General features: G+C 33.4%; 11 protein-coding genes, 1 non-coding gene and 3 pseudogenes across 13 annotated transcripts; 11 read left to right on the top strand and 4 right to left on the bottom strand.

Annotated features, from left to right (window-relative positions):
- Window positions 1–8,068: 8,068 nt before the first annotated feature.
- LOC108202311 (CASP-like protein 1) lies at window positions 8,069–9,180 on the bottom strand. Its single transcript, XM_017370702.2, has 3 exons — window positions 8,916–9,180; window positions 8,701–8,830; window positions 8,069–8,610 (listed from the first exon to the last, which is right to left on the bottom strand). Exons 1-3 carry the CDS (start codon window positions 9,146–9,148, stop codon window positions 8,395–8,397), a joined length of 579 nt encoding a protein of 192 aa, XP_017226191.1. The 5' UTR covers window positions 9,149–9,180; the 3' UTR covers window positions 8,069–8,394.
- A 20,252-nt stretch (window positions 9,181–29,432) lies between these two features.
- Window positions 29,433–31,438, top strand: LOC135149673 (uncharacterized). Its single transcript, XM_064085459.1, has 2 exons — window positions 29,433–30,156; window positions 30,480–31,438. Exons 1-2 carry the CDS (start codon window positions 29,433–29,435, stop codon window positions 31,436–31,438), a joined length of 1,683 nt encoding a protein of 560 aa, XP_063941529.1.
- A 1,486-nt stretch (window positions 31,439–32,924) lies between these two features.
- Window positions 32,925–41,070, top strand: LOC108202992 (ISWI chromatin-remodeling complex ATPase CHR11). Of its 2 annotated transcripts, XM_017371667.2 has the most exons (25): window positions 32,925–33,325; window positions 33,645–33,776; window positions 33,896–33,999; window positions 34,775–34,887; window positions 35,546–35,643; window positions 35,763–35,942; window positions 36,038–36,259; window positions 36,565–36,699; window positions 36,790–37,072; window positions 37,184–37,257; window positions 37,407–37,627; window positions 37,717–37,804; window positions 37,886–37,979; window positions 38,065–38,253; window positions 38,353–38,384; window positions 38,487–38,563; window positions 38,658–38,750; window positions 38,848–38,920; window positions 39,027–39,081; window positions 39,178–39,236; window positions 39,314–39,479; window positions 39,922–40,100; window positions 40,183–40,398; window positions 40,481–40,579; window positions 40,667–41,070. In XM_017371667.2, the coding sequence occupies exons 1-24, from the start codon at window positions 33,149–33,151 to the stop codon at window positions 40,556–40,558; spliced, it is 3,138 nt and encodes a 1,045-aa protein (XP_017227156.1). In that variant the 5' UTR covers window positions 32,925–33,148; the 3' UTR covers window positions 40,559–40,579; window positions 40,667–41,070. The 2 variants fall into 2 exon arrangements, with proteins under 2 accessions (XP_017227156.1, XP_017227157.1); XM_017371668.2 differs by lacking the exons at window positions 32,925–33,325; window positions 33,645–33,776; window positions 33,896–33,999 and having other exon boundaries at window positions 34,806–34,887; window positions 35,532–35,643.
- A 9,784-nt stretch (window positions 41,071–50,854) lies between these two features.
- On the top strand, window positions 50,855–58,786 carry LOC108202993 (ISWI chromatin-remodeling complex ATPase CHR11-like; annotated as a pseudogene).
- A 9,221-nt stretch (window positions 58,787–68,007) lies between these two features.
- LOC108202995 (ISWI chromatin-remodeling complex ATPase CHR11-like) lies at window positions 68,008–75,750 on the top strand (annotated as a pseudogene).
- Window positions 75,751–82,102: 6,352 nt separating this feature from the next.
- LOC108202994 (ISWI chromatin-remodeling complex ATPase CHR11-like) lies at window positions 82,103–89,931 on the top strand. Its single transcript, XM_064084221.1, has 25 exons — window positions 82,103–82,339; window positions 82,811–82,939; window positions 83,034–83,137; window positions 84,115–84,227; window positions 84,788–84,885; window positions 85,004–85,183; window positions 85,282–85,503; window positions 85,586–85,720; window positions 85,813–86,095; window positions 86,207–86,280; window positions 86,398–86,618; window positions 86,708–86,795; window positions 86,877–86,970; window positions 87,059–87,244; window positions 87,338–87,369; window positions 87,460–87,536; window positions 87,632–87,721; window positions 87,815–87,884; window positions 87,987–88,041; window positions 88,138–88,196; window positions 88,276–88,441; window positions 88,621–88,799; window positions 88,883–89,098; window positions 89,217–89,283; window positions 89,374–89,931. Exons 1-24 carry the CDS (start codon window positions 82,163–82,165, stop codon window positions 89,268–89,270), a joined length of 3,102 nt encoding a protein of 1,033 aa, XP_063940291.1. The 5' UTR covers window positions 82,103–82,162; the 3' UTR covers window positions 89,271–89,283; window positions 89,374–89,931.
- Window positions 89,932–91,642: 1,711 nt separating this feature from the next.
- LOC108201609 (glutathione S-transferase T3-like) lies at window positions 91,643–92,659 on the top strand. The gene has a single exon (XM_017369897.2). It carries the CDS (start codon window positions 91,643–91,645, stop codon window positions 92,657–92,659), a length of 1,017 nt encoding a protein of 338 aa, XP_017225386.2.
- Window positions 92,660–92,693: 34 nt separating this feature from the next.
- On the top strand, window positions 92,694–94,020 carry LOC108201608 (uncharacterized; annotated as a pseudogene).
- A 791-nt stretch (window positions 94,021–94,811) lies between these two features.
- LOC108202144 (monothiol glutaredoxin-S10) lies at window positions 94,812–95,358 on the bottom strand. Its single transcript, XM_017370524.2, has one exon. It carries the CDS (start codon window positions 95,309–95,311, stop codon window positions 95,003–95,005), a length of 309 nt encoding a protein of 102 aa, XP_017226013.1. The 5' UTR covers window positions 95,312–95,358; the 3' UTR covers window positions 94,812–95,002.
- Window positions 95,359–99,251: 3,893 nt separating this feature from the next.
- On the top strand, window positions 99,252–99,899 carry LOC108201912 (monothiol glutaredoxin-S2). The gene has a single exon (XM_064084724.1). The coding sequence runs from the start codon at window positions 99,339–99,341 to the stop codon at window positions 99,645–99,647; it is 309 nt and encodes a 102-aa protein (XP_063940794.1). The 5' UTR covers window positions 99,252–99,338; the 3' UTR covers window positions 99,648–99,899.
- Window positions 99,900–104,489: 4,590 nt separating this feature from the next.
- LOC108202016 (monothiol glutaredoxin-S2) lies at window positions 104,490–105,153 on the top strand. Its single transcript, XM_017370377.1, has one exon. It carries the CDS (start codon window positions 104,565–104,567, stop codon window positions 104,871–104,873), a length of 309 nt encoding a protein of 102 aa, XP_017225866.1. The 5' UTR covers window positions 104,490–104,564; the 3' UTR covers window positions 104,874–105,153.
- Window positions 105,154–109,447: 4,294 nt separating this feature from the next.
- Window positions 109,448–109,934, top strand: LOC108202080 (monothiol glutaredoxin-S2). The gene has a single exon (XM_017370456.2). It carries the CDS (start codon window positions 109,538–109,540, stop codon window positions 109,844–109,846), a length of 309 nt encoding a protein of 102 aa, XP_017225945.1. The 5' UTR covers window positions 109,448–109,537; the 3' UTR covers window positions 109,847–109,934.
- A 2,099-nt stretch (window positions 109,935–112,033) lies between these two features.
- Window positions 112,034–120,687, top strand: LOC108202544 (acyl-CoA-binding domain-containing protein 4). Its single transcript, XM_017370995.2, has 17 exons — window positions 112,034–112,234; window positions 112,343–112,404; window positions 112,872–112,950; window positions 113,035–113,187; window positions 113,286–113,363; window positions 113,523–113,627; window positions 113,952–114,018; window positions 114,098–114,159; window positions 114,952–115,091; window positions 115,204–115,330; window positions 115,413–115,527; window positions 115,685–115,773; window positions 118,319–118,405; window positions 118,489–118,818; window positions 119,507–120,037; window positions 120,151–120,210; window positions 120,403–120,687. Exons 2-17 carry the CDS (start codon window positions 112,355–112,357, stop codon window positions 120,481–120,483), a joined length of 2,154 nt encoding a protein of 717 aa, XP_017226484.1. The 5' UTR covers window positions 112,034–112,234; window positions 112,343–112,354; the 3' UTR covers window positions 120,484–120,687.
- A 50-nt stretch (window positions 120,688–120,737) lies between these two features.
- Window positions 120,738–130,873, bottom strand: LOC108202545 (probable serine/threonine-protein phosphatase 2A regulatory subunit B'' subunit TON2). The gene is made up of 12 exons (XM_017370996.2): window positions 130,567–130,873; window positions 129,841–129,932; window positions 129,666–129,728; window positions 129,284–129,382; window positions 128,481–128,639; window positions 127,383–127,454; window positions 127,092–127,224; window positions 125,897–125,961; window positions 124,308–124,383; window positions 122,257–122,358; window positions 121,630–121,822; window positions 120,738–121,258 (listed from the first exon to the last, which is right to left on the bottom strand). Exons 1-12 carry the CDS (start codon window positions 130,697–130,699, stop codon window positions 121,021–121,023), a joined length of 1,425 nt encoding a protein of 474 aa, XP_017226485.1. The 5' UTR covers window positions 130,700–130,873; the 3' UTR covers window positions 120,738–121,020.
- On the bottom strand, window positions 121,366–121,481 carry LOC135149824 (small nucleolar RNA snoR104). The gene has a single exon (XR_010288034.1). It is a non-coding gene; the product is annotated as a small nucleolar RNA snoR104 (small nucleolar RNA).
- Window positions 130,874–144,179: the final 13,306 nt, after the last annotated feature.

The following is a 144,179-nucleotide window of genomic DNA, read 5'->3' as shown; positions in this document are numbered from 1 at the left end:
TTCACAGCCATGCTTGTTCGCGATTGAAAAAAAAATTAGGGCACAAACGAAGAAGATGAAGTTAGGCGTGTGAGGGGTGTGTATTTTATACACGCTACATAGATATAGCCATTTAGAAATTAAAAGGGTATCGGGAACTAACGTTGACTGTTAGATTTTAATGGGAAACAGTCAAACGGGTGTGTTGCGTGTAAAAATTATAAGCTGCGGGATGCAGTTTGCAATTATTTAAAGTTTGAGACCGTATCGCGACAACGACCTAAGTAAAGGGATGCAAAGTGCTATTTACTCTTTAAAAAATATATAAGTGTTCTCTGAAAATTTATTAAGTGCCCTCTAAAGTTCGAATCCTAGATCCGCCCCTCTGTAGATGGGATATTCATGTATATATCACCACTATGAGCAGTTTTGCTAGAGAGTATTACAAAAGAATTACTCAATGTTGTTGCAGGTATGAAATATCAGCCCTTTCGGTGGCTTGCTTATACAGCATCATCACAGGGCTCTTATCCCTTTTTTCTTTCATGAAGGGAGCAAAAAGATCAGCAAAACTAACGTTTACTATTTTTGTGATGGATTTGGTAAGGTTTTCAACTTCTCTATTTCAAATTAATGGAGTTTATAGTATTTTTATAGAAAATATTTTTTTAACAAATATGTGGCACAACTACTAGTTGGGATCGATGGGTGAGTTCTCAAGAATACCTAGCGCACAAATATTTTTGATATCTATTTTTTTTAACTGAGTACATATGTACAAATTGCAATAATGTTTGTATATTATGAGTTTGGACATCATCAACTCAGATTTTTTTTTTTGAAAAGGAAAATAAATTTCCATTGATATTAAATATCGAAGATACAATGTCCGACGGAACAGAGTTTCTTTCATCCACAAAAGTATACCATCTAACCGAAGAGTATGCTAGTACTCCTGGACGTGTAGACGATATGGCCTTTTAATGTCCGAAAAGAAAACCCACCAATTGGGCCTCGTTAAAACCCCACAAGAGTAAAAACCTTATGGGAAAAAACTCAAGAGGGAAAAAGAGTACCCTACAAAGCAAATATACATTCTTTACAAAGAAATTACAAGAAAAAACTCGTATCCTCCGATGCTAAAATGATTTGTACACTTGTGTCCTTTTCCATCTGCTACCTCTAAAATTCCGTAGAGTGCAATATTTAACGTTGAACCTGCAAGATATTATAAAAATTAAATAAAAATAGTTAGCAAAACTAAAGATAAAATAGCATGGAAAAAATTCAAATGCAACAGCATTAAATGGTAATTAATTAGAAATAAAAATAAAAACACGCCAATAAATGGCATTTAATTGTGGTCAAAATATTCCACAAACATAATAACTCATAAAAGAGACAATTAAAGCTTTCAATTAAGGCACAATTAACAAAACATTAACTCGCTCAATTAAGGCGCAATTAACGCCCTCAATTAAGGCACAATTAATGCATCTTTTCTGAAACCGACACATGGATCTGATCCCGGAATTGCCACCGTCACCACCATCCTCTTCGGCTACCACCGCTACCCTATCTCTCACGTACGCGACCGTAGAATCATTATCCGAGTCTCGTCGGTAGCTTTCTTTAGTTTTCATATATCCCTGAAAAAAACAAAACAACAAAACACAGAGATGCAGCCAGGGGATTTGTGGAAAAGGGATTAGGGATCCTCGAGTTTTCAATCGATTTTATGATTCAAATCATAGTAAGGATGAAATGGTTAAAAACTGGCTATTTTAGTTTAACAGAGAAAACAGAATACAAGGCTTCCTGTGAGCAAAGTCTTTGTCTCTACCAAATATAAATAAATAATAAAATGTTCAAACCAAGGCAAGGGTTATAAATGGATTTGGAGAGTTTGCACACTACTGTACAATTGGGCTCACAGGTAGAAGGGGTTTTGAAGAGGTTGTGAAAACTGATTGTGAGTGGGGATTGGAGGAGAACGGCCGGAGTTGTCGTTGACGGAGGCTCTCGGTGGCGTCGAGAATGGTAATAAACCCTCGTTTTAAAGAGTGAAAAAAAGTGAATCAATCAACTCAGATTTATGATTACGTTAATTAACAAATCTTAAACAAGGAGAGATTATTGGAAATACTAAGTTGATGATGTGAATATATATGTATTTATCAAAATCAGAATTTTATATAGTCGGTTATTCGTAGAAATTTAATATTTAAAAAAAAATTGTCTAAAAATATTTGTATGCAAAACTAAGATTTCTTCTTTTTCAATGAATTAGTAAATAAATATTTAAAGTGTACACACATATATATTGTAAAAATGTTATTTAGTAATGAATTTTATAAATTACTTGTGAATTTATAAACTCATCCATGTATATGCCACAAGTATACTGTAAATGTGAATACATTTGAACAAATTAATACTATAAAATTAACTACTTATAGTTCACTTATTTTCTAACACTGAGTATAATATAATAATTGTTTTTTAATAATATTAATTTCCCACACTAACCAACCTAAAAAAAGCATATAATGGGCCTAAATCACATGGGATATGTAATGTACCCAAAAATTTTGAGCCTAGTTTGACTTGTGCATTATGTAGTTGGGCTTTGTGGGCTCTGTGTCATTTATCCACCTCCTAGCACCTTCAGGTCTGTTCCAGAAATTTCCTATATATCTATATAAACACTCCATTTTATAGGTGATTGGATATAATATTATAAACTCTAAATTAAGTTATATAAACTTTTCTCTCATTATTGTTTTCGGTTTTAACACCACCGTCAAAAACATCAAAAGCATTCAAATGTGTGGATTATTTGTTATTCTTTCTCCATCCATTAATCCTTATTGGAATGAGTGTATTATCCATTTGATAGATACGTGTGTATTATTTGTTATTCTTTCTCCATCCATTTGCTCTTCAAAAGTTTATGGTATGTGTTTATGTATATATCTATGTATGATTGTATTATCCATTTGATAGAGATTTGTGTGTGTATGTATATGTATATGGACATTCATATTAATAAAGAAATAATGCTTATCTATTTTAATAACAACTAATAAAAAAGCCCTTATAAAATGTTTTTTCATTTTCTTGGAAAGAATATAATTTTAATTCTTGATAAATGAACACAGTAGTCAATTGTGCCTCTTATCTTAAATACAATATTAGTGAAAATATAAATATATAGTTGCAATTATTTTGACATGATGTGAAGATATCATATTGATATTATCGATGAGCCTATAATTATGAATCTAAAATTATGTAGTTATTACTCTTCCTCCGTAACTCCCCTCAAATTTTTGATATTTAAAATTTTTTTAACGTCATTACAGTTACTTATCAAATATGTTAAACATAATTATAAACTGATTTTTTTCTCAGGTAACTATATCCTTATAAACAATGAAGAATATGCTCCAATCAATATCAAATATCAGGTATGGATTCCAATTTTAATGACATGCTTATTAATATATAAATTTTAATAATAAATTAAAATTAGTTTTGAATTGCTTGTATATAGTAGAATCATATATATATATATATATATATATATATATATATATATATATATATATATATATATATATAATCATAATAAAATTGTATCTATGCATTACCTAAATAATAATCATCTAAGTTCTTTCTTTTTCATGTTTCATGGTACAGAGCTCTTGCACCCGATATCCTCCGTGTGGGAGATGAAAATTGGAGCTACTGGTATAACATATCTAATTAGTATATATTCTTAACTTAGTTATGTAAAATTATATATTAATTATCATTTTATTATGTATTTATATTTCAGGTTGCTACGGAATATCATATTCCCCTACCAGTGGTTTCCAAATGCAGAGTACTATTTTTCAAGATATTGCACAGAGGGTTATGAGAATAACTTGTAAACTAATTTAGCATTTTGAGTAGTTGTCTTGTATATTTGTTCTCTAAATTTGTTTATTTTGTACAAGCTCATAGTGTTTTATTTCAATTTATTCCAATTGTTAGTGAAGTTATTTGTTGACCACAAAAGGACCTTTTTATGACCTCTTGTGCATAAATATTCTTACTTATGTTATAAAATATAGTTATGTTAAATTGAAGACACCAATTTAAATATTTATCATTATGCAATTATATGTTTTAGTTTGTAACAATGTTATCGATTCTTGAAGAAGTCTAATTTTCACAATCTCATATTTTAGTTTCCATATAAAAATGTTATCAATTTCGAGAACAAATATTTTCATCCACAATGATATCATCAAAAGGTTTATTTATTTTTTTAAAAATGTCCGGCACTTACTTTGCTAAAATATGGGGAATCTAACATGGATGCTAGATTAATGAGCGGGTTACTATGTAACCTCCCATTTTCTAATTACAACAATTATTTATCATATTCATTATTTTTATCTGAAAAATTTTAATCTAGTTTTAGCTATTAATTAAAATATTTTTCATCTTCCATTTATACTACATACTTGGACATATGGTGAATTTTATTTTTCTTGAGATGGTTAATGAAAATCATTTATTTCTAGTAGCACCATATAATATTATTTAGACTAATTAATTGTTCGATACTAGCATATATGAAAATTATGTGATTGACCTTGCTAGTTTGAATTGCAAAAAGATTATAATTTACCATATTTTTTATGTGGCCCGGATGCAGGTTAGTTAGCATTTAATGGACCATTTTTATTTCACAAGAATTGGGTTGAGCCAATTGATGACTTCATGAATATTTTAATAGCATATGTTGTGTATATATTGGAGTAACAGGGTGTCTGGACTTCACAAATATATTTGAAATTTCAATTGGTACCCGAAATAAATTTGAAATAAATTTGAATTGGGTTAGTCTTGTGATTGATTGATACAAGGATAGTTATCAATATATACTCATTTCGCCAAAATGTTCATTTACAAGATTACAATAAGGCGTTTGTGTATTAAAATATCATCATGAAGTGATAAGCGTGATTTATATATATGAGAACTCCTGGTCGAGTTAATTACTTATAAGTGTAGTGGACTAAATAAAAGTTCTGTTGAAATTAAACTATAAAACTAATAACTTCAAATTAAACAATACGAATATATATATATATATATATATATATATATATATATATATATATATATATATATATAGGGTAGCACTCCATAGCATACCCTCTTATATGGAGTTACGTAGCACACCATTATAAATATATACATAATATATATTCTATTATATTTTTTATGAAATATAATTGCAAATTTTGATTATTAAACCGAAAACGGAGTTATACAATTTTTTTATTCCAAAGATCATCTAAAATTATGCAATATCTCAACACGATTCTATAACTGAATAATAATCATCCAGAATTATTCTGTTGTAGAATCAGTTTCGAAAATATACTTTTTATAATCAAATTATAAGTGTTAAATTACTTAAAATAGATATATTTTATAATATTCTATATTAGAATCATGTTTTATATGTATTCTATAACAGAATTTATAATAAAATTGATAATTTATAATGGCGCACTATGTAACTCCATATAAGGAGTCCCTCTCTAGAATGTTTGCATATATATATATATATATATATATATATATATATATATATATATATATATATATACATACATACAAGAGCAAATGAACTTGAAAGACTACATTGTATTTCTCATGATATATCAAAAGAGATACATCACATAATATATAAAGGCTACCCAATAAAGTGATAGCAACTAACTAGTGTTCATCGGAAACTAAACCCTACTACTCTATAATCCTAAAAACACTCATTACTAATCCAATACTCTCCCACAATTTCCCTAACGTATCCTCTACTAATAAAATAATTAGTGATTATATTAATTTATTTATTCCAAGTTTAGATTATTAGAATATAATTCCAACAATCTCCCCTAATCTAAACTTATCTATGCCCGTCTGACAAGTTCCTCGGTGTCCATCTGACGTTCTTTAGTGGCTCGTATGACCTTTTAAATTGAGCCCGTCTGGCTATTTTGTTTTTCCCGTCTGGCTACGTCTTCATGAGCCCGTGTGGCTTAATAATGTTGTATTCTACAACACCTTCGTCAACCCTGCAATCCTTGCGGCCCGTATGGCTTTCAATTTAGCCCGTATGGCTTTCAATTTAGCCTGTGTGGCTTTCAACTTAGCCCGTATGGCCCTTCTTATTTGCCTATCTGGCATGTCTTGTTTGCCCATCTCGCCTTTTTTTTTAATTACCCATGTGGCACTTTTATTTGCCCGTCCAGCACTGTTCGTGTTTGCCCATCTGGCACGTTCACCTCCATTCGATTTTCACCAGAAAATAGAGAACACAACTCCCCCCATGACTCTCTCGATTTCAAAAATCATTGCATTTCAAAAAAAAATATCTCTCTAAGACACGTTCACTTCTATATCATTTTCTCCTCCGGCATCGCCTCTCCTTTCACGGTAGCCCCCTACTACACATGCATCCCTTACTACACATGCAACTTTGCCACCATCCTTTTGCAACGCATACCTGAAACTATCTCGTCACACAGTTATTCTGCGACTCCACCACTAGCGGCGGCTTCACCACCCGCCTGGCAGCGAAACAACACAATCTCGCTCTGATACCATGTTAAAATTAAACTATAAAACTAATAACTTCAAATTAAACAATACATACATATATAGAGTTAAGTTCTATGGAGTACAAAAAAAATTGGAGTATTGGAGTACAAAGTTTGATAAAATGTAATCTAGTCATCTAAATTTCAATTTTTTTTGTCCAATAATATTTGTAAATATTTGACAACCTGCACATTATGTTCTGCAACATAAACATCGTGATCAAATGGTAGAATAATTACTTTTATAAATCATAGGACTCTATGTTCTGCAATATAACTAATAAGTAGAACAATAATCTTAATACTTGTTAAAGTTGAAAGATATTAATGATTAACTGACAATTATGTGCAAGACAACTTATAAATGATAGATTATATCAAAATTTGGATAATCAAAGATATTATATAGGATCAAACTAACAAATTTTGATTTGTACTCCAATACTCCAATGTTTTTATGTACTCCATAGAACTTAACTCTATATATATATATATATATATATATATATATATATATAAGAGCAAATGAACTTGAAAGACTACATTGTATTTCTCCTGATATATTAAAAGAGATACATAACATAATATATAAAGGCTACCCTAACTAGTGTCCATCAGAAACTAAACTCTACTACTCTATGATCCTAAAAAAACTCATTACTAATCCAATACTCTCCCACAATTTCTCTAACTTATCATCTACTAATAAAACAATTAGTGATTATATTAATTTATTTATTCCAAGTTTAGATTATTAGAATATAATTCCAACAATTTCTTCGCGCCGATGGAGACGAGACTCGGTGGTTCATGAGAATCAAGCTAGAATAGGACATAGTGACTATAACACACACGATGATCCAGATGAGAACCATATGATCCATATCAAACTAGGAAAACCTCAAGTAGCGAAAGATTGAAGTCCAAATTTTGTATGTAATCATCCTTGAATTTGTATGATCACACCAGCTTTTATGGTATATTTACTTTTAATTTATTGTAGAATTTTATGTACCTAAATAAACAACATGATGATGATGCAAGAGTATTTCTTATTGAACTAAAATAGTTGAGAGTATTCTCTTATTTTCTTTTAAAATTAATGCTTTATGAAGTTAAAGTATTTAAGGATTTTTCTTTACATGATTAATACTTGTTTTTACTAAACTTTGGTTATGCTACTATTTAATTAATCCCGATTTTGTATGAACGGTAAATATAAATGCTATAACAAAATATGGTGGTATAATTAATCAATCTTCAACATTAGCGGTGGAATTACTAGAAATAGGAAAAATGGACTGTATCACATATAATCAGTCTAGGAATTTGCAATTTAAAGATATTTAGTGTATATCAAAAGGGACAATATTTTGCAATAAGTTTAAAGTGAATATGTTGTATTAAGCTATAAGATAATATTGTATGTCTAGTAAACCTTCAACATTTACAGAGTGGAACTTGATAAATATCAAAACCATAATATTTACAAACATCTTTAAACCAAAATTCCCTATCCATTTTATAGTTAACATGGAGATAATATAACTCATTCCATGTATAACATGTATAACTCATGGACAGCTTAATTAAATAAACATTAATGCAAACTGAGGTCCTTACATAGATGAGTCACACACTGCACAAGAACCTGAAAAGCAATACAATGCATAAAACATGAAGGGAGCCTGCCCTAGCTAAAAACCAATCTTAATATTTTGATGAATCAATGGCGTGGTGATTTTGTTTATCTTCGTGATACAGTAACGATGTAGAGGATGATCAGGAATGATAGCACCATGGAGGATAAGATTGAGGTTAAAACCGAGAATCCAATGTGTCGACAGTAGGAATCATAGACATTGCAGATCTTGTTCCAGCCTACATTTGAGTTTCCTTTGAGTCCTAAGTATGCTACTTCACCTGCTGCTCCAGTTGCTGAAGCTAAAATACCTAGGAGTAGCTGAACACAAAAATGCAATGGTTAATAAATTATTATATATACATGATGTCTTATAACTGTGTAGGGATATGGAGATTTCCCACCGCTTACCACATCTACTGAGAAAACACATGACATCAACTTTGTTGATGTTGGAGAACGTTTCACGAGTGCAAGGAAAGATAAGATGGTGGTAATTATGCTGTAGAAGCAAGTCACTGAGAGAACAGCTGACGAATATCTGAAAACAAATCCGTGTTGGTTGAGGGTCATAAGCAAGAAACATTTGCATTAACTTTGCTGTTCAAAACAAAAATTGCACTTACATGAAGGCTGGTATATCAGTGAATTCAGCTGCAACAGATGCTCCGTAAGGTGGGAAAGGCACGGGAATCGTTTCAGTTTGCTTACTGGTCACTAGAGCTACAAGTGATGTTAGGGAAGTTGCAAACAAGAAGACCCTCAATATCACATCATGCAACACAAACTTGCTAGTTGTAGTACTTGCCTGACTATTCTTCTCAAGCTCTAGTACCACTGCTGGGCTGATTGAGGCCATAGATATTTTACTGTAAAACAAGAATGGATGCAAATGAGGTTAAGAAGATTTTTGAATAACGTGGAGCTATGGATGAGTATTTATAGGATGCCTAGACAGCGAATGTTCTCATGTTATCAACTTAGCTTAATTAAAATATTAGAACAAGAAAACACATGAGTCAATTGTATGACTACAATAATTTCATGGTTAAATCGCACTAGGAGTAAAGTAATTCGCTTCAGCTGGCAGCTGCAGTTCTGTTAAATAATTGTAAAATTAAGAGAAACATATTTAAATTGCAGTCAAAATTTCCATATAATAAAATGGTATTATCTTAAGAGAAATAAACCCACGTAACACATCAATTTTGAATAGGGTTTTCAAAGTTAAAATGTTTAAACAGCAAAAATAAACTCTAACTATATGGTCGGATGTGTTTAAACAAATTTCTACAAAACACTTAGAGAGGATTTGGAAACATGCATTTAATTTGAAATGATGGATTTTAAATTAAAGGATTTGATTTGTCATTTCAAATTTTCATATTTATATTAATATTTGAATGTTTGGATTTCAAATGAAATCTAAATTATTAAAAATGTTATTTGATCAAATTCAGAATTTCAAATGAAACCCAGGTTCCAAACGGGCCATTATATGTTTTCAATTTTTCTGAGCATTTTTATAACTTCAAGAATGGTAAAAAAATATAAAATATAATTTTAGGACGCGGCTGGTACACTTACTGACACCACTGAACTCACTTATATATGAAGAAAAATGGAGGGGCTGCACATGTTTAATATTCCACCATGTGAAACACTCTATTAGCACCATTCACACCAGCATGAAACATATATGGACCCATAAAGAATTTATGTGATATATTAAATTAACTGAAAATTGCAATAGATGAGTATTTTAGATCTGTGGAAAGTTTGGTTATATTAAATAAACAATTACTTTTTGTTGTTGGGACTTATGGGGGCTATGTATTTGGTCACTGGACAACAAAGTACGCATGACTTTGTGAATTATGAAATCGTGCAAGTTCAGATATAATTAAGAAGTATGCAAGGGGTAAATTTTATTTTGAAAATTGTTGTGGGAGTTTCGATATACAAATTATAGGCCGCGTTTGGATTGAGGTTGGGAAATGAGAATATGTATGGGATTGGGGTTGATGGGAATGGTAATGGTATGAAAATCCAAAAGGTAGAAAGTGTATGATTTAATCACCTAAAAGAATTGGGTTCTCATTCCATACTAAATTGTGCATGAGTTTTAGATTCCAATTGATCATTAACCATGAACCAAACATTCACATATACATATATATATATATGGGTTTGTTCAAATACAAACCAACTTTATCATAAAAACCTAAAAACCAATTTCAAAACTAAACAAATATCCCCCAAACTCTTAAAAACCAACAATATCACCCCCCTAGCTTTGGCATCAACTTCCCCAAATTTACACTTTTCACCCCGCCACGTCACACGCCACGTCAGCACAGGGGGTCCCCCAACTGCTGACGTGGCACTGCCACGTCAGCACTGGGTCACACCCACTGCTGACGTGGCAGTGCCACATCATCTGCCACGTCAGCAGTTGGGTGGCCCAGTGCTGACGTGTGCCACGTCAGCAGGTGCTGACGTGGCAGATGATGTCAGCAGTGCCCCCATGAAAATTTAAAAAAATAAAAAGATTGGAGTGCTCATAGCAAAAATGGGAGTGGAAATAGTGGTTTTTAGGTTTGTATGAGAGTGTGGTTTGTAGTGGAATAAGCCCATATATATATATATATATATATATATATATATATAATTGCTTAAGGTGACTGATCCACATACATTAATGGTGATCAACGCAAATACTTGCATGCCACAAAGTCCCCGGTGTCGTCTGCCACATAACATTTCTTATCACAATTTAGTCAACAATTAACACTGGATTTTTTATTATTATTAAAATTTCATACTAATTTTTTTGCGAACATTTCAGCATGTTATATGCTAACATGCTAAATTATGAAACATATTTTCTGAGGTACCTCTAATGATATCTTACGATCTCAGTAAACAATAAAGATGATACTCCAACGATTAAACTCCCTTCCATTAAGTTCTACCCAAATTACAGCTTTCGCTGCTCATAGTCATAGAATCCAAGCTCCCATACATGAGGGGATTTTATGGCTCGTTGTGTATCCAAATTTGTCGCCTAAAACACTTTTGCGGTTTCAACCTAGCTATGATTGAGTGTGCTATAATTACTCAATCAAATAAATAAGGGAAGGTTTGTTTCAAAAATTTAGAGCTTCCTAATGCCAGGGAGCAGGGCATATACTACAATTCTGGATGCCCCCAGGGTTTCTAATATATGAGGTCTTTGTTTCTATTACTAAGATCGGAGAATTAAGCTGAATATTCTATGATATGCTGAACTGTAATTTTGGAGAGGAACTGGCAAGTGTTTGGTGTTTAGTCTTTATCAATGTCCAGGTGTTGAATAGAAGTTCCAACAACTTACAGTTTAAGATGATGTTTCTCAATGAATAAGTATGCTTTTTAAAGTACTTTGATATCTCTGTTATGTCATAAATTGCAATATTTCAGAAGTTATAAAGTCATACATACTATCTTAATAACTTTTTTATATTTTTCATGTGCATGATGTCTACGTTTTTCATTTCAAATTTTGAATTTCAAATGACATGATTTGATGTGTGATTATACTTGTATTTGAATGTATTGAATTTCAAATGAAAAGCTAATCCAACAATTTTTTTTAAATTAATCCAAACATGTATTTGATCAAATCCAAAATTTTAAATAAAATTCAAGTTCGCAAAAAAATCATTATAATTTTTGCCTATTATATAATTATATAGCCGAAGTTTCCTCAAACCTAAATACTCACCAATTGTAAATTTCAGTGAACTTAAATATAATTTCTATATGTTTACACATATATATAGATGCTGTGGACATATATAACTAGTACATGCGTGAATGTTTCACATGCTGATGAATATTAAAGATATGCAGCCCCTACAATTTTCTTCTTTTGCGTTGAGTTCCTTAATATCTGTACTGGGACGACAGTGTATTCAAAATGGATGTGGTTCTTGCTGTAGATGTGAACTTCTACAGCATAATTACTACCTTTTTATCTTTCTCTACACTCATGTAAAATTCTTCATTTCCCTACACTGTTATACGACAACAGGCATAATAATTAAATAACCTTTGCATTTTTGTGCTCAGCTACTCTTAGGGATTTTATCTTCCTCAACTGGAGCTTCAGTTGAAGTAGCATACTTAGGACTCAAAGGAAACTCAAACGTTGGATGACACAAGATCTGCAATGTCTATGATTCCAACTGTCGACACATTGGATTCTCTGTTATAACATCAAGCTGGATTCTCAATTTTAACCTCAAGCTTTTTCTCCATGGTTCTATCATTCCTGATCATCCTCTACATCATTACTGTCTCATGAAGATAAATAAATGACCATGCCACTAACTCATCAAAATAGTGAAATTCGTTTGTAGGCAGGCTCCCTGTATCTTTTTGTATTACTTTACACGTTCTTATGCAGTATGTAAGGACTCTAGTTTGTGTTTATGTTTTCCATAATTAGGGTGCCCATAGTTATGTTTCAAGCTAAGTGAGACGCGCGTGCACAGGTAGTGGGGACGGCGAGTTTTGGTTTAAAGATGTTTGCCAAAATATTATGATTATATTAAGACAGATATCTTATGACGGAAAAGGCGGAGCGCAAAACTTACGACGCAAAACCAATATTCGTCATATGTTCTTGTCAATACTTACAACGTACCAACCTTCCGTCGTATGATTCACTAGAATTCAGGCCCAACCTAATAAAATATAGTAAATCATTTCCCGCGAAAACAACTGTCGCAATGAACCATCATTAAGTTAACATATCTACCTAATTAAAGACAAAAAATAAATTAAAATAAAATTGTTTTCCATTTTCGTCATAACAACGCCGTCATAAGATCACATAATTATATAACTATAGCTTTTAAATAAGAAAATAAATGAGAATGATAAGTTTTAATTTCCGTCGTCAGTTAACATATCCACCTAATTAAAGACAAAAAATAAATGAAAATAAAATGGTCGTAACTACGCCGTCGTAAGTTCACATAATTATATAATTATAGCTGTTTAAAAAAAAGGAAAAGAAATGAGAATGATAAATTTAATTTTCTGTCATAATTAAACCATCGTAAGTTAATATATTTAGCTAACTAAAGACAAAAAATAAATGAAAATAAAATGATTTTCGATTCTGTCATAATTACGCCGTCGTAACTTCCTAAAATTATATAATTATATCTGTTTGAAAATGAAAAATAAATGAGAATGATAAATTAAATTTTCTGTTGTAATTAAACTGTTGTAAGTTAACATATATAGCTAATCAAAGACAAAAATAAATGAAAATAAAATTAGTTTTCTTTTCCGTCGTGATTACGCAATCGTAAGTTGACAACTTATGACGTTATCCATCATAAATTCACCTAATGACGGAATATTTCTTCATATATTGTGGGTGATGATTAAGCAGTGGGGTCCACACTAAAAATACGACGGTTTTTTTTGTGTCACATGGTGTAGTTGATGAATTGAGCAGTGGAGTCCACGTGGCTGCATTTACGATATTTTTTCTGTCGTAAATATGTAGGGCCCACAATGGAAATACGACGGATTTTTTCATCATAAATATGTAGGGCCCACAATGTATTGAATTTACAATAATATAAGAGAAAACTCTCAAAAAATTTAATTCAATAAAAGATTGTAAAACTCTTGCATCATCATGTTACTTATATAGGCACATAAAATTCTACAATAAACCAAAATTAAATCAAAATTACAATTAAATATACCATACATTGGTATATTGGTTTACAAACTTAGCCATTGCGAGAACCCTCTGTGCAATGTTGGAAAAACAGAGTTGTGGGAATATGATATTCTGCAGCAGTTTGAAATATAAACACATAATACAATGGTAATTAATAAATAGTTGTACATAGCTGAGTTAAAAATATATAATAATTAAATCTGTTATACCAGTAGCTCCTCATTCTCTTCATCTTCATCTAGTACAATGAAAAAGAAAGAACTTAGATGATTATTGTTTAGATAATGCATATATACAATTTTATTATCTATATGTGTGTGTGAATACACACACATATATATGATTCTACTAAATACAACCAAGTCAAAACTAATTTTAATTTTTTTATTAATATTTATATATTAATAAGCAGGTCATCAAAATTAGTATCCATACCTGATATTTGATTGGAGCAATTTCTTCATTGTTTGGGAAGATTGTGATGGAAGGTTATAGTTACCTGAGAAAATATTAGTCTATAAATTTGTTTAACATATTTGATAAGAAACTGTAATTATAATAATAAAAAGTTTTAAATATCAAAAAATTTAGCTAATTACATAGGCAGAGTAATAATTATATAATTTAAGATTCATAATCATAGGCTCATTGATAATATCAATATGATATCTATACATCATGTAAAAATAATTACAACAATATATTTATATTTTCACTAATATCTTTTTTAAGCTAAGAGGCGTAATTGACTGTTTTTATTGATCACCAATTAAAATTGTATTTTTTTTCAAGAAAATGACAAAAAAAACATTTTAAAAGGGGTTTTTTAAGAACTATTGTTATTATTGTAATCACTATTTCTTTATTAATATGAATGTTCATATACATACATACACACAATCATACATATACATATATAAGATTCATATATAAACACATACCATAAACTTTTGAAGAGCAAATGAATGGAGAAAGAATAACAAAAAATACACATGCCTCTATCAAATGGATCATACAATCATTCCAATAAGGATCAATGGATTGAGAAAGAATAACAAATAATCCAAACATATGAATGTTTTTGTAGTGGTGTTAAAACTGAAAACAATTATGAGGGAAAAGTATATAAAATGTAATTTACTGTTTACCTATAAAATGGAGTGTTTATATAGATAGATAAGAAGTTTCTCGAACACACCTGAAGGTGCTAGGAGGTGGATAAATGATGAAGAGCCCAGACAACCCAACTACATAATGCACAAGTCAAATTAGGTTGAGGTCCATTATATATCCCATAGGATTTAGGCCCATTATTTACTTTATGGTATATTTACTTTTAATTTATTGTAGAATTTTATGTACCTAAATAAACAACATGATGATGATGCAAGAGTAAAAAATTTCTTATTGAATTCAAGGTGTTTAAGGATTTTTCTTTACATAATTAATACTTGTTTTTACTAAACTTTGGTTATGCTACAATTTAATTGATCCCGATTTTGTATGAACCGTAAATATAAATACTATAACAAAATATGGTATAATTAATCAATTTTCAACATTAGCGGTGGAATTACTAGAAATAGGAAAAATGGACTGTATCACATATAATCAGTCCAGGAATTTGCAATTTAAAGATGTTTATAAGTTTATATCAAAAGGGACAATATTTTGCAGATATCGATAAGTTTAAAGTGAATATGTTGTATTAAGCTATAAGATAATACTAGCCTTTAACCCGTGCGAAGCACGGGCGAATATATAATTCATAATTTATTATTTATAAGTTAAATTTTAAAATTATCTTAGTATTTTAGTATAATTGGAACATTTATTTATAAGTATTTTTAGTATTAAAAAGAACATGACCAAACCAAAAATTTGTACGACTACAAATTATACCCATGTTGGCTTATTATAGTATAGTATAGATAGTATAGATTATAAATTATATTTAAAAGAATAAAATTGGAGTTTTTATCTTGTAGTATATCAAACTGTTTAGAGATGTAAGACTATGAGAACTCTACGTGCAACCGACTTTTAGTTAGAAAGTGAATCACCAAATCAATGTGACCAAACCAAAAATTTGTACGACTACAAATTATACCCATGTTGGCTTATTATAGTATAGTATAGATTGTATGTATAGTCAACCTTCAACATTTATAGAGTGGAACTTGATAGATATCAAAACCATAATATTTTGCAAACATCTTTAAACCAAAACTCCCTATCCATTTTAGAGTTGACAATGAGATAATATAACTCATTCCATGTATAACTCATGGACAGCTTAATTATATAAACATTAATGCAAACTGAGGTCCTTACATAGATGAGTACTCACAAACTGCACAAGAACCTGAAAAGTAATACAATGCATAAAACATAAAGGGAGCCTGACCTAGCTAAAACCAATCTTAATATTTTGATGAATCAATCGCGTGGTCATTTGTTTATCTTCGTGAGACAGTAATGATGTAGAGGATGATCAGAAATGATAGAACCATGGAGGAAAAGATTGAAGTTAAAACGGAGAATCCAATGTGTCGACAGTAGGAATCATAGGCATTGCAGATCTTGTGCCATCCAACATTTGAGTTTCCTTTGAGTCCTAAGTATGCTACTTCACCTGCTGCTCCAGTTGCTGAAGCTAAAATACCTAGGAGTAGCTGAGCACAAAAATGCAATGGTTAATAAATTATTATATATACATGATGTCTTATACTGTGTAGGGATATGGAGATTTCCCATCGCTTACAACATCTACTGAGAAAACACATGACATCAACTTTGTTGATGTTGGAGAACGTTTCACGAGTGCAAAGAAAGATAAGATGGTGGTAATTATACTGTAGAAGCAAGTCGCTGAGAGAACAGCTGACGAATATCTGAAAATAAATCCGTGTTGGTAGAGGGTCATAGGCAAGAAATATTTGCATTAACTTTGCTGTTCAAAACAACAATTGCACTTACATGAAGGCTGGTATATAAGTGAATTCAGCTGCAACAGATGCTCCGTAAGGTGGGAAAGGCACCGGAATCCTTTCGGTTTGCTTACTGGTCACTAGAGCTACAAGTGATGTTAGGGAGGTTGCAAACAAGAAGACCCTCAATATCACATCATGCAACACAAACTTGCTAGTTGTAGTACTCGCCTGACTATTCTTCTCAAGCTCTAGTACCACTGCTGGGCTGATTGAGGCCATGGATATTTTACTGTAAAACAAGAATGGATGCGAATGAGGTTGAGAATATTTGTGAATAACTTGGAGCTATGGATCAGTATTTATAGGAGTGTTCTCTGAATGGCTAGACAGTGAATGTTCTCATGTTATCAACTTAGCTTAATTAAAATATTAGAACAAGAACACACATCAGTCAATGGTATGACTATAATAATTTCAAGGTTAAATCGCGCTAGGAGTAAAGTAATTCGCTTCTGGCAGCTGCAGTTCTGTTTAAATAATTGTAAAATTAAGAGAAACATATTCAAATTGCAGTCAAAATTTCCGTATAATAAAATGGTATCATCTTAAGAGAAAGAAACCCACGTAACACATCAATTTTGAATAGGGTTTTCAAAGTTCAAATGTTTAAACAACAAAAATAAACTCTAAGTATATGGGCCGATGTAGGAGTGTTTTCTTGGGGGACACCAAACAAATTTTCTATAAAGCACTTAGAGAGGGTTTGGAAACATGCATTTAATTTGAAATGATGGATTTTAAATGACAAGATTTGAGAACGTATAGATTTCATATGAAATCTAAATCCAAATTATTAAACAAGTTATTTGAAATCTAAATCCAAATTATTAAACAAGTTATTTGATCAAATCAAGAATTTCAAATGAAACCCGGGTTTCAAAGGGGCCATTATATATTTTCAATTTTTTTTGGGGAAATTAACTTGTATACTGTTTTTTCAATCTTATTTTCAAGAATACTATCTTCTCCAATCTTATTTTCAAAAATACTACCTTCTCAAAAAAATTTCAAATATACTAACTTTTTGAAAATATTTTCTAAAAATACGGTGGTTGCATATGCAACCGTATATGCAACTACAATTCCTGATTTCAAGTTCCAGTTTTCAAATGTTATTTTCGACCTCATCTTTGTAATCCATATATATATATATATATATATATATATATATATAGGCAAGTGATCAAATACAAACCAACTTTTAAATACAAACTAAAAACCAGTTTTCCTACCACTATTTATAACTACAGGTATCACTATTATACACTGCACTAATCACTATTTTTATACAGTATATAAACAACGATTTTTATTATCAAAATTGAGAAAATCTACTTACCTAAACTATTAGTAATCGATTAAGGATGGTCAATTTCAGTAGTAGGAAGGTTCTTGGCGGTCGAAAGCCGCAAGAGAAATTGTATGATGGTGGTAAGTAGTCGTTAGTTTTGGTAAGTTATGATTGAAAGTGTATGTGACTATTGGTGATGATAGACAATGGTGGCAAGTCATAGAAAGGTCTGGTAATGGTCGTAAGAGGTCCATTATTACGGTTCGGGTGAAGATGATGGTAATATACGTTGCATATATGTGTATATATATACTTATATTCGCGAGATATGCTATATATAAATTAGTGATATGTTATGTACAAACTAGTGATTTCTGTAGTTAAAAATAGTGATAAAAAATTGACCAGAAACTGGTTTTTAGGCTAATTTGGTTTGTATTCGAGTAGGACTCTCTCTCTCTCTCTCTCTCTCTCTCTATATATATATATATATATATATATATATATATATATATATATATATATATATATATAGGCTAGTGATCAAATACAAACCAATCTTAAAATACAAACTAAGAACCTCCTATTTTACACTATCTACGCACCCCATTTGCATGACCCATCATCCACCTATCTCGATCCCGACCACCACCCTGCCACCCCTCCACTCAGCCCCACTAGTCGGCAAATTTGCTAATAAATTCGCTGATCGCTGCTATATATTTTAGTGATATTCGCTTCAGAAATTAGTGATTACTGCTTTAGAAAGTAGTGATCACTACTTTAGAAATTAGTGAAATAAAGAGAACAAAGAACAGAATCTAGACAGAATCTGGTGATTCGCTATTTTTGATGATCGAATATATTGATGTTAGTTGATGGTTGTAGCGGCTTTGGTAGTATATATTGCATGATTGTGATGATATATATAAATTGTATGTGTATATATAATATATATGTAGATGAGTGAGTAGTTTTTAGTTTGTATTTTAGCTTGGTTTGTATTGGAGTAGGACTCTATATATATATATGGATATATTGTTGCATATATGGTTGCATATGGTTGTATTCAGTTGCATATGGTTCCATTCAGTTGATTTTATTGTAATCTAATGGCCCCGCCAGGGGCACACCATACATCCGTTGTAACTTACAGTTTTCAGTTGCATTTAGCTGCATATGAGGTTGCATTCAGTTGATTCTATTGTAATCTAATAGCCCCGCCAGGGGCACCTCAGTTGCATTTAGTTGCATATGAGGCTGCATGCAACCTCATATGCAACTAAATGCAACGAAAAACTGTAAGTTACAACTATGTATGAGTGCCCCTGGCGATTACAATAGAATCAACTGAATACAACCATATGCAACCATATATGCAACTGAATTCCTCATTTCAAGTTCCAGTTTTCAAATGTCATTTTCGACCTCATCCTTGGAATCCATAACCACCACCACCTCTATACCGCTCGCCCCCTCCATAACCACCACCTCTATCTCCACCTCCATTATTTCTCTAACAACACAATCTCCACCTCCATCTTCACCAGCCCCATCTTGGTCGTTGCTTCCACCTCCTTCAGTCCTGTTCATACTTCATTCTCCATCTCGGCTCAACTTAAAAACGCGGCGGAGCCACCACTATTCCAGCAACGCTCCAACCCCCTACTTCAAGCCGCCCAGACCTCCGCTACAATCATCCTTCCTCCATCTCCACCTTCACCTCCACCATCTCCACCACCGTCACCACCATCTGAATTGAAAACGTGAACAGATTTGGAGATTCTGAGCAGTTTCTGGAACATATCTGGAGATTTTGAGCAGTTTCTGCAAATTTACACTAATTACTACAACACAGATTACTAAATCCTTAAGAGAATATCACTAAATGGTACTGAGAATATCACTAACTTGTATTGGTTTCTGGTTTTTATATTAAATGGTTTCCATTTGATCATGAGCCTATATATATATATATATATATATATATATATATATATATATATATATATATAATTTAAAAATAATACACATATATTTCGGTTATAACCGTATTTATAATTTTAATAACCAAACCGAATTGTAATTCGGTTAATAACCGAAAATCGAATTAAACAAAATTTTCAGAAAAATTAAAACTGAACCTAACCAGAATTGCACGGTTCGATTCGGTTTTGCTCAGCCCTAATAGGTAGTGGGGATGGCGAGTTTTGGTTTAAAGATGTTTGCCAAAATATTATGATTCTAATATCTAGCTAGTAATTTTGCAATCAAGTTTCACTATGAATGTTGAAGGTTGATTACACATACAATATATATTATCTTGTCGCTTAAAATATGACCGTACAACCTATTCATTTTAAACTTATGGATATCTACAAAATATTGTCCTTTTAATATGCGGTGAATATCTTTAAAATGCGAATTCATAAATTGACTATATTCATATGATATATTCTGTTTTTACTATTTTTAGTAAAGTTCCATCACAAACGTTGAAGATTGATTAATTATACCATATTATGTTATAGAGTTTATAGTAACCATTCATAGAAAATCAGGATTAATAAAATTGAAGTAGAACTAAAGTGTAGCAAAAACAAATATTAATCATCTTAAAGAAAATCTTTAAATACCTTGATTTCATAAAGCAACACATGAATCTATTGAATTTACAGTAAAGTGATTGACACTAAATGCATGCAAAGCAAGGAAAATGCAGCTCATGCCTTGTCATTAAATTCACAAGCCAAAGTTCTCTGCTATCGATTGTGATCAAGTAACCACTTATTAAATGCCAGAATTTCCTACCAGTCAAATTTGACAGCATTGACTTGCTACTTTTCCCGTCGAACATATTGAACAGAACACAAGCTTTCTTACAATATCTTCTCCTTACGACAACCAAAGGTTGGAGACGTTCCATAAAGCATTTGCGGATATCAATAGATGCTAACCTCCACGATCTACAGATGCCACTGAACGCAAGGTAGTCGATAATATCTGGTCATTATAACTGAAACAAGGAGTTCATCAGGGAGAATATCCCATGCTCCCCAAACTCTTATCCGATCTGCCACCGCTCCTTTTACGTTTTCTTCTTTTATCTGTTGCCCGTGCAGATTCCCTTTCAGGAAATAGGAAAATGAAGAACTCAATACAAAGCTAAATTCAACTTTCCCATTCATATATATATATATATATATATATATGTGTGCGTGTGATTCTACTATATACAACCAAGTCAAAACTAATTTTAATTTTTTATTAATATTTATATATTAATAAGCAGGTCATTAAAATTAGTATCCATACCTGATATTTGATTGGAGCAATTTCTTCATTGTTTAGGAAGATTGTAATGGAAGGTTATAGTTACCTGAGAAAAAAACAGTTTATAAATTTGTTTAACATATTCGATAAGTAAGGTAATGATAACAAAAAGTTTTAAATATCAAAAATTTTAGGTGAATTACATAGGGAGAGTAATAAGTATATAATTTTAGATTCATAATCCTAGGCTCATTGATAATATCAGTACGATATCTTTACATCATGTCAAAATAATTGCAACAATATATTTATATTTTCACTAATATCTTATTTAAACTAAGAGGCACACTTGACTGTCTTTATTTATCAAGAATTAAAATTATATTTTTTTTCAAGCAAATGACAAAAAAACATTTTAAAAGAGGGTTTTTAAGAACTATTGTTATTATTATAAGCACTATTTCTTTATTAACATGAATGTCCATATACATATATACACACGATCTATCAAATGAATAATACTATCATACATATACATATATAAGAATCATATATAAACACATACCATAAACTTTTGAAGAGGAAATGGATGGAGAAAGAATAACAAATAATACACACGCGTCTATCAAATGGATCATACAATCATTCCAATAAGGATCAATGGATGGAGAATTAAGAATAACAAATAATCTAAACATTTGAATGTATAAAAGTGTATAAAACTTAATTTACTGTATACAATATTATATCTATCACCTATAAAATGGAGTGTTTATATAGATACATAAGAAATTTCTAGAACACACCCGAAGGTGCTAGAAAGTGGATAAATGATGAAGAGCCCACAACCCAACTACATAATGCACAAGTCAAACTAGGCCCAAAATTTTGAGGTCCAATATATATCCCATAGGATTTAGGCCCATTATTTACTTTTTTTTAGTTTAGTTGGTGTGTGAAAATTAATATTACTATAAACAAATTATTATATTATACTTGTATTGGGAAATAAGTGAATCATAAGGAGTTAATTTTAAATTATTAAATTGTTCAAATTTATTCACATTTATAATCTTAGTATACTTGTATACATGGATGAGTTTATAAATTTACAAGTAATTTATAAAATTCATTACTAAATAATTTTTCTACACTATATTTATGTCTGTACACTTCAAACACTTATTGATAATTCAATAAAAAAGTTGAAATCTTAATTTTGCATACAAATAATTTTAGAAAAACTTTGTTTATAGATATTAATTAAAATTTCAACGGATTAATATGGCATTGTTCAAAATTTAATGTTAAATTTAATTTCAGTTTCAAACCTCCAAATTTTTACATGGTGTACGATGAACGTTTATGTGTGTGTGTGATGTTAGCATGTGCATGTGATAATTCAAAAAATAATCCTTCTACATATATATATTAGGAATAAATATTTGTGATTTAACAATAATTAAATAAAAGTTTAGCTTTTATCAAACTATATAAAATAAATTAAGTATATAGATACCTAAGAAATATCTCGAACACACTGGAAGGTGCTAGGAAGTGGCTAAATGATAGAGAGCCCACACAAAGACCCCAACTTTTTTTGATCCATCAGATATCCCATAACATCCTGGCCCATTATATTCTTTCTTTTTTAGTTAGTTTAGTTGTTATTTTATTAGTTAATATTGGGGGGTGCCCACACACATATATATATATACATATACATATATATATATATACACGTCCTACGCTGATATAAATGAATAAAATAATAATTAAAAAGAAACTAATGAATTAAGAATGTGTATATATATATGTATGTATATATCAATCTCGTTATTCATAAAATAAATAATTAGTAAATTAAAAAAAGAAGTTTTGTCATCGTTTCCTCTCCTCAATAAAAGGTTTAAAATTATTGATAATATCCAAAGTGGGTCTACCGTATAACTATATTCATCCCGAATATATTTAAAGTTTATGCACAAGTATGATTAATTTTAAAATTATTTATAAGTTTTCAAAGTAAAACCAAATTATTCTAGGGACTCTTTTGGTTATCTACGGAGGAATGGTGCGTGTGTTTGTCGTATCACATTGTTGTACAAATATTATGATCACTGGGATTTTCTTGCACCAAAGAAAATTAAATCATTAGATCTCAAACATGACCAATATTGTCAGCCACTTGATGTCATTTGCACTTTGAATTCTTCATAAGACACTGAAAAATCTTTGAAAAATGGGAAGTGACATGGGATTGGCCTTGTTACTTTGCTGTAGGTATGGTTATGAGAAATTCAAAACCTTAAGTTACCAAAGAAATTACCTCTTAAATATCAAAAGAGAATTCTGTAATATTTACGTTTTTGGTGGCCCAATTCAAGTGAATCAATAGTGGGCCTCTAGTCGGCAGTGGCTCTAATTTGGCGTGATTCTGTAAGATGCAAATTTGTATATGTTATGTGATAAAAATTAATTTGTACATATATTGCTATTTCTCATGGCGAAACAAGAAAAACAATACAAGTACAGGTAGCACATTTATGATTCTACCAATCTGAATCTACTAAGCAAGCTCTTTCAATTCAAATCCTCAAGAAGACTACCACCTTAATCTTGTGCACCATTAGCAACATGACCGTTTGCCTGCTGAATGGCAGCATTTTGTGCACCATTCTCCATTGGCTGCTGCACTTGTGGGGGTCCATTAACTGCATGGCCATCAACACCAGGTCCATTCTGTGGGAGACCTTGGGGAGGCACAGCCACAGGTTCTCCCAATGGGGGCTGTGGATCAAGGATTATGACCAACTCATCATCTGATGAATCATCTCCAGGGACTTCATTGTTGGCTGGTGGAGGAGGGACTGGTGCTTGAACATCACCTGGTTGTTGCTGATGAGCATCCAATCGGTGTCTCAACAGGTCCATATTTGTGGGGAAAGGCCGGTTATTACAATCAAAGCAGAGAAACACTCCATCATGTACCCCGCCGCCATTTGTGATGTTGTGTTGAGAGGGTGCTGGTCAGTCATATCTGCGATATACGGGATATGGTAGAATTATGAAATTGACAATCACATATCAGATAGGCTACATATATAGCATAATTTCAGATGCAAATTAAATGCGCACACACAAAAAGTATTGATTTAAAAAGTCACAAGGGCATAAAATTAGTATCAATTAAAAAAAGGGAACACAAATTATGAATTTTAGAAATGAGATACCCTTCATCAAAAAGTATCTATTAAAAATGTGAATACACACAAATAATAAAGATATCTGATATAAGTACCGGTTAAAAAGTTTCAATTACAAAAAACTAGTGAATCTCCGAAAAAAGAGATACCAATTTCCTCACATGTTTGCAACTTTCATACATGATAATACGTTTTAGATACTTGTAACATTTTCAATGCCTAACCAAATTCATTATATTGATTTATTATAGATTTAAATGAGATTACATTAAAAATCAGAGATAACAAAAGTATAATTTTTGGATTATTGTTCATAAATGCATTGGAAAACGATGAAAAAAGATAAGATTATAACAAGATAAATTTTTTTCAGAAAGAACATCTAAGATATGATGAAGGAAATATGACATATAATCAAATCGGTATAATTTATTTGGTGTACATTAACAAACTAATGAGATTAAGTAGAAATGTTAGGAGTTTTGGGACAGGGGATGGACCCCGAGATGGGTCTATAAGGGTCTCAGTGGGACTAAGTAGGGTCGAGACGGGGCCAGTGGGACCATGGTGGGGCCAAGTTTTGGCTTTTAAGGCTGTTTAGAGCCGGTCCATGCGGAGCCTTGGCGAAGCCCCAGCGGGCCCGGGGTAGATTGAGTGGGGGAGGGTGGGCCCAGTGATGACATATAAGGATGGGTGATATCATTTAGGTATACTTTCTCTTGGTTTGTATTTTAGTATTTATTTTAGTGGTTTGTATTTGAGCAATTGCATATATATATAAATATATCTGTGTGTGTGTGTCTATATATATATACCTAATCATGGAACTAATATATTGCGAGGGAAATATTATTTTAATATTTTTCATTTATAGGTATGTCTATTACCGGGCTTGATAACTAGTCAATTGTTTATAACTTAGACTCATAATTCTTTGACAAATTTTGCATAAGTCAGCATCTTCTTCTTCTTCTTCTTTTTTTTTCATATAAGAGCCATTCACATGATTGACAATGATAATTTTTGTTACCATTTTATATAATTTTACCATCCATTTTTTAATGATTATGGCATCATGACTTTCATCATGAAAAATGGAAAGCAAGCCAATGAGTTGTGTCAATTTGAAGAATATATATTTTGATCTCTTAGTTTCCAAATCCAATAATGGAACAATGAATGGTAGGGTAGAGAGTACGGATCGTTTTTGGTGCAGTTTTTATATAAATCGCAACCGCAACCGAAATTCTCGGAAATTACAAACCTCAACCGTAACCACGATTCGGCTTCATTTTAAAAATCTCGGTTCCGATTTGGTTAAAAAACTGCCTAAAATGAAAATTATGAAATTATTGTAATTAGATAAATAACAATGTACGTGACCATCAAAATGTTTATTATAAACTCAAATGACAGTTTGAAACATGTATGCAGGATATTAAATTTGAAATAAGGAGCTTGAAACAATAGTAACATTTATCGTTCATTGCTAACTCGTCCAAGTACAAAAACTAGCCACCATTTACCTTTAAGTCTAGTCTTCATCAATATCGAGGTGTTGAATGGAAGTTTCAACAACATTCAGATCATTTGTAAGTAATAATAATAGAGATTTAATATTCACCATTTTCTAATTTATCAATCTCAAGATATAACAAACTACATTAACTTGAATCATCCAAAATTATGGATGTAACGTCAGTATGTAACATATTCTCTTTGAAATCAGCCTCAAGCATAGATAGTATAAATACATGAAATAGTTTGGAATCTCGATAAAAAAACAGACCGCATACAAGAAACATCATCTTAGACTTAAAACTAAACATAGACAAAAGTTTAGACAGAAAATAAAATATACACACTTTAATAAAAAAGAGTGATATATCTTAAAACCTAAGGTGAACGGTTTTCATGACTTTGGACATACCAAATTTTTGTGGCCAATTATTTGCCCATAATATTTAAGAGAAGAAAATCAACCAACAAAATTGATATAATCGGCCTAGATTGGAGTTGACAAGAACTTAGTTTATATCGCTATTCTAGGGACATTAGTTTAAAGGGTGAAAATTGATAAATTAACATAGATTGGAATTGAATAGAAATGTCAGCATTCAACAATATCATCAAGCTCATCTCAAGTATATGCATTATATTTTTGAATTGTTGAATTTGACATTGTTTTATCCGTCTTTTCATCAATTTCAAAAATTATATTTAGCATTTAGACAACAATCTTATCATTTCTTCGATTTATTTTAATATCGTCATATCTTGCTACATTTCTAACTTAAAGTTCTTAAAAAAAAAACTTGTCTTAAACAAAACGTCATATGTGCCTATTATCCTTCATTGAATAAAAATTCCACACAACTTTAAGTCATGCACTTTTTTAGAACCTGCACTATATGTCGAAAATGAATTCTCATTGCTAAATTACAAGACGTAATGGTTTTGAAGCAAAATATTTATTATTCCTTCACAAAAGATTTGTATAAACTCCACACATTTATAGATATTGTTTCGCTAATGACACCATTAAAGATATCTTTTAGTTATGAAAAATAAAGCTCTAACTATGTATGGTCCTTGTGCACTTTCTTTCCATTTCTTCTTTTAACTAAAATAATTTTTGGAATTCAATATATACCGGCAATGTTCATCTACTACGAAACATGTGACGATCCTCATTATAGACTCAAATTCAATATATGATTCTCATTTTTTAAAGTTAAGTTCTTGATACTATGTATAAAACTGGATTCCCTCATAATTTATATAATTTTTTATTAGTAGTAGAGATTGTTTGTGGGGCAATGTATTCCTTGCGCATATATGTGTGTGTATTGTCCTATACCAATATAAATTACTAAAATAAAAATTAAATAAAAACTAATGAATAAAAAAATGCAAAGAATTGTGGGCTCACAATTCTAGGTGGGTCTAAGTGGGATCTAATAGTATCGAGATGATATCTAATAGGACCCGGTGCGGTCAAGTTGTGGCTCTTCGGATGTCTATAGCATGTTTAGGGTCAATACCCAGAATGAGACTCTAGTGGGCTGAGGAAGGATTGGTGGGTGGGGGGGCAGTGGTGGTTAATGTTATGTAGGGGGTGGATGATGTCATGTAGAGGTGGATCATGTGATTTAGGGGTGGTTTCTCTATGTTTGCATTTCGTTTGTATTTTAGTATTTAATATTCAGGCAATTGCATACATATATATATATATATATATAATTATATTTATCTATGTGTGTGTATCAACCAAATAATTTGCAAATTAAAAAATAAAGTTTTGTCATTGTTTCCTTGAAAAAGGGTTGAAAATTATTAATAATATCCAAACTAGTTCTAGAGTACAATCATATTCGGCGTTAGTAGAATCAAATTTTATAAATAAATATTGATAATATCTAAAATGCCGAAGTATATCACCAACCAATTGTGTCAGTTGTCTGAATAACGAACGCCATATTCCTGACCAGTTACGTTGGGTATCTGAATAACCGATGAATTTAACTTTATAAAAGTGTTGGTTAATTAAGTTAAACGCCGATGCTAAAGGTCCTCCTTGAGTACTTACCGCGTCGGTTAAACTTTCGGCCGACGCCTTTAACATGAATAGGCGGCGGTTTTTTAAAGAACCGACGCTAAAAGTGCAATGCATAAAAATAATTTTGTACTAGTGTACAAACCAACCGGTAAACAAAAATTAAAAATCAGTAATTTAGTGATATTCTCTTTAGAAAATAGTGATTTTTTTTTTTGACAAAAGAAAATAGTGATTACTGTTGTAAAAATTAGTGATTGTTTTAAAAAGTTAGTTATAATGTGAATTTCAGTTTTGGCTTGATTTTATTGTGGTCTTGTTGCTTTCAATTGAATAGAATTAAGAGGATAAGTAAATGTCAATCCCAGCATATTTTTTGTTGTTATATTGTTGTTTTTTGAATGTTGATGAATTTTTTCCCCATTTCTAGTTGTTTCCTTAATTATGATCATTTTTGCCACATAATTTTTCATCACTTTTTATGTTGATTCTCTCTATTAATAATAGAATTTCATAAATACCAACAAAATTATGTGTTACAATAGATGAGAATCGTTAGAAAGTTGGGAATGACCACATATTATGAACCCAGAGAGCTGACAAATGTTTATACATATTTCAATGTTATAGTATATGATTTCTGTTTTTACAAATTTAGATTGTATTATTTTACATAACGTTTAGCTAAACTGCAAATTTGTGTTGGATTGAGTATGTTTTTCCAGGGCACATGTTGATTAATTTACTTGACCCCCCTGCTAAAAAAGGCTTCAAACACCTCTCTTTTGCATGCCAACACACAGAAAATCTTGGCCTCCAACACTCAACGAAAATTAAGCTACTCATTTTCATCATAATATGTTATATTATCCCTCCAATGTCTAAAAATAAATCTCATGAATCAACAAACATGTTCAAAATTGTATAGTTTCGATAATTTCCAATCTCATGATCTCTGAATTGTAACTAATCTTTGCCTTCCTCATAATCACCAGAAAAATAAGGGAACTAAGGATTGATTGTTTATCCTTTCTTCCCCTACCTCCAAATCCGATTATCTGTCATTAATTCAACAATGGGGTGCAAGGAATCGAAACATAGAGCTGTTGCAGAGGGAAACACAATCATCACCCCTAGCTCCAGCAGGAAATCGATGAGTCGTGGCCAGAGTTCCAGCATCAAGAACAATGCTGCATCATTACAAAGGTCGAGAAGCACGAGATCTTCGGTCCAAAAACAAGATAGTTTGAAGAAGATTAACGTGGGAGATTCAAAGGCTAGCACTGTTTTGAAACAAAATGAAAATGCTGGTTATGACAAGGGTACGGTGAATGTCAGCAGGGTGTTAGAAGGTGAAGATAGAAGGCTGAAAGATCTTAATGATCAAATCGCGAAGAGTGAGGAGAAGGAATTGATGACCGGTAAGAATGATGTTGGTATCGAAACAAATGTTGAAAGGAAGGAAAATGAAAACGTGGAAAAGGCGAATCAAGAGAAAGATAAATTAGACAATGTGGTGATTCCTAAGGTAAATTTATCTTCCTCATCAAGGAAAGATGATGAAGGTATTGAGTCAGTTATCACTGATGGTCTATCAGCAAGATCGGTTTATTTTACTCCGACAGAGGCTCACGGTCCATTTGGTGTCAACAGAAAGACAGATGACGATGAGGAGGACCAGGAACTGATAGAGGAAAAACAGGAATCATCCAAGCAAAAGCAAGAATCAAATGAAGAAAAACAGGAATCAACCGAGGAAAAACAAGAATCAATTGAAGAAATTAAGGACACAGAATCAGGTATTACACTATTATCTTTCACTAATAGCATCCTTAATTTTTTAGTTAAAGTCGATTATAATAAATTATGCAGAGTAGGCTATAGTTACCGAGAAAAAAAGGTGTCCCTCAAGGTACAAAGCAAGGGTAGCTAGTTTTTTTTTTATTGCTCGAATTAGCTTTATGTCAGAAATGTAGAAGCCATGTGTGAATAGTGGGTAAAAATTAAAACTGGTCGATGAACTGAACAAGTTTTGTTATAATAAGAGAAGGTCTGATTAGAACAGAACATTCTACATAAAGCACTCAAGCTGTAGTTAAGTGTTTGCCTTATGCAAATGTAGCAGAGGGAGCTGCTGAAGATAATACCAACAGAACTGTTCATGAGGTTGCTGAGAACGATGCGGATGAAGCTGAGGTTGCTGAGAAGAATCCCATTGAAAGTGATGCTGCAACCCCACGGAATCAAGAAGAATCTGAAGTTTCTGAAAAAATAAAAGTAGCCGAGGCTGCTGAGAAGAATCCTATTGAAACTGATGCTGCGACTCCAGGGAATCAGGATGAATTAGAGGTTGCTGAAAAATTAAAAGTAGCGGAGGATGCTATTTCAGCTCTGGAAACTATGGTGAAAGAAGGTGACAAAACTGAGGATAATGATGAGGCTAGACAAGATCCGGTGGAAGAAACTGAAGAAGTTCCTGTATCAGAAGGCAAGATTGCTGAAGCGACACTAGAAAAGCCAGTGATAGAAGCTGATGATTCTGATATGATTCGGCAAACAGAAGTGGAATCTACTGATGCAACTCATCAAAATCCAGAACAGGGAGCTGATAGATCTGAAGAAAGTCGAGAAATAGAACCTGAGGCTACTGATGCAACCTTATCATATCCAGTGATAGAATCTGACAAAACTGAAGAAAGTTTGCTCAAAGATGAAAATGGGGTGAAAGAAATTCATGAAGTTGCTGACAAGGTTGAAGAAATTCCTCCAGAAGAAGCCGATTCTAGTGATCCAACTGATCATAAAAATCAAGAGCTGGTTTCTGATAAAACTGAAGATGTTCAGGGGAAAGAAGCAGAGGTTGCTGATGGAACTCAAGAAGATCCGGTGAAAGAAGTTGGTGTCGCTGACCAAGTTGAAAATTTGGGGACAGATGCCAAGGAAATCAGCATAAACGAAGAAAATCCAGTGAAAAATTTAGAGAACACGACGAAGGATGAAGCCAATGCAGAGGAAGATACCGAGAATTCCAGTACTGCTAATGTTCATCAAATATCAAGCAAAGATCCAGATAATAAATGAAAGGTAAATTTGTGAAGCATTTACTATGCAAAAGAAAAACAGGAAAGTAGGTTTTGAAGTATATACACTGGACTCTATTAGGCAAGCTAAGTCTTATTTCCATGTCTATATTTTAAACAAGCATGAATTTATTTTGTTTGAAACTTAGTAGTGTTAGAGTTGCAATTTACGCTTTTGTTGAGACTCCATGTGCATTTTCTAATTCTCCTTGCCCTATTGCCGGAAAGATGTCTTCAAGACATATATGGAGTTTTGCTATGTTGTGATGGTCCTCAAGCATCTGACTTCGTATTATTTTTAAAAACAGATATTTAAATGTTTTGGACTACATAAAAATTTCCAACTCGATCTGTGATGCTATATTCTGCTAGATTAGGATCTGTACCAATTTGCACAAGCATAAAAAGAGCTCGAGTAGTGCAAAGACCGCTATGGACTCAAGAAAGCTCTTATTGCCAATTTATCTATCTTTATTCTTGACTTGTAAACGTTCAATTAGCACAACTCTATAAAATGCAAATAAGCAACCTAATCAACAAAGAGTCCTGCTTGCTGCTAGTATCATATGACAGTATGTTTTGGGTTTGGGTGTTTGAAATGGGTTTCGAGCTTTTGTTCGATCGGTACGGCCAAAATTATCTAAACGCTATCAATAATAGTTCGGATTCAAAAAACAAATCCAAATCTGAACCTGAAAATTGAAAATTGAAAATTTTGGAAAAAAACCAATCTAATCAGTACAAGTCAGAAATCCATCATACGGGTAGAATTGTAGAAAGGGTCATCCCTAGTGAAAGGATGAATCAAGCAACCTTTTTTTTTCCACAATGAATCAAGCAATTTTAGTAGAATGTACACCATCAATTTTATGTAAAAACCTTCACTGCGAGGATAAAAACGTCATAAAACAAATATGTCGCAATTAAATTATAACTCAAATAAAATTGTTAATTTTTTTTATTCAATATTTTAATTAAAGTTAATAAAATACGAACTCCAAATTATCTTTGTTGTTAACTATAAGACAACAAAGAAATACGAACTCCAAATTATCTTTGTTGTTTCAAGAAACTGTACTCTCATGAATATAAATCATGACCTAGATTTATGAATCTGAAATAAAGGATTGAACTCTTTATAGATATATGAAACAAAAACTAATATATATCAATTTGGTAACTCTTTTGTACCCAAATCTGGTAAGTTGTTGAGTATGATATGTATTGGGATTGGAATATTGTAAATGATACCAGAGTCTTACAATTATATAAGTTCATATAATTTAAAGGATCGCTAATCTTTTTTAACAAATTTTGTTGTCGGGTTTAATATCATTTAATTATAAGTTTAGATATTATATAATCCATATAAAATATATAGAAATACAATTAATTATCGTTAAAAAACATGTAATCATGAAAGTATAAACAATTCAACTTGAACATAACCAACCGAAATATCACACATTCTCCGGCCACCGTAATCGACAAAGGAGGGAAAACGGAAAAAATCCCAAATCTTTAAAAAATCTAATAAAATATTCACAGATATAAAACACCCGCGCAATGCTCGTTTCATATCAAACGACTATATATATTCGCACATTACACGCGCCGGACTCGCTTTATTATATTTCACTTCTCGCCTCTCCCAAATACGTTCTTTCTCTGCAATCTCTCTCGAAACCCTCGATCTCCGATTCAACTCGCGATGGCGAAGCTTTCCGACGAGTCACAGTCCAACGGCGAGAATTCGTCGGAGGAAGAGCAGCTGAACAACCAGATGATCGAGGAGGAAGATGACGACGAGCTTGAAGCTGTCGCGAGAACCGCCGCCGATTCCGACGACGATGACGCCGCCGACGATCGGGACGACGACGATAATGAGGTAAAGTTGCGATCTTTACAGGTTTTTGTGGTGGATCTGAGTTGATTGTGTGTTTTTGATTTGGTTTGTTAGGGTGTATTGTAAGTAGTCTACATTAATATGCGTTTGATTGTTTTTTTGTTGATTGTGCCGATTTTGTTCTATTTATTGTGATGTTAGTGTGTATTGTTAAGGTTTTAGCTGTGAATTGAGAAATTTGTGTTCTTCCCTGTTTTTTTGTTTGTTTTTGTGCATTGTTTATGTAATTAGTGTGTGTCACTAGGTGTTCTCGCTATGATATAGATGTTTACTACTGTTTCATCGCAATTTTCGATGGTAGGATGGTAATGAGGAGGCGAATGGTGAAGTCAGTAAGCATGAGAAGGCAAGGCTAAGGGAAATGCAAAGACTGAAGAAGCAGAAGATAAAAGAGCTGCTGGATGCTCAAAATGCTGCTATTGATGCTGATATGGTGTGTATTTTGGAACTTCGGTTTTATATCTGTAAATATATTGACTTACGGATCGAGTCTTGAGTGAGTAATGTTAAATGTTTTTGTTTTGAAGAGTGACGTCTTTGTTTTTGATGTAGAACAATAAGGGAAAGGGGCGTTTGAAGTATCTTTTGCAGCAAACGGAGATCTTTGCACATTTTGCTAAAAGCGATCAGTCGTCACATAAGAAGACAAAGGGAAAGTATGGCTTACAATAATTAAATATTATATAAAATTATGAAGCTCTTTATCTGCAAATTTGTTTGGTTTTTAGTTGTAGCTGTTTGATTATGCTATCTCTTTAAGCTACTTATATGTAATGGTTTTCTTTGGTGCTTATCACCTGCACACAGTAAGCAAACAGTACTTAAAAAGGTCAAAAATATGGTGGTGCACGTAACCGCCACAGTCTAGGAGTTAAAATATGCAAGTATTTGTTTAATAAGTATGTAATTTTTATATAAGGTAAGTGTTCATTCCCTTTTTATCTTTGCATCTTATTACTTATTTAGGCAGGACATTAGGGTTTGTGATGACATAGCTTGACCCTGGTTTTCCACTTTTGCACCGATATAGGGGTCAAGAACAAAACCGCTTTCTTAGCCTCGGTTTATCTAAGCTGGTATTAGTTTACAGTTGAACACCTAGAAAAATTATAGTTTACTCTTATTGTATAAGACCAGGTTTACCACTTCTGCTCTTCTAGTATGTTTGGTTTGAAGAATTGTGAATTGTGATTGTTTTGGGCCATGAAGACAACACAAAAGTATCAGCAATTAAGTCAAGTGAGCTTTAATTGGTAGAAATATATATAGAAAGGATATTACTCCTAACTTGATGAGAAACTACAAGTCTTAACACATCCTACTATATGAGTTGAGTTTCGAAAATACAAATTTATACTATATATGGATTGAAATTTATGTTATACTCGACATGTCATAATGGCTTATTCATTTATTAAATTTACAATTCAGAGGTCGCCATGCTTCAAAAGTTACTGAAGAAGAAGAAGATGAGGAATATCTTAAGGAAGAGGAAGATGGGCTTTCTGCAGGAGGGAATACGCGGCTACTCGTGCAACCCTCTTGTAAGATTTACCTTTCCATGTTATAAACTGGCAGTTGAAGTGCATAATAGCTTGTTGCCTGCACTTAATTCTGTTAGAATATTGAAGAATGTTTAAGTATTCTGTTTTTATGTCTTTATCCATATAACACATTATTCTGACCAAACTTTATTCTATAGTTTGCTTCCTTCTTTCAAGTTGATAACCAAGATATGGAATTTGATGTTGACACTTGTAGGTGCTTACTGTTATAGCTAGCATTGAATGTGGTTTTTGTTGGTGGATGTTGCAGAGTGATTTGTGTAGCCTGCAGATGATATTGTACTTCTGTTACATATTGATGTGTCTTCTGTTATCTTTGTGTCTGTCCGGTTTTCGGTGCACAAATTTAATTTGAAGATAGCCTTGTTGCATTATGATGCTTTTACCGTGCAGATGATACGTACTTTATTACATTTTAATCCTGTGCCTTATTTTCAGCATCTTTTTAGTTTTTCACCACAGAAGCTTTATTTTGAGATAGTGACCCGTTATTTCTTATGAACGGTGTCATTGAGATTTTTTGTTTGAAAAAGATATTGTTACAACTTTTGTTTTGAATTAAGTAGTGATAGATATTGCAAGTATTATTTGAAAATGATGGCAGAAAGTTATATGTTCCCCAGCTTCTCTACTGCAGGTATTCAAGGAAAAATGAGGGATTACCAACTTGCAGGTTTGAATTGGTTAATACGTTTATATGAGAATGGTATAAATGTAATCCTCGCAGATGAGATGGTATGCTTTGACATCACAAATTTTAATTGCAGTATATTGGTGTTGAAAAATACATAATTATTATATTAGCACAATCATATCTACTAATTCTGGCGGATAACATATTTTTTGTTATGTAGGGGCTTGGCAAAACATTGCAAACCATCTCCTTGCTTGGTTATTTGCATGAATTTAGAGGCATTACTGGTCCCCACATGGTTGTTGCTCCAAAATCTACTCTTGGAAATTGGATGAATGAAATTCGGCGTTTTTGCCCAACACTTCGTGCAGTCAAGTTCCTAGGAAATCCTGAAGAACGAGTAAGTTGTTTTCTCCATGCTTCATTAATTATTATATCCTCATTTCTTCATTGGATACTGGATCTGAATCAGTAGTACTAAATATGTTTCTCCAGAGATACATACGCGAAGAGTTACTATCTGCTGGGAAGTTTGATGTTTGTGTTACCAGTTTTGAAATGGCAATTAAAGAGAAGTCTGCCTTGCGCCAGTTTAGCTGGCGCTACATAATAATTGATGAAGCTCATAGGATCAAGAATGAGAACTCACTTCTTTCAAAAACCATGAGGCTTTTTAATACTAACTATCGCCTTCTTATTACTGGAACTCCACTTCAGGTACTTCTATAATAGTTCATGTATTTTTATGGGTGGTGAATGTAACTTCTGAAAGCCTATTTTCTCACTTTTTAAAATAGTATTTGTTTCTAGATGAAATCCACTAGCCCCAAATATGTAATTTGATTAATAAATTTGTCATCATCTTTCATTTTGGGATACTTCTTGGCACCCATTATGAAAGCAATAGATGAGAGGTCACTTTTTCTTGCACATTCTTATGTAATGACTGATTATATGCAGTTATCACTTGATGCAGACACGTTTTGTTCTGTTTTTGATATATTCTATATTCTATTTTACAGAATAATCTCCATGAACTCTGGTCTCTATTGAACTTTCTACTACCAGAGATATTTAGCTCCTCGGAGACTTTTGATGAATGGTTTGCAATTTCTGGTGAAAATGACCAGGAGGAGGTTGTTCAACAGCTCCATAAGGTAAGTCTTTTTCTCTTCAGTTGTGTCTTATAAGTCCTAATTTACATTATAATTTTAGTCAATGATCAACATTTTTTTTTGCCACCTTAGGTCCTTCGTCCATTCCTTCTGCGAAGGTTAAAATCTGATGTTGAGAAAGGCTTGCCCCCGAAGAAGGAAACTATACTCAAGGTTGGCATGTCCCAAATGCAGAAGCAGTACTACAAGGCTTTATTACAGAAAGATCTTGAGGTTGTAAATGCTGGTGGTGAGCGTAAGCGCCTTCTAAATATAGCGATGCAGCTGCGTAAATGCTGTAATCATCCTTATCTTTTTCAAGGTGCTGAACCTGGTCCTCCATATACTACAGGAGATCATCTTGTAACAAATGCCGGTAAGAAGGCAATCCTTTAATCAAAAAATTGTTAGTTTTATACTTTGTAAATCCTTTTATCCATAATAGTTGGTAGAGCTAGCACACTTCTTGACTAAAACACATGGACAGGGAAAATGGTTCTGCTAGATAAGTTGCTCCCAAAGCTGAAGGAACGTGATTCAAGGGTTCTAATTTTTTCACAGGTAAACCCCTTAGACATTTTATATGTGATGTTCAAATATAGTGACATATGTTGATTTAGAATCTCAAACGGCTGCAATTGTAAATACGAGTTGCCATTTGTCTTCTGCTTTTTTCTTATTAATAAGAACATTGGATAAATTGTTTTTAGATGACAAGACTGTTGGACATCCTAGAAGACTACTTGATGTATCGGGGATATCTCTATTGTCGAATTGATGGAAATACCGGTGGTGATGATCGTGATGCTTCAATTGATTCCTTCAATAAGCCAGGAAGTGAGAAATTTGTTTTCTTATTATCAACTAGAGCTGGAGGCCTTGGAATCAATCTTGCGACTGCTGATATAGTTATCTTATATGATAGTGACTGGTGAGAGTTCCATCTTTTCTTTCCAATAGGATGTTTTCTGGTTTATTGCTGATGCAACTGAACTCTGGATTTAAATGCCCACATTAAAGGAACCCTCAAGTTGATTTGCAAGCTCAGGACCGTGCCCACAGGATTGGGCAAAAGAAAGAAGTTCAAGTTTTCCGTTTCTGCACCGAGGTTGATATCTCCGCTTATGTGACACTACATGTCGTAAATTTTACTGACTAATATAGTGGTTTATTTTGTCTTGCTGAATAGTATACAATTGAGGAAAAAGTTATTGAGAGGGCTTATAAAAAACTTGCGCTTGATGCATTGGTTATCCAACAAGGACGACTAGCTGAGCAAAAGAGTAAGTAATGACTACTTTACCATCTTCATTGTGATAATTTTTGATATGTCGTTATAGCATATTTTTTCCTTCATCGCCTGTGCAGCTGTTAACAAAGATGAACTATTGCAAATGGTTCGGTTTGGTGCTGAGATGGTTTTCAGTTCCAAAGATAGCACAATTACAGACGAAGATATAGACAGGATCATTGCTAAAGGAGAAGAGGCAACAGCTGAGCTTGATGCCAAAATGAAGAAATTCACAGAAGATGCAATCAAATTTAAAATGGATGATAGTATGCTATCTAATTTCCTACAATTTCTCCCTGTTTACATGTGATTTGTGTATCATATATAAAGATATAACAGTTGAGTGAATAACTGGTTTTGTGCAGATGCTGAATTGTATGATTTTGACGATGATAAGGTACTGCATGTGCTCAAAGTGCTTTGTGTTCTTCTCTGAGTTTAAAATTTAAAAATAGACTGGATGCTATCATTTTTCTCAACTCTTTGTTATATTTGACAGGAAGAGAACAAGGTTGATTTTAAAAAAATTGTTAGTGATAATTGGGTTGAACCACCTAGAAGAGAAAGAAAGCGCAAGTAATTTTCATTTTCTGTTTCTATGTTTTAACTTAATGATTGAGATCGTTATAGATTTAGGAACTTTTAAAATAATTCATTCATTTTTTATCAGTTACTCCGAAGCAGATTACTTCAAGCAAACAATGCAGCGTCAAAATGGTCCCTCAAGGCCGAAAGAGCCTCGAGTTCCCCGCATGCCTCCGTTGTACGTATACTCAAATCAGATTCCTTTGACTAATTGCTTGGATCATTCTTTTTGCTAATGATTATTCGCCCAAATTTGTTCTTGATCCTTTGTGTAGGCATGACTTTCAGTTCTTTAATTCTCAAAGGCTCGCTGAGCTGTATGAAAAAGAAGTTCGATATCTTGTCGTGGTATTATGCTTTTTTACCTTTACTATGTTGGATAAGTTCTGTTGTCTTGATCTTACAATAGCTCTGACTGATAGCGTTGTTTTTAATTTTTTATAATGCTTTGTAGCAAGCTAATCATAAAAATCATATGAAAGACTCCATGGACATTGATGAAGCTGAAGGTTGTGACTTGTGGGCTTTGACTTTTATACATATATTAGTAATAGTTGAATAAATTTTTCATTATGTTAGAATTCTAAATATTATGAATTATCTAGGCGGGGGCGATCCTTTGACGGCTGAAGAGCAAGAAGAAAAGAAGCAGTTGCTAGATGAGGTCTGCAAGCGTTTTATATAATATATCTTCATCTCGAACTTCTTTTTTACCAAAAACTGAAATGTCTGTGATTGTAGGGGTTTTCAACATGGACTAAGAGAGACTTCAATACTTTCATTAGGGCTTGTGAGAAGTATGGACGGAATGATGTCAAAGCTATTGCCTCTGAAATGGAAGGTAAAACAGATGAAGAAGTTGAGAGATATGCAGAAGTTTTTAAAGAAAGATACAAAGAATTGAGTGGTGAGTCGTATGCTTTATGTTCTACATTTGATTTTTGTATCATTTGTTAACTATAAATGCATATATTTTTCATAATAAATAGGCAAGTTTAGCTATGTTGAGCACATAAGTGGGCGTTTGGCTAACGTTATTTTTCAGAAATAAGCCCTTATTTCTGGAGAAAAGTACACAGAACTCTATTTTTTTTCTGAAACAAGCTCTTATTTTTCTGCTAAATAACGAATATACAACACATCCTTAACATTTATATCTAAAAAAATAATGAAAATATGCATTTTTTTAATAGAAAAGTAAGCTCTTAAATTTTGGAAAAAAAGCTCGCCCAAACACGCTTGTGTAATTTTTCGCTGTTATTAGAATCCTGATATACCAGGTACGGATAATTAGTTGCGAATCAATCAATGTTGTAAAGCCTGTTTACTGTTGAATATTCTGTCTGCAGATTATGACAGGATCATTAAAAATATTGAAAGAGGAGAGGCTAGAATTTCCCGCAAGGATGAGATCATGAAAGCAATTGGGAAGAAAATGGACCGCTACAAGAACCCTTGGCTGGAACTAAAGATCCAGTATGGTCAGAACAAAGGAAAACTGTACAATGAAGAATGTGATCGTTTCATGGTGAGTATTTGATGGATGTGTAGTCTCGTTGCTGCTTGTTTCCTAGTGAGTAATACTTATATATTTTTAATGTTTATTCTAGTTGTGCATGACTCACAAACTTGGGTATGGGAACTGGGATGAGCTTAAAGCGGCATTCCGGACCTCACCTTTGTTTCGCTTTGATTGGTTTGTCAAATCACGTACTACTACAGAGCTCGCCAGGAGATGTGACACACTGATTCGTTTGGTGGAGCGAGAAAACCAAGAGTTTGAGGAGAGGGAGAGGCAGGCTCGTAAAGAGAAAAAACTTGCAAAGGTTTGATAATGAAGTCATGAGCATTATCATGTAGTGCCCAACAATTTTTATAAACTTTGTTTTCTGATATCTTTTATGCCAGAATGATACACCATTGAAGCGGCCTGTGGCAAGGCAGGCTGCTGAGAGCCCACCTTCTAGCATAAAGAAGAGGAAATAAATGAAAGATTTTGTTACCCCGGTATGCATTTTAATGCTTTCTCCTCTCTGATAATGTATTGTTATTTTAAAGGGATATTCTAACAGAATTCTGTCCTGATGTTTTCAGGGAGAGAGCTCTAGGACAATTTTCCTAGTAGTTTATTGTGACATAGACCAAAACCCCAACCAATTGTGACATAGACCAAGACAACCGATCCCTTTCTACAATCAATCAACCCCTCCAGATAATATAGCTAGTTTTTCTAATTATTAGTCAAAGCTTTGATCTTACATGGAATTTAACGTACAAATCTTTTGTAGTGAACTTTTATTGCTACCGGTTTTATCAGAATGTTGAACTCTGGAATTTGGTAAAATGAATGTTCCCCGTGGGACAATCTATGGGGATATGCATGTTAAGTTCATTTGTTTCTTACTAATGCTTGCTTTTCTTGTAGTGGTTACAGCGACTTGTATTCAATTAATCTTCTTTTGAAAGATGTACTCAGGTAAAAGATGACAATGGCGCTTGAAGCATGTAAATTTCATATTTTACGTAACATAATATGTGTATCATTCTTGATATATAGTGTGATCTAAACTGACGTTTACATCTAATTAGCTTGTATATTACTTCCTCTGTATGTTTTTCCATGATACAAAATTACAAAGTTCGTACATCTTTATAAGACCTGAACTGGATCATAGAAGCAATGTCTAAGCTGATAATTAAGAATGAAGTTGCAGATTCCTCTGTCTTAAAATAAATGAGGTATATTTTATTTTGATATGATTTGTTTATATTTTCTCAATTATATAATATACACATAAATTTCAATCAAAGTTTGCTCAACTCCATCATTTTAATAAATTCTAAGATCATACTTAATTAAAGGTCTTCTCGCAAGTTTTCCGACGACCATTTACATTAATTAAAGTCTTCACGCAAGTAGGCTGATTATTCGGTAAAAACCGAACCAAATTACCGAATAAACTTAAAAATCATAACTAAATAGTGAACCAAATTTAATTCGGTTATTTTACCGAACCGAATTTTTTATTTCGGTTTCAACCGAATACCGGAAAAAAATAAATTTTATAACAATGAATAAAATTACAAAAATAATGGAGAAAAAAATTTGGAAATTTTTATTTCGGTTAAAATCAGAAAATAAAACCCGGGATTTTATAATCGAAATTTCACTTTGTTAATGCTTTCTTTGCTTGCTTTTATTATATTTTGTGCAATTATTTCAGCGAAACTGTTTCACAACCTTATTATAGATATTGTTTTAAGAAAGAATTTTATATCTAATTGTGGAAAAATATCATATATGCAACTCAACGGTGACCCCTAAATTTAAATGCCGTAAACTATTGCATGCAGAACTTCTAAGTTGTAGCCTACAACGTAAAACTTGCTAGGAGAAATAATTGCAATTTAAAAGATGTTGGGGGAGATGTCGTTGAAATATTTGTGGGTGTGTTTTCATATGTTGGAAAATAACTTTTTATGTATATGATAATATATATTTTATATTTTAAGTATTTCAGTTATACAGTTTTTCGGTTAATTCGGTAAAAATAACAGAAATATCAAAATACACAAAAAATTATAACCGAATTAAAAATCAAAATATTTCGGTTCGGTTAACCGAACTGAAATATTTCGGTAATTTCGGTTCGGTATTCGGTTAACTGAACTGAATGCTCAGCCCTACTCGCAAGCTTTTCAATTTGTTTACGGACCCAAAACAGAGAACCAGGTTATTATCAAAACATTGAACACAACATAATTTATCTCCCAAAATCCGAATTTTAATAGAAATTACTTCAAATAATGTAGTTTTTGCGTCAATCTTTTTATTAAATATATTTCTTATTTTCTACAAGAAAAAATGATAATATATATTAAATAAAATCCAATTTCATGATAAAGCAACTAAAATTATTAGAAAACATCAAATACTCAACACTTAAACTTTTTCAGTCCTCAGGTAAAGATTGAATGTAAACAAAAAAAACTTGTAAAATTTATTAGAACATCTCCAATGGGTTCTCTAAACAATCTGTTAACTCTAAATTTAAAACGAAGTCAAGAATTAGTGCTCTAATGGACTTTTAGAAACTCTTTGAAAATTTAAGAGTTTACTCTCTGTTCTTTATTTTTAAAAGCATCTGGTAGCTCTTAATTTTTTATTTATAAATATAATTTTAATTTTCCTTCAATCTTCTTTCTCTTTTAATTAACTTTTCCCTCTCATTTATATAAAATACATATAAAATATGAATAAAGAGCTAAGTATGAAGAGTAGCATTGCAAATCTCACGTTTTTCAATGTATTAACTCATTAGGAGTCACATTTTATAGAAAGAATGATTAGAGCATCTCCAATAGCCTCTTTATAGTCGCTCTTAGATTGAAATTTGAAGAGCATTGTAATTTTGCTTGCTCCAATAGACTCCTAGTCACTCTTAAATTCCCTAAATTTCTCTTCTCTCTCCTCAATTGTAAGAGCTACTAGTCACTCTAACTACTATTTTATAATAAATTTGAAAGCACTCATTCTCTCTCCATCCACTTTCTTTTGTACTTTTATGCACATGACTTACTTTTAATAATATAAAACAAAATAAGGAGTGAATATAAGAGGTGTTGTTGGAGTTGAACCCACATTAAATCACTAAGAGTCAATATTTTATATTATATTTAGGAGTGATTTAAGAGACTATTGGAGATGCTCGAAGCACCAATCTAAATGCTCTTAACACCCTTTTCGTAGGCGACACGATTGCATATCCAACAAGTCTCTAAAGCCTATGTAGTCCTACTGGAATGAGTTTTGTCTTGTGAGAACTTACAGTGAATGTACCCAACAAATCCATCTAAACTTATGTTCTCTTAACTTAAGCATCAAGACAAATGATGTCTTGATTAAAAAGTGCAAGAATTCAAATAATTAACCATATGATGAATATGTTCCGGTACTCAAAATTTCATGTCATCAAGTGCAAAATAAAGTTGATAACCATGCTAGGAATACAAGAATGAACTTTCAAGAAAACTTAGGTTTTTCATATATATCAACAATAAACACCTCACTTTTCACTCTCATAGAAGAAATAATGGCTCAAGAATAGACTAACTGTATCACTCAATTCCATCATAAACATAAATATGCTTTACACTTGACAGCAGTCCAACTAAGACAGTACATTCATGAATGATGATGATCAAAAGGTCTTTTATTTAGGTTGTAATGGGGCTAGGGACAAGATTTGTCACGAAAGGTTAATTAAAGAAGGTGAATTGTCAAGAACTAGTAATTTTATAACAAAATACACACACCCAACATACCCAAAATTTACCCAAAGTTGTCAAGGGTCATAGTTTGGTACCAAGAATTACAAAACACAAGAACTTATATAAAAAAATCGCTCTCATATGAATTGTTTTCAAGACATTAATTTAGTAATGATAAGCCTTGCATTTTTCTTTCTCTTTTTTTAATAATTCTTTTTTAGTTTTTTTAGAGCCACCACAATGAATCGCACTTATATACAAATACATTAATCCTCCATGAGTCCCCGAACCTAAAACTAAGTAAAAAAGGAATCAACCTAAACATATTCCCCAAGTATAATATAATCACATACACCACACCTCTCACACCTTTTTACTCTGTTACTAAACCCTAGTACTAGCCTTTGACATATCGGAATCAAAATAATATAAGATAAATAGAAGAAATAGGTTTGTATTGTGGTGTGTCACCAAATAAAGTGATTGAGCTCAAAGGACAACAAATGAATTATATTTGCAAGGTATGTTAGAATGAGAAAATGTATGGTTGATCCTAAATGTCTGTTGATCCGATGGGGGTCTAAACCCTCATTCAGATCTGTTTACACACACACAAGGTGGAAGCCGTACTCTAAAATGCCAACCCCTATTCTATTCTTTTTCCTCTGTATTTACAGAGACTAGGTCATGCCTTCTGCGTGCTCTGTTGCTGGATTCCCCTCTTTGGGCTGCTTTGTGGGCTTGGAGACCGTGGGCTTTTATCACTTCTGGGCTGTGGCCCAACAATGTCTTTATCATATTATGGTACATTCAATGGCAGGCATCTCAAGAAGGTCTAAACCAAGCACTAGCAATGCAAATACAATGGGGACATAATATTCACTCGTTAGGTCCTTGCAAACACTACAAGAAAACAGGTCAAAACCGACCGCACAAAACCGACCGCCGCATATAAAACCGACCGACGGTCGCGTGGTCGGTTTTAAGGCTGGCTTCTGACGTGTTCTGACACGTGTTGCCACGTGGTGACAGGTGGCAACAAGTGGGCCCATTTTTCTGGGAATACAACAGCACATAACCGACCACCCCTTCGGTCGGTTTTATGGGTTAAACACGACCAATTAACGTAACCGACGACCAAGGTTTAACCGACCACTGTTATCGGTCGGTTTTAGGCTTATAACCGACCGATTTCGTTCATAACCGACCGATTTTGGTGGTCGATTATGTCCTGTTTTCCTGTAGTGAAAATACTCGCTCGCTCCCGTGAATTGTATGTGTTTTGTCTCAATGAATTATAGGAGATTGGGTCCAAGAGATTACACGTATTTTGATACTTTCATAAGATATATTTTCATAATAATTTTAAAAAATTTTAGATGAAATTTTATGTTTAAATTTGTATTCAAAAACAAAAATTCTAAAATAATTTATGAAGTCTTTAAATATGTAAAAAGTGATCGTGTGGTGCGGACGGTGCGATTGTTTTTTAAAAATCGTAAACAAAAGCTCATGTGCGGTTTTGTCAATTTCTCAAACCGTAGCGTAGCTGCACCATGAATAGTTAAAATCAGATAAACTTCAACAACAAAAAAAGCGTTGCCATTTATGCGGCAAAAACACATGAAAAGATGGTAGCCAAGATATGCAAAGGGTTTTCATATATATATGATAAAAGATTTATTAAAATTAAATAGAAATCATAGGAATTAGTTAAATTAAGCAAAACTATTTATATAATCCTAAAAGAAAAATCAAAACAAATAAAAAAGGCCAATAAGAAATCTAATCAAATTTTAAACTATAATAGAAATTACGTACTTGTTATATTTAAAATTAATAAGTAATCACTAAAATGATCACATAATAATAACAACCCATTTTCAAATAAATATAGACTAAAGATAATCGATCACCTTATTTTATCATTTTAAAAAGTAACTAATCAAAATGCCATTAATCATCACTACACCACCTTCACAGGTGAATAATATTATTGCTGGTCCTATTTAATAAGTGTATTTTTGGATAATATCTGCTTGTTCAAGAAAATACAGATGAAATCATTTTTAATATTAAAAAGAGATGATTTCCCTTCTTATTAAAATTCCTTTGTATCATTCTTATTAATCCTCTCGAACACGAGAGAATATTAATAGAACACATTGTCCTTTTAACTCAAATATGAATCCGGCTTCCGGCAGTGACTAATAATTACACATTCAAACTACAAGTATATCGAAAAGCTGATATGTACCGTTGCTCTGGAGTGAGTGTTCAAACGAAGCTTCGCTATATATATAATATATATGTACCAATCAGCCTTTTTTTATAAGCTAATGATCCTCTATATACATCTTTAAGATGAAATAGCATGGTCGTCGAAAAAACTGCGTATATGCATGCTTTGTCATAGTTACTGCATGCAGAAGTTTATGCACCTCATGATAAGATTAGGAAATATGCACTAATTTAAATATGCAATAATTGATTTCTAATAATAATATTGTTTTATTGGATTATATCCAGGGTTGTCAATATGTTAGTAGTTTGTATATAATCATATATGAGATTATATATATATATACATAATACATATATATACAAGATTAATTGGATACATTTATATAAGTATAAATAGCGATGCATCTAATACCGGCTCAATTACTTGTTTAACTATTTGACACTATGTCTACATATATATTATATGTGTAATTGCAATATCGATTCTGTGATTTAGACGACAATTCAGGTTGTTCGTCAACTGAATTTTGTTTTGTTGTCACATATAGTCAGCTGAGACTTATTAATCAAGAACGTTTAGAGTTGAATAACGTTGAGCCACAAGCTATGTGTCAAGGCAATTTAGAGTTATGGAGTATAGCGTGATGTGTTGTCACTTATTTTTCTGTGACGGAGTCATCGAATCTTGTAGAAATATGGTTATTTTTGAAGTGGCATTCCCACGTACACTAAGTTGGGATGCCACAAATTCACTTCCAGAATAAAACGACACAATTTAGAGATAGAATCTAATGACGATCTCACCTAATTAGTTTGTCTCGAAATCCAATCATGTATGTGGTAAAGTTATATACAAATCATATTTTATTAGAGATCTCTCGGAGATCATATATGTACTACAAGACTAACATGTTTTGAATAATAATATATTTTATAATGTTCTGCTTGCACTACATATATAATTCTTGAGATCCCCAGTGAAAATGTGTTTTTCATAAAATCCAATCATTTATATATATATATATATATATATATATATATATATATATATATATATATATATATATATATATATATATATATATAGTCTTTATCTACAACAAACTAAACTAAAATACAAACTAGAAACCAACTAGTCTTTATAATATTGTTGTGACATTATAGATTGTATTTGCGTATATATGCGATATACGCAAATACAATCTATAATGTCACAACAATCATCCAATACATACTGCCAAACCCGCTGCAATCATCAAACAACATCAATATCTTTGATTTACTCTGATCATCAACAGCTATATCACCCGATTCTGTACTCGTTGTTTCACCAATTTCTAAAGTGATAATCACTAATTTATCACTAGTGGGACTGAGTGGAGGCGCGGTAATGTGGTTGTTGAGATCGAATTCGGTAGTAGAATATTTCATTTGGATAAAATTTGGGTGGGTAGGTAGTATAAAATAGGAGGTTTATAGTTTGTATTTAAGGACGTGCGTGTATTTGATCATTAGTCTATATATGTGTGTGTGTTTATGTATATAGAGCTCAGAGGAGGAAGCAGTTCAAAATTTCTTTCAAAGTAATATTCGAAGTGATATGAGTTTTTTTCACTCTCGTCTTTTTTATTTGAAATATGGGTGTACCCTAAGACCACACACACATAAATATCAAATAAAATAATAGTAATTAATATTGAATAAAATTCATATTTAAATACACTTGTATGTTTCACATCTTAATTATCATCATTATATTTTTCTCTTATGATTACTTTTTCGGAAAGAATTGATGGTCTAAATTCCATTGCACTACAAATAAATAGGTTCATTGTATTGCAATTTTCAGGCATATTATTCTTACTTTCTAATAATTGTATGAGAATCAAAAATAACTTCTATTGTACATAATTTGTGTAGTGCTTAGTCTATTATATATAACGTTTAAGAAGTGTACATTGACTTTTGCCGTATTCATTTATAAGTACATATATATTATAGAGCCTAATTATTATTAAACTAATACTCATAATCCGTTCTAGTAAATTATATATCATACATAAACATGTCCAAGTTTATTCTATTTCAGGCCTTGTCGTGCACAATTCAAGCTATTTTGAAGAAAATCATGCACTAGTACAAAAAGGGTCTATAGCGTCGGTCAAAACACACTTTTAGCGTCAGTCAAGTGGCATAGTATATGCACGCGACACTAAAGGTATAGTCCTATTGCGTCGGTTATTTAGGCGACGCTTAAAACTGTCATAAGCGTCGGTTAAGTAAATACCGACGCTAGAAGGCCTATTTTAACCCGACACTGTACGGGCTATTTTAGGCGTCGGTTGTTTATGACCGACGCTAGAGGTCAGTTTTAAGCATCGGTTAGGTAAAGACCGACGCTAAAGAGTCAGTTTTAGGCGTCGGTTGTTTCATGACCGACGCAAAAAGTCCTACACAAATGATATTAAGTGTCGGTCAAGCTAACAACTGACACCTAAAGTATGTATAAGCCACGGCACTCTATATAACCAACGCTAAAAGGGCGATGCTAAAAGATAATTTTGTACTAGTGATGCAAGGTTAAGACCTTGAACAAGAAACTCTAGCACTTGAGTACCCCCACTATTTGACTCAAGGCCTTCAACGAGAAACACAAGCCCTTAAGCACTCCACAATTCAAGTAATGGCCTTGAATCATAATCTTAGACCCAAACTTGACATGAACAACCTTCACTAGTCCACTGTAATATATTTCTAAAGTAGATAATTTATAATGGTATACACATATACAATATAGATAGCTAGTATAAAACTGTAGAAGAAATTCATACTAAAAACAACTACAAGTGAATACCACAACGGCATTATCGTGATTCATATTTCTACAAGGGAATTTCGGTCTATATCGGTCAGTTATAAGTGGGTGTGAGTCCCATTTACTAACGTTCTTCAGCTGACATGGACACCGCATCACAAATCCGCCAAACACATTTCCGACCATCTTTGGTCATTTCCGACCGCCAAACCTGCGTGTAAAATAATTGGCCAGCTTTTAGCTTGTTGTCGACCGGTGATTGGCTGAGCGGGGATTAGGTGGAGCCGTAGCTTCATTTCCGACACTTTCCTACTTTTTGAATTATTATAGTCTCTCACCAAGTCTTATATAGCATAATTATACATATATTTGGTCTCTCACCAACATTTGTGGAAGAGAAAATATTTTTAAGGTATGGACTAACTACACCTTTTTTTGATATGTTTTTTAATTTCTAAGGTATAAAACGTGTAATTTTGAAATTGAAGGTGAAGTTGAAATGGAAGGTGAGGTTAAAATTGAAGTTGAAAGTGAACTTGCAGGTATATTTTTCTAATTTTTAGTTGAAATACCTTCTGATGGACTCATTTCCGACCACCTCAGTTGGTCGGTTTTATAACATGGCTCCCCAAACGAGCTCTGAATCTTTTTTCCGACCAACACATTTCCGACCGCTTGTAGTTAGTTTTAGGGCTATTTTCGTGTATGACACGTCAAATGTTGGGTCAGCTTTGTAAGAAAATGACCAAACGTTACCGACCAAAGGCAGCGGTCGGTTATATGTCTCATTTCAGACCGATCCGTCATTTACGAATCGGTTTTAAAGGACCAACGTGGTCGGTCAGGGGTAGGTTGTGACCACAAAACCGACCAATTTTGTAAGTAATTAAATTATAAAATTTGTAAGTAATTGAATATTTTTCGGAGAAAAAATTTATGAAAATACAAATGATGAAAATAAAAATTAAATAATGAAAATAAAAATTAAATCACGAATACATGTTCAAAATAAATCCCACTGCTATATTTTTGTAAATTTGATAACAAGTGTTTAAACAAGTCGGCAAATTTGATGAGATTCCTAGTTTGATACCCAATTGGCTAGTTGGATACATATTACATAAGTTAAAACTATAAATTAAAATATATTGTGATATATATACATTATATATATAATTAATATATATATATATATAATATTAAATGCAGTGTGGCGTGGTTTTAACCATATTTTATAAAACTGAACTGCAATCTAATATTTAATAACAGGCTCTCCAATTGAGTCCTGAATTTCTTTTCCGACCGACCTGCACATTTCTGACCTTTTTGACCTTTTGTAGTCAATTTTAGGGCTATACACGTATATGACACGTCAAAAGTGGGGCCAGCTTCCTAAGGGAATGATCAGAAGTTACTGACCAAAGGCAACGGTCGGCTATATGTCTCATTTCAGACTAATCCGTCATTTACGATTCGGTTTTAAGGACCAACGTGGTCGGTCTGTCAGTTGTCGGTTATGTCCACAAAACCGATCAACTTTGTTCATTTCCAAACGAAATGAGTGGTCGGAAATTTCCGCTTTTATTGTAGTGTTAAAGATACAAATCAACAACTAATATACACCATTTTTCTAGTTTTTTCGAACAGACTTGTTGCATTCGATATTATGTAATTATAAATGTGAAATGTGATATAATCGATATAAAATATATACAAATACAATTAATTATATAACAATTTATACATAAACGTGTCATCACCAAAGTATAAATAATTAAATTCTATCACAGGTTTTTGGGCCACAGGAAGGTAAAAAAAAAAAGCCCCCAAAATTTCTTAAAACCCTAATAAAATACTAAACCACCCGCGCAATGCTCAGTTTAAATCAAACGACTATAAATACTCGCACATTACACGCACCAAACTCGCTTTTTTATATTTCACTTCTCGCCTCTCCCAAATACGTTCTTTCTCTGCACTCTCTCTCTAAACCCTCGATCTCCGATTCAACTTGCGATGGCGAAGCTTTCCGACGAGTCACTATCCAACGGTGAAAATTCGTCGGAGGAAGAGCAGCTGAACAACCAGATGATCGAGGAGGAAGATGACGATGAGCTTGAAGCTGTTGCGAGAACCGCCGCAGATTCGAATTCCGCCGACGATGACGCCGCCGCCGCCGACGACAACGAGGTAAAGCTGCGATCTTTGTCAGCTTTTTGTGGTGGATCTGAGTTGCTTGTGTGTTTTTAATTGCGTTTATTAGGATTTATTAGGGTTTATTAGGTTTTGATCTGGAAAAGCTTGAAGTTTGTTAGGGTTTACTTTAAGTAGTCTACATTAACATGCGTTTGATTGTTTTTTTGTTGATTGTGCCTGTTTTGTGCTATTTATTGTGTCGTCAGTGTTTTTTTTAGGGTTTTTAGCTGTGAATTGAGAATTTCGTGTTTTTTTGTTTGTTTTTGTGCATTGTTTATGTAAATAGTATGTGTCACAAGGTGTTCTTGCAATGGTACAGATGTTTACTATTGTTTCATGGTTAATTTTCGATGTTAGGGATGTAATGAGGAGGCGAATGGAGAAGTTAGTAAGCGTGAGAAGGCAAGGCTGCGGGAAATGCAGCGACTGAAGAAGCAGAAGATAAAAGAGCTGCTGGATGCTCAAAATGCTGTTATTGATGCTGATATGGTGTGTATTTTCGAATTTCCGTTTGATATCTGTATATATATTGACTTATGAAATCTTGAGTGACTAACGTTAAATGTTTTTGTTTGTTTTTGCTGTAGAACAATAAGGGAAAGGGGCGTTTGAAGTATCTATTGCAGCAAACGGAGATCTTTGCACATTTTGCCAAAAGCGATAAGTCGTCAAAGAAGAAGACAAACGGAAAGTATGGCTCACATTAATTGAAAATCATATAAAATTATGAGGCTCTTTATATGCGAATTTGTTTGGTTATATTAGTTGTAGCTGTTTGAGCATGCTTTCTCTTTAAGATACTTAGTTGTGCATGGTTGGGTAAATAGATTGAAAACTAACTATATGTAATGGTTTTCTTTGGTGCTTATCACCTGCACACAGTAAGCAAATGGTACTTAAAAGGGTCAAAAAGGTGGCGGTGCACGTAGCTGCCACAGTGTAGGAGTTCAAATGTGCAGGTGTTTGTCTAATAAGTATGTAATGTGTATATTAGATAAGTGTTCATTCCCTTTTGATCTTTGCATCTTATTACTTATTTAGGCAAGACACTAGGGTTTGTGATGACGTAGCTTGACCCTGGTTTTCCACTTTTGCACCTGATCCGGGGGTCGAGCACAAAACTGCTTTCTAAGCCTCGGTTTATCTAAGCTGGTATAAGCTAGCTTACAGTTGAACTCCTAGAAAAGTTATATTTTATTACTCTTATTGTGACAAGACCAGGTTTACCACTTCTGCTCTTCTAGTATGTTTGGTTAGAAGACTTGTGAATTGTGATTGTTTTGGCCCATTAAGTCAACACAAAAGTATCAGCAATTAAGTCAAGTGAGATGTAATTGGTAAAAAAAATATATAGAAAGTATATTACTCCTAACTTGATGAGAAACTACAAGTCTTAATAAACCTACCTTATGAGTTGATTTTCGAAAATACAAATTTATACTATGGAATGGGAATTTATGTTATACTTTACATGTCTAATGGCTTATTTATTTATTAAATTTACAATCCAGAGGTCGTCATCATGCTTCCAAAGTTACTGAAGAAGAAGAAGATGAGGAATATCTTAAGGAAGAGGAAGATGAGCTTTCTGGGGGAGTGAATACGCGGCTACTCGTGCAACCCTCTTGTAAGATTTACGGCCTTTCCAGGTTATAAACTGGCAGTTGAAGTGTATAATAGCTTGTTACCTGCAGCTAATTCTGTTATTAGAATATTGAAGAATGTTGAATTGTTTCTATGTTTTCCTCCTTCCTAATAAAGCTTTTAATTCTAAGTATTCTTTTTATGTCATTTTTTATAAAGCCTTTATGTCTTTATCTATATAACACATTATTCTGACCAAACTTTATTCTATAGTTTGCTTCCTTCTTTCAAGTTGATAACCAAAATATGGAATTTGATGTTGACACTTGTAGGTGCTTACTGTTCTAGCTTGCATTGAATAGTGTTAATTACATATTGATGTGTCTTTTGTTATCTATGTGTCTCCGGCTTTCAGTGCAGAAATTAATTTGAAAAGATCTTTGTTGCATTAGATGCTTATACCCTGCAGATGATACGTACTTTTATTTCTTATAAACACTGTCAGTGAGAGTTTTCGTTTGGAAAAGATATTATTACAATTTTGTTTTGAATTAAGTAGTGATAGATATTGCAAGTATTATTTGGAATGATGGAAGGAAGTTATATGTTCCCTGGCTTCTCTTCTGCAGGTATTCAAGGTAAGATGAGGGATTACCAACTTGCAGGTTTGAATTGGCTGATTCGTTTATATGAGAACGGTATAAATGGAATCCTCGCGGATGAGATGGTATGCTTTGAAATCACAAATTTTAATTTCAGTATATTGATGTTGAAAAATAGATAATTATTATGTTAGCAAATCATATTATCTACTAATTCTAGCGGATACCGTATTTTTTGTTATGTAGGGGCTTGGCAAAACATTGCAAACCATCTCCTTGCTTGGTTATTTGCATGAATTTAGAGGCATTACTGGTCCCCACATGGTTGTTGCTCCAAAATCTACTCTCGGAAATTGGATGAATGAAATTCGGCATTTTTGCCCAACACTTCGTGCAGTCAAGTTCCTAGGAAATCCTGAAGAACGAGTAAGTTGTTTTCTCCATGCTTTATTAATCATCATATCCTCATTTCTTCATTGGATACTGGATCTGAATCAGTAATGCTTATAAATATGTTTCTCCAGCGATACATACGCGAAGACTTACTAGCTGCTGGGAGTTTTGACGTTTGTGTCACCAGTTTTGAAATGGCAATTAAAGAGAAGTCTGCCTTGCGCCAGTTTAGCTGGCGCTACATAATAATTGATGAAGCTCATAGAATCAAGAATGAGAACTCAATTCTTTCAAAAACTATGAGACTTTTTAATACAAACTTCCGCCTTCTTATTACTGGAACTCCCCTTCAGGTACTTCTATAATAGTTCATGTATTTTTATGGGTGGTGAATGTAACTTTTGAAAGCCCACTTTTTCACTTATTTAAATAGTATTTGTTTCTAGTTGAAATACACTAGCCCCAAATACGTAATTTAATTGATAAATTTGTCATTACCTGTCATTTTGTGATACTTCGTGGCACCCATTATGAAAGCAATAGATTATACTACCATTCTTTCACATTCTTTTGTAATGACAAATTATATGCAGTTATTAATTACTTGATGCAGATACGTTAATTTCATTCAGTTTTTTAATATATTCTATATTCTATTTTACAGAATAATCTCCATGAACTCTGGTCTCTACTGAACTTTCTACTACCAGAGATATTTAGCTCCTCGGAAACTTTTGATGACTGGTTTGGAATTTCTGGTGAAAATGACCAGGAGGAGGTTGTTCAACAGCTCCATAAGGTAAGTCTTTTTCTCTTCAGCTGTGACTTATAAGTCCTAATTTACTATATAATTTTAGTCAATGATCAACATTTTGTTTTTGCCACCTTAGGTCCTTCGTCCATTCCTTCTGCGAAGGTTAAAATCTGATGTTGAGAAAGGCTTGCCCCCGAAGAAGGAAATTATACTCAAGGACCAAGGTTGGCATGTCCCAAATGCAGAAGCAGTACTACAAGGCTTTATTACAGAAAGATCCTGAGGTTGTAAATGCTGGTGGTGAGCGTAAGCGCCTTCTAAATATAGCGATGCAGCTGCGTAAATGCTGTAATCACCCTTATCTTTTTCAAGGTGCTGAATCTGGTCCTCCATATACTACAGGAGATCATCTTGTAACAAATGCCGGTAAGAAGGCAATCCTTTTAATTATAATTTATTAGTTTTATACTTTTATAAAACCTTCTATCCCCAATAGTTGGTAGAGCACACTTCTTGATTAAAACACGTGGACAGGGAAAATGGTTCTGCTAGATAAGTTGCTCCCGAAGCTGAAGGAACGTGATTCAAGGGTTCTAATATTTTCACAGGTAAACCCCTTAGACATTTATATGTGATGTTCAAATATAGTGAAATTTGTTGATTCAGAATCTCAGAATGCTGCAAGTGTAAACACGAGTTGCCATTTGTCTTCTGCTTTTTTTCTTATTAACATTGGATTAAATGTTTTTAGATGACAAGACTGTTGGACATCCTAGAAGACTACTTGCTGTATCGGGGATATCTCTATTGTCGAATTGATGGAAATACTGGTGGTGACGATCGTGATGCTTCGATTGAGGCCTTTAATAAGCCAGGAAGTGAGAAATTTGTCTTCGTATTATCAACTAGAGCTGGAGGCCTTGGAATCAATCTTGCGACTGCTGATATAGTTATCTTATATGATAGTGACTGGTGAGAGTTCCCTCTTTTCTTTCCAATAGGATGTTTTTTGGTTTATTGCGGATGTAACTTAACTCTGGATTTTAATGCCCGCAATTAATAAAGGAACCCTCAAGTTGATTTGCAAGCTCAGGACCGTTCCCACAGGATTGGGCAAAAGAAAGAAGTTCAAGTTTTCCGTTTCTGCACCGAGGTTGATATATATCTCCGCTTATGTGACACTACATGTAGTAAATTTTACTGACTAATATAGTGGTTTATTTTGTCTCGCTGAGTAGTATACAATTGAGGAAAAAGTTATTGAGAGGGCTTATAAAAAACTTGCGCTTGATGCATTGGTTATCCAACAAGGACGACTAGCTGAGCAAAAGAGTAAGTAATGACTACTTTACCATCTTCATTGTGATAATTTTTGATATGTCGTTATAGCATATTTTCTTCCTTCAATTCCTGTGCAGCTGTTAACAAAGATGAACTATTGCAAATGGTTCGGTTTGGTGCTGAGATGGTTTTCAGTTCCAAAGATAGCACAATTACAGACGAAGATATAGACAGGATCATTGCTAAAGGAGAAGAGGCAACAGCTGATCTTGATGCCAAAATGAAGAAATTCACAGAAGATGCAATCAAATATAAAATGGATGGTACTATGCAATTTCTTACAATTTCTCCATGTTTACATGTGATTTGTTTATCATAAAGATATAACAGTTGAGTAAATAAATCATTTTGTGCAGCTGCTGAATTGTATGATTTTGACGATGATAAGGTACTGCATGTGCTCAAAGTGCTTTGTGTTTTTCTCTGAGTTTTAAATGGGATGCTATCATTTTTCTCAACTCTTTGTTATATTTGACAGGAAGAGGACAAGGTTGATTTTAAGAAGATTGTTAGTGATAATTGGGTTGAACCGCCTAGAAGAGAAAGAAGGCGCAAGTAATTTTAATATTCTGTTTCTATGTTTTAACTTAAAGATTGAGCTTGTTATATTAGGAACTGCTAAAATAATTCATTCATTTCTTTATCAGTTACTCCGAAGCAGATTACTTCAAGCAAACAATGCGCCAAAGCGGTCCCTCAAGGCCGAAAGAGCTTCGAGGTCCCCGAATGCCTCCATTGTATGTATACTCAAATCTGATACCTTTGACTAATTGCTTAGATCATTCTTTTTGCTAATGATTATTGGCCCAAATTTTTTCTCCTTTGTGTAGGTATGACTTTCAGTTCTTTAATTCTCAAAGGCTCGCTGAGCTGTATGAAAAAGAATTTCGATATCTTGTGGTGGGTATTATGCTTTTTTACCTTTACTATGTTGGATAAGTTCTGTTTTCTTGATCTTGTAATAGCTCCAACTAATAGCGTCATTTTTATAATGCTGTGTAGCAAGCTAATCACAGAAATCATACAAAAGACTCCATGGACATTGATGAAGCTGAAGGTTGTGACTTTTGAGCTTAAATTTATATACTTACATTAGTAATAGTTAAATAAAATTTTCATTATGTTAATATTCTAAATATTATGAATTATCTAGGCGGGGGCGATCCTTTGACAGCTGAAGAGCAGGAAGAGAAGGAGCAGTTGCTAGATGAGGTCTGCAAGCGTTTTATATAATATATCTTCATCTCAGAGACCTCTTTTTACCAAAAACTGAAATGTCTGTGATTGTAGGGGTTTTCAACATGGACTAAGAGAGACTTCAATACTTTCATTAGGGCTTGTGAGAAGTATGGCCGGAATGATGTCAAAGCTATTGCCTCCGAAATGGAAGGTAAAACAGATGAAGAAGTTGAAAGATATGCAGAAGTTCTTAAAGAAAGATACAAAGAATTGAATGGTGAGTGGTATGCTTTATGTTCTACATTTTTTATTTTTGTATCATTTGTTAAGTACAAATGCATATGTTTTTCCTAATAAATAGGTAAGTTTAGCGATGTTGAGCACATAATAAATAGATAAGTTGCGAATCAATAATTGTTATAAAGCCTGTTCACTGTTGAATATTCTGTCTTCAGATTATGACAGGATCATAAAAAATATTGAAAGAGGAGAGGCTAGAATTTCACGCAAGGATGAGATCATGAAAGCAATTGGAAAGAAAATGGACCGCTACAAGAACCCTTGGACAGAACTAAAGATCCAGTATGGTCAAAACAAAGGAAAACTGTACACCGAAGAATGTGATCGTTTCATAGTGAGTATTTAATGGATGTGTAGTCTCATTGATGCTGGTTTCCTAGTGAGTAATACTTACATATTTTTAATGTTTATCCTAGTTGTGCATGACTCACAAACTTGGGTATGGGAACTGGGATAAGCTTAAAGCAGCATTCCGGACTTCACTTTTGTTTCGCTTTGATTGGTTTGTCAAATCACGTACTACTACAGAGCTCGCCAGGAGATGTGACACATTGATTCGGTTGGTGGAGCGAGAAAACCATGAGTTTGAGGAGTGGGAGAGGCAAGCTCGTAAAGAGAAGAAACTTGAAAAGGTTTGATAACAAAACACCCTCAATTCACTCCTTTTGTGTAGAGAATGAAGTCATGAGCATTATCACTTAGTGCCCAACAATTTTTATAAACTTTGTGTTCCGATATCTTTTATGCCAGAATGATACACCATTGAAGCCACCGATGCCTGTGGAAATAACTGACAATGATTAATGATTTTGTGACCCCGGTATGCATTTTATTGTTTTCTCCTTTCTCATAATGTAGTGAAGTTATTTTAAAGGGATATTCTAACAGAATTATGTTCCGATGTTTTCAGGGAGAGAGCTCTAGGACATATTCCTAGGAGTTCATTGTGACATAGACCAAGACCTCAACCAAGAGCTCTAGGAAAATTTTCCTAGTAGTTTATTGTGACATAAAGCAAGACCCCAACCAAGAGCTCTAGGAAAATTTTCCTAGTAGTTTATTGTGACATAGCAAGACCCCAACCAAGAGGTCTAGGAAATTTTTCCTAGTAGTTTATTGTGACATAGAGCAAGACCCCAACCAAGAGCTCTAGGAAATTTTTCCTAGTAGTTTATTGTGACATAGAGCAAGACCCCAACCAAGAGCTCTAGGAAATTTTTCCTAGTAGCTTATTGTGACATAGAGCAAGACCCCAACCTTGAGTTCTGGGAAAATTTGCCTAGCAGTTTATTGTGACATAGAGTAAGACCCCAACCAAGAGCTCTAGGAAAAGTTTGCTAGTAGTTTATTGTGACATAGACCAAGACCCGGCCAATTGTGACATAGACCAAGACTCCAACCGATTCGTTTATACAATCAATCAACCCTGCCAGATAATATAGCTAGTTTTTCCAATTATTACTTTGATCTTACATGGAATTAAATGTACAAATCTTTTATAGTGAATTTTTATTGCTGCCGGTTTTATCAGAATGTTGAACTCTGAATTATGGTAAGATGAATGTTCCCCTGTTGGGGCATCTGTGGGGATATGCATGTTAAGTTCCTCTGTTTCTTACTAATGTTTGCTTTCCATACAGTTCAAGCGACTTGTATTAAGTTCATCTTCTTTTAAAAGATGAACTTGCGTAAAAAAATGACAATGGCTTTTAAAGCATGAAAGGTTAATATTTTATTGGGAAAATGAATTTTTTTTTCACCCAACTATCTATTTTTTTAGAAATCTATCACTGAATTATAAACTTTTTCTTTTTATCATTAAACCTCACCTTATCATTAGATTTTGAACATCCCATTAACTATTCCTTTAACTTTTAGGAAAAATTGGATTTTTTTTAATCCCCAAGCTATTGACTCTTTCATATATTTATTATAAAACAATAATCTTATCCAATATAACTAATAACTTCACGTACGTTTATTTTATTTTAGGTATTCTGCTAAATTTTATAATTAATCATTAAAAAATTAATCATCATCATCCTAGACTGTTTTACTTATGTGTATATATTTAAATTCTTATGATTTGTGGAAGAATATAAGTTATAATTTCGAATAATTCTCATATAATATATTGTGATATTGTTTCTTATCATCAATGTCCAAATTAAGTATATTAAAGTTGTTTGAAATACTAGTATGATTTTTTTTTAGGGTGTGATCGAAGATGATATTGCAGAATGATGAGAATGATTTATAGTTAAAAATTAAGAATACTTCATTTAGTTAACGCTGTTGAAATACTAAAATTTATGTTTAAGAATATATCATCTATGTATGCACACACTTATGTAGGGAACCGTCAGTAAAATAGAACCATTCTGCTGCAGAAACCTAAATTTTAAATAGATTTTTAGGATCTAAATTTAAATATATGTTTTTTTTCATGTTTTTTCATGTTCAAAAATAATTTTAAAATATAATACATAGTTATTCACATTTTTTGCATGTGAAGATACTTAAGTTGTGCACCTACTAGAAATAAGGTAAGGGTCCTGTGGTTCTCGTTCTCTCTTGGATATGACCCCACTTATATATTCACACTTAACACACTGATTTTAACGGCAATAACTAAATTTTTTAACCAAATGCTTATAATCAAATACAATTGTAACATTAGTGATTTAAAAAAAAATATTATGTAATTCAGAGGTAAGTTACTAAAAGTATAAATACTTGAAAGACAAAAAAATTATTTTTAATTGTAAAACTTAAGGGAATGACAAAAATCACATATGTCCTTGATGATAATATCAAAAACGGCCCCAGATTCGACAAAATTAGGGGTGTTCATCAAACCGCCCACACCGCATAAACCGCCCGCACCGCTCCGCAAAATGCAGGTTTTCTTTTTCGTAGTGCGGTTGCGGGTTGAAATTTTAACAAACCGCGCAGTGCGGTGTGGATTGCGGTTTGACCTTATACATGCGCGGTTCAAACCGCACCACACCGCTATTTTCTAATATATAAAAATATATCACATATAATTACAAATATTTATATTATATAGGTAGATTATTTATTATGATGTTATCTTCTATATGTGTGTATATATGTTCAAGTTACTCAACATAATTTTAATAATTTTACAATACAAATTAATGTTAGTTTTAAGACGACAAATTAAATATTATAATTATATTTTTTTTCTATAAAATGACTTGTAAGTATTGAAATCTTTTGATCTTCATCATTATCATACTCATGCTTTAGTTTATATTTCTTTTCATGAGTATCGTAACTCTATATTTGTGTGTGTGTGCGCATATATATATATATATATTAAAAATTATTTTTAAATACATATAGTTTAAAATTATATTTATATTGTCATTCAAAAGTATAATTTTTTGAATGTATAAATCATGCAAACCGCATGAACCGCACCACACCGCACCGCAATTTTGTGGTGTGGTTTACGCGGTTTTTATATTACGCGGTGCGGTTGTGGTTTACGAATTTTCTCAAACCGCATGCGCGGGTTGGTTCGCGGTTTTTAAAAAAAAAACGCACCGCGAACACCCCTACACAAAATCCCCAAATAATGTTCAGAATAACAGAGTTGGAAAAAATAACTCAAAATACCATTTATTAACGCCTGATAATCTAGCGTTTTGCAATTTAGGAAGAAAAAGCATCATCGTGTAGCGTTTTGTTCTTTTAGGGTTAGTTAGGTTAACCCTACGCTAGACCATGTAGAGTTTTTTATGAATATCCAAAATTTTACACGATGATGATCGATATAATGATAATGAGGGTCAACATGATATTATTGAGTAAAACTATTGTTTGGTGGCAAGTTTAAGGGTAATAATTTAGTGAAAAAAATGTCTATTTTCTCATATTTTAGTTAACATAAGATGTGTGAAATACTAAACAATATCATTCTTTATATATACAGTGTGATCTACACTGTTTACATTTAAGGTTGTATAGGACGAGGCTACATAACACCAAGAAGGGGTACTAAACAACAACACCACCAAAACCCCCCAACAATTGTCATAATATTAAAATATATATCATATAATTTTTAATAAATTTATATTTTATCTATATATTTATATAAATATGAAAGTTTGCCCCCCTAAGAATAATATTTGTCCGCTTCTAGAAAAATTTAATCCTGTAAGATAAAATTTTGATTCTTAAATTTCTCTTATTAACGTATTAGACCAAATTTAAAATAAAAAATATATATGCGTATATACAATATTATACTGCTTTTTGAAAAAATAGATAGTGGTATGTGGTCAGTATGTCTCTTTTTAAAACATAAGAATCTCGGTTCGTCGTTCTTATCCCAAAAATCTAAACCTCACTTCTTCATTTTTGTAATATAGAACTAGTCCTCATGCATTATCAGTTTCTTAATTAATATTGATATTGACCTACTCAGATCGTCAATTCTATTTTTTACATGTTTAAAAGCTATAATTTATCATCTTCTTGAAAAGCAAAATACTAAATTTTTGAGAGATTGTTGAAATGTTGCTCACTAATATTCAAAATACAACTTACTTAATGTGTTGCTGATTAAAAACTATGACTTAAAATTATTATGATGAGTTTCTTCGTCATGCTTATATATATTAGAAGAAAAATACCTAAATATATTAGTACTGACACAATTATATATTTGATTTCGTGATATGAAAAAACGCATAGCACTACTATAATAATTTTACTAGTGTTTTCGTAATTATTTTATCAAATATTTTATATATTGTCTTGATGAAAAAAATTTCATCTCCACTATAGATATTTGATGGCCTCGTCCCCGTCTATATGTTTTTGATGATACGATACAACCGTACAAATTTTGTACATCTTCATAAGACCTGAACTCATTCATAGCATTACAAAGTTTGCACATCTTCATAAGACCTGAACTCGTTCATAGCAGCACTGTCTAAGATCATAATTAAAATGAATTAGATATATTTTATAGAACCTTAGAACCAGTTCTGCCGAACCTAAATTTTAAATAGATTTTTAGAATCTAGATCTAAATCTAAGTACATCTTTTTTGCAGTGTGCTAAAAATAATTTTAAAATGTAATACATAAACACGACACTATTTGCATGTGTAGTTCTACTGCAGAACCCTTATTAATACTAGAAGTATCTAAGGATTCTTATCTAAGGATTCTAGGAGGAATATGACCCTATATGTATGGGTGTGTTTGTGTATATATCTGCCATTATTCTTTACATAATCATCTTATATAGAGTTTTGTGGAAAATCATTTGATTTTACTTTAAAATCTCATTAAAAATTTTAAACTTAGTCATACTTATGCATGAATTTTTGATTCTAATGTAGAATATTAATCATGCATAACATGCACAAACAGTTTAACACATATAATCAAAGTAAAAATTTGATTTTTAAATTTTGTTCTCTTGTAGATCCACTTTGGATGAATGTGGTTTTACTATAGAACCAATTTGTATATTATGATTAGTTCTCAATTTTTTTATTAAAAAAGTGAAAAAGCTCAATTTTTTGTTTTACTAATTAAATATTTGATATATATAATGTGATTGATAAATTTTATTTGTATACATAGGTGTTCTCTAGTGGACTCTATATAAAGTGCACAAAATTTTGATTTACTTGTCTTGAGAACTATACGCTCTCCTTTTTGCTTGGATAAATTATATTGGGATCCGGTTGTGCTCTATCAATGTCTGTGAACCCGCTCCCCATTTTGAGAAAAATAGAACTAACGAAGACAATTGAAAAGAGATTATAGAGGAAAAAAACATGTAACTTGCTTCGAATGAAAGGGTAAAAGTGTGAGAAGATCTTACATAATTAAACAAAATCATAGAGAACGTAAATCAAACACCTTGTATGCGAATCCCAAAACTATTTGTAAGAAAGCCCTCTCAATCAAATTCCCTTAAATCATACTTTAACACATCAAAAAACTGCAAGATGAGTAACATGGGTGTGAAAGAACTTACCATTATTTGTCGAAGAAAACAACATACCAAGAAAGAGAACTTACCATTCTTGACTGAAGAAGGAGACAATGGTCTACGAGTAATTTGTTTCTGAGCTGAAAATCAAATTAAATGAATCGCGAAGATGTTAAATTTTTATATCAATGGATTAGTCTGGCCGTAATCCAGCATATCTAGGTAAACACAATTTCATACGTATGGTGCAGTGTACAAACATGCATATGCATAAGAATCACATATCAACCATATATAACATAAACAAATCACACAATAAAATATACAAAATATACTTTTACTGAGAGGTAGCAAAGAAGGAAAGAGAGTAAGATGAAAATCATCGATCCGATTTTCAAGTAATTGAGCAAAGAGATATTGATTGTGTGCGTGCACATTGGTGAGAATTTTAGGTTTGAAATTTGAATATGAATGAATAGCGGATCTTTAATTGAAAGAATTCACTCAAGAATGAAACAGGTAAAATGATTATGTACTTAGTTTGGTTTGTGTATGGGTTCTAAATGGATGATCCATCTGATAATCGAGTTAAATATGTGAGAGAGCTCGGTAAATTTTTTTACTCGTAGGTAAAATAGTGGTTATTTTTGGGAGGCTGATTAAGTATATATTGATATGTGAGACATGTAGTTAACTAACGCGAAAAAATATATAAAAACATTGATAAACCCAGATATGAAAAGCCCTGAAACTTGAAGACAAAATCAAGGCAAGGAAACACCAAGCCACCATTCAATCGGGGAAAATAAGTTTGACGATGATAAAAAATATCATAAGTTCTGATACCATTGAACATTTCATCAACTAAAGTATAGATTTATAGAAAAAAAAAAGATATTTAGAATAAGGGGCTTCTATAAAAGTTAAAATAAGCAACTTCAAGTATCCTTTTTCATTGAAATATCTTTCACTGCTTATAGGTTTTCTTAACTTTATCAACATCCCTTAAAATATAAAACAGTCCCATTATTCTTTCTACACATTAATAAACTATTTTTTTAACCCCCATAATAAATATATATTATTATAACTCCTATAATAAATATTATTATAGCTCCTAATAAATATATATTATAACTCCCAATAAATATATATATTTATATATATCAGTTTAATTTATTTAATACATTTTATTTATCAAATAAAGTTCAAAACCGTATATAATTGGATGAGAAGATGAAAGTCTATACAACCACAAATGTTCCACATCCATCATAAGAAAAACGAAAATCAAGATTTGCTTTATGCGGTATCAAACACGAGTTACTAGCAAATAGAACACCCTTCAAAAGTGTTCGAAAGTGTTCAAACGGTCCCATGAATCCTAAGCATGAATGTGATATATCAAAAGATAAATTACTAATGGATTAGGTAACAAAACCATGCATTTTACCATCCACCGCTACTAAATCACCGCCTTCACAGATTAAACTAGTGCTTGTTGTTGCATACGGAGCGGTTGCACTCGATGCTAAATCACCGCGTATCAAGAATCAATGATAAGATATAACATCGGCCTCCACTGTATAGGTATTAGTATGGGTCACGATTTTATTGTGTAACAAAATTATAAAACAGGTAGTACTTTTTACGGGCCCGATGTTGAGGGTAGTCCGGAGAGGTAATGGCGTAGGGCCCACAGTTATAAGGGGGCGCAAAATTTTAAATTATGTAATTATAGTATAATTTGTTTTATCAAGGTAGAAAATATAAAAATTGATTGATTAAAAAAATAAATTGTTAAATAAGAAAAATGGAAAAATAATAATTGAAAGATATAAGATGTTTTAGATAGAAAAGATTGAAAATTGATACATAAGAAATATTAAAAAGGTAATTCAATCCACAGCACAACCAATTTCATTTAACTATATTAATTCAGGCATCGCCTTCTCCTCTTACTTCTATGGTTCTAGTTTCCACATGCCATTAAATGTCATACTTTCCAAGAAAAACAAATTATCATAATAATTAAATTTCTTCAAATCTTGATCTATTCTTAATAATGAGTTGTAATTGAAAAGTTCATCATTTATAAGTTTTCGCATCCATGAACCAAAGTTATTCAAACATTCTACATTTGATAACTTAAGGGATTTTTTTCCGGAAAATATTATTATTATCAACGGTGATTGATTTATTGATTATTACTGTATTGGACAGGTCTAACTATCATATATCTTCAATTTTGAAATGGGTCATTTCTTGTTTGATCACATGTCAGTGTTGTAAAAAGCGGGAATCAGGCTTAATCGGCGAAATCACGGAACAAGGATTAATCGGAGATTAATTGAAATATTCGGGGATTATTCGGATTGATCGGTGATTAATCGGATATTTAATCAGTTCGGTGAGTTACGGAACAGGGATTAATCGGTGATTAATCATGATTAATCACCGACTTTTAGAACAGAGACATATCATATTAATTAAGGTGTTATTATTTCATTTCCTAATTTTTGTATCATTGGATTTAAATTTTTAATTTACATATTTAGGTTATATTTACTAAAAACTACTTGGAAGTGCATTATACTACCTATAAGAAAAATACATCAAAAATTATACTAAAAATATTTACACAAAATATACCTAACATGATAAAAAAAGGATTACATATATATGAAAAACGGAAAATGTGAGAAAAATACAGTATTAGAAAATACATGACATTGTATTTTTTTGTTTCTTTATAACTTTTTATTCTTCAATTTTTTATAAAAAAAAGTGGTACTCATTTATTTTTATTTTTCAGATTTGAAAAACTTGTGTTCAGTATTTTAAATAATTTTAACTACATTATTTGAAAAATATTTATAAAATATAGAAAAATATGTACCGTATTTAAAAAACTTACAACATATTTTATATAACAAAACATAAAACATAATGAAATTATAAATTAAGAACAAACATGTGAGAAAAATACAGAGTATAAAAGAATATAGGATAATGTATTAGTTGTATTGTGTATATTTTTATTCTTCGATTTTGTTTTATTTTTGAATATATTTATTTGATACAAGTCTACGGAACTTGTGGTATAGAAGTTTAGGTTTGAAGACAACTAAAGATTGGACTCTTTTTGGATATAAGTCAAAAACTAATGTATATCAATTTAACAGCTCTTTTAATTGGAAATATTTGTGATGAGTTGTTGGATCTCATATGTATCCAAGTATGAGCTTGCGATGTTATAAATGATATGAGAGTCGCGGGGAGTGGAAAACTAACTTTCCGCATTCCATAAATTTGTGCGTAAATTTGATGAGTATGTCCAATCTATAAAGTGAGGTGTTTCTAACATCAAATATCAGTAGTGATAGGCATTTACCCCACCCCGCTCGATCCCAATCCGATCCCCGCCCCGTTTGGGTCGGGGATTTGGGGAATTTTTCGGATTCGAGGCGGGGAGCGGGGAAAATTTTATAAAAAAATTCAGGGATCGGGGCGGGGTCGGGGTTTCGTGTCTCCCCGCCCCGATCCCCGACCCCGATTGTATATATATGTAAAAAACATAATTTTTTATATGTAAATAATAATATATTTATATAGAATATACTAAATATATTATTTAATAATTTTAAATTATCGTTTATTTATATTGTAAATCAATTTTAATATGATTTGATGTTAAAAATATGAGATAATATTATTTTATTTGTATATTATGAGTTGGTAGTATGTTTTTTATTGAAAGAGTATATTATATATTATAAACTTATTATTTTTTATTAAAAATTAAAATTTCCCGAATCCTCGAGGGGATCCCCGTTCCCCGTTCGGGGCTGGGAGGAAAAGAATCCCCGTTCGGGGTTCGGGACGGGATCGGGGATGTGCATTAAATTCGGGGATCGTGGTGAGGAAAACACTCTTTGACCCCGAAGTGCCCCGTGTCCATCCCTAAATATCAGTGATATAGCAATTTAATGATACAAATCAACAACTAATAACGAAGTGTATGTATATATTATCTTCAACAAATCATGTGATTTTATATCTAAAAATAATGGATTAATCAGTGATTGTTTCTGCATTTTGTTTGTTTACGTGGATGCCGTATTATTGAATTAACTCATTTATTAGAAAAAGAACTAAAATCCACCAATTTGCTAAAAAAAATTTCCGACACTTGTTGCATCCGATATAGCCTCTGTTTGAGGGAGAGAAGCATGAGCTACTTCTTGCTTTTACTTTTCTTGACCCGTTTGCATAAAAAAAGTAAGAAGTACTTTTAAGAAGTGATGAGAAGGAAGTTGGAAGTAAAAAATGCTAATTTTTCTTTACAACTTCCACTTCTTTTTCCAAACACTTTAACAACTTATAATTATTTTATTCAATTTTTTTACTTTAAGTAAGAAGTCATTTTTTTAAACTAACACAAACGGCCTCATTATCTAATTATAAATGTGGAATGTTATATGATCTTAATATACACAAATACAATTAATTATTTAACAATTTATAAATAAACATGTCATCACAAAAATATAAATAATTCAATTCTAACGTAACCGACCCTAAAATTACAGGTTTTTGGCCCACCGGAGGGTAAAAAAAAAAAAAGCCCCCAAAATTTCTTAAAACCCTAATAAAATACGAAACCACCCGCGCAATGCTCCTTTTAAATCAAACGACTATAAATATTCGCACATTACACGCAGCAAACTCGCTTTATTATATTTCACTTCTCGCCTCTCTCAAATACCCTCTCCGATTCAACTCGCAATGGCGAAGTTTTCCGACGAGTCACAGTCCAAAGGCGAGAATTCGTGGGAGGAAGAGCAGCTAAACAATCAGATGATCGAGGAGGAAGATGACGACGCGCTTGAAGTTATCACGAGAACCGCAGCCGATTCCGAAGATGATGACGCCGCCGATGCAGCCGATGATCAGGACGACGACGATAATGAGGTAAAGTTGCGATCTTTGTCAGGTTTTGTTGTGGATCTGAGCTGTTTGTGTGTTTTTAATTGCGTTTATTAGGGTTTATTAGGGTTTATAAGGGTTTATTAGGTTTTGGTCGTCTGAGCTTGAGATTTGTTGGGGTGTATTGTAAGTAGTCTACATTAATATATATGCGTTTGATTGTTCTTTTGTTGATTGTGCCTGTTTTGTTCTATTTATTGTGTCGTCGGTATGTTTTGTTAGGGTTTTTAACTGTGAATTGAGAATTTCGTGTTATTCCGTGTTTTTTTGTTTGTTTTTGTGCATTGTTTATGTAAATAATGTGTGTTCTTGCTACGATATAGATGTTTACTACTGTTCCATCGTTAATTTTCGATTTTAGGATGGTAATGAGGCGAATGGAGAAGTCAGTAAGCGTGAGAAGGCAAGGCTACGGCAAATGCAACGACTGAAGAAGCAGAAGATGAAAGATCAGCTGCTGGATGCTCAAAATGCTGCTATTGATGCTGATGTATTTTGGAATTTCCATTTTATATCTGTAAATATATTGACTTATGAAATCTTCAGTGAGTAAAGTTAAATGTTTGTGGTTGTTTTTGTTGTAGAACAATAAGGGAAAGGGGCGTTTGAAGTATCTTTTGCAGCAAACGGAGATCTTTGCACATTTTGCTGAAAGCGATAAGTCGTCAAAGAAGAAGACAAACGGAAAGTATGGCTCACACTAATTGAATATTATATAAAATTAATCATGAGGCTCTTTATATGCGAATTTGTTTGGTTATATTAGTTGTAGCTGTTTTAGCATGCTTTCTCTTTATGCTACTTAGTTGTGGTTGAGTAAATAGATAGAAAACCAAATATATGTAATGGTTTTCTTTGGTGCTTATCACCTGCGCACAGTAAGCAAATGGTACTTAAAAAGGTCAAAAAGGTGGTGGTGCACGTAGCTGCCACAGTGTAGAAGTTCAAATGTGCAGGTGTTTGTTTAATAAGTATGTAATGTGTATATTAGATAAGTGTTCATTCCCTTTTGATCTTTGCATCTCATTACTTATTTAGGCAAGACACTAGGGTTTGTGATGACGTAGCTTGACCCTGGTTTTCCACTTTTGCACCCGATCCGGGGTTCGAGCACAAAACTGCTTTCTTAGCCTCGGTATATCTAAGCTGGTATAAGCTAGCTTACAGTTGAACTCCTAGAAAAGTAATATTTTACTCTTATTGTGATAAGACCAGGTTTACCATTTCTGCTCTTCTAGTATGTTTGGTTTGAAGACTTGTGAATTGTGATTGTTTTGGGCCATGAAGTCAACACAAAAGTATCAGCAATTAAGTCAATTGAGATGTAATTGGTAAAAAAAATATATAGAAAGTATATTACTCCTAACTTGATGAGAAACTACAAGTCTTAATAACCCTACCTTATGAGTTGATTATCGAAAATACAAATTTATACTATGGGATGGAATTTTATGTTATACTTTACATGTCATAATTATGGCCTATTTATTTATTAAATTTACAATCCAGAGGTCGTCATGCTTCCAAAGTTACTGAAGAAGAAGAAGATGAGGAATATCTTAAGGAAGAGGAAGATGAGCTTTCTGGGGGAGTGAATACGCGGCTACTCGTGCAACCCTCTTGTAAGATATACGGCCTTTCCATGTTATAAACTGGCAGTTGAAGTGTATAATAGCTTGTTACCTGCAGCTAATTAATTCTGTTATTAGAATATCGAAGAATGTTGAATTGTTTCTATGTTTTCCTCCTTCCTAATAAAGCTTTTAATTCTAAGTATTCTTTTTATGTCATTTTTTATAAATCCTTTATGTCTTTATCTATAAAACACATTATTCTGACCAAACTTTATTCTATAGTTTGCTTCCTTCTTTCAAGTTGATAAGAAAAATATGGAATTTGATGTTGACACTTGTAGGTGCTTACTGTTCTAGCTAGCATTGAATATTTTAATTACATATTGATGTGTCTTTTTTTTCTATGTGTGTCCGGTTTTCAGTGCAGAAATTAATTTGAAAAGATCTTTGTTGCTTTAGATGCTTATACCCTGCAGATGATACTTACTTTTATTTCTTATAAACACTGTTAGTGAGAATTTTCGTTTGGAAAAGATATTGTTACAATTTTGTTTGAATTGAGTAGTGATAGATATTGCAAGTATTATTTGAAATGATGGCAGGAAGTTATATGTTCCCTGGCTTCTCTTCTGCAGGTATTCAAGGTAAGATGAGGGATTACCAACTTGCAGGTTTGAATTGGCTGATTCGTTTATATGAGAACGGTATAAATGGAATCCTCGCGGATGAGATGGTATGCTTTGAAATCACAAATTTTAATTTCAGTATATTGGTGTTGAAAAATAGATAACTATTATGTTAGCAAATCATATCTACTAATTCTAGCGGATACCGTATTTTTTGTTATGTAGGGGCTTGGCAAAACATTGCAAACCATCTCCTTGCTTGGTTATTTGCATGAATTTAGAGGCATTACTGGTCCCCACATGGTTGTTGCTCCAAAATCTACTCTTGGAAATTGGATGAATGAAATTCGGCGTTTTTGCCCTACACTTCGTGCAGTCAAGTTCCTAGGAAATCCTGAAGAACGAGTAAGTTGTTTTCTCCATGCTTCATTGATTATCATATCCTCATTTCTTCATTGGATACTGGATCTGAATCAGTAATGCTTATAAATATGTTTCTCCAGAGATACATACGCGAAGACTTACTAGCTGCTGGGAGTTTTGACGTTTGTGTCACCAGTTTTGAAATGGCAATTAAAGAGAAGTCTGCCTTGCGCCAGTTTAGCTGGCGCTAGATAATCATTGATGAAGCTCATAGAATCAAGAATGAGAACTCAATTCTTTCAAAAACTATGAGACTTTTTAATACAAACTTCCGCCTTCTTGTTACTGGAACTCCCCTTCAGGTACTTCTATAATAGTTCATGTATTTTTATGGGTGGTTAATTTCATTCAGTTTTTTGATATATTCTATATTCTATTTTACAGAACAATCTCCATGAACTCTGGTCTCTACTGAACTTTCTACTACCAGAGATATTTAGCTCCTCGGAAACTTTTGATGAATGGTTTGGAATTTCTGGTGAAAATGACCAGGAGGAGGTTGTTCAACAGCTCCATAAGGTAAGTCTTTTTCTTTTCAGCTGTGCCTTATAAGTCCTAATTTACTATATATTTTTGGTCAATGCATGTGATCAACATTTTTTTTGACACGTTAGGTCCTTTGTCCATTCCTTCTGCGAAGGTTAAAATCTGATGTTGAGAAAGGCTTGCCCCCGAAGAAGGAAACTATACTCAAGGTTGGCAAGTCCCAAATGCAGAAGCAGTACTACAAGGCTTTATTACAAAAAGATCTTGATGTTGTAAATGCTGGTGGTGAGCGTAAGCGCCTTCTAAATATAGCGATGCAGCTGCGTAAATGCTGTAATCACCCTTATCTTTTTCAAGGTGCTGAACCTGGTCCTCCATATACAACAGGAGATCATCTTGTAACAAATTCCGGTAAGAAGGCAATCCTTTAATCATAATTTGTTAGTTATATACTTTTATAAATCCTTTTATATATCCCCAATAGTTGGTAGAGCACACTTCTTGATTAAAACACATGGACAGGGAAAATGGTTCTGCTAGATAAGTTGCTCCCGAAGCTGAAGGAACGTGATTCAAGGGTTCTAATTTTTTCACAGGTAAACCCCTTAGACTGTTGATTCAGACTCTCAGAATGCTGCAAGTGTAAATACGAGTTGCCATTTGTCTTCTGCTTTTTTCTTATTAATAAGAAACATTGGACTAATTGTTTTTAGATGACAAGACTGTTGGACATCCTAGAAGACTACTTGATGTATCGGGGATATCTCTATTGTCGAATTGATGGAAATACCGGTGGTGATGATCGCGATGCTTCGATTGATGCCTTCAATAAGCCAGGAAGTGAGAAATTTGTCTTCTTATTATCAACTAGAGCTGGAGGCCTTGGAATCAATCTTGCGACTGCTGATATAGTTATCTTATATGATAGTGACTGGTGAGAGTTCATCTTTTCTTTCCAATAGGATGTTTTCTGGTTTATTGCTGATGCAACTGAACTCTGGATTTTAATGCCCACATTAAAGGAACCCTCAAGTTGATTTGCAAGCTCAGGACCGTGCCCACAGGATTGGGCAAAAGAAAGAAGTTCAAGTTTTCCGTTTCTGCACCGAGGTTGATATCTCCGCTTATGTGACACTACATGTTGTAAATTTTACTGACTAATATAGTGGTTTATTTTGTCTCGCTGAATAGTATACAATTGAGGAAAAAGTTATTGAGAGGGCTTATAAAAAACTTGCGCTTGATGCATTGGTTATTCAACAAGGTCGACTAGCTGAGCAAAAGAGTATGTAATGACTACATTACCATCTTCATTGTGATAATTTTTTATATGTCGTTATTATAGCATATTTTTTCCTTCAATGCCTGTGCAGCTGTTAACAAAGATGAACTATTGCAAATGGTTCGGTTTGGTGCTGAGATGGTTTTCAGTTCCAAAGATAGCACAATTACAGAGGAAGATATAGACAGGATCATTGCTAAAGGAGAAGAGGCAACAGCTGAGCTTGATGCCAAAATGAAGAAATTCACAGAAGATGCAATCAAATTTAAAATGGATGGTACTATGCTATTTCTTACAATTTCTCCATGTTTACATGTGATTTGTTTATCATAAAGATATAACAGTTGAGTAAATAAATCATTTTGTGCAGCTGCTGAATTGTATGATTTTGACGATGATAAGGTACTGCATGTGCTCAAAGTGCTTTGTGTTTTTTTTCTGAGTTTTAAATGGGATGCTATCATTTTTATCAACTCTTTGTTATATTTGACAGGAAGAGAACAAGGTTGATTTTAAGAAGATTGTTAGTGATAATTGGGTTGAACCACCTAGAAGAGAAAGAAGGCGCAAGTAATTTTAATTTTCTGTTTCTATGATTTAACTTAAAGATTGAGCTTGTTATATTAGGAACTGCTAAAATAATTCATTCATTTTTTTATCAGGTACTCCGAAGCAGATTACTTCAGGCAAACAATGCGACAAAGCGGTCCCTCAAGGCCGAAAGAGCTTCGAGGTCCCCGAATGCCTCCGTTGTACGTATACTCAAATCTGATACCTTTGACTAATTGCTTAGATCATTCTTTTTGCTAATGATTATTGGCCCAAATTTTTTCTCCTTTGTGTAGGCATGACTTTCAGTTCTTTAATTCTCAAAGGCTCGCTGAGCTGTATGAAAAAGAATTTCGATATCTTGTGGTGGGTATTATGCTTTTTTACCTTTACTATGTTGGATAAGTTCTGTTGTCTTGATCTTGTAATAGCTCCAACTAATAGCGTTGTTTTTATAATGCTGTGTAGCAAGCTAATCACAGAAATCATACAAAAGACTCCATGGACATTGATGAAGCTGAAGGTTGTGACTTTTGAGCTTAAATTTTTATACCTACAATATTAGTAATAGTTAAATAAATTTTTCATTGTGTTAGCATTCTAAATATTATGAATTATCTAGGCGGGGGAGATCCTTTGACCGCTGAAGAGCAGGAAGAGAAGGAGCAGTTGCTAGATGAGGTCTGCAAGTGTTTTATATAATATATCTTCATCTCAGAGACCTCTTTTTACCAGAAACTAAAATGTCTGATTGTAGGGGTTTTCAACATGGACTAAGAGAGACTTCAATACTTTCATTAGGGCTTGTGAGAAGTATGGCCGGAATGATGTCAAAGCTATTGCCTCTGAAATGGAAGGTAAAACAGATGAAGAAGTTCAGAGATATGCAGAAGTTTTTAAAGAAAGATACAAAGAATTTAATGGTGAGTGGTATGCTTTATGTTCTACATTTGATTTTTGTATCATTTGTTAAGTACAAATGCATATGTTTTTCCTAATAAATAGGTAAGTTTAGCTATGTTGAGCACATAATAAATAGATAACTTGCGAATCTATCATTGTTATAAAGCCTGTTCACATATTCTGTCTTCAGATTATGACAGGATCATAAAAAATATTGAAAGAGGAGAGGCTAGAATTTCGCGCAAGGATGAGATCATGAAAGCAATTGGAAAGAAAATGGACCGCTACAAGAACCCTTGGACGGAATTAAAGATCCAGTATGGTCAGAACAAAGGAAAACTGTACACCGAAGAATGTGATCGTTTCATAGTGAGTATTTAATGGATGTGTAGTCTCATTGATGCTGGTTTCCTAGTGAGTAATACTTACATATTTTTAATGTTTATCCTAGTTGTGCATGACTCACAAACTTGGGTATGGGAACTGGGATGACCTTAAAGCAGCATTCCGGACTTCACTGTTTCGCTTTGATTGGTTTGTCAAATCACGTACTACTACAGAGCTGGCCTGGAGATGTGACACATTGATTCGGTTGGTGGAGCGAGAAAACCAAGAGTTTGAGGACAGGGAGAGGCAAGCTCGTACAGAGAAGAAACTTGAAAAGGTTTGATAACAAAACACCCTCAATTCACTCCTTTTGTGTAGAAAATGAAGTCATGAGCATTATCTCTTAGTGCCCAACAATTTTTATAAACTTTGTCTTCCCATATCTTTTATGCCAGAATGATACACAATTGAAGCAGCCTATGCCTGTGGAAATAACTGACAACGAATGATTTTGTGACCCCGGTATGCATTTTATTGTTTTCTCCTTTCTGATAATGTAGTGAAGTTATTTTAAAGGGATATTCTAACAGAATTATGTTCTGATGTTTTCAGGGAGAGAGCTCTAGGACATATTCCTAGGAGTTCATTGTGACATAGACCAAGACCCCAACCAAGAGCTCTAGGAAAATTTTCCTAGTAGTTTATTGTGACATAGCAAGACCCCAACCAAGACCTCTAGGAAAATTTTCCTAGTAGTTCATTGTGACATAGAGCAAGACCCCAACCAAGAGCTCTAGGAAAATTTTCCTAGTAGTTCATTGTGACATAGAGCAAGACCCCAACCAAGAGCTCTAGGAAAATTTTCCTAGCAGTTCATTGTGACATAGAGCAAGACCCCCAAGAGCTTTAGGATAATTTTCCTAGTAGTTTATTGTGACATAGCATGACCCCAACCAAGAGCTCTAGGATAATTTTCGTAATAGTTTATTGTGACATAGTTCAAGGCCCCAACCAATTGTGACATAGACTAAGACAACCAACCCCTTTCTACAATCAATCAACCCGGCCAGACAATATAGCTTGTTTTTCTAATTATTAGTCAAGGCTTTGATCTTACATGGAATATAATGTACAAATCTTCTATAGTGAATTTTTGTTGCTACCGGTTTTATCAGAATGTTGAACTCTGAATGTTCCCTGTTGGACCATCTGTGGGGATAGCTATGTAGTTACAGCGACTTGTATTCAATTCATCTTCTTTTGAAAGATGAACTGATGTCTAAGCTGATAATTATGAATGAAGTTGCAGATCCCTCTCTATCTTGAAATAAATTAGATATATTTTATTTTGATACAGTTTTTTTTTCTATTTTCTCAATTATATAATATATACATATATAGCTTCCGATTTGATCATTTCAATAAATTATGTGCTCATACTTGAATCAAATTAAAAGTCTTCTCGCAAGCTTTCCAACTACGGTGCAACGGACTTGTTAAACTCCAATTAATATCAAAACAATGAACACAACACAATTTATTCCAAAATCTGAATTTTAATAGAGATTATTTTAAATTATATATAATGTAACTTTTGCTCTGTTTCTCTTCTATTATAAAATTTTCTTATTTCCTACAAGAAAAAATGAAAATGTATATTAAATAAAATCCAATTTCATGAAAAAATAACTAAAATTATTATAAAAAAACATGACAATAAAAATTACACATCAAATATACCAACTTAAACTTTTGCAAGTCAAAAGAATGTAAACAAAACAACTTCTAAAACTTATTAACACCACTTTAATACCATTGCATTGAGCATATGCAACAAGTCTTTAAAACCCCTCCGCAGTCCTAGTAAGCCTAGTTTTGTCTCCGCCCTATAGTCAATGTACCGACAAAATTCATCTAACCTCATGCCACTTGACAAAGAAGATAAGAAAAACAAGTACGTTTAAACTAATAAGGATTTAATGCACGTTATTGTAACTCCAAGCAAACAAACTCCTCTACTTAAGCATCAAGGTAAAATATGATGTCTTGATTAAAAAGTGCAAGAATTCATATAATTAACCGTATGAATATGTTTTAAAACTCAAAATTATATTTCAAGTGCTAAATAAAGTTGATAATCATGCTAGGATTACAAGAGTATACTAATTTCAAGAGAACTTGGGATTTTCATATGTAACAACAAGAAATACCTCACATTTCAGTCACCAAAGAAAAAATCTTTGGCTTATTTGTGCAGATGCATGGGTCTATATAATATATTAAATATGGTGCGGTGCTATTTTAACTACATTTTATAAAATTAAAAACGCAACACTTAGCGTACGGTACGATTTGACAAATTTCAAATGACAACCGCATCATAAAAATTAAAGCCACGTATTGGAGGTGTGATCCGGACGATTGAACTTTGATGCTCACCCGATAAGCAATCACATATGTTGCATAAGATATAACATTGGTCTCTACCCTGTACTACCCTATACAGTCATATTAATATGGGTCACCATTTAATTAGTAAAAAAAATATGGGTCACGATTTTATTGTGTAACAAAATTATAAACCACGTACTTGTTAATATTCCAGACCCAAGTTTACTCCGTTAAGATGTTATAAAAAGTTTATTCTTAATCATGGGTGACACTGTTTGATCCGCATCAAGAGATATCATGATGCATGTTTTTTGTTTTACTAATTGTGATTGATAAATTTTATTTGTATACATAGGTGTTCTCTACTGGACTCTATATAAGGTGCCCAAAATTTAATTTACTTGTCTTGAGAACTATACGCTCTCTTTTTTTCTTGGATAAATTATATTGGGATCCGGTTGTGCTCAATCAATGTCTGTGAACCCGCTCCCCATTTTGAGAAAAATAGAACAAACCAAGACAATTGAAAAGAGATTATAGAGGAAAAAACCATGTAACTTGCTTCGAATGAAAGGGTAAAAGTGTGAGAAGATCTTACATAATTAAACAAACGGTTTGTCTAGTGTGTGCCCATGTGCACATGCTAAGAGTGGAAATTTTTGCATTAAAATCATTTTGATTGGTGTGGTTGGTGTATTTGCAGAGGGGTCCACCATTATTAAGGAGTAGGAGCCAATCAAAATAATCTAAACACAAAAATTTTCGCGCTTAGCATGTGCCCATGGGCACAGCATAGAAAAACCGTTAAACAAAATCATAGAGAATGTAAATCAAACACCTTGCATGCGAATCCCAAAATTAATTGCAAGAAAACCCTCTCAATAAAATTCCCTCGAATCATACTTTAACACATCACAAAACTGCAAGATGACTAACATGGGTGTGAAAGAACTTACCATTATTTGTCGAAGAAAACAACATACCAAGGAAGAGAACTTACCATTCTTGACTGAAGAAGGTGACAATGGTTTACGAGTAATTTGTTTTTGAGCTAAAAATCAAATTAAATGAATCATGAAGATGTTTAAATCTTATATCAATGGATTAGTCTGGCCGTAATCCGGCATATCTAGGTAAACACAAGTTCATACGTATGGTGCAATGTACAAACATACATATGCATAAGAACCACATATCAACCATATATAACATAAACAAATCACACAATAAAATATACCTTTACAGAGAGGTAGCTAAGAAGGAAAGAGAGTAAGATGATAATCATCGATCCGATTTTCAAGTAAATGAACAAAGAGATATTGATTGTGCACATCAGTGAGAATTCTAGATTTGAAATTTGAATATGCATGAATAGCGGATCTTTAATTGAGAGAAATTATGTATTTAGTTTGGTTTGTGTATGGGTTATAAATGGATGATCCATTTGATAATCGGGTTAAATATGTGAGAGAGCTCGGTAAATTTTTTTACTCGTAGGTAAAATAGTGGTTATTTTTGGGAGGCTTCACTAGCACTGATTAAGTATATATTGATATGTGAGACATGTAGTTAACTAACGTGAAAAAATATATAAAAACATTGGTAAACCCAGATATGAAAAGCTTTGAAACTTGAAGACAAAATCAAGGCAAGGAAACACCAAGCCAGCATTCAATCGGGAAAAATAAGTTTGACGATGATAAAGAATATCATAAGTTCTGATACCAATGAAGCATTTTATCAAATAAAGTATAGATTTATAGAAAAGAAAAGGATATTACAAATAAGGGGTTTCTATAAAAGTTAGAACAAGCAACTTCAAGTATCCTTTTTCATTGAAATATCTTTCACTGTTTATAGGTTTTCTTAACTTTATCTACATCCCTTAAAATATATAACAGTCCCATTACTCTTTCTACACATTAATAAACTATTTTTCTAACCCTCATAATAAATATATATTATTATAACTCCTATAATAAATATTATTATAGCTCCTAACTAATTTATATAATAACTCCCAATATATATATATATATATATATATATATATATATATATATATATATATATATATATTATATAGGCAATTGCTCAAATGAGAATTTTCTTAAAATGAGAACCGTGAGAACTTTTTTAATTTATCAAAATCTCATTCATTTGAAGGGCCCCGCCAGGGGCACCTTCACAAAAAATGTATATCATTAAGGTCTCCACCTAGCTAGCCGAAAAAAAAAAAAAAAATCACTGATGACGTGGCAGTTGACTTTTTTTTTTGAATTTTTTTTTTGGACTAGCTAGGAAGAGACTAGTTTTATATACATTTTTTATATTAGGTACCCACTAGTTTGATGTTTAGATTATCCAAAATATGATAAATTAAGGAAGTTCTCACGGTTCTCATTTTAAGAAGTTCTCACTGGAGTAACCCTCTATATATATATGTTTAATTTATTTAATACATTTTATTTATCAAATAAAGTTCAAAACCGTAAGATAGAATTGGATGAGAAGGAGAAAGTCTGTACAATCACAGTGTTCCACGTCCATCATAAGAAAAACGAAAATCAAGATTTGCTTTATGCAGTATCAAACATGAGTTACTAGCAAATAGAACACCCTTCAAAAGTGTTCAAAAGTGTTCAAACGGTCACATGAATCCTAAATGCATGAATGTGATGTATCAAAAGATAAATTCCAAATGGATTAGGAAATAAAACCATGCACTTTACCATCCATCGCTACTAAATCAGCGCCTTCCCAGATTAAACTAGTGCTTGTTGAGTTGTTGTTATATACGGAGCGGTTGCACTGCATGCTAAAGCACCGCGTATCAAGAATCAATGATAAGATATATCATCGGCCTCTACTGTATACAGGTATTAGTATGGGTCAGGATTTTATTGTGTAACAAAATTATAAAACAGGTAGTACTTTTTACGGGCCCGATGCTGAGGGTAGTCCGAAGAGGTAATGGCGTAGGGCCCACAGTTAGAAAGGCGCCCAAAATTTTAAATTATGTAATTATAGTATAATTTAATTTATCAAGGTAGAAAATATAAAAATTGATTGATTAAAAAAATAAATTGTTGAATAAGAAAAATGAAAAAATAATAATTGAAAGATATAAGAAGTTTTAGATAGAAAAGATTAAAAATTGATACATAAGAAATATTAAAAAGGTAACTCAATCCACAACACACCCAATTTCATTTCACTGTATTAATTCAGCAGGCGTCGCCTTCTCCTCTTACTTCTATGGTTCTAGTTTCCACATGCTATTAAATGTCATACTTTCCAAGAAAAACAAATTATAGTAATAACGGATTTTGTAGTGTGTGCCCATGGGCACATGCTAAGCGCGGAATTTTACAAGTTCGAGAGATTTTGATTGGCTCTCATATCTTAATAATGGTGGACCCTCTGCAAATACACAACCACACCAATCAAAATCCTTCAAACATATCAAATTCTGCGCTTAGCATATGCCATGCGCACACACTAGACAAACCCTGGTAATAATTAAATTTCTTTAAATCTTGATCTATTCTTAATAATGAGTTGTAATTGAAAAGTTCATCATTTATAAGTTTTCGCATACATGAACCAAAGTTATTCAGACATTCTGCATTTGATAAGTTAAGGGATTTTTTTCCCGAAAATATTGTTATAACGGTGGTTGATTGATTGATTATTACTATATTGGACAGTTCAACTATCAGATATCTTCAATTTTGCAATGGGTCGTTTCTTGTTTGATAGTTGTGCACATATAATTAAGGTGTTATTATTTCATTCTCTAATTTTTGTATCATTGAATTTAAATTTTTAATTTACATATTTAAGTTATATTTACTAAAAACTACTTCGAAGTGCATTATACTACCTATAATAAAAATACATCAAAAATTATACACAAAATATTTACACAAAATATACCTAACATGATAAAAAAGGATTACATATATACAAAATACAGAAAATGTGAGAAAAATACACTATTAGAAAATACATGACATTGTATTTTTTGTTTCTTTATATTTTTTATTCTTCAATTTTTTATAAAAAAAATGGTACTCGTTTATTTTTATTTTTCAGAATTGAAAAACTTGTGTTCTGTATTTTAAATAATTTTAACTACATTATTTGGAAAAATTATGTTTATAAAATATAAAAAAATTTGTTCCAATATTTAAAAAACTTGGGACAAGTAAGTGCCTCCTATGTTCTATTTATATATATATATATATATAAGTATAAAACTAACATAATCTATAACATGGCATGGTGCCCGCATCGGTTACAATAAAAAAGATTGGACTCTTTTTGGATATAAGTCAAAAACTAATGTGTATCAGTTGTTGGATCTCATATGTATCCAGGTATGAGCTTGCGATGTTACAAATGATATCAGAGTCGCTAGGAGTGAAAAACTAACTTTCCGCATTCCATAAATTTGTGTGTAATTTTGATGAGTATGTCAAATCTATAAAGTGAGGTGTTTCTAACATCAAATATTGGTGATATAGCAATTTAATGATACAAATCAACAACTAATAACGAAGTGTATGTATATATCATCTTTAACAGATCACGTGATTTTATATCTAAAAATAATGGATTAATGATTGTTTCTGTGTTTTGTTTGTTCGACGCGACTGTTTACGTGGATGCCGTATTATTAAATTAACTCATTTATAAAAAAGACAACTAAAATCCACCAATTTGCTAGTTTTTTTTTACACTTGTTGCATCCGATATAGCCCGTGTTTGGGCGAGAGAAGCATGAGCTACTTCTTGCTTCTACTTTTCTTGACCAATTTGCATAAAAAAGTAAGAAGTACTTTTAAGAAGTGGTGAGAAGGAAGTTGGAAGTAAAAAAATGCTAGTTTTTCTTTACGACTTCTACTTTTTTCCAAACACCTTAACAACTTATAATTATTAATTTACTTCTTAAGTCACTTTTTTAAACTAACCCAAACCGCCTCATTCTCTAATTATATGTGGAATGTTATATGATCCTAATATACACAAATACAATTAATTATTTAACAATTTATACATAAGCATGTCATCACCAAAATATAAATAATTCAATCCTAACATAACCGACCCTAAAATCACAGATTTTCGGCCAATCGGAATCAATAAAGGAGGGTAAACAAAAAACAACCCCAAAATCTTTTAAAACCCTAATAAACTATTCACAAATGTAAACCACCCGCGCAATGCTCCTTTTAAATCAAACGACTATAAATATTCGCACATTACACGCAGGCCAAACTCATTTTATTATATTTCACTTCTCGCCTCTCTCAAATACGTTCTTTCTCCGCTCTCTCTCGAAACCCTAGATCTCCGATTCAACTCGCGATGACGAAGTTTTCCGACGAGTCACAGTCCAAAGGCGAGAAATCGTCGGAAGAAGAGCAGCTAAACAACCAGATGATGGAGAAGGAAGATGACGACGAGCTTGAAGCTGTCGGGAGAACCGCCACCGATTCCGAAGACGATGACGCCGCCGACGATCAGGACGACGACGATAACGAGGTAAAGTTGCGATCTTTGTCAGGTTTTGTGGTGGATCTGAGCTGTTTGTGTGTTTTTAATTGCGTTTACTAGGGTTTATTAGGGTTTGATCTAAGCTTGAGGTTTGTCGTGCTATATTGTAAGTAGTCTACATTAATATGCGTTTGATTGTTTTTTTTTGTTAATTGTGCCTGTTTCGTCGGTGTGTTTTGTTAGGGTTTATTAGGGTTTGATCTGAGCTTGAAGTTTGTCGGGCTATATTGTAAGTAGTCTACATTAATATGTGTTTGATTATTTTTTGTTGATTGTGCCTGTTTTGTTCTATTTATTGTGTCGTCGGTATGTTTTGTTAGGGTTTTTAACTGTGAATTGAGAATTTTGTGTTATTCGGTGTTTTTTTCTTTGTTTTTGTGCATTGTTTATATAAATAGTGTGTGTTCTTGCTATGATATAGATGTTTACTATTGTTTCATTGTTAATTTTGGATTTTAGGATGGTAATGAGGAGGCGAATGGAGAAGTCAGTAAGTGTGAGAAGGCAAGGCTACGGGAAATGCAACGACTGAAGAAGCAGAAGATGAAAGAGCTGCTGGATGCTCAAAATGCTGCTATTGATGCTGATGTATTTTGGAATTTCCATTTTATATCTGTAAATATATTGACTTAAGAAATCTTCAGTGAGTAAAGTTAAATGTTTGTGTTTGTTTTTGTTGTAGAACAATAAGGGAAAGGGGCGTTTGAAGTATCTTTTGCAGCAAACGGAGATCTTTGCACATTTTGCTGAAAGCGATAAGTCGTCAAAGAAGAAGACAAACGGAAAGTATGGCTCACACTAATTGAATATTATATAAAATTAATTATGAGGCTCTTTATATGCGAACTATTCGTTTGGTTATATTAGTTGTAGCTGTTTGAGCATGCTTTCTCTTTATGCTACTTAGTTGTGGTTTTCTTTGGTGCTTATCACCTGCACACAGTAAGCAAATGGTACTTAAAAAGGTCAAAAAGGTGGTGGTGCACGTAGCTGCCACAGTGTAGGAGTTCAAATGTGCAGGAGTTTGTTTAATAAGTATGTAACGTGTGTATTAGATATTTGGTTCATTCCCTTTTGATCTTTGCATCTTATTACTTATTTCGGCAAGACACTAGGGTTGGTTCATTCCCTTTTGATCTTTGCATCTTATTACTTATTTCGGCAAGACACTAGGGTTTGTGGTGACGTAGCTTGACCCTGGTTTTCCACTTTTGCACCTGATCCGGGGGTCGAGCACAAAACTGCTTTCAAATTAAGGCCTCGGTTTATCTAAGCTGGTATTAGCTTACAGTTGAACTCCTAGAAAAGTTATATTTTATTACTCTTATTGTGATAAGACCAGGTTTACCACTTCTGCTCTTCTAGTATGTTTGGTTTGAAGACTTGTGAATTGTGATTGTTTTGAGCCATGAAGTCAACACAAAAGTCTCAGCAATTAAGTCAAGTGAGATGTAATTGGTAAAAAAATATATAGAAAGTATATTACTCCTAACTTGACAGGAAGTGATAACTTGCGACACAATTTAAACTACCGACCAATTTTTTAACTTCAGACGCCAGCAAAAACGACGGAAACTTTCCGTCGTAAATGGTACTAATTACGACGAAATAGGCGGAAAAAATCCGTCGTAATTGGCCAGAATTGGTGTAGTGCTACCTTATGAGTTGATTTTCGAAAATACAAATTTATACTATGGAATGGGAATTTATTTTATACTTTACATGTCATAATGGCTTATTTATTTAATAAATTTACAATCCAGAGGTCGTCATGCTTCCAAAGTTACTGAAGAAGAAGAAGATGAGGAATATCTCAAGGAAGAGGAAGATGAGCTTTCTGGGGGAGTGAATACGCGGCTACTCGTTCAACCCTCTTGTAAGATTTACGGCCTTTCCATGTTATATAAACTGCCAGTTGAAGTGTATAATAGCTTGTTACCTGCAGCTAATTCTGTTATAATTAGAATATTGAAGAATGTTGAATTGTTTCTATGTTTTCCTCCTTCCTAATAAAGCTTTTAATTCTAAGTATTGTTTTTATGTCATTTTTTATAAAGCCTTAATGTCTTTATCTATAGTTTGCTTCCTTCTTTCAAGTTGATAAGCAAAATATGGAATTTGATGTTGACACTTGTAGGTGCTTACTGTTCTAGATAGCATTGAATAGTAGTATTAATTACATATTGATGTGTCTTTTTTTTCTATGTGTGCCCGGTTTTCAGTGCAGAAATTAATTTGAAAAGATCTCTGTTGCATTAGATGCTTATACCCTGCAGATGATACGTACTTTTATTTCTTATAAACACTGTTAGTGAGATTTTTCGTTTGGAAAAGATATTGTTACAATTTTGTTTTGAATTAAGTAGTGATAGATATTGCAAGTATTATTTGAAATGATGGCAGGAAGTTATATGTTCCCTGGCTTCTCTTCTGCAGGTATTCAAGGTAAGATGAGGGATTACCAACTTGCAGGTTTGAATTGGCTAATTCGCTTATATGAGAATGGTATAAATGGAATCCTCGCAGATGAGATGGTATGCTTTGAAATCACAAATTTTAATTGCCGTATATTGGTGTTGAAAAATAGATAATTATTATGTTAGCAAATCATATCTACTAATTCTAGCTGATACCATATTTTTTGTTATCTAGGGGCTTGGCAAAACATTGCAAACCATCTCCTTGCTTGGTTATTTGCATGAATTTAGAGGCATTTCTGGTCCCCACATGGTTGTTGCTCCAAAATCTACTCTTGGAAATTGGATGAATGAAATTCGGCGTTTTTTCCCAACACTTCGTGCAGTCAAGTTCCTAGGAAATCCTGAAGAACGAGTAAGTTGTTTTCTCCATGCTTCATTAATTATCATATCCTCATTTCTTCATTGGATACTGGATCTGAATCAGTAATTCTTATAAATATGTTTCTCCAGAGATACATACGAGAAGACTTACTAGCTGCTGGGAGTTTTGACATTTGTGTCACCAGTTTTGAAATGGCAATTAAAGAGAAGTCTGCCTTGCGCCAGTTTAGCTGGCGCTACATAATCATTGATGAAGCTCATAGGATCAAGAATGAGAACTCAATTCTTTCAAAAACTATGAGACTTTTTAATACAAACTTCCGCCTTCTTATTACTGGAACTCCCCTTCAGGTACTTCTATAATAGTTCATGTATTTTTATGGGTGGTTAATTTCATTCAGTTTTTTGATATATTCTATATTCTATTTTACAGAACAATCTCCATGAACTCTGGTCTCTACTGAACTTTCTACTACCAGAGATATTTAGCTCCTCGGAAACTTTTGATGAATGGTTTGGAATTTCTGGTGAAAATGACCAGGAGGAGGTTGTTCAACAGCTCCATAAGGTAAGTCTTTTTCTCTTCAGCTGTGCCTTATAAGTCCTAATTTACTATATAATTTTAGTCAATGTGATCAACATTTTTTTTTGCCACCTTAGGTCCTTCGTCCATTCCTTCTGCGAAGGTTAAAATCTGATGTTGAGAAAGGCTTGCCCCCGAAGAAGGAAACTCTACTCAAGGTTGGCATGTCCCAAATGCAGAAGCAGTACTACAAGGCTTTATTACAGAAAGATCTTGAGGTTGTAAATGCTGGTGGTGAGCGTAAGCGCCTTCTAAATATAGCTATGCAGCTGCGTAAATGCTGTAATCACCCCTATCTTTTTCGAGGTGCTGAACCTGGTCCTCCATATACAACAGGAGATCATCTTGTAAAAAATTCCGGTAAGAAGGCAATCCTTTAATCATAATTTGTTAGTTATATACTTTTATAAATCCTTTTATATATCCCCAATAGTTGGTAGAGCACACTTCTTGATTAAAACACATGGACAGGGAAAATGGTTCTGCTAGATAAGTTGCTCCCGAAGCTGAAGGAACGTGATTCAAGGGTTCTAATTTTTTCACAGGTAAACCCCTTAGACTGTTGATTCAGACTCTCAGAATGCTGCAAGTGTAAATACGAGTTGCCATTTGTCTTCTGCTTTTTTCTTATTAATAAGAAACATTGGATTAATTGTTTTTAGATGACAAGACTGTTGGACATCCTTGAAGACTACTTGATGTATCGGGGATATCTCTATTGTCGAATTGATGGAAATACCGGTGGTGATGATCGCGATGCTTCGGTTGATGCCTTCAATAAGCCAGGAAGTGAGAAATTTGTCTTCTTATTATCAACTAGAGCTGGAGGCCTTGGAATCAATCTTGCGACTGCTGATATAGTTATCTTATATGATAGTGACTGGTGAGAGTTCCATCTTTTCTTTCCAATAGGATGTTTTCTGGTTTATTGCTGATGCAACTGAACTCTGGATTTAAATGCCCACATTAAAGGAACCCTCAAGTTGATTTGCAAGCTCAGGACCGTGCCCACAGGATTGGGCAAAAGAAAGAAGTTCAAGTTTTCCGTTTCTGCACCGAGGTTGATATCTCCACTTATGTGACACTACATGTTGTCAATTTTACTGACTAATATAGTGGTTTATTTTGTCTCGCTGAATAGTATACAATTGAGGAAAAAGTTATTGAGAGGGCTTATAAAAAACTTGCGCTTGATGCATTGGTTATTCAACAAGGTCGACTAGCTGAGCAAAAGAGTAAGTAATGACTACATTACCCTCTTCATTGTGATAATTTTTTATATGTCGTTATTATAGCATATTTTTTCCTTCAATGCCTGTGCAGCTGTTAACAAAGATGAACTATTGCAAATGGTTCGGTTTGGTGCTGAGATGGTTTTCAGTTCCAAAGATAGCACAATTACAGACGAAGATATAGACAGGATCATTGCTAAAGGAGAAGAGGCAACAGCTGAGCTTGATGCCAAAATGAAGAAATTCACAGAAGATGCAATCAAATTTAAAATGGATGGTACTATGCAATTTCTTACAATTTCTCCATGTTTACATGTGATTTGATTATCATAAAGATATAACAGTTGAGTAAATAAATGATTTTGTGCAGCTGCTAAATTGTATGATTTTGACGATGATAAGGTACTGGATGTGCTCAAAGTGCTTTGTGTTTTTTTCTGAGTTTTAAATGGGATGCTATCGTTTTTCTCAACTCTTTGTTATATTTGACAGGAAGAGAACAAGGTTGATTTTAAGAAGATTGTTAGTGATAATTGGGTTGAACCACCTAGAAGAGAAAGAAGGCGCAAGTAATTTTAATATTCTGTTTCTATGATTTAACTTGAAGATTGAGCTTGTTATATTATTAGGAACTGCTAAAATAATTCATTCATTTTTTTATCAGTTACTCCGAAGCAGATTACTTCAGGCAAACAATGCGCCAAAGCGGTCCCTCAAGGCCGAAAGAGCTTCGAGGTCCCCGAATGCCTCCATTGTACGTATACTCAAATCTGATACCTTTGACAAATTGCTTAGATCATTCTTTTTGCTAATGATTATTGGCCCAAATTTTTTCTCCTTTGTGTAGGCATGACTTTCAGTTCTTTAATTCTCAAAGGCTCGCTGAGCTGTATGAAAAAGAATTTCGATATCTTGTGGTGGGTATTATGCTTTTTTACCTTTACTATGTCGGATAAGTTCTGTTGTCTTGATCTTGTAATAGCTCCAACTAATAGCGTTGTTTTTATAATGCTGTGTAGCAAGCTAATCACAGAAATCATACAAAAGACTCCATGGACATTGATGAAGCTGAAGGTTGTGACTTTTGAGCTTAAATTTTTATACCTACATTAGTAATAGTTAAATAAATTTGTCATTGTGTTACCATTCTAAATATTATGAATTATCTAGGTGGGGGCGATCCTTTGACAGCTGAAGAGCAGGAAGAGAGGGAGCAGTTGTTAGATGAGGTCTGCAAGCATTTTATATAATTATATCTTCATCTCAGAGACCTCTTTTTACCAGAAACTGAAATGCCTGTGATTGTAGGGGTTTTCAACATGGACTAAGAGAGACTTCAATACTTTCATTAGGGCTTGTGAGAAGTATGGCCGGAATGATGTCAAAGCTATTGCCTCCGAAATGGAAGGTAAAACAGATGAAGAAGTTCAGAGATATGCAGAAGTTTTTAAAGAAAGATACAAAGAATTGAATGGTGAGTGGTATGCTTTATGTTCTACATTTGATTTTTGTATCATTAATTGTTAAGTACAAATGCATATGTTTTTCCTAATAAATAGGTAAGTTTAGCTATGTTGAGCACATAATAAATAGATAAGTTGCGAATCAATCATTGTTACAAAGCCTGTTCACTGTTGAATATTCTGTCTTCAGATTATGACAGGATCATAAAAGATATTGAAAGAGGAGAGGTTAGAATTTCGCGCAAGGATGAGATCATGAAAGCAATTGGAAAGAAAATGGACCGCTACAAGAACCCTTGGACGGAACTTAAGATCCAGTATGGTCAGAACGAAGGAAAACTGTACACCGAAGAATGTGATCGTTTCATAGTGAGTATTTAAAGAATGTGTAGTCTCATTCATGCTGGTTTCCTAGTGAGTAATACTTACATATTTTTATTAATGTTTTCTAGTTGTGCATGACTCACAAACTTGGGTATGGGAACTGGGATGAGCTTAAAGCAGCATTCCGGACTTCACTTTTGTTTCAGTTTAATTGGTTTGTCAAATCACGTACTACTACAGAGCTCGCCAGGAGATGTGACACATTGATTCGGTTGGTGGAGCGAGAAAACCATGAGTTTGAGGAGAGGGAGAGGCAAGCTCGTAAAGAGAAGAAACTTGAAAAGGTTTGATAACAAAACACCCTCAATTCACTCCTTTTGTGTAGAAAATGAAGTCATGAGCATTATCTCTTAGTGCCCAACAATTTTTATAAACTTTGTCTTCCGATATCTTATATGCCAGAATGATACACAATTGAAGCGGCCTATGCCTGTGGAAATAACTGACAACGAATGATTTTGTGACCCCGGTATGCATTTTATTGTTTTCTCCTTTCTGATAATGTAGTGAAGTTATTTTAAAGGAATATTCTAACAGAATTATGTTCTGATGTTTTCAGGGAGAGAGCTCTAGGACATATTCCTTGTAGTTCATTGTGGCATAGACCAAGACCCCAACCAAGAGCTCTAGGACAATTTTCCTAGTAGTTTATTGTGACATAGCAAGACCCCAACCAAGAGCTCTAGGAAAATTTTCCTAGTAGTTTATTGTGACATAGAGCAAGACCCCAACCAAGAGCTCTAGGAAAATTTTCCTAGATTATTGTGACATAGAGCGACCCCAACCAAGAGCTCTAGGAAAATTTTCCTAGTAGTTTATTGTGACATAGAGCGACCCCAACCAAGAGCTCTAGGAAAATTTTCCTGGTAGCTTACTGTGACAGAGCAAGACCCCAACCAAGAACTCTAGGATAATTTTCCAAGTAGTTTATTGTGACATAGACCAAGATCTCAACCAATTGTGACATAGACCAAGACTTCAACCAATCCCTTTCTACAATCAATCAACCCTGCCAGATAATATAGCTTGTTTTTCTAATTATTAGTCAAAGTTTTGATCTTACATGGAATTCAATGTACAAATCTTTTATAGTGAATTTTTGTTGCTACCGGTTTTATCAGAATGTTGAACTCTGAATTATGGTAAGATGAAAGTTTCCTGTTGGCCCATCTGCGGGGATATCCATTAGATTAGATAAATTAGATATATTTTATTTCAATACAATTGATTTTCTATTTTCTTAAGTATATAATATATACATAACTTCCGATCCAATTTTGCTCAACTCGATCATTTCAATAAATTATGTGATCATGCTTGAATTAAATTAAATATTTTCTCGCAAGCTTTCCAACTACGGGTCCAAAACGGACTTGAACTCTGGTTAATATCAAAACAATGAACACAACACAATTTATTCCAAAATCTGAATTTTAATAGAAATTACTTCAAATTATAATGTAACTTTTGCTCTGATCCTAAAATTTTATTATTTCCTACAAGAAAAAATGAAAATGTATATTAAATAAAATCCTATTTAATGAAAAAGTAACTAAAATTATTATAAAAAATATGACAATAAAAATTACACATCAAATATACCTACACTTAAGCTTTTGCAAGTCAAAAGAATGTAAATAACAACAACTTCGAAAACTTATTAACACCATTTTAATACGATTGTATTGAGCATATACAACACGTCTTTAAACCCCAGTGCATATCAGAGGTGGGACGAGTTTTGTCTTGGGTCAATGTACCCACGAAATTCATTTAACCTCATGCGACTTGACAAATAAGATAAGAAAAATGAGTACGTACCTCTAAACTATCAAGTATTCAGTGCCCGCTATTGTAACTCCAAGCAAACACACATCGAGGTAAAATGTGATGTCTTGATTAAAAAGTGCAAGAATTCACATAATTAATCGTATGAATATGTTTCAAAACACAAAATTTCATATCAAGTGCAAAATAAAGTTGATAATCATGCTAGGAATACAAGAGTGTACTTTCAAGAAAACTTGGGATTTTCATATGTAACAACAAGAAATACCTCACATTTCTACACCGAAGAAATAATCTTTGGCTTATTTGTGAAGATGCATGGGTCCGTATAATATATTAAATACGGTGCGATGCTTTTATAACTACATTTTATAAAATTAAAAATGCTAACACGTAGCGTATTGTATGATTTGACAAATTTCAAATGACAACCACACCGTAAAGAATCAATGATAAGATATAACATCGGTCTCAACCCTATACAGTCATATTAATATGGGTCACAATTTAATTAGTAAAAAAATATGGATCACGATTTTATTGTGTAACAAAATTATAAACCACGTACTTGTTAATATTCCAGACGCAAGTTTACTCCGTTTAGATTTTATAAAAAATTTATTCTTAATCATGGGTGACACTGTTTGATCCGCATCAAGATATATCATGATGCATGTTGCCACAGTAATCAGTACTTAGAGCAGCTCCAATGCTGCCCATTTGGGTGCATGGAGCCACGAGCTTTGTAAATTGGCCAGCCCAATTCTCAATCCGCGCGCTGGACAAAAACTAAAAAACTGGACATGGCCAGTAAAGTGGCCACGGCCATTCACTGAACTTTTCTTTTTTTTATTATTACTTTTGTGAAATGCAGTGTATTATCTTCACATCCACTTTAACATATGACCGTTTGAAAACAAGTAACGTATATATTAGTAACGTATATATTTGTAACGGTTACTTTTTTACTCCTATATATAATCATCCTATTATACATATTTTCTACTTCATAAAATTTTTAATTTTTCACTTTCAAAAAAATGAATCCAAATAACCCTCCTCCTCCAAATTCTCAAAATCCAAACCCTCAGTTTCCATATCCATATCCAAATTCTTATTTTCCAAACCCTCAAAATTTTAATTTTAATTCTCAAATTCCAAATTCTCAACACCCATTTCCACATTCTCAAGCTTCTCAATTTCCGTTTCCATATCCTCAAAATTCTCCTTATCCATTCTCATTTCCTCACTTTCCAAATTCACAATTTGAAACACAACAATCACCTGTCAATATCCAAAATTCTCCAGATTCGCAAGTGCCGGCCTTTGCTAACACAAATTTTGTTGATCTAAATGATGATTATGAGGAAAACGAAGATGTACGTGAAAATACTGGTCACTGGACGTGGGTTGAAGATAAGCTCTTGATAAGTGCATGGTTGAACGTGTCAATTGATCCACTTATCGGTACTGATCAAAAAGCCGAAGCCTTTTGGGACAGAATTAAGCAATATTGTGAAGAGGACAATCCCGGCGTCATCAAAAGAGGGGTTGTGGCTATGAGAAAAAGGTGGCAACGAATAAATGAAGGTGCTCAGAAATTTGGGTCATGTTATGATGAGGCTCAACGAATGATTGGGAGTGGTTCAAACTTGGATAACATAATTGAGAAAGCTCATGAACTCCATTTGGCTCAATACAAGAAAAAGACGAATTTTGATAATCATTGGCGTGAGCTTCGTAGACATCCCAAGTGGAGAACTCCTACAACTAGTGCAAGTTCTAAAAGAACTAAATTAAGTAGTTCTGGAGCTTACTCATCGGAGGGAAATAACGATACACCAACATCTGATGAATTTGAACTAGTTCGTCCAAAAGGTACAAAGGCTGCTAAAAGAAAGGGAAAGGGGAAGGCAACAACTGCGGAAGTTGAAGAATATGAAGCTATTCAAGTTAATGACTTGAGAAAAATGAACATAATGGATACAATAAATGAAATGAAGCAAAAAGAAATTGAGACTCGACAAAGAATATATTCATTTTTACTTTCTATATAAACTAGATGTGTTAGTTCTTTCAATTCACATCAAAATGAATCAAACACCCACAACAGAAAGCTTCACAGAACAATTCACTGAAGAATTTGTTGAAGAGTTTTGTGACGACACTAAAAACAATCGTCAACTAGAGCTCTTTCATAAAATATATGGGCAGAGCTCAACATCCACACCTCGAAGATGTATTTACAGAGATCGTGAAGCAGGTCATCAACGTCTAGTGAATGATTATTTTTCACCGAATCCAGTATATCCAGAAAATATATTTCGACGAAGATTCTGTATGGGAAGACATGTCTTTCTTCGTATTGTGGATGCTGTCTCCAATGCTGATCCATACTTTCAACAAAGAAATGATGCAGTGGGAAGAAAAGGTTTATCTCCTTTGCAGAAATGCACTGCTGCAATGCGTATGTTGGCTTATGGTATATCTGCTGATGCTGTTGATGATTACGTTCGTATTGGAGAGAGTACTGTTGTTGAAACCTTGAAAAAATTCGTCTCCAATATTATTACGTTATTTGAAGGTGAATACTTACGAAAGCCGAACTCAAATGACGTGCAACGTCTCCTACAAATGGGCGAGGTTCGTGGCTTTCCTGGTATGATGGGGAGTATTGATTGCATGCACTGGCAATGGAAAAATTGTCCAAAAGCATGGAAGGGACAATTCATGAGTGGTCACAAAGGAGTTGCAACAATTATACTAGAAGCGGTTGCTTCGTCTGATTTATGGATATGGCATGCATTTTTCGGAGTTGCGGGATCAAACAATGACATAAATGTTTTAGATCGGTCACCAATATTTGATGATGTGCTACAAGGTCGTGCTCCAGAGGTAAATTATACTATCAATGGAATAATTATAATGTGGGATATTACTTGACAGATGGAATATATCCTGAATGGGCAACATTCGTTAAAACGATACCACGTCCACAAGGTGAGAAAAGAAAATTATTTTCAAAATATCAAGAAAGCCAGCGAAAAGACGTTGAACGAGCATTCGGTGTGTTACAGTCCCGTTTCGCAATTGTACGTGGTCCGGCACGTTTTTGGGACAAAGACGATCTTGGGAGAATCATGAGAGCGTGCATTATAATACATAATATGATTGTTGAAGACGAAAGAGACACGTACCTCACTCAATTTGGTCCCCTGCCAAGTTATGATGATGCAACGAATGGCTTATCGCAACCAAATTTAGGCGAAGAACCTTTTGTCGCGTATGAAACGTATGTTCAAAACACTATACAGATGCGTGATAAACGGACCCATCGTCAACTACAAAATGACTTGGTTGAGCATATCTCGCAATTTCATATTAATCGTTAATTTTTTTTTTATTGTAATGTTTTAAATTCAATGCTTTTTTGTGTCCTTTATTTAATATAATATTTTTCCTTTGAAATTGTTTTTTTAATAATATAATTAACTACGTGCATGTCATTTATATTAAAAGCTACCATGCTATTACAAAATTAATAAAATAAGAAACTAACAGTACGTGTAAAGTTGGTATATGGGCACACCATTGTACCAACTTGGCCAAAAAAAATCACTGCCCAGTTTTGTACATGTGTCCAGCAAGTGGGGTCATGAAAATATGGTAAATGACCACAAGCGCTGTGGCCGCTCTTAGGATCGTATTCCACGAATTTTGATTTCCATCCATGTAATGCTAACTATGCCATTGATTAATACTTAAACTGATGAACACCGACTAATTAGCCGGAGGCGCCAATATGTCATATGTCAAGTTTAAACAGTTTCTTAAGCACCCTCGTGACATCCCCAAATTTTAACAAAATGGTCGAATTTGTGATTTGACTGATGACGGTCAAATTTATAAATTTGACTGAATGCGGTCGCATTTAATAAACTGCAGGTGATAAATTGAAAAAAAAACAATTTTCAAAATTTCAGGCGGCAAATAGAAAGAAATTCAAATTTCAAAATTGTCAAAATTTCGGTCAAATTTAACTAAATTTGATTGATTTCGCTAAATTCGACGATGTTATGACTGACTGATATGAATTGGTCAAATTTAGTTAAATTTGAACGATTCTTTCGATTAAATTACCCGTTTTTCAAAAGAACTTAAAAATGTGTATCAAAAAACCAAACATCATATATTAAGAAACGGAGGGAGTAACTCGGAAAAACTCGGATATATTATACGAGAAGCTCTTATGCAAAATAAAGCCGCCTCTACACGTTGAACACGATAGCCTTACACATGCACATCTGTATGATATATGCCCATGTGCATATATATGTTATATATAATTATAGGAGTTAGTTTGATCTTATTATACATGTAAATTATGAATGCATTGTGATCTAAAGCCACAGAGCCCCGGCATCTTTGAGCATCTTGTTGAGCGAGCCATTGATATGCGCAGTCATGACACTGTTCGCCGTGCCTAAAAACTTGCCTCCAATGAATACTGCAGGCACAGCAGGGGTGCACCCTAATCTTTTCAAAGCCATCTCTATTTCCTTCCCTCTGGGGTGCTGATCCAGTTCATGCACCATCGGACTCACTCCTTGTTCTTGAAAAAGCCTCGTTATCGCGTGTGACATGCAACATAAGCTCTTGCTGAAGATCACCACTGCCTTCTCCGATGCCAAATTCGCGATGCAGTCCATACTTGATGATCAAGAAATGTAATAGAATAGTTCTGATTGAGTGTGTATAAGCTTGCTTGGTTATGAAACATGATCAGCTCTGACCTTGTATTTATACAGGGTGGTGGATATATGGATAAACTCTTGTGTACAATCATCATGGAGATGCGTGCTGGCCTTGTGAAGATGTCGACAGTGTTAAATTGACTATATTCAGTTCATCTAGCTCTATATAGCTAGTTGCATGTGTTTGGAATCTATGGGACAGTAGAGATAAAACCTGAGCTTGCCGAAAGTAAACGCATGAGATTTTGATTCCAGAATATATGCGAACAACATGGTACGGTCTACAATTCAGTTTATGCAAATCGGATTTCAGCGCCATATGGCCCATCTCTATGTTGATTTAGATTTATCTTCTCTTTGGTTGGTACGGTCTAGAATGTTTATATATGCATGGCTCTTGAAATATTATTACTTCGATCAAATTGCAAGTTGCAAGAACAGAGTTGATGATTTCATTATCTAATACATGTTGTTGGGCCAAGACCTAGTTAGAGCCAGAAGCCCACTATTCAGTTCAGGAAAGAGGCCCAGGAAAGAACTACAGCTAAAGCGATAGAGCTGAAGATAGAGAAGAGAAGACCGCATGGGTTAGAAAATTAGAAAAGCACGGCAACAATTCTGAGTATTTACGACGGAAAAAGTGGATGCGCTAAACTTACGATGGAAAGACTGAACCGTCTAAAGTATCACAAACATACGACGAATATCAATCCATGTCGTATTATTTGATACGCGTAAAAGGAATTTGATGCTAACTAATTAAACAATAATATTATTTTTCGCAAAACTAAGTCGTCGTAAGTTTCTGCCATAAGATACATAAAAAAACCTAATTCCGTAGGACATTAGCTGTCGTAAGTAAACCAATCCTATTTCGAAATGATATATCAAATTAAAAAATTAATATATTTTGTCATAAATTCGCCGTTGCAAGATAGTTTTGTAGAAATCTAAATCCGTCATAAGTTAACCTTTTATAAATAATAAGCTTTAGCCTTTTATCTAATCTATTTATTGTTGTATTGCTACAATTGTATTTGGATGGAGTTTTTAGGCTTATTTATACATAATTCGGCCTGAGAGAATATGGGCCGTGAACTGCAAAAACAACTAGGTGTATATTCAAATCAAAAATATTTACGACGGAAAAAGCGTCATTTTTAAAAAAATTGCATCTAAGAAAAAAACGACGATTTTTCCGTCGTAAATACAAAGCATAACCATATATGTATAATACACAACTTACGACGATAATTCTCTCATAACCTCATTTATATTATATATGATGAAAATTTTTGTCACATATTGTGGTTGATAAGTTGGTCAGTGGGGTCCACGTGGCAATTATACGACATAACATTTCGTCGAATATTATGGTAAGAAAATGGGTCGTGGATCCACATGGCTAAACTAAAAATGTTATTTTCGTCGTAAATATAGTGGGCCCACATTGAACATATGACGGATATTTTTGTCATATATTGTGGTTAATAAATTGAGTAGGGGTCTATGTGATTGAAACGGTAGGGAAAACTTGCAACATAAAATAAACTACCGACCTTTTTAAAACTTAAGACGCAAGCTGAAACGACCTATTTTGCTAAATTCGACGACGTTATGACTAACCGACATGAATCGGTCAAATTTAGCTAAATTTAACGGTTAGCGGTCAAGTTTAACTAATCGGTCAAATTTATCCGTTTTTCTAGCAGTGTGATGTTTTCCTACGAGAGGTATTGTGTTTATCAACAAAGAGTACAGATACTTCTATAAATACTAACATTCCCTCTTTTAAAAATTCGTCCACCATACTTAATGAAAGATATGCAGAATCATGGATAGATCTCTTTGCATGGTGTGGGATGCCACGAACCACCTCCGTAACCCGATTCTACTTTATTGATGAATCATTTTATCCACTCTATCTACCGTAACATGTTCAATCGACTTAGAATGTATAGGTGTCATCCACAATCTATTCCCATTCATCCATCTTTTTCATGCTTATGCATGAATATAAATATATATACACACATATCACGATACTTATACTACACAGAGGCATCAAATGTTCCGAATATGAAGTGAGGGGGTCAAGTACTTTAAGTCCATGGCCTGTCTTTTGGTTAACATTTGAGCCAGTTATATACAGCCACTTGCCTTACATTACTGTTGCGGAGGGAGAGGGGTGGAGGGAGGGACCGAGGGAGGGAGAGAGAGAGAGATGGAGAGAGTTTGTACATCACTCCGTACGTACATGCAAGAACGTTCTGGGGCATGCAGGCATTTTAGATTTTAGTGGACAAACCCATGGGACAAAGCTAGCTAGGTCATGACCTTATCAATATGTTATCCCACATTCTTTTTCTTGTTTTTATCCTTTACTCATCCATGATTTGGTCCCCGATCTTGTTATGATCGAGAGAGTGAATATAAAGTTTTCAAATACATGAATAATTCTAGTCCATTTAAAATTTAGCATATATGCGGAAAACTACAGCAAAAAGTTGTTACGGACCACATAATTATACCATGGTTAATTGATTAGATCACTACTATATATATATATATATATATAGAGAGAGAGATAAGTTCTATGGAGTACATAAAAATATTGGAGTATTGGAGTACAAATCATAATTTTTTAGTTTGATCCTATATAATATCTTTGATTATCCAAATTTTAATATAATCTATCATTTATAAGTTGTCTTGCACATAATTGTCAATTAATCATTAATATCTTTCAACTTTAACAAGTATTAATATTATTGTTCTGCTTATTAGTTATATTGCAGAACATAGAGTCCTATGATTTATAAAAGTAATTATTCTACCATTTGATCACGATGTTTATGTTGCAGAACATAATGTGCAGGTTGTCAAATATTAACAAATATTATTGGACAAAAAAATTGAAATTTAGATGACTAGATTACATTTTATCAAACTTTGTACTCCAATACTCCAATTTTTTTTGTACTCCATAGAACTTAACTCATATAGATATATATATATATATATATATACATACAAACAGGATTCCACTTCAATATAAATTACTAAAATACAAATCAATGCAATTAAATAGAATGGTAAGAATTTTGGGATCGGGATTGACCCCGAGATTGGCCTAGACAGGGTCTAAGTGAGACCTAGTAGGGTCAGGATGGAGCCTAGTGGGACCATGATGGAGCCAAGTTTTGGCTCTTAAAGCTGTCTGGAGCCTTTGCGGAGCCTTGGCGAGACTTTAGCGGGTTCGGGGTGGACTGAATGAGGGCGATGGTGGACTCTGGGTGATCACATATAAGGGGTGAGTGATAACATATAGGGGATGGTAATGTCGTTTAGGTATAATTTCGTGTGTGTGTTTATATATATATATATATATATATATATATATATATATATATATGAGTGCAGTTTTGTGAAGAATACATGTTACTGCGAGAATAATGAGAACAAAAAATATAAAATAATTATTTTATAATTTTTTGAAAACTGTGGAACAATTGCTTTCATTGTCTACATAAATAAATTGTTCTCGCTTGAATTAGTGAATTAATGTGCCTAGATATAACTCGCACAATCATGTCATTATGGATAAAAATTATATGACGATTTATGTGCATGTACCATCACTCCTAATAAAACGGATTTCCTAATAGACATGTAGACAAAATTTTGACCGAATCACTTGAACAAGGAGCTGTACCATCAGCACGGCACTCTTTCCGCACGCAGAGATTCGTCATCGTGCATTCTCTTTTTCTTGTGTCGTATGCTACAAATGCATCCATCTTTATGGATACTTTGATCAGAACAAATTCTCCTTTTAACTCGAAACAAAATCCCACAACTTGCTCAAAATCCTATAAATACCCCTCCCTGGCTCTTCAACTTCCTCACAACTTAACTGCTTATCACCAATCTTCATACATCACAATTTTTCTTTGTGCAAACTCAGTTTGTTCTTTGTGCAATGGAGAGGGTTACGAAAATGGTTTCCGGAAGGCCGGTAGTGATCTTTAGCAAGACTAATTGCTGCATCAGCCACACTGTGAAGTCACTCTTGCATGATTTTGGAGTGAATCCTGTTGTTTATGAGCTTGATGAAATCTCTAGGGGCCGTGAAATCGAGACAGCTCTGGCAATGCTAGGCCGCAATCCGGTGGTGCCAGCCGTGTTTATTGGTGGTGAACTTGTGGGAGGAGCCAATGAAGTGATGAGCCTTCACCTCCAACGAAACTTAAGGCCCATGCTTACCCGAGCCGGAGCTATGTGGCTTTAGGTTAACAACAGTACTATTTTGTTACGACGATCAAGAGACTATAATACCGGGAGGGAGACTATTAATAATAATAAGTATCTGATATGAATCGTTTCTCTAGAGTGAGTGTTCTAAAGAAGCTTCGCTATAAAATATATATGTACCAATTAATCAGCCTTTTTGTATAAGCTGATGATCCTCTATACACATCTTTAAGATGAAATGTATGGTTCAAGTTATAATTTGCAGAGTTGTCATTAAAGAAAGTGCGTATATGAATGCTTTGTCATAGTTCTATACTGCATGCACAAGTGCGGAGAATATCCATTTCATAATCATCTGAGTCACTCATTAAGTACTTACAAGATCTACAATCGAACATGTATACATGATGATTGGTTCCAGTTTTCTCCTAAGAGAATGGTTCTTTTCTTCTCTCCTTACAAGAGGTTCAAAAGTCGTTGGACCCAATAGGTAACATCTATAAAAACAGATGAATTTCAATCATTGTTGAAATAGGCACGTTAATAAACATCGGTTTTTGGCCGATGTTTTTGAGCATCACTTACACGGACCGATGTTTAGGTCGGCGATGTTAAAGTTAGACATCGGATCTAATATTACCTATGTCATAACTAACATAGACATCAGTTAATTTTTAGCCGATGTTATCGTGACCAAAATCGACCTCATATCCTGATGTCTATTTTATTTATTTTAATGAGGGTATCAAAAAATAAGATAGTAACAAGTTATGCAAGTTTCTTCAAGTACCCTTTATAACTGATTCTTTGTGACTCCCTCAAAAAAAGTTGTTCTAGGCAACAATCTGAGTTCATGTAGACTTCACGAATATTACAATATAAAAATTCTAATTAAATCAATGTCTCCAACTTGCATTTTAAAAATTTTAAGAGAACTATCATATAAAGAGAGTACAGAGTTCAAATAGTTGGGAGACTCGATTCAATTCCTTGTTATTATTAATATTTTTAAAATTTAAAATTGGACACCTGTAATCCACTGTTAATGTAATATGAGTTTCAGATAAAAAAAATGTTAAATAATAATAACTTTGATAAAAAATCTTCATATGTACATTACTCTATTAATTTTCACTTTTCATATGGATTCTAAATAGTACTCCTCATTTAGACTTATATAGCTGTCATTTTGAGGTTATATGTATAGTGATCCACGCAACAGAGTTACGTAGCGTCATAAAAGGGTTATGAGAGTAACCACCATCCAAATTTAATTAATAACACCTTTATAAATGTTATAAAAATAATATTTTTATAAATACTATAAAAATAGCACAATCTTTCTTGCATAACTTATATAAACACTACTAAGATAAAAGTTGTATCTTGCATATATACTTATTATATAGTTATTATTTAAACACTATCCAGACGGAAACTTTATAAAAATCCTTGTTGTTTTAAAAAATACTAATGTAATTATTTTTCTGCCTTTTTTTACACAAATTTTGAGAAAATTCACAAATCAATTACTCATGAAATTATTTGTGTACAACTAAAATCAATTTCAAATAAATATATACTAACCATAAAACACGAAATCCTATGTAACTCAATATTTCTCCATTCAAGAAATTATTATACATAAACTATAATTGTATGCCTACTTTGTGTGTAAGAACTACTTTTTTTTCTTTTTTCAGGATTATTTGTAAAAACTTTCATCTGAGTGAATTATTAATTTGAACAAGTGAAGTTCAGAAATAGGAAAAAAAGAATGCATGCAATTGATTGTGAATCACGCGTACATGCCCACTATTCCGTCTTTCTAAGACAAACATAGTTATCAAGATAATGCAGAATTATTCCCGATCGAGGAACAAAATTTACATGGCTTGCACAAGAAGATCTTGGGGTCTTTAAATCACATACAATTAATCTGCTCAAAGTATGCCACAAGCATGATTTGGGAGAATATCTTTAGTTTCTTGACAGAGACTGTACGAGTTGGTAATATATATATATATATGTGATTTGTGAAATGTTCCTTGTAGACTTATTTATGTTCCTTTAGAATATATACACTCCTGAACTGTGCACAATGATATGGCGATGCCACGAACCGCCATGGCATTAAGTTTTCATCTTATCTGCATCAACTTGTTGGAAGTCTTCTTTAGACTCAGCCATGCCCCTCTTCTTTTTCTGATGCTTATCTTCTCCCCACAAAATCTCACAATATCCTACAAAATTTCGCCACGATTGTGTGCAACCCGAATTTTAGATGACAGGTACCGACTGAAAGATACAAATACAAGGGGTTTTCGGTTTTCTCATAAATACTCAGTCCAAAACATTTTTCGCAAAAATATTATGTTTTTTTCAAATATTTTGTAATAGTATCATACTTTTGAAAATATTTGCAAAAAAACTATATGCACCCGTTAATCACATGCAACTATACTTGCAATCAGGTGCAACTATATTTGTAATTCATGCGGACCAATTAACTCAAGTTGCATTTGGTTGCATCTAGTTGAAGATCGTATTTTTGCAAATATTTTCTGAAAAATTAGTATTTTTACAATATTTTCAAAAGATAGTAAAATAGCAAAAAACTTAAAAAATGTGATAGTTTTGATAAATTTTCTAAATACAACTTCTTATTGATTATTCAGATCTAGCATAGGCTCCACATATAATGCATATATAAATATTCACGACCCAAAATACAAATGTTAGACCTCGAGTTTCATGAGAGAATGTATTAGAGAAAACGGTAATTCCTCCCCCTTCATCTGTTCACAGATAGGTTGGGCATGTAAATTAGAAAAAATGTATAAAAATGCTAGAGAAACAAAAGAAATTGGTAAAGTGGATACTAATGATTGATATTTAATGTATAAATTGAGTATATCAGAAGAAAGTAATGAATATAGTTAATTTTTAATTATAAAATTTTATTATTTCTGATAAATTTTAAAATATAAATAATAAGAAGTAGGGCGGTAATCCGAGCTGAGCGAGTTGAGTTTCGAACCGGGCATAATTAGAATCAAGGTTAATTGAGTTGGGCGAGTTGTCTTGTTTAACTTAATCGAGTCAAAACCTCAGCTCGAACTCGACTCGAACCGAGCGAGCTCTTTTAGTTAAACGAGCCGGTTCTAACCATCGAGTCTAAACCTCTACATCAATGTGGCTTGTTTAAATAAACAAGCATATATGAAATCTTATTTGAGCTCGACTCTTATACAAACTCGAGAAATAAGCTGTTTTTAATTAATCGATCGAGCCAGCTCGTTTAGTTTTACACTTAATCAAGTATAAACATTTACATCAACGTGGCTCATTTAATCAAATAAACCGATATAAAATCTTATTTAAACTCGACTCATATACGAGTTCAAGCAGAGTTGGATTTAATTAAACGCTCGAGCTGCTCTACTCGAATTACAAACATCACAGTACATAGTACGAGACATCCAAAAATGAAAAACGTAAGAAATTGGCCAGATGATGCATACATACATGCACAAAGGTGGGTTATAAAGTTAGATAAGATAAGCTTGGGGACCAAACAAACACTGGGTTACTTTCATGTAAGCCTTTCTTGTCTGCATGAGTACTTCTCATAGAAAGTGATTCTACTTTTAAGATTTTTAAAATACGGGAGCTACTGAGCTAGACTGTATTTATGTCACCCTCTTTATGTCATAATGTAATTTGTGTGTTTTACTTGACCTACCTAGATGAGTACCCAATTATTATGTGTGTGTATATATATATTATGTAAAATATGTTTATCACTCCGTTCGTACCGAGGTCCCAGTGATCCTTGTCGTGCAAACTAGTTCATCACTGACCAATATCGAAATTTTATTCTACATTCTCCTCTTTCTTGTTTTTATTAACCTTATGTTAGTTCTAGGCAGCTCTTCGTTCGAAATATGGTCCCATATGAGAGAGAAATATATATAAAGATTTCAATAGGATGAATAATTCTTTCTCCATTTAAAAACTCAGCATATATGCCTGAAAATTACATGTAAAAGTCGCCAAGGACCACAATTAGCTGACAAGTATCGCTTAATCATCATACTCGCCTTTCTTTTTCTATGTAGTTTGTTATCTTTTTCACACATTTTAATTTTTTTTATCAAATTATCCTTCAACAAAAATTCACCTCATCCCATTGAGGAATTAGGGCTAGACTAGGGTTAGGAGTAAAAACTTTCATTTTAGAGAAAACATTAAGACCTATTCATAGTTTTTCTTTAAATCTCTGATTTAATAAAATTCTTTTTTTAATTTTAGAAAATTTCATCGATTTACTAATTATGCTTCGATTTCACTAAAAATTTCTGATTTTTCCAAAAAACCTCCGATAAATCCCAATAAATTTTGAATCAGTAGATCGACCGATTAGTTTCAATTCTTAGTCCCGACTAATTTTAGAAAATTTCATTACTTTACTGATTATATTTCGATTCGACTAAAAATTTCTCATCAATCCAAAAAATTCCAATGAATCTCTGTAAATCTTGAATCATTAAATCGACAGATTAGTTTCGATTCATAGTTGCTATGACCATGTCTACATGTGGAAATAGAAGTTGCAGATCATAGAAGGATGGCCAAGAACAATATATTGACTGCATCACCAACATATATGAAGCCGTACCATGGGTCATCACGTGAACATCTCCGTATGCAGAGATTCGTTATCGTGCAATTTCTTTTTTATCGTGTGTCGTATATATGCTACCAATAAAATCCATCTTTATCCATTACAGTGATGCACATTCCTTAGCTTTATAAAAAATCCAACACAACTCACCACCTTCACCAACCCTATATATACCGCTCCTTGCCTCTTCAACTTCCTCACAACTTAATTGCTTATCACCAATCTTCATACATTACATAATCAATCTTGAGATATCATCATTCATCGATGGAGAGGGTTACGAGTATGGTGTCCGAAAGGCCGGTCGTGATCTTTAGCAAGACTAACTGCTGCATTAGCCACACTGTCAAGTCACTCTTGCACGATTTTGGAGTCAATCCCGTTGTTTATGAGCTCGATAAAATCCCTGGAGGCAGTGAGATCGAGACTGCCCTGGCAATGCTGGGCCGCGATCCGGTGGTGCCAGCCGTGTTTATTGGTGGTGAACTTGTAGGAGGAGCCAATGAAGTGATGAGCCTTCACCTCCAACGCAACTTAAGGCCCATGCTTACCCGAGCCGGAGCTATGTGGCTTTAGGTTCAACTCAACTCACAGATACTACAAGTTAACAACAATACCATTTCGTTACTATGATGAAGAGACTATATATGAACCCGGCAGTGACTAATAATAATTGCATTTCACATGCAAACTACACCGAGTAGCTAACTAATTAATGTGTATCAGTTTCTCTAGAGTGAGTATTCTAAAGAAGCTTGTTAATTAATAAGTGGGTGTTCCTATATGATATGTACCCATCAGCCTTTTTAATGAGCTGATTTTCTATATATGATGAAGGATATGATTTTCTTTTTAATTTGCAGAATTTTCCATTGAAGAAACTGCTTATATGCATGCTTTATCGTAGCTACTGCAAGCAGACGTGCAGAAAATATCAACTACCTTATGCACCTGATCAGATTAGAAGCATGCAGATCTTTGAGATGATAAGCACATACAAAATATATACAGCCAATAAAAAGTTACAGGCACGAATAATTCGATTGAGCATCATGCATTTATCTATAGGGGGGATTGCCGTGCCAATTATTCTTTTTAATTTCAATATCTTCATAAAATCACTTATAAAAAAGACGTGGTTTGCAACTAGCTAGGTACAAGGTAACTCTATTTTCACGAGCAACAAAAGTTGCTATTAATTGCATTTGGACGATTACGGATGCAAACATAAGAACTTAGAAGTTAGAGTTTTTTTAGTTGTTTAGTGTTAATTACTTAATTCATTGTGGCAACAAAAAGGTTATGTTTTGTGTGAGTTAAGGTTATATACATTAGTAAAGGTTAAATCACGCTTATGGCCTTTAAAGAATACTACCGTGTAGCTGTCGCTCCCCATTATTTCAATTCCATCGTTTCAATCCTCAAAATATATGCGATATACCTTTTCACCTTTGACGGACACCTATCACTACAACGAAACAGGATTTTTACGACACAAATTAAGACACATTTTTATCGTAAGTTCGTAATTTATGGCGGACTATTTCCATCGTTTTTGGTCAAGTAATAAGTTTCAGAAAATGTCACAACGTCAAACATGTGTCGTAAGTAGTCTTAACCGTCGTAAGTTTACCAATTTACGATGAAAGTTTCCGTCGTATGTACATTGTGGGTCCCAGATTTTTGTTGGGACAATTTTGATCTTACGATGTACTATTTATCGTAAGTTAACCAATTTACGACGAAAGATTCCGTCATATGTATGTTGTCTTTCCCGGATTTTTGTTTGAGCAACTTTAATCTTGCGACTGAATGTCCCTTCAATAGTTTGGGGGAAAACATGAACTTACGACATATTGTTCCGTCGTAAATTTGAAATTCATATGGAATTAGCCTGCTGTATTTTGCTGTATTCTAACCATTTTATGACATCCAAATTTTTTCAACACCAAATCCTGTTCAATATCTTTTACTACTCTGACAAACAGTTCAACTAATATAAATCAATTCAACAAATAAATATGCAATATCATAGTTTCATTAAAAAACATCTCAATAAATATTTGAACCAAAAGAAAAAGCACGCGTCATTCAAACATCCATACGAAGTCAAATTACATTTATGAAGCTAAATATTATCCCTTAATAACTGGACCACCCCTAATCACAACAATATAGGGATGACTCATGTCATGGTCTTCGGAATCGGTGCTCTCATTACCCTCCTGCTTTTATCAACATCAGTAACATTCCCAACGTCGCTTGCCTTGCTCTACGATATATATACAAAATAATTTATTAAAAAGTTGATAGAAACAAATATACACTAAATAGAGCTGAAATAGTGCACGAATATATGGCAGCTAACTTAATTCATTAAGTAGAATAAGTATTCAAAACTATATATACTGGTAATTAATCTCCTGATATATATTAAGATGCTCTATCATAAATTTAAAGGTCAAATATTAGTAAGTCACAAAATCGTAGTATAGTATAAAATCGATCTTATTTTTGTATAGTAACGAAATGTATCATGTACAATCATATTTTATGTTGCACCTAGCATTTTAAATATAATTATCCCACATAATACGTAGGCTTTGTGTAACCTAATCCCGAGACGATCTACAACGGGTTTAAATTTTGTACACAAACAAACCCGACCTGTTTTAAATAAATTTATTCCACATAACCCGTTTTGATGCCCATACATACATCTGAGGTGAGTGGTCTTTTAATTTAAAATTCCAGCGGGCAGCGGCTGAATCTCAGTTAAGAACTTTAATCTCTTGAAAATGGACGAGGAGTCAGTATTAATCTGCGCCAGTGAAATTCGGAAAGGGAAAAAAATGCATGCGATTGATTGTGTATCAAGCACATGCCCGCTACTCAGTGATCCTAATTAAGACAGACGTAGTTATCAAGATAATGCAGAATTATTCCCGATCGAGGAACAAAATTTACATTGCCTGCACAACCAGATCTTCGTCTCTAATCCACATACAATTAATCTGCTCAAAGTGTGCAACAAGCAAGACTAATTGGGAGAATATCTTTTTGCAGCCTTGTTAGTTTCTTGACAGAGACTGTACGTGTTGGTAATCTATATATGTGATTTGTGCTATGTTCCTTTTGTAGACTTATTTATGTTCCTTTAGAATATATACACTTCTGTGCACAATGATATGGTTATGCCACGAACCGCCATGGCATTAGGTTTTCATCTTATCTGCATCAACTTGTTGGAAGTCTTCTTTAGACTCAGCCATGCCCCTCTTCTTTTCTGATGCTTATCTTCTTCCCCACAAAATCTCGAAAATTCCTACGTAAATTCGCCATGTTTATAAAACTTGATAATTTACTTGAAAGTTTACTTGACATGTATTTGAACAAAGTCATATTATAAAGTTTAGATAAGATATATTCGGGGACCAAATAAACATCGAGTTACTTTCATGCAAGTCTGTCTTTGTCTATACAAGTACTTCTCATATAAAGTGATGCTTCTGGGAGCTGGACTGTATTTAAGTCACCCCATTTATGTCATGATGTAATTTGTGTATTTTAGCCTTTTGGGAGAAACTGATTAATATATACCTTGTGACCTGAGTGCAATCATAAGATCAGTTGTACTCTTTTGCTGTACACTCGGCCTACATTCAATCTTTCTGATATTTCTTTTATTTCATCACAACAAAAATACAGCCTTTTTATGCGAATTTTAAGCTCAAATAAGATGTATGTCAATTTACGATAGAAAATTCCCTTCATTTTAGCTCAGAGTAGTAGGTTCTTCAAAATATCACAATTTTAGACATTCGTTATTAGTTCAAAAAAAACATCACAAATTTTTCTCGGTATAGAATTCGCTGTAACATACTGATTTGTTTGCATATTTAGCTGCACATACACATCAAGGAGTGAATACGAAGAGATTAATCCAGTTGACGACCGAATGATCATGTAAAGCATATATGTACGTATATCACTCCGTACGTACCAGGGTCCCCTTAATCTTTATGGCCTCCCCTTTGTCTGAACAGTGCTAACCAGTTTATCACTAGTTCATCACTGACCAATATCGAAATTTTATTCTACATTCTCCTCTTTCTTGTTTTTATCAAGCTTTTACGTTTGTTCCAGCATATACGGTCCCCTGCGAGAGAGAAATATATATAAAGATTTCAATTGGATGAATAATTCTTTCTCCATTTATAAACTCAGCATATATGCTGAAAATTACGCTAAAAGTCGGCAAGGACCACAATTAGCTCACACAGTATTGCTTATAGTGAATGTTTGTGCAGGACTTTTCCGCCTGGCTTCTGGCTAGTATATGTATAAGAGTAGTGTTATATGTAGTGTTTGCGTGGAAGTTAGAGGTTTTGGACAGAATTATAGATTTTGAGGTGTTTTAAAAGTTTGACTATCAGAATTAACTCGTTAGTTTTTGGCAGTTAGTGGATTAAAATAGAGGTTTATATTTAAAAAGCTAATATAGAAAAGACTATTTTGATGAGTTTTTTTGGGTTAGAGGTTTTGAGGTGTTTTAAAAGTTTGACCATTAGAATTAGTTAATGTTAGTTTTTGATACTTAGTGAATTGAAATAGAGTTTTGGATCTAAAAAGCCAATTTAGAAAGTCTATTTTGAGGAGTTTTTTACGTTAAAGGTTTTAGTTTAGGTCAGAAAATCTAATCAATCAACTAATTACCAAATAGTTTTACAAAAAAATGCTACTCCAATCTACTAATCAAATCAGAACATCTAATTAATTCAGTACATTGACATTAACCTCTAATTCTCAAACAGGAACATAAAATGATAAAATATGATACAAATTTTTCACAAAATAAAATGACAAAATAAAATGATAATTAAGATGAAATGTTTTACTGGTGCTATAATAAATATACCAGACATTTAACACATAGTTTTTTTTAAATATTTTATTAATACCAACATTTCCGTACGCAGAGATTCGTTATCGTGCATTTTCTTTTTTATCGTATGTCGTATATGTGCTAGCTACAAATTAAATCCATCTTTATCCATACCAACACATTCCCATCTTTATAAAAAAAATCAACACATCACTGCCCAACTCGCCACCTTCACCAACCCTATATATACCGTTCCTTGCCTCTTCAACTTCCTCACAACTTAACTGCATAACAATCTCAACATCTATACACACATTTCACACACTACATACATAATCAATCTCAACATTCTTCGATGGAGAGGGTTACGAGTATGGTGTCCGAGAGGTTGGTAGTGATCTTTAGCAAGACTAATTGCTGCATTAGCCACACTGTCAAGTCACTCTTGCATGATTTTGGAGTTAATCCTGTTGTTTACGAGCTTGATGAGATCCCTAGAGGCCGTGAGATCGAGACTGCGCTGGCAATGCTGGGCCGCAATCCGGTGGTGCCAGCCGTGTTTATTGGTGGTGAACTTGTGGGAGGAGCCAATGAAGTCATGACTCTTCACCTCCAACGTAACTTAAGGCCTATGCTTACCCGAGCCGGAGCTATGTGGGTTTAATTTCATTGTAAAAACCAACATTAATACTTTACTCTCATAATACTATGTTGAGTAATGATTATATAAATCCAGCACTGATTCTAAATAATTGCTTTTTACGTGCAAAGTGCAAGTGTTCGGTATAGTTAGCTAAGAAATATATATTCCCTAGAGTGAGTGTTCTAGTGAAGCTATATTGCATCCATGTCTATTATATGTATCCATCGGCCCTTTTGTATAAGCTGATCTGTGCTATCATCTATATGAAAAATATTTATATATTATGAACTTGTGTGCTCTGTCGAACTGTATAATCATATCGCAATACACTATTCGGCAAAGCCATAATTTGATGTATATATAAAGAAAAACGTACGTATTGAAATTGGGAGCAAAAGACATATATAGTGCATGTTCGACAAAAGCTGGCTTTTTCCGATAAGAAGCCGTCTTCTATTTTTCTTAGCTCGTTTGTGAAAAAAAGTTAGAAGCAGTTATAAAAAGTTGAGAATGTCAGCTTTTGTTTGAAGACTTTTACTCATTTCCTTAACAGTTTAATCTCTTAATTTACTTCTCAATCCTAGGACCACTTCTTTACTTTGGTTCATATATATGATAATTTTTTAAGTTTTCCCAAACGACCACATATATGATACATTTAAATTATATTATTGTTATCTATACTTTTTGTTAATAAGCGAAACTTCTTTTAATCGAATATCAGAGATATCAAACATCACAATATCATAATTTGGTTATCATCATATAATTTTTTCTAATAATAATTATTCTTATACCACTATGAATAAGATTTTTATAAATTGATCAGGATTTTATAATGTAATGACTATCCCGCCAACGAAATTTGGTCGCCAACAGAACTATTAGTTTCAATTTATAAAAGTCGTGGGTTTTGGACGATTTCCGATCACTCTTATTCCCAAACTCTCTATTATTTTCCTTTATTTTCACTCATTTGATTACATTCTATTTCCCATTAGCATTTAGCTAATACTATGTAATTATTCAAAAATTCGAATCATATTATAATTTTCTAGAACACTTGCACTTTAAAATTTTTAACTAAAATTTCCTTATTTACCTTCTATTTTATATAAAATGTATTATCTATAGAATAAAAGTATATAAACTAGAAATAGATATATTACACAAATTTTCAAATAGTATATTTGACATGCCATCCATATTCTTGTGTGTGTGTCGATTTTGAGAGGTCGCTTTTATAATATATCTTTTTTAATTCAATAATTATAAATATGTTTTATTGTTCTTGTCTAAAAGTAATATTAAACAAGTTTTATAGTTCAATTCTGACGGATCAGTCACTCAATATCTTATATCATTTAAATAAAATCCATTTATACATATAGATACATTTCTTCAAATAGAAACTATAATTTTAAATGAAAACTATAAATTAGGTAGAGTCTCTTTTCAAATCATAAATTTTATGAGATTTTGAATAATTATTAATTGATGTCGATCATATGCTTATTTTTCAATAGTGTTTACTATTAGAGTGCTATTATTGAATTAAATTTTAATTTTTAAATTTCAAATATCGATTTTCAGGTATTTCGGATATTTAATTCAAAATTTTCAAATTTCAGATATATCCAGATCCTATCTGAAATTCGTCGGATCGGATTTACATATTTATTTTCAAACATTTTTCAAATTCGAATCAAATTTTAATATGACTGAATTTCAATACGATACAGAATATATCACCTGATCCGACCTAATTATCATCCATTTAATCACCAGCTAACAGTATCACAAGCCCGTACATATGTGATAGCTTATGTGTCAAAAGTTAAACACAGGCCCGCAGACCAAGTAGTTAAAAGGGAGATTTGTATCTGTAGCCCATATAACCAAATTTCAGTACCAACTAGGCCCATTATACATCTGGGCCCCTGTTCGGACACAAAAGTGAGATTATAAAATCTCAACTCACAAGTCCCAAGAAGAGAAACAAGGCCCCACAAACACTCCCCAACTTTACCGCACGCATTTATTACACACTCTGCTCGAAAACCTCACCTCGTCCTCTTAAAGTAAAAAACACAACTGACCAAACAGTCCTTTCCACTTGCTAACCTACGCCTCCAACCTCGGCTCATGTTAGAACACCTTCCACGTCAGCAACGTCATTATTAAACCCAGGTTTACGTAATCCATGTGAATCCCAAGTACATACAAAAGACAAATCACTTTTGCTAACCTGCGCCCACTAGACACACACACAAACATATTTGTGTGTATATCTCTACTGGTAAATAGCTGTCAAGATTAGGAGGAGTGAGCTGAGAACCATCAAAACGACAGTGTAGTTGTCGTTTTGATCCCCCTTGTTTTAGTGTGAGTTGGAACCCTAGCTTTGAGGTAATAATGCTGGTGTTTTTGTGCACTTATTGTTGTTTCTTAGTTGAAAAAGATTGTGTTTTTTTAGTTTCTTATAAGTCTTTTTTTGGTTGTTTATGTTTTTTGCAGTGAAGTTTATTAATGTACAGGAAGATGTTTGGGTTTTCAAGGAGAAGAATGAAGATTGGGAGGTGAAAATTACACCTTGTGTGTGTGTGTTAGTGTGTGTGGTTTTGGTTATTTGTGTTTACTTTTATGTGTAGATTTAGAGAGATTAATTAGTTTTTTTTTCTTTATGTGTATATGATTCTTTTGTATTTGAAAGTTTGTGATGCTTTGGGATAAAGATTTATTTATGTATGGGCCTTTTTCTGCAACAAAGCTAATCTTTATATTTTGTGTATTTTTTTGTGTGTGTGTGTTCTACCATTACAATTTGCATCTTTTAAATGTGTTTTAGAAAACCCGGAAACATGATCCATATGTCATATGTGCAAGTGTGTGTTTTGTTTATTCTTTTATCGCACTTTGCATCATTTAAATGTTTTTTCTGATACTGCAAAGCAAAACGTATTTGGAAGTATGTTTGGTATTGTACATTATGTGGAATGTTTTGGTCGACATTGGGTTTATTGTATTTGCAACTTTTTGGTCTCAGATTGAAAGTTCAGCTTTCGGATTCGGCTCAGGGGACACCCATAAGACACCCTAAACGCATGAGCAACTCTAATTCTAATGTAATTTTATGACCATTTTATTCTCTCTTTTTTTTGTTAATTTCTCGACATTAATTCCAGCATTAAGCTATTCATGAATTGCAGAGTGAAAGTAGTGCAGCTGCAACAAATAATCCTGATGAGACTAACTGCCAGCCTTTATCTGCGGCTCCTGAACTTAGTAGTTGCACTTCAGGGAACAGTGAGAATTGGATGGTGTTATCAACTTCTGGGGACAAGCCTGCACCACGTCTAAATGTATATTATAACTAAATTTTAGTTTTATGATTTAAGATATCAATTGTTCAATATATAGCTGTAATTAATTTACTTGTATTTACTTTTCCCTTGATTAGCATGCTGCAGCTGTTATTGGGAACAAGATGGTGGTGGTTGGTGGGGAATCTGGACATGGATTGTTAGAGGATGTTCAGGTACAAGATCCTATGTTTCTGTAGTTTTTGTAGGTCATATAGTTGTTCTTGCTTAATTGGAGGCTTCTTGTTCAAATTGGATTTGCAATATGATTTGTTTTATGTGGTTGTCTTTGGAGTATCTGTTGTAATTTTACTTTGTTTTATTATTCTCTTCAGGTTTTTAACTTCGACAGATTTTCATGGACCACTGCTTCATCAAAGTTATACCTTTCTCCAACTAGTCTACCGCTGAAGATACCTGCATGCAAGGGTCATAGTTTGGTATGAGACAGATATTCATTTAAGCTTTCTTTAGTAGAAGCTTTCACCCATTGCAAATCTAACTTTTAACGTCATGTTTAATACAGTATTTTTGAACATGCAATATTACAAAGTTTCTTAATCTTGTGTGTGAATGAGAATCATAATGGCAGATTGTGTGAAAGGATCACAATTTATATTTATAATAATTCAACTACGAATTGAAGTACCCTGAGGTGCATGTACTTTTTTGGTTCTGCCTCAATAATGAATAATATAGGATGTGTATGTGAGAGCCTATTGAGGACGTGTTTATGCGCTTGTTTTGCTGGTTGTGCATTCTAGGTGTCTTGGGGGAAGAAGGCGCTGATGGTTGGTGGAAAAACTGATCCAGCAAGTGATCGAATTTCAGGTTGCGTATCTGTTCATCTGTGGAAACCTGCTACTTGTTCCGTATATGCTCTTGAATAACCATTTTGTTTTTTGCATAGTGTGGGCATTTGACACAGAAACAGAATGCTGGTCACTTATGGAAGCCAAGGGAGATATTCCGGTATACTTTTCATTTTGCACATATAATTCCTTATATGTATGTCTTCAAAAAGGATCAAGTGTGACTGTGGTCATGAGTCTTTGGGATAATTTTTGTATGACTGAACATTGTATACTATTCTCTGAGTATATCTAGTAGGACCATTGGTGCGCATGAACTCTTAATTGCTATCTCAGCTGATTTCATTCTTTCTGCTCCCTCTGTCCCATTCATTTTGACCATATTTCCTGTTCTACTTGTCCTAAAATGTCTGTCCACAACTCCACATTCATTTACTAAGGTGATTAAGCTCTAAATATGTTAAAATTTTAAGCATATATAGTATTATTGGAGTGTGGATATGGAAAAGAAAATATATTTATAGTAAATTGGTAAAAACGTGTTTTCTTGTTGATGGACAAATTGAATGGGACAGTATTATTTATTGCATGTCTTTTAAGAAAGTATTTGTGACCTAGAATCTATGTTTGTTTGAGGGTTTTGATAGGGTAGAGTTTTGACTCGATCCTTATTTAAAAGTGACTTCTCCTATTTGTATCTTTCAATCATTATTGCAGGCTGCTAGTCACGTGATTAACTGAGGCAGTGACACTGAATGTCTGAGTAGTAGAGAACTTTATGTTTCCCTGGTCTTAAACCAATAGTAATCCCACACCCAAAGCAGTGATCTTTATCTTTAAAATTTATCACTTTTTTATCTTATGGCAGCAATCTTCTGATATTATAGCCAACAGGGAGTATTTTATTGAACTTCTTGTAGTCCCATGTTAATAATCAACACTTCCTCTGCAGGCAGCTCGCAGTGGTCACACAGTAGTTAGGGCTAGCTCTGTTTTGATTCTTTTTGGCGGTGAAGATGCTAAACGTAGGAAACTAAATGATCTACATATGTTTGATTTGAAGTCTTTGACATGGCTTCCCCTCCAAAGCAAGTAAGTGGCAGTGAGTACCTGTTTTTAGTTCTCCATAGTTTCTGTGATTTTCCATTGTGTTAACTGTATCAGCCTTTGACTAATTATTTTGGGACTCGCATGACATTGATAGAGGGACTATACCGTGCCCAAGATCCAATCACGTTGCAGCTCTTCATGAAGATAAAACACTTCTAATTTTTGGCGGAGCAACAAAGTCTAGAACGCTAAATGATCTGTTCTCGCTTGACTTTGAGACGGTTTGTGAAATTCTGTTCCTAGACTTTTCAATTCACGATATCATGTCGAGATTCTGATTAATTAAATATTATCTCTTTGTAGATGATATGGTCAAGAATTAAAATACGAACTTTCCATCCATCACCTAGGGCTGGTTGTTGTGGTGTTCTGTTTGGAACAAAATGGTACATTGCTGGTGGTGGCAGCCGTAAAAAACGTATGATCTGCACTTCATTACTTTTTCTGTAACGACATAATAGAAATTTTAAAGCCAACTACTCTGCAAGTGTGTGACGCCATTTATTAGGCCCAATGAATTTCTGAAAGCTGGTGTATATATTATCTGATGAAGATATTTTATTATTTTAATACAGGGCATGCAGAGACTCTAGTATTTGATGTCTTGAAACAAGAGTGGTCTGTTGCTGTTGCATCGCAGCAATCTTCTATCACCAGCAACAAGGTGAATCTTTACTTTATGAAATTTCTTTTGGTCCTTGGTCTTAGGCTATCCTTATCATTCTCACAGTGACAGCTTCAAATACTTTATCTTTTGTATTCATTAATTTATTTTTTACTGCCCAGTGTATGTAAACATGCATTTGTTGCTGTTTAGTGTCTGGTGAATGAGTAGAACTTTCTTTTGTGCAATGTTGACATCATCTTGAGTTTTATCAGTCATTGTTAGTTCTGCAGTAGTATGTGATTACCTTGTGTCTTCTAACATATATCGGACCATGTACCATGCATGCAAGTACTTTAAATATTATGTTTCAAATCCTCTTATGAGCTTATTTCTCTTTACTTTAAACTAGGGGTTTTATATCAAAATGCTCACCCAACTCGTTAAAATGTATCAAGTACCTACTCAATCTCCACGACGACTCATTTAAGCCCCTTAAATAATAATATATATCATTCCGTTAACTTTACATTAATTTTTTAACGGAAGTGCTGTGCTGGACAATGACGTGTAATTCCTTGATGAGTTGGCACATAACAACTGGTACATTCGACTAGACTGCAGGCATGGTCTCATGTATGTATATATTAGGCGTATATCTTTTCTGGTCTTTAGCGTTTATCAGCAAACTTAAGTGCCTCTCCGTAAAGGATGCAGTACCCCTGGCCTGTGTGACGGAGCTCGGAGACACTGTAAATACGACGCTATTATGATGAAAGAACCCTGAACATAATACTGAACCAAGCAAACTCCCTTCTTCAGCTAACATTTCAAAGAATTAGGTGTCGATAACAACCTGCATAGTTGCATATCAAAGACTATGTATGAATTTGCTAACTCTTATGATGAGTCACCGGTCGCAATTGAAAGAGTACAAGAATTATAGACATTAACGTACCCTTTTAATTAAGTACCCATTTTCAAAACATGTAAAATCAAAACAGTAACGGAGCAAAGAAATACACGTCATTGTCCAACACAGCACTTCCGTTAAAAGATTAGCGGAAAGTTAACAAGGTGACACAGGGTGATATATATTATTATTTTAGTATGTTAAATGAGTCGCTGTGGAGATCGGGTAGATACTTGATACATTTTAACGAGTTTGGTGGGCACTTTGATATAAAACCCCTTTAACTAGTTGCATAACCTTGACTGAACTAGTATATATCAAAGGGCCACTTGGGCTCTGTTTGTTTATCCAATGAAAAATATCTTCCTTATTTTATGGTGTTTGCCTAGTTTCAGGAAGATAGACGTTTGTTTGATATATTGGGGGGGGGGGGGGGGGGGGGGGGGGGATTCCTGTTTCCCATGTGTGTTTAGTTTAGTGAATACTGTAGATATGTATAAAAATGTTTTTCACCAGGAAAATCCAAAAAGATGCTATGATTCTGAAGAAGATAAGTCGCCCTTTTCAGAAAAGGATTAATTTTTTTGATTTGTTACATTTTCATCATTTCTCATAATTTTTATTAGATAAGACTTCAGGAAAAAAATCCAGATCCGAAATAACATTGCAGGGATAATTTTCATGAAAAATATTTTGTAGGAAATTATATTTGAAACTAAGTAATTTTCCTTCAACCAACAGAGCCTTCGAGCAAAGCCATTTCTAGCTCAAAGGAGCAAGAAATTTGTGCAAGTCTTCTTCGCAACAATAGCAAGTATGACATATTGACAGATCGGCAGACTAGGGATGGCAATATAGGGGTAGTGAATACGGTAAATTGAGATAAAATGAGTTTTTAACAGAAGTCAACAGAAGTGCTAGAGAGTTGCAGTTCTGCATTAATGAGATCTTGAATGTGTTTGAGCTCGAACTTTCTTAGAGAGGTCACATGCAGTATATTTAATCTGCTTCAGGTCAAGCTTGTTCATAAGAGGATTGATTTGTTTACAGATTTCCATGGTTTTGAATGGAGTGAGCCAGGCTTTTAATTAACAAGCTCAGTCTTTTAAACAGGAGAGACTAATAAATTAGTCAAGCACACCTTCCTGTTTGAATTAGAAATTTCTTGTTTAAAAAGGTTGTTTACGAACAGATCCGCTTCACATGTGGGATTTTTTTTTTTTTTTTTTTTTTGAGCACTTTCTGATGGTACCCATTAATATTTTTGTACCATTACCAGCCAAGGCTATTTGAACTGAGGAGCTCTTATGTATTAGAAGAGTCTCGTAAACCCATACACACTTTGTCTAGGAATTCGGATTTGAAAATTGTCTCTGGCAGGACGCATTTTTGGAAAATGACCTGTCACAAATATCATCTTGGCAGGCTTTTTGTCCTACTCGATCCTGTTCTGTCTCTCTTCTGATAATTTTTATTGCCTTGCCAAAAAATTGTAATGAAGTTTTTGATGAGGGGAGCATATCTTAGAGATTGTTGGTAGTCCAATATATATTTTTGACAAATGAGAGAATACAACTTCAGAATTGCATTTTGCTCAATATTTCTGCAATCAAGTATTGTTTTGAAATGAAAATTATAAATTGGTACTTTTTTGTTATCAACGGATACTTACTGTGTAATACTGTTTTACAGGGATTTAGCCTTGTGCTTGTTCAGAACAAGGAAAGAGGAGACTTCCTTGTTGCATTTGGGGGATCCAAAAAGGAACCATCTGATCAGGTGGAAGACAGAAAGGAAATCCTTACAAAATAATTAGAAAAGGATAAAATGATTACTAACATTTAGGCATGTTTATTTTTCAGGTTGAAGTGCTGACCATTGAAAGAAATGAATCAGTTGCAGGGAGGCGCTTGGCTCCTACTAAACCTAAAGTGCCATTGACACATGATAATCGCTCATCAGTAGGTCCAGCTACACTAGGAAGCAATAATTTACATGCTCCACTAGATTCTGTTGGGAGACAAAACATAGCATCTGCAATTGACCAACATGGTTCAGGGAGAAGGTCTTTGTCGGAGTCCTTGCTCTCTCATCCAAATCCTGGCAATGTGTCTCTCCGAAAGCAACTTCATAATGAGGACGAGAGATTGGTCATGAAGATAACACAGAACTGGGAAGATGAAACTTCACAGGTTAGTTTGATGAACAATCTCTATCTAGTGACAGCTCCATACTTCCATGTTTTACTTGTCCTCCATAGACAAAGTATGCTGGGAGTCTAATCCAGTTTTCCCAAAGGATACTACTACCTTCATCCTATTTTATGTGAGCTCGTCAAGCATTTTAAGGTGTACAAAAGATAAATTTGCACACAGTGGTTTTGTAATTTTGGTTTGAACGAAAAAGTAAGCTCTAGCTTTTTTCAGTGAATGATAATCCTAATACTAAATATTAAATAATGCAAAGAATGAAAATATCACATGGAAGTATTATCTTTGTACGTCTAAGTTTGTGCCAGAGGCATGTGCCTGATGTAATATGGGACAAGAGTGAGTAATATTTTTCAACCATGTTGCGTACCTCATTACTTTTTCGCCTTAATCTGATTCAGAGTTGAAGGCAGTAGTTACATCAGTTTTTATTACTTGTTGTTGGGCTTAGCTAATTGCATTCTAGCTTTAAGCCATTAAGTGCGCAAATGTACATGTGTAGAAACTAGTAAGCACTGGATATGAGTGCTTAGAAAAACCCAATAACATTTATCTGATATTATAGTATGATTATGAATCATGATGCTACCTTTAGGGATCTAAATTTAGTTTTCTGACTTGGCAACTAAAATAAATATTATTCTGACTAAACAAATTATGTAAATTTTAGGTGATTGAGCACACAAGGAAACAATCAGAAGCCGGTATTCAGGCAAACTCTGGTGGCGGTAAAATCAGTTGGGAAGAGACGTCGTCAATATCCGAGCCTGAAAACTTGGACACGCTTGTTAAAAATGTAAACGTGAGCCTTTTGTCCGATAGTATTAACGTAGTTGAAGTCCAAGAATCTGAAGGCAAATCAGGCCAATTTCCAGCTCAACCAAGTGCATATCAGGTGTATGAAGCTAAACTGGCTGCCTTGTCTAAAAAGAACGGAATTCTGGAAGGACAATTGGCTGTTGCATCAGGTAGCCGGGAAGCTGCTGAGAAGAACTTGTCTAATGTTCTGAGAAGCAAACAGGAAATGGAAAGAAAATTAGCCGAAACAATAAAGGAGAATGAAATGCTAAGAGAAAAGCTGACCACAATAGAATTGTCACAAGAAGAGGCCAACAGCCTATCAAATATTGTCCACTCTGACAATGTAAGGCTTGAGCATGACGTAGCTTTTCTCAAGGCGGTGCTGGATGATACTCAGAAGGTAAAACACAAAACGCACAAATCTCATTATAACTCTTTTGAATCAGCTTCTCTTATAAAGTGACTTATAACATGCATCTGCTTTCATTATTATTTGCATAAATCATAATACAGGAGCTTCATTCGACTAGAGGAGTCCTTGCTGGGGAAAGAGCAAGAGCATTTCAACTGCAGGTTTAAACATAACTATCTTCTCCCAACCAAAGACTTTTTTTCGATTTTAATGAATTTTTTTCATAATATAATAACAATCAGAATCAATGTTATTAAATATGTTATGGATGATGATATTGTAGTTTTGGATTACGAATCTGATTACTTCTTTTATTTAGTTTTGTATTATATTTGACTTGGTTTCTAATGCAGGTAGAAGTTTTTCATCTCAAGCAAAGATTGCAGTCACTGGAGAATCGAGCACCAACTCCCAGAAAACCATTCCATGTCTAGGACTTGCAGTATCGATTACAGTAATTGACATAGTTGCTGGAGCTAATTTCTTGGGATCTAGAGTATCTCGTGAACTTGTAAATTGTAAATTAGAGAAACTCATCCCATTATGTATATTCGAGACAGAATTGCAAATCTCAAATGTGTCATCCCCGGAATGCTTTTGATACTTCTAGTTATCAAATTATTTGGTTGACGAGTAAAGAGCAAAAGAATCCTAATTATCATAGTTGAAGTGCTCAATGAAGTATATATGAATGCAAAATGTTACACATGTTTTCTTAATATAAAAGATCCGAGATTAATTTTTTGTACTTCTACACAATCTTCCAGTGTGGCTATACACTACAGAATTATTATCAAACTGAAAACTTTATTAGCTAGAGGTCAATTGTACTTTTCTATTACAAATTTAAGCTATAACGAGCAACCATACAACACAAATTATATCATTGAAACTATTATTCCTCCTCTGGCTCTTCCTGTTCTTGGAGAAGATTCTCTGTTATCGTGAGCCCACTTATATTATTGAAAGTATTATTCTTCCTCCGGCTCTTCCTCTTCTTGGAGAAGATTCTCTCTGTTATCGTGAGCCCAGAAACCGCGGACATCTATCAGCATGCTGGCAACTGTACCACCCTGTTTACAAGATAATAAATCTGCTAATGTGATTCTTAAAGGGTCACTTGGCTTCACCATATCCCATATCTCATCCCGTACATCTTCAATGCACAACTCATAATTCCCTCCGTCAATCCATTTTTGATGTACATCCCTGCATCACATCCACAACTTAACTCTCTTCAGCAAAAACAATAACAAATTATTATGCATTTTCCTCTCTATATAAATATATAGAAACACTTCAGATTTGATTTTGTTCTGTGTATCTTATAATTGGAGACATGTGAACTTTCTTAACAGCCACAAGCAGGAAATTATAGAGTTTTCTATAGGAAGCTTATATCAGGCAACATCTACAACTATGGATGTTCCCCTTCTTTTCTTCCGCTCAGAGTTTCAAACATAACTTGCTACTCATATATTGCGGAAATGTAAGAAGCCTTATTCCGATTCAAACAAAAGAAACAAAGCAAGAATAACTAAAGGAATGGCATTATTAATTGTGAATCTGTAAGTGTAAACCTGAAGAGCGTATGAATATCAGCAGTAGTAAGGAAGCCCCTTCCATGAAGATCGAGACACCGGAATAGATATGTCAAGCCCTCTGGGGTATCTTTATTTTCTAGGGCCAACACAAAATCAAGAAAGCTCTCAAAGTCCATCTCACGAGCATTACCTCCTCCAGTTTTTCCACGGCGAACATGCTCATCAAAAGCTATATATAATGATAAAAAAAATCAAACACCAATAAAATATATACATAATCTATCATACTCATCGCAGTCCGCAGATAAGGGAAACGAGTTTCAACATCTTGTTATACTTGGCATTCAAGAAAATCAAGTCATTGTCACAAACTACGGAATAAAACAATCCATTCTAACCAACATGACTGAGAAATTTCTTCAAAAGTATTTAAGTTGTATCACTTCAAGAAAAAATTGCTTAAAACATTTAACCACAAGCTAAGATAGACTGGTAAAAACAATTTTCAATAAAAACGGGAGGAAAGACACAACCACATATATCACAAAAATTACAAAATATGGCTAGGAACTACTGCATTCACAAAGATCTAGATAATGTGCCTTAGTTCAGAGCATATATCTTGACAATTTTGGTAGCAAATTTCATTCAATTAAACAATACCTCTCTCAATGAAAATATCTGTCAGAGTTCCATCTGCGTATTCTCGAAGTTCTTGCTTGCCCAATGTCCCATTCATATCTTTGTCAAGGGCAAGGAACATATCTGCAGAAGTAATATGAAGAGTATAACTTATCTTATACAGGTAAGTATAGGCCTATTCTCAAGTAGGATATAAATTAATTGCGGCAACTAATATAGAGCCTTATATCAAGAGAATTTTTGGGAAACTTTAAGCCATGGGCTGAAAGTAATTTTTTACTTGAAGTTGATATATGTTTGTGTAATAAGTCATTAAGCGGCATTAAAAAAAATTACATAATCAAGATCAGCTCATATATACTGTATACACATAATATTTTGAATCTCTAAGCTGATGAACTACAATTTCAATGAGCTGGGCCCTTTTTTTTTACAGGCACTTGCCCATTATCAAAATAAAACCCATAAACTGCAGGGGCACTTGTAGCTTAGAACGGAACAGTGACCAGATTTTATCAAATATAAGGCCTGGGCTGGGAATTGAGTGGGGGCTCATCCCCCAGTACAGTGAGTGTAGGTCCACCCGTGAACTTATCACATCAAGTCACATTTAGGTCATAAGTAATTATTTTAAGCCCATCCAAACAGGCTCTAAGTAAATATTAAGCGTTGGAATTAAAAGGAAACCCTATCCTTTCATCCCACAACCTCTAGTTTCCATTTATCTCTTAACTTCTCACTGCTGCAGAGACTAAATATATATCATCCACAAATTCATTTTTGTAACAATAATAATAATAATAATAATAATCATATAATATAATAATAAGAATAAGAATAAGAATAAGAATAAGAATAAGAATAATAATAATAATAATAATAATAATAATAATTATTATTATTATTATTATTATTATTATTATTATTATTATTATTATTATTATTATTATTATTATAACAAAAATAATAATAAGAGAGCGGTACTTCTGTAATGTCACAAAGGAAAATTTAATTGTGGCTATGTACTCCCCCGTCCCATTTAATTCTATACGTTCATTATTTGGCACGCATTTTGATGCTTCTATAAAATATGGTTCTGTAACTTATTTTTAAGATTTTCTTTTCCTGAATAAAAATTTAATAGTTAAAATTTTATTCAGAAAAAGAAAATTTAAAAAAATAAGTTATAGAACTATTCTTGAGAGAAGCATTAAAGTGCGTGCCGCTCCCCCTGTATACGACTCAGGGGGACGGAAGTAGTAATATTCAATAGCAGTGTGAATGTGTAATGCACTGGTAAATCGATATTTCCCCTCTGTATCTCATGTAAAAAAACATACTTTCTTTACACGTAAATACAGCTAAATCCCAACCATTGTTGTTTCCTGCAGTAAAACTGCTATTTTTCTACAGTAAACTGCACAGTTCTTTTGCAAGTTTGCTATGTTTCTGCTGTTAAACTGAACTAATTTTCTGCAGTTCTGCTCCATTTCTGCTGCCAAGGAGCTCCATTTCTGCAGTTAAACTGCACTGCGAGACGCTAATTTTTTCCACTGAAACTGCATTGATTTATGTTCATAAATTTGCAAGTTGCATTGTTAATTATGTTCTATATACCCCATGTTTCATAAGAAATTAGAAATATACAATTTAACTATTATTGTTATTTAGTACGCACTCTTTTCAAGTACTCATTCGTGGATTCTGAAATACAAAATTAAGATAGGTGTTAGAAATGTATTATATAATAAATATTATGTTTTAAGTATATTTTATTTTTTTCCGATGAGTCTATGACTAGTACACAACTATTCGACTAGTCGCCTAGCCGAAGGTCCATTGACTCGCCTCGACTTGTCAACATGACAACTATGGTGCCAACCAAGTAAGGTCCACTGTTTTAATAAAACCTGGAGCACTTCTATATAATTTTAAGTGCTGCTCCACCTTTACAATTACGAAGATGCAACAACTCCTTATGAAAGCCGGACTCATTAACACAGTAGGAGCTGGAAGAAAAGTCAAAAGCAAATGTGAGATGCACTGAAGCACATCATATGAAGATTACTCACCACATATGCGTTGTGCAGATGTCAATGAAAACCAGTTTTCTGCTTGTTCAGTATCAGTGACTTCTTCCTCAGTTTCCTAGGATATGCAATATAAGTACCAAAGATCAGTTTCGAATATCAATAAAATGCCTCAAGCTTGCAACCTTGTAACATAATAGACTTTAAGCACCCATCAGCTTAACTTATTAATTACATATAATCTTAATGCAAAGAAAAGTCTTTACACTTTTAAAAGGGGTAAATAAGCTAAATCGTCACTGTACTACACAGAAACTCAGAGTTGAATCATCAGCCAAAAAAGTTTTCAGTCGCATACATAAATTATGTAAAACTGTCGCATAGATTTCAACGTTTACTGTTAAAAACCCTAACGAAAAAGTGTCGTGGCAACTTATGTGTCACCTAGTTTGATAGCGAATTCATTACTTAACTTTGTATCAATTTAAATTAGGTCCTCGGCTAATTTTTTAAGAAAGTTTAAGTTTAATTAAATTTAAAATAAGTTATAATTATTTAATACATCTACCTTTTTATCGGTACAAAAAAACGACTATTTATATACATGTTTTGATTCAAATTTCTTCAAAATTATACTTACATATTTAATCCACATGCTGATAAACCGATACCAATATAACAAATATTTTAAAAAAAAAACGGGTATATTTTTTAGTGATTATAATTTAAGAAAAAATTATGATGAAACATAACTATTTAGTTCATATGCTTGCAAATCCATATAAGGGAATAAATCCTGTAATTGGTTCTAAATATTTTTTATTTCTGTACGATTACAATTTAGTTAAATTTAAAAATTATAACCTTTTTATTTTATTTAATTTTTTTAGAATCTTATTTTTCCCCCTCGGTGACCCAATTGAAAGTTGGCAGATTGTTTAGTGATGAATTAGTTAAAGATTATAAGTTCAGACGTGGCTGATGAATTAGGTCATTTACCCCTTTTAAAAAGTAACAATGCCCAGCTCTTTGACAAAAGGATTGCTCATTTGTTAGTAAATATTTATAAACACAACAATACTGCAGTCAGATGAACATTTTGCCTAATGCTAAGAGAAATTAGTATTGTTTCCCCTGTTCATGCTTAGGAAATTCTATATATCTCCCATTAGATAGTTCTAAATGTACTGTAATAGTATACAAGATCAGGTGTGTCTGATGATGGCAATTTCTTGTGAAGCTAGCTGGAGTACAAACAGAAGAAGTATCAGATATTGCCCGTAACTGATGAGTAATGTGAAATGTCCTGGCAGCCTAACACCTAAAAATGTAGAATTAAACCTGAAGACTTGAGAAATACCAACGTTCTTACTAGTTTTACACATTAACATCAATGTCAGAACAAAATTTGCAAATATATTAGATTCTCTTATTTGACAAATATATCTCAATTACCACAAAAGTGCAATGCAGTTGCATAAGCTTAAAAGTTAACTACCAAAGAGTGGCACTAGTCCTTACTCCATACACAGCAGGTTTACTGGTGGTGACTGAGCTGGGACTTGTAAAGTGAATCACAACAGTCCAAGTTCTACTTGAGAATATGAATAAATAACATGTACCAAAATTACCTGATGCAGCTCCATCAATTCTTGAAGACAGTTGCTAAGTAAAACCTTCTTTATGCATGCCTTACCTACAAATAACATAGATTTGCATAAGTGTACATATTTGGTAGTTGGTACTTTTAGCATCCCTGTACAGGTATTAATAATAGCTTAAAAATGACTTAAGTTATACCAGATTCATGGCCATTAAAAGAGGAATGCTAATAAGACGCTTGTTTAGCAACCCAAAGTTAAATTATTAATATTAATAAGCTTAAGAAGCAAAACTCTTTAAAGGCTAGCAGTACAGCTCATAAATTCTGAAACTGGGATCTCCGATTCCTGGAAGGATTATTATTATTTTTTAAAATTATTCCCTAAACCACATGCTATAAGAATTTTCTATTGTTTCAAGTTTCAGTTAATAGCCTAATACTATCTTGAAACTTTAGTAATACCAATACATAACACGTGAATATAACTGATTCTTTGTTTTCCTCATCTTGCACCTCAGAGATTACATATATGCAGTGAGATTTTGATGTACTTGTGTCATTATATTTGGTGTAAAGAAAGAAAATACTAGCTTAGTATGAATGATGAAAGTTAATAAGTCCACTACTGAGATTATGCAAACCAATCTGTTGTGGAAGATTATTCCTGAAGACGAAAGTCAAAAATATGTATTTCACAAAACAAGAGTTCCCGAGGCTTACTTAGAATTAGGCATTTAGGTCAATCTCAATTAATTGGTTTTACACCCACAAGTAGCCATCAACAATTAATGCACAATTTAGTACACAAACATTTAATTCCACTTTCTAAGCAAAATGGAATATTACATATGTTATGCGTTTGTACTGCTAGTAAAATTCAAATTAAGAGGACTGAGAGACAGATATTAGGTGCATATGTGCAATATTTGTGACCAACAATATGTGAAGCAGTACAGTAATTTATAAAGCCCAAAGAAAGTATTTGGCAGCAATAGAGGAGGCTTTGAAAGCATAACTGTAATATTCTAAATTTAGCTAGTTATAATTAATATTGCAGAAAATATATATAATAAACAATTAATTGCATATTTCGTGCTCTACATCAATACAAAGGAAATGTCAGTCATTCCATCAAATGAAGCAGGACAAGGACAAGATTCAAAATAGAAAAGAAATATAGTATTAATGAAATTTTAGAACGGGTATTCTTGATCATCACAAACCTCGTCTATGTGGATCACAGAAGAAGAAAAATTTATGTGCAGCTATGCGACAATACATCTGAACAAAGGCAGCAGGCATGTCCCTCAATTGTGCCAAATTAGGAATAAGGCCTCTTATGTAGGCCTCCATTTCCTGCGATAAGTGACAAAATAACACGACAAATATAATTATGGAAACCATGCTATGCTACTATTCTGCCAGAACTGTAGCTTTATTTCAGATTTCATCAGAACATAAGCTACCTTGATATTATCAAATAATTACAGTTTAAAAAGTAAAAGCAGCCTTACAAGTGGTTGAAGAAATCCATCAGAATCCTCATCAAGCTCGCTCATGTCAATCCTCGCCTGAGTAAGTGAGACCTGAATAATAGTGAGAACTATTATCTCTCAAGCAGAGAGGGTGGGAGAGAGGGGTGGAGATCTATCTATTAATACCTAGCTTTAAAATGAAAAATGAAATGACTGGAAAGAAAATTCATTGTCCTTGATAAGAGTAATGAAGGATGATGAAAAGTGAAAACTAGCATTTGAAAGTACATTCGGTATAGAATATGCCTCTTAGGGCCCAATTATTTACTGCTCAACACATCTGAATAGGGCCTATCTGACTGATTCTTTTGATTCAGCTCATTTGGGATAGTTATTCACTCTGTTAACAGAATCTTTATTCTGCTAAGCCATCCATTCCAAAAATTCTATCTGTATATATATATATATATATATATATATATATATATATATATATTACATGATTAACACTAAACTATTAATAGGTATTTTATAAATAATTTGCCTCATCAAATTGCTTTAAAGCTTTTGGCAAATATTTGAACTTTGTATTTTATTAGATTCGATTTTTATTACATATTAATAAACGATTTAGCTTCTTTATATTTTTCGTTGTTACTAATTATCATTCAGATAATGTGTACAAAAAAAATTCGCAAATTAACCTTATTCAATCAGACGGGTAAAATTGGAAAACACGTCATTCAGATATTATAAAATTTTAATTACCAAATAATATTATTCATTCAGAATTCAGATTTTTGATATATTCAGATCATACATAAATATTAATCTTTCAGGTTTGCTAAATAACCCCTTAGTTTGTTTCCATTAATACAGACTCATATCATTTCCAACATAAAGCTAAGACAAATTTTTTGTATTCCGTTTCCAGTCTCCAATCAGAGCTAATAAAGAGCATATTCAAAGTAGAAGCTTAAAATTTGGGATAGATTATTAGAAGCTCAATCAAAGCTGGACCATATTTTACTGAGAAAATTTGGTCAAAAAACATCAATCTGAAGTTGTAAGTTTAAAAGGCCTAATTCCCTCATGTGAGAGGTAAAGTAAAATGACAGCACAAGTATCAAAACGCACCGTACGCATCACGTAGAGATAGAAGGGGAGTATGGCAATCCTTCCTGACTCATCCTTCTCAAATTTCATAAAATTTGAAGGACTAAAGAACCGTCGGCATTTAGGGCCTATCTGTTCTGTACATACAGAGGCAATGTGGCAAAAGTCTTCATAATTCATCTAAGAAAGTTGCAAAAGAAGATATAATTAGCATAGAGATTAGGATATAGAATCCTTAACAGATGGAAGTAATGCTAGCTTCCAGGTGGATAAAACAGTATTATATATACACATGTTCCGATGTTCAGCAAGGGAATCGAGTCGAGATTAGAAAAACAGTTTCAAAAAATTCTAAAGACGCCAAAAAAGAAGTGGAATGATATGGTGAGCATAGAAAGATTGACTGATGAATCTTATATCCAATTTTGTTATATCTAAAATATTTACACGCTGGTACTAGGTGTGCATTAAGCCTTTATCAACAGCTTTATTACGCCTTTTTATCCTACCAAGTTAAGTAGAAAAGAACTATACAGGAACAAATATTAAGAGAACACATGTTATATCTAAATTGTTTTGAGCCATGACAGTAGAAAACAGTTTCAAGTATCAACTGAATATTTATAATAGGAAAGAAAGGGAACGGGTATAGGACTAAGAAGGGAAGGATCAAGAACTAAAATTGCATAATCTATGAAACAATTGCAAATTTAGGGATACTGAATATACTGTAAGATTAGATGAGGTAAAGAAACTTTACATCGTGCGGAAAGTCTACAAGGATATAGTAAACGACAATTATTCTTTAATGCAAGTATACAAACCTTTTCAGCACCAGTGGCATCATCAATAACACAATTCTCTCTTAAACATACCCACATAGCATCCAAATCATCAGCATTTAGCAACAGATCTGATTGCTTCTGCACAATTGAGTATATTGTTTACAGTAATATGAATGAAACAGTTCATATCATATAAGATAGTGAATAAAAAATAGCATTGTGTGTAAAATTACAGTAGAAGTATAAACTTTAATTTGTTCAAAGGAAATTTGTCAAACTAATAAAAATGTGCGGGCTCCTTAAAAGAATCCCACATAGCACATAATAACAATAAGTTTCTAGCTTTATATCAGAGACACAATTATGATAAGCAAACAGTCTATATGTAATTAAACAAGAAACAATAGTTTGTATCAAGTACCTTTAAAAATCGATATTTTGCTAGCCTCTGGACCCTGTGACTAATAGAACCATCTTCAGGTTTCTGATCAACAGATGATGGAAAAGAAAATAAGGGAAAAAAAAGAGAGAGAGAAGTGACTGAGATAACACATGCAACACAGACTTCCTTTACTCCAAAACCAATATATGCGTACCTTTTTATAGAAGCTTGGTATCGAGCTAGCTTCAGCACTCTTCTGTTGCTTCTCTTTAAAGATATCTAGCAAAATTCTCTTAGTTTCGAGCTCTGTAAAGGAGGCAACAGCCTTCTAGTTAGGTTTCTGGTAGATTGTAAAAGTATACAAAATGATCATCTCCTAGAAATAGATATTTGCAAATATACTTTTCTCAGTAAAATCAATATCCATCACTATGACTAGATCACTACATTTAAATTCATGCTCACAGTCTTGAATATAATTGTATTTAACTTCTGAAATCACAGATTCATGTTCTACTTTTAAGTTTCAGCAAACTATGCATACCTATTCAAACATCAACCCCTCTTTACCCTCTATTCAGTCACCTATCACCAACTTCTTCATATCCATAAACCAAACAATAATTTAGTCTATAAACACAACCAAATACTTGAAACCGATCATAAGAACATTATCACATAGATTCAAACATAACTTACACAAATCGAGTAACATAACTTACAAATTCACTCATACGCATCGAATCAATCAATCAAGTAATCATAACACAATAAAGATTAAACGTTTACCACAGAAAAACAGATAAAATGTAGTAAAGATTACATTTTTACAGCAAGAAGTGAAAATCTATAAAATGTACAATCTATTTTTTACAAATCACAGACAGACGGACGATCAAACTTTCGATATTTCGACTTCGATAATATAGTAGAGATGTACCCATTAAGGCTTCAGAACCGAGACCAGCGCCGGATCCAATGAAGCGGCGAAGATTGCGGACCCAGAGCATTGAAGATGCCGGTAGAGTGGTCGCCGGTGAGGCATCGTCGGCGGCGCGTGAGCCATTATGCATACCGTAATTGTGTGTAAATTAGGGTTTGAAATGAATGGGTGAGATTGAATTGATAAAATAAATCCCCTTTTGAGAGAGTGGTTTCGAGGTTTGTTTGATCTGGGTCGGGTTGTTAAGTTTTAGCTGAGAAAGTGTAAAATTTTGAGATTAATCGAAAAGGAGGGGTCGCCGGGTCGATGACAAAAGGAAAATATATATATATAGGGACTTATTCCACTGCAAACCACACTCTCATACAAACCTAAAAACCACTATTTCCACTCCCATTTTTGCTATGAGCACTCCAATCTTTTTATTTTTTATTTTTTTTATTTTTCCGGGGGTCCACTGCTGACATCATCTGCCACGTCAGCACCTGCTGACGTGGCACTGCCACATCAGCTGCCACGTCAGCACTGGGTCAGCCCACTGCTGATGTGGCAGATGGCGTGGCAGTGCCACGTCAGCAGTGCTGACGTGGCAGATGACGTGGCAGTGCCACGTCAGCAGTGGGTGTGACCCAGTGCTGACGTGGCAGTGCCACGTCAGCAGTGGGGGACCCCTGCGCTGACGTGGCATGGTGACGTGGCGGGGTGGAAAGTGTAAGTTTGGGGAAGTTGATGGCAAAGCTAGGGGGGGTGATATTGTTAGTTTTTAAGAGTTTGGGGGGATATTTGTTTAGTTTTGAAATTGGTTTTTAGGTTTTTATGATAAAGTTGGTTTGTATTTGAACAAACCCCTGGGACTTATTCCACTACAAACCACACTCTCATACAAACCTAAAAACCACTATTTCCACTCTCATTTTTGCTATGAGCACTCCAATCTTTTTATTTTTTATTTTTTTTATTTTTCCGGGGGTCCATTGCTGACATCATCTGCCACGTCAGCACCTGCTGACGTGGCACTGCCACATCAGCTGCCACGTCAGCACTGGGTCAGCCCACTGCTGACGTGGCAGATGGCGTGGCAGTGCCACGTCAGCAGTGCTGACGTGGCAGATGACGTGGCAGTGCCACGTCAGCAGTGGGTGTGACCCAGTGCTGACGTGGCAGTGCCACGTCAGCAGTGGGGGACCCCTGCGCTGACGTGGCATGGTGACGTGGCGGGGTGGAAAGTGTAAGTTTGGGGAAGTTGATGGCAAAGCTAGGGGGGTGATATTGTTAGTTTTTAAGAGTTTGGGGGGATATTTGTTTAGTTTTGAAATTGGTTTTTAGGTTTTTATGATAAAGTTGGTTTGTATTTGAACAAACCCCTATATATATATATATTTTGATATACAGGTCTCTACTAAATTAATATTAAATATTAATATCGTTATTATTTAAATAATAATAAATAGTTTGATTAATTTGATTTGAAAATATTTTTTTCAAAATTTAAATTTAAACACTGAATTCTTATTCAGAAAAAAATTAAAAAAAATTATGCAACTATACTTAACGGAAGATTTAAGATTTAAAATACGTGTCAAGCTCTCCTTTTCATAAACAAATACAACATTATAAATACATAAGTGTCACGAATTACAAAATTGGATATCGTATTCAATATATTTAATCATCAAGAATTTACTTGGACCTTGTTGTTATATCACAAAATATACAAATAATGTTTAAAATAGTAGAATTGGGAAAAATACCCTAAAATATCAATTATTAACATCAAATAATTCAGCGATTCAATTTTTTGAACAAAACATTGGATCATATTACGTTTAGTTATGAAAATCACAACAAAAAGTTATATGATCTGATATTTTAGGAGTAAAACCCTACATCAAAATGGTGAATGAGTGCATAACACGTGGGAATCTACTGAATAGTCTGGACCAAATTCTTAAAAAAGCTAAGACCATCTCCAATGCAAGCCCAACTGCTGCGTTGGAAGATGTGAAACGGATCTGGCTTAAAATTTTACCAATAGAGCAATTCTGAAAATTTGTTCCGTCCCTCTTCCCCGGGCCGAGAGTTAGCCTAACTCTGCAACTTATCTATAATATATACTAGGGATGTGCGTGGTGCGGTTTGGTGCGGTTTGCACCTAAAACCGCAACCGGAACCGCAAAGTGCGGTTTCTAAAATTCAAAACCGGAACCGAACCAAATAGCATTGGTGCGGTTCGGTTTTGAAAATGAGTGGTTTCGGTTTTACGTGGTGCGGTTCGGTTTTTAAACCGTTCGTAAAGAGTCCGATAAGCTCTCGAATGCTAGAACCTTTAACAAATTTAAAATAAGTATATCAAACTAAGGATATTAGTGTTAAGAGGATAAAGGAAGTTTTCATTCAAGATGCGGCGAGGCTATGGCACAGACCACTGCGAGGATGGGAATTGGAGGCGGTGGAAGAATTTGTAGACCTATTGAGAATATTGTGTTGGTAGAAGCTGAAGACAAAGTGGAATGGAGACATGGGTCTGGGAAGTATTCTGGGACTGGACACTCTGCATACTATTTATATAATTAGATATTTTTTATATTAGATATAATTTATATATTATCTCTAAATATATAAAATAAATAAATATAAATATTATTGCGGTTCGGTTCGGTTTCTATTCGGTTTTAAAATTTCTAGAAACCGAAACCAAAACCAAAGCATCGGTGCGGTTTTGTTTCGGTTCGGTTTTTATTTGGTGCGGTTTTATTCGGTGCGGTTTCATGCGGTTTTTGCGGTTTTTGGTGCGGTTTTAATTTTCGGTTCGGTTTCTGCTCATCCCTAATATTGTAACAACCGGAAAATTCACAAGTACGTAAGCGTAAAATTATATTATATTATTTTATTTTTTTTAATTTTTAAAGTCAGAAACATTATTTAAATAGTTAGACTTATTATTGCGTGGTACAAAATATTTTATAGCTAGGTGAATTGTCTAGTCAGGAAATACTATCTTAGGCTGGCCAGTGAACTAATTTAGATGTGTACGTTAATATTCATTTGTAGGTATATAATTAGTACACACGAAATATTAATTTCGTGACTCGTCACTATTTTATTCACCGGTATAGAAAATATGACTGGCTAGTTTAATTAATGATCAATACAAAATTAGTCTCTAATTTAGTTATAAAATGTTTATACGTCATGGTCCGGAGAAATTTCTGAAAACACGTGGTGTTAGATGGTGCGAGCCAGATATTTAAGTTAAATGTGTATAATAAGCGAGAATTCTGTTATATGAGAAAGAGAGAGGCTTCGAGTATTTTATTTAGTTACCGACTCGTGATCAAATATTACGTGTTAGTCGAGATAAATATTTTATCTTTATATTTTTATAAATTTGGGGATTGGACAGAATATATTAAATTAATTAATAATTTAATTATTTACTAATTTAATTATTCTTGTATAAATATTTAACTATATTCGTGTTTACTAAAAATTCGATATGAAAATAAAACGAGCCGAGTAGAGTAAATCAGAATTCACGAGGCGTTGCTTGAGCCCCAAGAAAGAATTAATTGGAGCCCAAGTAACTCTACTTGGAGCCCAAGTAATGGGGTGATTAGCAATATTTAATTGAGCCATTAGTCACTAATGGTAATTAGTGATAGAGTATAAAAGCCAAGAAATACAAAGAATTTTAGTTTTGTTCACAAAATTGAGAAATGTGAGGAAGAGCCGGAGGAATTTTAGAGCAGGAAATGGAGAAGGATTCGAGGAGTATACAGAAAATCAAGGGAAAGGTTTCCATAAATAAGGTATAAAGCTCTCACTTGACCTTAATTTATTTGGTTAATAAAAGAAAGAGTTCATTTCAATTCTTTTTGACTTTTGAGAGATAACACATATAGTCTGTGTGTATCTCAGTTATAGTATATGATGTATTTAGAGGATATAGGGACACTGTATAGTATCGGAATTGAGGATCGTGCGCTTCTTTTTATTTAGATGTATATACTATAGTTTCGATCAGTAGATCATTCTGGCAGTAGAGATGTGACTAGACGATCTTTTGTATAGTGATGACCAGATTAGACTTGATGGGGTAGGATGATGACCAGATCAGATGTACTTTCTATATCGTGACTCATAAAAACTTTGGATATTATGACCACTTTGGGAGGGATGCTAAATCTTTATGTCTCTTTCTTTGTATACCTTCCCTATGCTTCTTGTAGTTGTCAACTACTTTTGATCTGTTTCAAATCTGTCAATTATCTTGCATTTGCTACATCAATGATCCAATGTCAAATCTTACGAGGAAAAAAAAATGTGTATGTTTTCAACCTTTATAATTTTTAGAGGTTTTCAAAAAGAGAGAAATGTTCAAGTTGCTAATTTTTTTAGTTTTTAAAAGAAAAAGGTGCAATCTTTAAAGTTTCTAAAAATTTTCCAAAAATATGCAGCTTCGTTACAACTTGTCTTTTCAACCAAAATATGCAACCTGTTTTTAAAATGTTGTACTGAGTATTTTACAAAATTGCACATTGTTGTACCTTTGGATAAACCTTGTATTTTGTATAAAGATGAGACCTATTAAACTGTTTCGTCTACCATTTATATTGAGATGGAATCACACCTGAATGACAACCCTGTTGATGAATCAATACTAGATGCTTCACCCGAATTTCAATCCAAACCCAATCCTATTCAATTACTTGACAAACATACCCAAAATTTTCAAAAAAATCCTGAAAGAAGTTCTTTTCGAGTCAACTTACCAAACCTACCTTTTTATTCAAATCTTGCATTTCAACCCCAGTGTTTAAAGGGACTGTAGATCCCGTTGAGGCCAAGATATGGCTAAGAGAATAAAGAAGACTTTTGGAAATAGTTGGTGTAGAAGAGGATAAGTAAACTACCTTTGCCGCTTATATGCTTAAAGGAGATATTAATTGTTGTTGGGAAGCTAAGTAGGTTCTAGAAGAGTCTAGTGTAATATCATGGACTAGGTTTACAAAGTTATTCCTAGAGAAGTATGTTCCTAAACACCTAGAGAATCATATAAGAGCTCAAATTTCTATAACCTAAGCAAGAGAGTATGTTAGTAGCTGAACATGAAGCTAAGTTTATCGAACTCTCGAAATTTATTCCACATCGAGTCAATACGGACAGAAAGACAGCTAAATGTTTACAGCCGGGCTTAAAGCCCTGGATTCAGAGTAGGGTTGCTGTTCTCAAGATGGCTAGCTATGCGACGTAAGTGCACAAAACTTGTATAGTTAAGGCAAGCAATGAGTTGTTTAATAGAGAGATTGTCAGTAGGAAACGGAAACCCCTGCAAAACAATCAAAATTCAGAATAAAAAAAAAATGTTGGACTAATGGTGTGAAGAAACCTTTTGTGAAATAAGAGATGCCGCGAGCAGAGAATATATGTGAAATAGAAGGAAATCAAAGGTTTAGAACTTCGCAAACTGCGAACGCGTTACAAGGGAGATCCCCGTTGCCTGAGTAGAAGATCTGTAGAATACGTTATTTATGAATAATATTACGTCTCACACTATTTCAGCTCAAGTTGACATCAAATCTCATTTTGAAAACTGAGAAGTTTATTCTGTATCTTGAGTCCTTCATTTGTTCGGAAGCGATTACTCCTAATAATCAATATTTCTTTGATATTACAAAATCTTTTCTGATTCATGACTTAATATTCGAGAATTGGAATAAATATACACCACAATGATGATCTCAATCTAATAATTCTAAGAGATCGTCTCATATTTGACCCTATTTCTGATTTTATCCACTGAAAATCCTTGACTTGTGATTAAAGGATGCATTGCATGCATTTTTGGAAGAAGTGTGTTAAGAAATAATTATGGTAGATCAAGGTTGTCCAAATTGTGAAGTAACGATTCAAAATCAAATCTTTGAAATAAATCTTCCTTGATATTTCTTCAAACTTGATTGGGACGAACAACCCTAATTATAGGGGACACAAGGTATACCTATCTGTGTGATAGGAGTTGGATGGGACGCCATCACTTATGTGTGTTGTAATTACAAGAAGGTTAACAACCTTTAGTAGTGTCTTAATTTGGACACGCAACACTTAGTTCATTTGATCGTATTGGGCTCCCAATTATCCTTTTATTTCAAATGAAAGCTACTTTTGAAAACTCATTGATTAGTGATACTATTGTGAAAGACTTCTATGTCCAAGAGAGTTTTAAAAATTCTGATTTCCTTTAAATTCTTCTCGAAATGCTCAAATATCAAATTCTTTGATTTTGTTCTTTTCAAAAACGCAATTTTTCCTAAAGTGTTTTAAGAAGGTGTTGTGTATGGAGATGTCAAATCCAGACCCCCGAATTTGAGGATTGTTACATCGATTATCGAGATTTAATAAGATGATCCTTTCTTAGGGTTGATGATTTATTTTATCTGTTGAGGAAAGCATCTTACTTTTTAAGATAGACTCGAGATCTAGATACCATCAGTTATAGAATCAGGTTTGAGAATGTACCTAAGACGGTCTTTAGGACCCGACATGGACATTATGAGTTCTTAGTGTTCTATAATCTTCTCGCAACATCTTTTCCTAGAAGTTTTAAGCTGCTTTTGTTTTTTAATCAAATCACAGATCTTGCTGATCTCTTCTTTATCTATTTTTTTGAGCAGCCTTTTGGATTGACTAATATGGATATTATGAATAGGGTATTTAATAAATATTTGGATAAGTTAAATATTATTTATCAATGATATTTTGATATATTCTAAGTCGAAAGAAGAGCATGTTAAGCATCTTAAGATAACTTTGGAAAAGAAAAGTTATATGCTAAATTCTCAAAATGTGAATATTGGATGGAGCAAGTACAATTTCTAGCTAGGACACATAGTTTCTAAAGAAGGAATATCGGTAGACCCAACAGAGATTGAGGTGGTATCGAATTGGAAAAGACCTAGGACCCCAACTGAAGTAAGAAGTTTTCTTGGTTTAGCTGGGTATATTTGAAGATTTGTAAGACTTTTCTCTAAGATTGTGACTCCTTTGACCAAGCTGACTAGAAAAGAAGAGAAATTTGAATAGACGCCTAAGTGCGAATAGAGTTTTCAGGAATTAACGAAGCAACTTACAATGGCACCTGCATTAGCTTTGCCTGTGAGACATGATACTTTGTAATCTATAATGATGCATCTCATAGAGACTATGTTGTGTTCTTATACATGGAAAAAAAAAACAATAGTGTATGCTTCAAGGCAACTTAAGGATTACGAGTTGAGATACCCTACCCATGACTAGAGTTAGCTTCTGTAGTATTTGCTTTAAACATTTTATGACATTACTTGTATGGTGAGAAATGTGAGAATTTACGGATCACAAAAGTTTAAAATACTGGTTCACTCAAAAAGAGTAGAATATGAGACAAAGGAGATAGTTAAAATTGATAAAGGATTATAATCGTACAATAAACTATCACCCAGGAGAAGCGTATGTTGTTGCTGATACATTAAGTAGGAAAAAAAAAAGAGTCAATGTGATGTTTTATCAAAAGAATTGATTAAGAAGATGGAAAAGCTAGGATTGAAAATTAAGAATTCGGAGCATAAGGAGGGAAGGATTTATGAGATGTTATTACAATTAGAATTATTAAATAAAAGAATCAAGAATTAATGATTGAAGAAAGACGATCTGAATTGATAAGCGATGAGTACTTAAGTGTTAAAGATGAAAATGGAACTAATAGGATTTGGATTCCTAACATGATAGATCTTACACGAGATATTTTAAGTGAAGCTCATAAATCAAGATATTATATACCCTCAGGAAGTACCAAGATGTATCAAGATTTGAAGAAAAACTATTAGTGGCCTAATATGAAAAGAAAGATGGCTGATTGGGTAAGTAAATGTTTGACTTGATAAAAAAATAAAAAGCTGAGTATCAACGACCTAATGGATTGTTGCAACTATTAGAAATCCCAGAATGGAAATGGGAACACATCACAATAGACTTCATAGTAGGTTTATAAGGACCAGAGCCAAACATGACGCTATTTGAGTAACTGTAGATAAATTGATGAAATTGCGCATTTTATTCCTATTAGTGAGAAATATATCCTTGAAAAATTGGTAAAGGTATATATAAATGAAGTTGTTTCTAAGCATGGAATACTAGTGTCAATTGTTTCATATAGAAATGCGAGATTCACATTGAAACTTTGGCAAATGTTCAGGAATATCTGGAACTAAGCCTAACCTGAGTATTGAGTATCACCTTTAGACTGGTGGATGAAGTGAAAGGATGATTCAGATTACAGAAGATATGTTAAGAGCTTGTTCTTTGAATTTTAAAGGAAGTTGGGATGATCACCTACCATTAGTAGAGTTTGCATATAATAATAGTTACCATTCTTGTATCGGTATGGCACCTTTTGAGGCATTGTATGGTAGAAATTGTAGATCACCTCTTTGTTAGGATGAAGTTGGAGAGAAAAAGATTTTAGGGCCTAAAATAGTTCAACACACTAAACAATCAATTGAAAAGATACAAAAGAGATTTGTAGACAGCTCAGGACAGACAAAAGAAATATGCAGATTTGGAAAGAATGGAGAAGACATTTGAGATTGGTGAAAAAGTACTTTCGGAAGTATCACTCTGGAAAGAAATAATTAGATTTGGGAAAAGAAACAATTTGATCTCCCAGATATATCGAACCATTTGAGGTTTGGGGAAAAGTTGGAGCTGTGTCTTATCAACTAGTTTTACCTCCGGATATACAACACATTCACGATGTACTTCACATATCTCTTTTAAAAGCCTACAAGACCGACGATCGTTTTGAGTTATGAGCCAATATAACTTCTGTCTGATTTAACACATGAAGAAAAGCCTGTGGAGATTGTAGATTCGGAATATCAAGAATTAAGGACTAAGAAGGTGAAATTGGTTAAAGTAATTTGACAAAATTAAGCTGTAGAAGGAGCTACGTGGGAGTTGGAGGAAGAAAATGAGAAAGAGTTACCCAGAATTTGTTTAACACTAATCAAGATTCCGAGGACGGAATCCCTTAAGGAAGGAAGAATGTAACAACCGGAAAATTCACAAGTACGTAAGCGTAAAATTATATTATATTATTTTATTTTTTTTAATTTTTAAAGTCAGAAACATTATTTAAATAGTTAGACTTATTATTGCGTGGTACAAAATATTTTATAGCTAGGTGAATTGTCTAGTCAGGAAATACTATCTTAGGCTGGCCAGTGAACTAATTTAGATGTGTACGTTAATATTCATTTGTAGGTATATAATTAGTACACACGAAATATTAATTTCGTGACTCGTCACTATTTTATTCACCGGTATAGAAAATATGACTGGCTAGTTTAATTAATGATCAATACAAAATTAGTCTCTAATTTAGTTATAAAATGTTTATACGTCATGGTCCGGAGAAATTTCTGAAAACACGTGGTGTTAGATGGTGCGAGCCAGATATTTAAGTTAAATGTGTATAATAAGCGAGAATTCTGTTATATGAGAAAGAGAGAGGCTTCGAGTATTTTATTTAGTTACCGACCCGTGATCAAATATTACGTGTTAGTCGAGATAAATATTTTATCTTTATATTTTTATAAATTTGGGGATTGGACAGAATATATTAAATTAATTAATAATTTAATTATTTACTAATTTAATTATTCTTGTATAAATATTTAACTATATTCGTGTTTACTAAAAATTCGATATGAAAATAAAACGAGCCGAGTAGAGTAAATCAGAATTCACGAGGCGTTGCTTGAGCCCCAAGAAAGAATTAATTGGAGCCCAAGTAACTCTACTTGGAGCCCAAGTAATGGGGTGATTAGCAATATTTAATTGAGCCATTAGTCACTAATGGTAATTAGTGATAGAGTATAAAAGCCAAGAAATACAAAGAATTTTAGTTTTGTTCACAAAATTGAGAAATGTGAGGAAGAGCCGGAGGAATTTTAGAGCAGGAAATGGAGAAGGATTCGAGGAGTATACAGAAAATCAAGGGAAAGGTTTCCATAAATAAGGTATAAAGCTCTCACTTGACCTTAATTTATTTGGTTAATAAAAGAAAGAGTTCATTTCAATTCTTAGTGGAGTACCCATTTGTATTTTCAAGTTAGGTGGTAAAACAAACCTCTAAATTAATTAAAGTGTATATGTTAAAGAGTCAAAGTATATAAATGAAAAGGAAGAAGTTAGCTACTGTACATCGGGGCATCACACAGCTACTGCTAATATTAGGGTCATTTAAATATTTGGGTTTTGTGTTGATTTAGTGAAATATGGGTCTGATTATGTGGAATTGAGGGTTTCGGTGGGAGGTGGCTGGCCGGGAACTCACGTCGGCAACGCCGACGTGATTTTAAATAAATATAGAAAATAAGGAATTTAAAGTGATTTTAAAATGGAGTGGGAATAAAATCAATAATGGGAAGGTAGTGTTAGATTTTAAGGATGGAAATGGTTGGGTATGGATCATATTAAAATAAATAAATTTTAGAAATCAGAAATCAGAAATCATAAAATAGGTGAAATAAGAATATTTGAGTAGAAATGGTGAAAGAATTTTGGAGTTTAAAACTGGTTTGTTATCGATGATATTGGAGCTAAAGGATGGAATTTGGGTTATATTAATAATGGAATAATGATTTTGGAATTTGGATAAGTTATCTCTGATCTTAGAAACCATTTAGTAGGTTGGGATTTTTCTTAAAATAAAGCATGGGTGATTGTACGAGTACTTCGGGGTGAAAGATAATGTAATAATTTAGTTTTAATTAAGTGAACAAGAACATAGATGTATATATAAAACGGAGTTTGGTGTAAGATTAATAAATAATTATTCGGACAAGAGATGTGAATAAATTATAGGCGGAAATTATAATATTTGGGATTTTTATATTTTGTGAACGAGATTACTAAATTATTAATTATTATTTTGCGTGACTTAGAACATTTAATAATTGGAAAGACGGAGCCAGTTGTATATTAAATCTGGAAAGTCTTACCGAGCTAAGGATGTCAGGCAAGTTCACTATCCCTGTCTTGACGTGAAGTTTTTCGTGTCTGTTTCATAATTTTGTGAAAAATGTTGATTGTATAGATATTATATTTCGTACCATTTTGAAGACTTTAAAGATATTGTCCGTATATTACTTTCGATAATTCGAGCCTTCCCATTGTACGGGAATGAGCTGATCCTAATAACGATAATATTTTGAATCTTCAAAGCTTGAGGTGAATACATTGCAGCGATGATCTCACCACAATTAACTTACTCCCTTTTTGGAGATCATCTTATTCTTTGGAATCTAGTTCTTTTAATTATCCTTCACTTCTACCTTCGGGTAATCCTTGTTGAAAGGGTGCATTGTTCGCACTTCTTTGGTAGAAATGAATAGTGATGATTGGTGTTTGTTTGGGAGAATATCCTTGTATTCGGAGGAATCTGTTCAAGCTGGTCAACACGAATTTATTAAATTCGTGGTAGAGTTGAGAATTTACTATCTGGTAAGGCAGATAGTTTAGGGTTACAAATGTTAACCCTTATGCTAGCAAATGAGAGTGGTAGGTGTGTCTTGTGCGGTTACGATCAGACTGCAAAGATCACACATGAGAACGGTAATCACGAAACGGTGCTGATCGAGCCATGTAGTGTTACCGAAAGGTGGAAGACCAGCGTTTTTCTTTACTTGAACTTGTGCTGTCATTTGATGGTGGCTGCTTTGTTGCTTTAACTTGAATTGTTTTTTTATGCCTTACGTGCATATTCTGTTGATTGTTGTTTTGTTCTATGTGGACTTGCTGAGCAATTTGATTGCTCATTCTTGCATCTATTTTATTCCTTTTTGAGCAGTAAATAGTGAGTATGGCACAACTCAAGAGAACCTCCCGGAAATGGGTTTTTGGCAAAGACAGGGAAAAGGCGCATCACCCAAGCTGAGACTGCTAGACTATGTCGCTTGGTAGTACGAGCTATAGTTATTATAAAAGTCTGAAATCAGACTTCCCTTTATGTAATAAAGTTAGACTCGGTAGTAATGTTGTAAGACGATCGACCCTGGACTTGTGGGGCAAGAGTTGGTTGTATAATATTAATATGTAATGCAAGTGTTGTTTTGAGCCAGATGTTTAGTGACGGACCAGATCTGCGGGATGCGGATCTGGGGGCGTTACAGGTTTGGTATCAGAGCTGTAGTTATATCCTTAGGATCTGAGAAACCCTAGGAATATAACAAGTGAGAATGACACGAAGTATAAGATAGGTACCCAGGATGAACCTATCCCCATATGTGAGTGAACATATGTGCCAAATAAACTTTTAACGAAGGGTTAATAGACCCTACAAATATAAACATTTATAGTTGCGAACAATCATAGTAGTAACTATTAGTAATGATATTTGTTGTAGATGTCAGGTGACGAGGTTATTCTGATCCGTCGATGAAGTTTGAGATAATAGATAGCAAGTATGAGATTCTTCCATACGATATTTTTAGTCACCGACACCTGAGACTATTAACTTAGTATTTGAGGAGATCAAGGATAGAGTATTTTCTGAATTAACTGAGAGTGATAAGATGGAGATCCTTCCATCTTTACATGAGTTGAATTTTGTTCCTACTCTGATCACTTCTTTTTCAGTTACCACTTCTAGTCCACCTATTTCTGAGAGTGGAGTTCCTTTCATTTTAGACTTGCTTCGACATTTTGAGCCTACATCTCTTCCATATAGCCCTGCTACCACACATACTTTTGATCATTGTCACTTTGGGACTTCCATGCCCTCTTTGATTGGAAATTCTTCTATAAGAGCTTTGAGTAATCACACCCCTGTTTACACCATATCCGAACCTCGAGTTCGAGTTACACCCCTTGTTACTACCATGTTAGAGACTTGTGTACCATTTACTTTCATATCCACTGTTTCAGTTTCTGCACCCTCAGATCACTCTTTAGTGGATCTTTCTCTGCACCAGTTTCTGTACCATCAGGTGGTGACTATGTGCCACTTTCTTTCAGTACCAACTGTTGAGAGGGTCTGCTTATGACTCTAAATTAGAGATTCCAGGATCTTACGATCTTATGTTTGTTTTGCGGGTTCAGGATTTCTGATACGAGTGTTTAGTATGGAGATTGTGTATAAGATTTCTATTTCTATATTAAAGGGACTTCGTACTGTTATCGGTGAGATACCCTCCACCAGCTCATGATATGTAAATGTTAAACTTGTTACAATACTGACAAATAGAGCCTTTTCTGAGGTCCAGCATAGGGTCTCAGAGATATTTGGGTGATAGATTTGCTTTTTGACTTTTGAGAGATAACACATATAGTCTGTGTGTATCTCAGTTATAGTATATGATGTATTTAGAGGATATAGGGACACTGTATAGTATCGGAATTGAGGATCGTGCGCTTCTTTTTATTTAGATGTATATACTATAGTTTCGATCAGTAGATCATTCTGGCAGTAGAGATGTGACTAGACGATCTTTTGTATAGTGATGACCAGATTAGACTTGATGGGGTAGGATGATGACCAGATCAGATGTACTTTCTATATCGTGACTCATAAA

Source organism: Daucus carota, chromosome 9, assembly GCF_001625215.2.
Source record: "Daucus carota subsp. sativus chromosome 9, DH1 v3.0, whole genome shotgun sequence".
In the NCBI taxonomy this organism is placed as follows: domain Eukaryota; kingdom Viridiplantae; phylum Streptophyta; class Magnoliopsida; order Apiales; family Apiaceae; genus Daucus; species Daucus carota.
Note: the sequence above shows the minus strand (reverse complement) of the source record. Positions and strands in the feature narration are given on the sequence as shown.

Coding starts and splice junctions, on each gene's coding strand:
- LOC108202544 (XM_017370995.2), top strand. CDS start 112,355: ATGTACAGGAAGATGTTTGGGTTTTCAAGGAGAAGAATGAAGATTGGG. Junction 113,628..113,951: donor CATGCAAGGGTCATAGTTTG/GTATGAGACAGA, acceptor TGTGCATTCTAG/GTGTCTTGGGGGAAGAAGGC. Junction 115,774..118,318: donor CTTCTATCACCAGCAACAAG/GTGAATCTTTAC, acceptor ACTGTTTTACAG/GGATTTAGCCTTGTGCTTGT.
- LOC108202144 (XM_017370524.2), bottom strand. CDS start 95,311: ATGGACTGCATCGCGAATTTGGCATCGGAGAAGGCAGTGGTGATCTTC.
- LOC108202994 (XM_064084221.1), top strand. CDS start 82,163: ATGACGAAGTTTTCCGACGAGTCACAGTCCAAAGGCGAGAAATCGTCG. Junction 86,796..86,876: donor TTTTCCGTTTCTGCACCGAG/GTTGATATCTCC, acceptor CTCGCTGAATAG/TATACAATTGAGGAAAAAGT. Junction 87,722..87,814: donor GGTCCCCGAATGCCTCCATT/GTACGTATACTC, acceptor TCCTTTGTGTAG/GCATGACTTTCAGTTCTTTA.
- LOC108202311 (XM_017370702.2), bottom strand. CDS start 9,148: ATGGCCTCAATCAGCCCAGCAGTGGTACTAGAGCTTGAGAAGAATAGT. Junction 8,831..8,915: donor ACTGATATACCAGCCTTCAT/GTAAGTGCAATT, acceptor ATTTGTTTTCAG/ATATTCGTCAGCTGTTCTCT. Junction 8,611..8,700: donor GTGTTTTCTCAGTAGATGTG/GTAAGCGGTGGG, acceptor TTTTGTGTTCAG/CTACTCCTAGGTATTTTAGC.
- LOC108201912 (XM_064084724.1), top strand. CDS start 99,339: ATGGAGAGGGTTACGAAAATGGTTTCCGGAAGGCCGGTAGTGATCTTT.
- LOC108202545 (XM_017370996.2), bottom strand. CDS start 130,699: ATGCATAATGGCTCACGCGCCGCCGACGATGCCTCACCGGCGACCACT. Junction 129,933..130,566: donor CGGTTCTGAAGCCTTAATGG/GTACATCTCTAC, acceptor CCTCCTTTACAG/AGCTCGAAACTAAGAGAATT. Junction 121,259..121,629: donor GATATTCATACGCTCTTCAG/GTTTACACTTAC, acceptor GATGTGATGCAG/GGATGTACATCAAAAATGGA.
- LOC108201609 (XM_017369897.2), top strand. CDS start 91,643: ATGAATCCAAATAACCCTCCTCCTCCAAATTCTCAAAATCCAAACCCT.
- LOC108202080 (XM_017370456.2), top strand. CDS start 109,538: ATGGAGAGGGTTACGAGTATGGTGTCCGAGAGGTTGGTAGTGATCTTT.
- LOC108202016 (XM_017370377.1), top strand. CDS start 104,565: ATGGAGAGGGTTACGAGTATGGTGTCCGAAAGGCCGGTCGTGATCTTT.
- LOC108202992 (XM_017371667.2), top strand. CDS start 33,149: ATGGCGAAGCTTTCCGACGAGTCACAGTCCAACGGCGAGAATTCGTCG. Junction 37,805..37,885: donor TTTTCCGTTTCTGCACCGAG/GTTGATATCTCC, acceptor CTTGCTGAATAG/TATACAATTGAGGAAAAAGT. Junction 40,101..40,182: donor AAGAATGTGATCGTTTCATG/GTGAGTATTTGA, acceptor TGTTTATTCTAG/TTGTGCATGACTCACAAACT.
- LOC135149673 (XM_064085459.1), top strand. CDS start 29,433: ATGGGGTGCAAGGAATCGAAACATAGAGCTGTTGCAGAGGGAAACACA. Junction 30,157..30,479: donor AATTAAGGACACAGAATCAG/GTATTACACTAT, acceptor ATGCAAATGTAG/CAGAGGGAGCTGCTGAAGAT.